This window comes from Budorcas taxicolor, chromosome 2, assembly GCF_023091745.1.
Source record: "Budorcas taxicolor isolate Tak-1 chromosome 2, Takin1.1, whole genome shotgun sequence".
Lineage (NCBI taxonomy): Eukaryota > Metazoa > Chordata > Mammalia > Artiodactyla > Bovidae > Budorcas > Budorcas taxicolor.
In genome coordinates, this window is record NC_068911.1 from 83,146,790 (window position 1) to 83,290,968 (window position 144,179).

General features: G+C 38.1%; 1 protein-coding gene across 1 annotated transcript; it reads left to right on the top strand.

Annotated features, from left to right (window-relative positions):
* The first annotated feature begins 21,947 nt into the window (after positions 1-21,947).
* ACVR1C (activin A receptor type 1C) lies at positions 21,948-84,894 on the top strand. Its single transcript, XM_052655012.1, has 8 exons — positions 21,948-22,176; positions 46,648-46,887; positions 54,062-54,292; positions 56,851-57,018; positions 58,301-58,457; positions 63,593-63,717; positions 65,782-65,912; positions 84,769-84,894. Exons 1-8 carry the CDS (start codon positions 22,023-22,025, stop codon positions 84,892-84,894), a joined length of 1,332 nt encoding a protein of 443 aa, XP_052510972.1. The 5' UTR covers positions 21,948-22,022.
* Positions 84,895-144,179: the final 59,285 nt, after the last annotated feature.

The following is a 144,179-nucleotide window of genomic DNA, read 5'->3' on the forward strand; positions in this document are numbered from 1 at the left end:
CTTCCCATGCTTGCTGTGAAAAGAAGTAGGAGACAGGGTTGTGACCAAGAGGTCTGTGCCTTTCATGTTCTTTGAAAACTGGATCCCTGAAGCATGTGGGCCTTTCAGTTCCCTGGAACCTGAACAATAACGATCACTCCTCCTTTGCATTTAGGGATCTAGCAAAGTGACACACAGAGAGAGGAGGTGAGTAGGAGTGTGAAAGAGATGAGGAAGACTTTTATTTCCATAGAAGCCAACCCTCCATTATTTTTCACTCTTTTGCCTTATCACGTGGCTTTTGAATTCACCTGCTCTGACTGACCAACAAAATTCCATTCTATCCTGATGCTTCCCTTTTTCTCCTCTAGAATAACTTCCCTCTTCCATTGTTTTCTTCTTATTTAGAGTAGGTATATGAAGATACTGTTTCTTTGGAATTGTTTTAAATTAATTCCCTCAATAATTCATGGGTGAATCATTCAGTATGACTCAAGAGCTTGGCTTATTATTTTTTTTAAAACAATTTAAATGTGTCAGTGACTTAAGCATCCCAAATTAGATCAATCTACTTTTTCATTAAACTTTTCACATTGAGAAAATGATTAGGTTGCTCTAATTTTGCAAGTAAAACACATATATTTTCTTCTAATTTGTCTTATCATTTTTGTCCCATGCTAAGGTAAATGACAGAGATAGATGCCACATCTCTGTATGTTGATTAGGCTCTCTGTAAATTTTTCATTCAATGCCATGATTGAATTAATACTCTGGTCAAAAACCAGATTAGAAAAAAAATCTAATCCATCAGGATCTGGACAATGATCATTTTAATGCAAAATGTCTAGTTTCATAAATGCATGCTTAGTTTAGAGATGTTAATTTAGAGGGTGGTAATTCTGAAGGAGATCAGCCCTGGGATTTCTTCGGAGGGAATGATGCTGAAGCTGAAACTCCAGTACTTTGGCCACCTCATGTGAAGAGCTGACTCACTGGAAAACACTTTGATGCTGGGAGGGATTGGGGGCAGGAGGAGAAGGGGACGACAGAGGATGAGATGGCTGGATGGCATCACTGACTCGATGGACGTGAATCTGAGTGAACTCCGGGAGTTGGTGATGGACAGGGAGGCCTGGCATGCTGCGATTCATGGGGTCGCAAAGAGTTGGACACGACTGAGCGACTGAACTGAATTGAATCCAGATTAACAGTTTTCAGGAACCAGATTGTTTTAAAACAGAGCCAAAATATATTAAAGAATATTAATTCATTACATATCATAGCTCCATCCCATGACATTTTCCTGGCCGGATCCTCTAGAAATGTGTCTTTTTTCTCTTCTATTTCCGTTATTGCTCTTCAAGGGTAAAGACCTGCCTTGTGAAGCCTTACCTCTCTAAAACCGTAGGGAGACTGCATGTGTGTTTAGTCACTCAGTCATGTCCAGCTCTGTGCGAACCCATGGACTGTAGTCCATCAGGCTCCTCTGTCCACGGGGTTTTCCAGGCAAAAATACTGGAGTGGGTTGCCATTCCTCTAGGAGATCTTCCTGACCCAGGGATCGAACCTATATCTCCTGCATCTCCTGCATTGGCACTCAAATTCCACTCAAATTCCAAATTCCTGGAAATATGTATTTCCAAGAAATAGCCCATACACTCTAAATTTGAAACACTGAATAAGGAATAATTATATGATTAGCAGAAAATTCCTTAAAGAATAACAAATGCATAGTTGAACGAACTTCTCTCCCTTTTAAAATCTTTCTCTCTTATAGCTGTTCTCTATAAATATTAGCTCTATTATATTAAACTCCAGTATTCTAGCCTAGAGAATCTTGTGCACAGAGGAGCCTGGTGGGCTGCTGTCGATAGGGTCACACAGAGTCAGACACGACTGAAGCAATTTAACATGCATGCATGCATTGGAGAAGGAAATGGCAACCCACTGCAGTGTTCTTGCCTGGAGAATCCCAGGGACAGAGGAGCCTGGTGGGTGGCCATCTATGGGGTCGCACAGAGTCGGACACAACTGAAGCGACTTAGCAGCAGCAGCAGCAGCAGCAGCAGGTATGTATGTGGGCTTTCCAGGTGGTGCTAGTGGTAAAGAACCCACCCACCAATGCAGGGTACCTAAGAGATGTGGGTTTGATCCCTGGGTCAGGAAGATCCCCTGTAGGAGGGCATGGCAACCCATTCCAGTATTCTTGCTTGCAGAATCCCATGGACAGAGGAGCCTGGCTGTTATCATAGGGTAACAAGGAGTTGGATATGACTGAAGTGACTTAGCACGCATGCATGTATGTTTGCAGTGCACATATGTACACATAAAGTTAAGGATATGATGACGGGAAGTCTATGATATGCAGACATTCAGCACCAAAAAGCTGGAGTAGCTATATTGATAGTAACAAAATGAAGAGAGATAAAAAATACAAATATTAAGCATAGTTGGGATATCTGTATTAATTTTGAGAGAATAGATTTTATAGCAAAGAATATCACCAGTGATAAAGAAAGACATGTCATAATAATAAATATTACCAGGGATAAAGCAAGAGATTTCCTAACAATAAATATACATCAAGAGGACATAATAATCTTAATGTGCATGTACCCATTAACAAACTTTTCAAATACGTGAAGCAAAAATTTCAAAAACTTAAAAGAAGAATAGCCAAATTCAAATAGAAGTTGAAAATATTAACAATCCTCTCTCAGTGGTTGATAAAACAAGAAGACAGAAAATCAATGAAGCTAAAGATGATTTGAATAACAACATTAAGCAACTTGACCTGAATAACATTTATAGAACATTCCACCTGACAATGGAATACATATTATTTTCAAGTGCACATGGTACATTCTCCAGGTCAGATGCATGTTAGACTCTGAAATAAATAAAAATGAAATTAAAAATAACTAAAATCATAGAGATGATGTCCTTTCATTCCCAATGGTTTAAATTAGAAGTCAATAACAAAACAATCTGGAAATTCCCAAAATATTTGGAATTTAATCAACACGTGTCTAAATAGTCCACAGATCCCAGAACATCACAAAATATGGAATATATTCTAAACTCAATGAAGACAAAAACAGTATAGCACAATTTATGGATGAGCTGAAGCAGTTGCTGGGAAGGAAGTTTAGAGCTTTAAATGCTTATAGAAGAAACAAAGAAAGGTCTTAAGTGATGACTTAAGAAAGGGTCAGCAGACTATGACCCATTGGCTGTCCAACTTATAAATAAAGTTTTATTGAAACACAGCAACACCTATTTATGTATCGTCTATGCTTGCTTTTATACTACAATGGCAGAATTAAGTAGCTGCAACAGAGACTGTAGGGCCCATGAGACTAAAATATGTATTATCTGACCTTTTAAGTGGAGAAGGAAATGGCAACCCACTCCAGTACTCTTGCCTAGAGAATCCCGTGGACAGGGGAGCCTGGTGGGCTGCTGTCCATAGGGTCACACAGATACAGACATGACTGAAGCAACTTAGCATGCATGCATGCATTGGAGAAGGAAATGGCAACTCACTGCAGTATTCTTGCCTGGAGAATCCCAGGGACAGAGGAGCCTGGTGGGCTGCTGTCTATTGGGTCGCACAGGGTTGCACACAACTGAAGTGACTTAGCAGCAGCAGCAGCAGCAGACCCTTTAAGAAAAAGTCTGTAAACTTTTGATCTAAGGTACACCAACTTAAGAAGATAGACTAAAAAGGAATAAATTAAGTTCAGAGTAGGTAGAGGAATGAAATAGTGATAAGAATAGAAAATGATTGAAGGAAAAAAAAAACAAGGAAAATCAATAAAACCAAATTGGTTTTCATCTGAAAAGCTTACAGACCAATATCTCTTATGCTGCTGCTGCTGCTGCTGCTGCTGCTAAGTCGCTTCAATCGTGTCCGACTCTCTGCGACCCCATAAACGGCAGCCCACCAGGCTCTGCCATCCCTGGGATTCTCCAGGCAAGAACACTAGAGTAGGTTGCCATTTCCTTCTCCAATGCATGAAGGTGAAAAGTGAGAGTGAAGTCGGTCAGTCGTGTCCGACTCTTCGCTACCCGGTGGACTGCAGCCTACCAGGCTCCTCTGTCCATGGGGTTTTCCAGGCAAGAGTACTGGAGTGGGGTGCCATTGCCTTCTCGAATATCTCTCGTAGAGACGCAAAAATCTTCAACAAAATATCAAGTTGAATTCAACAATATAATAACAAGGTAATACATCATGATCAAATAGGGTTTATCTTGGGTATGCAAGACTTTTCAATGTTAGGAAATCTAATATTACAATTCATCATTTCAGTAGAGTAAAGAAGAAAAAATATGGCAATATCAACAGATTCACAAAAACCAGATGACAATACTCAACATCTGTAATACAAACTCTCACCAAACTAAGAATGGAAGTGAACTTCTTAATATGAGAAAGAGCTTTTTCAGAAAACTTACAGCTAACATTGTACTTATCTGTGAAAGACTGGATGCTTCTCACTAAGAGTGAGGACAAGGCAAAGATGTCTGTTCTTACTACTTCTAATCAATACCAAATGGAAAGTCCTCGCCAATACATTAAGATAAGAAAAATGTATATGAGGCATATGGATACATAGGAATATGTGCAAATTTGTCTGTTCACAGATAATTTGATTTTATATATAGGAAATATTAAAGAATCTCCAAAAAAAGTTTTAGACCAATAAGTTCTTGTTGAAGTTCAAGGTTGCATGATACACAATATAAAAAAAAAATCAATTGTATTTTTATATAACAGTAATGGAAATTTAAAAATTGGAAAAAGGAACCATGTACAGTGGCATCAAAAATTCATATAATACTTAGGTGTCAATCTAACACAATATGTGGAAAATCTCTATTTTGGAAAATATGAAACACAGTTGAAAGAATTTAAAGACCTAAATAAATGGAATGCTATACTATATTCTCTGAACTGAAGTTTCAGTGTTGCTAATATGTAAGCCATTTTCAAATAGGTCTATACACTCAGTGTAATCACAATCAAAATCCCAGAAGGGATTTTTGCAGAATTCACCAAGCTTTAAAAAAATTATGTGCTAAGTCACTTCAGTCATGTCTGACTCTTGGTGATGCTATGGGCTGTAGTATGCCAGGCTCATCTGTGCATAGGGTTCTCTAGGCAAAAATACTGGTGTGGGTTGCCATGCCCTCTTTCAGGGGATCTTCTTGGCCCAGGGACTGAACCTGCATGTCTTATCTCTCTTGCATTGGCAGAAAGGAGTGACATGTAAAGGGAAATGAGAACCAAATCAATTTAGAAAAAGAAAAGTGAAATCTTCAGTGCCTGATCCAAGGCTTATAAATCTAGAGTAATTAAGATAGTGTGTTGTTGGCAAAAGAAGAGAGGAACATTGATTAATGGAATAGAATAGAGAAACCAGAAATAGGTCCACAGATTAATGATCAATTGATTTTTTACAAAGGTGTAAAGGCAATTCAATGGAGAAAGAACATTCTTTTCAACAAATGTTGCTGGAAAAATAGGCAAAAAAAAAAAAAAAAAAAAAAAGAGAGAGAGAGAGAGAGAGACTGAGAGAAAAGAACCTCAAAACATGCCTGGCATGGTTATAATTGTTAAGTCAGAATGGGTCATGAATGTAAAAATAAAATCTAAAACTATAAAAACTTAGAAGAAAAGCTTCTACTCTTGGGTTAGGCAACATTTCTTAGATACAAGCACCAAAAACATGATCCATAAAAGAAAATATTGATAAATAGGACTTTATCAAAATTTAAAACTTCTATTCCTTGAAAGGTGCTAGTAAGAGAATGAAAAAACAAGCTGAAAGCTGGGAGATAATAATTGCAAGACACATATTTTATAAAACACTTAATTCAGAATACATGAGGGATTCTCAGGACTCAATGACAAGGAAACAAAGAACCCAGTAAGAAGTGAGCAAAAGACCTGAACAGAAAGATACCTGAATAGAAATAAGCACACCAAAAATATGAGGAAATGCTTATTATAACCACAAGGACATGCCACCGCATACATGTTTCAATGGCTAAAAGACAAAACAACGAACAAACAAAAAGCAAGATGACAATACCAAGTGCTGGCAGGATTGCTAAATACCTGAAGCTCTTAAATATTACTGGTAGGAATATAAAATGCTACTTTGAAAAACACTGGTAACTTTCTATAAATTTAAAATACACTTTCTATAAGATGTGGTAATCTCACTCCTAGTTATTTAGAGAAGAGAAATGAAACTTATTTTATATAAAAATCTGTATATTAATATTTCTTACAGAGTTGTTCCTAATCAGCAAAAACTGGGGAAACATGTCCTTTAACTTGTGAATGAATCAACAAACTCTTGATCCTTCATTCAATGAACTTTCTTTAATTAAAAATTTAAAAAATTTTCTATTTCTGTTTTGTAAATAATTCATTTGTATCTTTTTTTTAGATTCCACTTACAAATGATATTATATGATATTTGTCTTTGTTTGACTTACTTCACTTAGTATTATAATCTCTAGGTTCATCCTCATTGAATGACTTGTATGCAACAACATGAATGAATCTCAGATGCCTTAAGTTGAATGGCAGAAGCCAGAATCAAAAGGCTACACATTTATTCAGCATTCTAGAGAAGGCAAATGTATAAGAACAGAAAACATCATTTGCCATGGGTTGGGTGGAGGGGGTAGTTTTCTAAAAGGTGTAAGAGGAAATTTTGGGGAGGCATGACTGAGCTGAAGTTGTCAAAACTGAAATCTGTATACTAAAAAGGAGCAATGTTACAGTATGTAAATCATATCTCAATAAACTTGACCTACTTCCCAAACTGGAGGGCATGTAACATCAGCAGACAGTTGTTCAAATTGGTTAATCAAGAACAGCACTGAATTTTTAGATTAATGCCCTAAAATAAGATAATACCCTAATACAAAAATAATTAAGAGTAGATGCCTCTGGAATGTGAGACTGGACAGATCCTTTTCATTTCAATTTTTCCTAACCTACTTAATTTTTTTTTTAAAGTTTAACCACTTGCATTTATAACAACAAAACAAATAATTGATTACAAATAATTGATTTACTTTTGTTAACTGCTGTTATATAAGTAAGGGGTTTCTGTACATATTAAAATGTTTTTGTGCGTCATCTTCAGTCTGTAAAATGGCATAGAGAGAAATGAAATAAAATTAGGATAAATAAGTCTATGTTTCATTCATTAGCATGGATTAGAGATTTTTTCTTTCTCTTAGGAAATTGCAACTGAGGGTCATTATCCATACACAGATAAAGTCCATTGTAAAAGTGGTATTGCTTACCTGCTTTTTTAGGTTAAAGTATTTGGTTCAACTTGAAAAGTCATTTATCACCTTCAGGAGAGCACTTAGGGGCTGCTTTGGCTCTTTTTGTTGGTTTACTATAACATTAAGCTTGCTTATGGAGAATTTTGCTTACAGCTGCAGTCTATACAAAGAGCCTTTAATGCATTAACAAACCTTATTTTGCTGAGTCAGGTTAGAGGTACCCCTTGCTTAATACAGTGTCATGCACCCAGTGGGCAGTCAGCATTTTCTTGATTGTCTTCCACACACTCAGGGAAAGTCACCATGCCAATTTTAACCCTCTTCTAAGACAAAAGATGAGAGGAAATGTTATAGAAAGATCATCAAGCTAGGCTAGTTTGTTGGTTTATGTCCTCGAGATCAGGTAAGCTTCCAGTGTAGAGCAGGGGTCATTATATTATATTCATGTATGTGAAATTTCAGGGATAGCCTTATTTTCAAATATACTAGCCTATTTTCAGAGCACAAATTTAAATTTTTGAACTTGGAAGTAGAGTTGCTATAAGCCATGGAGTAACACGGTAGTGCACACGTGGGTGAATACCAGACTCTACGATCAGTGTTTTTTTAAAGGCATATGCAGAAGAGTTGGCTGAAGATATCCCTATGATATCCTCAGTGACTATCGATGAACTAAGTACTTTAACAGAGTGTGAAGTGATGTTAAAATCTTGTTGTTTCTGACTGCAGGATTAATATGTGTTCATTATAGAAGATTAGGGAAAAGTGTTGAAAAATGTGAAAATCATCGTTTAGTTTGATACCTCAGAGATAATCACTATTAATGTTTTGATATATTTCTTCCTAACCCTTATTTCTATGCATATGTATGTAAATTAAGATCATATCCTATATGTTTTATGATTCTACTTTTCATTTGATTTTATGATTCTACTTTTCATTTGATAGAGTAGTGAGCTGCTGTAATTAAATGGGCTTCTGCTGTGGCTCAGTGGTCAAGAATCTGCCTGTAAAGCAGGAGCCGCAGGAAACCTGGGTTTGATCCCTGGGTCAGGAAGGTCCCCTGGAGGAGGGCATGGAGACCCGATCCTGTGTTCTTGCCTGAAAAATCCCACAGATAAAGGAGCCTGGTGGAATACAGTCTATGTGGTTGCAAAGAGTTGGAGATAACTGAAGTGACTGAGCATGGTGCTCTAGTTCAATATTATTAAATACAGAATATTATGCCATCATATGTATTACCAAAATTTATTTAAACATTTTGATTTAGAGATATGTAGGTTATTTCCATTTTTTACTTTTGTGAATAATAATTCTGTAGTAGAAATTTTAAATAAAATTTTGTTTTTCTGATTATTTCATATAGAGGAAGTGGGAATACAACTGCAAAGATGATAAACATTTTTAGGACTCTTGAGGCAAATATGTCAAATTGTACTCCCTAAAGTTTGTAAATGAAACTCCATCTGTGTATAAAGATGAAATTTAATTGATCCCTTCTTGTCATTTCTGGGTGTTATAACTTACAAAATAATATTAAATAAAAATTATATCTTTGTTGTATTAAGTTTCTGTTTTGATTATTAATGAGATCGAATCTTTCCATGTTTATGGACAGTTTTTCTTTCTCTGTTCATCTGCTTCATTCATTTCTCTACGACATACTTGTGTTTTTCAAATATATTTTGTCAAACTGAAGAAGTCATTGATTCTACTTTTTAGTAGAATCATTTTTGTGAAAAGTTTTAGTATAGTTAATTATAGTATTATAATTATAGTTTAGTATAATTTTATATAAAATTTGAGAAAAATTTTAGTATAGCAATCAGTATGGGAGTTAAGATTCTAGATCCTTCTACTCTTTGATCATGCTAAGATGCCAACATTTTTTGTTTTTGTTTTTAAGACAAAGAAAGTCTATTTGGAGTTGAAGCTGCTGATTTTATCACATTAGTGCTGCAGTTTCACTACCAAAGAAAACGTTAATCAAAGCCATAAAGAGTTAAATAGTCACAGTTATATTCGAGGAGTGTGGTTTGGGCTTTGAATGATGAGCTCTGAACAGCTAATAGTCAATAACTTATAATAGGAACTTAATTGTTAGGTTTTTAACATCTGTGTGTCACATGTCTTATATAAAATAGCTCTCTAACACCAAACCTTGTGAGATGAGAATTATTGTCCCTGCTTCCCCAGTGCATAGTCATGTTTAGAGAGGTGTAGAGACTTCCTAGGCTATGCAGCTGGTCAGGCGAGTGACTCAGGACTTCAGATACAGATGTGGAGTCTTCTGAGGCTGAGCATCCTCGCCCTACACCTTGCTGAATTCCCACAATGTTAAATGCAAATGAAGAGAGCTACAAAGATAAGGGTCGTTTTTTTATTATTTTGCTATAGTTTTTTGTTTTGTTTTTATACTGGCTTATCATGACAATAGCAGCAAAACTCAGGACAACCTGCCTTAGACTTTGTCTGTTTTTTGGCTTAATATGAGTTGAGCCTTCCAAGGTCCTCTAATTTCTTGTATTTCTTCATTTTTATGTCTTGAAATATATTTGCATAGCTGGAAAAAAGCAAGGAGTTATTTTGTTTAATAATACTTTGATAAACAAAAATGTTAGTTGCTCAGCCATGTCTGACTCTTTGTGACCCCATGAACTGTAGCCTGCCAGGCTCCTCTGTCCATGGAATTCTCCAGGCAAGAATACTAGAGTGGGTTGCCATTCCCTTCTCCAGGGAATCTTCCTGACCTAGGGATTAGCCCCCGGTCTCCTATATTGCAGGCAGATTCTTTACCCTCTGAGCCACTAGGAAAGCCCAGAAAGAAAACATAATTCCAGAGAAAGCCATGTAAGCCACCTTTCATAGCAGCTATGATAATCCCTCAAAGTCTGAGAATTACATATATTTTTTAAATTATGAATTTAAAAATTCCATCTCCCATTCATCAGCTTCCACTCCTACTCAACTTTTTTGAATAAAGGAGCAAATAATGCTGCCCCTTTTATGCTTGTACAGTGTAAGTTTTCTTCATAGTATCCAAGCTAAATAAACTTTTGTGTTTTAGGGTCAGTGTGGGAAAGTTGGGATCAGCCCTAGAGAAAACTTCCTTTTAAATCACTTGCCCTTCTCTTCCCCTTTCAACTCTTCACTTCTCACTCTATTTTTAGTTACAGCAGCTTCTTACTTTGTATAGTTTCCTTTTATTTCTAGATTGAGAATTATCTATTCTTTACCATATCTGATCATAGAAATGAAGAAATGTGGATTGTGATAAAAATTTCTGACAAGTGAGCCCTTGAGAACTCTGAAGACTAACTTCAATTTTATTTGCTACTTTCATTCCAAATGTGAGGCTGTCTTGTCTCTTTTTCTATCTGCCTATTCTTTTAGTCCTGTAGTTTGGTAATTATTAGTTACTCTTTTACTGATTGATTATTTTTAATTGCCTCTTTTAAATAAACCAGAGCTTCTTTAGCTTTTAAAACTTTATATTTGTGTCAACTTTCTGTGTTTTATTCCATTTTTCACAGATAGATGAAATATGTCTTCTGCTTTCCTTTCATCACCAAATTCTCTGTGGTCTTCTCCTACATGATTTATATCTTCTCAACTTCAGTGAGCTTGAAAACACAAAACTAGGCTTCTACGACTCAGTGGAATTCCAAAGTATAAACTGATTATACAATTCAGTCTTTATCAGAATAATGTAATATTCTTCTGAACAGGTTTCTTTGAGAACTAAGATTCTAATATAACTTTTTTGTTCTCTATATGCATTCATTCACATTGCTCTGTCTCATACGGCCTGGTGGCCATCAATGCATTCACCATAAAGTCATAGAACTTTAGAACTGGGAAGGACAGTGTGTGTATGTGTGTGTGTGTGTGTGTGTGTGTGTGTGTGTGTATTAGTTGCTTAGTCTTGTCTCACTCTTTGTGACTCTCATGAACTGGAGCCCACCAGGCTCCTCTGGCGATGAAATTCTCTAGGCAAGAGTACTGGAGTGGGTAGCCATTCTGTTCTCCAAGGGATCTTCCTGACCTAGGGATTGAACCCAATTCTCCTGCATTGCAGGCAGATTCTTTACCGCCTGAGCCACCACTCTTTCTTGGGTGGATCAGTTGAGGTCACAGAAGCCTCAAAGTTCATGTTACTAGAGCCAGGATTAACACCCCCATCTCCTAAATACACTGGGCTGAATCAGGACTCCTGGACTATTCTTTTCTTTACATAGGTTCATTTCTCCATGTAACAGAATAGCAATCTGTGCTTATCACTACAAGATGTTGCTGGAAATCATATCCTTCAGGAGTTGGTTATAATTGGTAATAATCTCATGGAAACAATATTAAAATTATGTGATGTGTTCTGATCAAGACTTCATCATAGATTTGAGAAGCAGTATATTGAACTCAGGTCTATAATAATTAAAAAAAACACCATTGTCCAATAAAATAGACTTAAAAGTGCAGACTGATCAAATACAGTATTAATATCGGTGTCCCTATAATGGTGGAAGCATTTAAACAATGAATCAATGGCAGGTGAGCATTTGCCTAGGGTGAGCTCATTGAGTTGAGCCCAGAAGGCCCAGCAATCTGTTTTCTGAGCAAAGAAAACAATCAAACACTGGTCTCCTACTATTAGCTTTCTTTGTAGCTTGGGATGCATGGCTTTTATTATTCAGCTTTATTCAGGTTTTTTTTTTTTTTTTTAACATTTCATATTGAACAGAAACAGCACTATGGATGTTTGCATCTTCCATTTAAGAGAAAATTCCTGTGTGGATTGTGGCCATTAATCATCAAGAAAACAGTTTAGAAACAGGTTGAACACTCTGAGTTCCACTTTTTGATGCACAGTCCACCCCCAGATTAACAGTTTGTATCAGAAAAAGACAAAGAAATGTAACGGGGTGCCATTGCCTTCTCCAAACATGATAATAGCAATTATTTTTCAACATTTGAAAAATTTAAAAGATATCCTTCATCTTTTAAGCCCTATCCTTAGATCTATGACTTATATCCTTACTTACTTGGCTGGTTTTATAATTCCCTTTCTTTTTGAAAATGATGGTAATAGAGATTGCTTTTTTTTTTGTTTTTTTCAGTGTTCTTCCTTGGGAAAGCAAAAATTTAGTTCAATCTTTGATTAAGTCCTAGAATTATTTTTGAGATTTTTACAGGTGGGCGATAGCCCCAAATCTAGTAATCAGTATTGTCAAGTATGATTTTATATGAACATCAACATAACTGCTCAGTGGGCAGTGGGATCTTACTGAATATGCCAATACGACTTACAGGCTTAATTATAAAATTTTCTTTTCTTACAATTTGGAAAAACTTTGCTAGCAGTATTTGGATAGCTGGGATCTTGTGGGGGCAAGCAAGAGATTTCTTTTAATAAATTCTCATCGAGCAAGCAGCAGCTTTCAAAGCCCTTCCCCTGGGCTGGGGGTGTGAGCAGTCAAGGGAATTGGAGAGCAGAAGCCCACTTTACCAATGGAGAAGCGCATTCAAGTCACCACTGCGTTGATTTGTTTCTAGACAAGTCGCGCCCCCTATGTGTATGTGTGTCCAGCCCCTCAGTCGTACTCCACTCTGCAACCCCTTGCACTGTAGCCCCCTGGGCTCCTCTGTCCATGGTCTTCTCCAGGCAAGAAGACTGGAATGGATTGCCACTTCCGTGTTCCTTACCACTTGTGGCTCAGCTGGTGAAGAAACCGCCTGCAATGCGGGAGACCTGGGTTCGATCCCCGGGTTGGGAAGATACTCTGGAGAAGGGAAAGGCTATCCACTCCAGTATCCTGGCCTAGAGAATTCCATGGACTAGTCCATGGGGTTGCAAAGAGTCGGACACGACTGAGCGACTTTCACTTTCCTTACCACTAGCGTCACCTGAGAAGCCCGTACTTTCTGTTTTAAATGTCAAATAACGGAAAACCAAGGGCGGCAGATTAAGGAGGCTTGAGAAACGCTCTTCGGGAATGGTTCCCGTAAAAAGTAGCCGGCATCTTCTCTCTGGTGCCGCTAGGTGGCACCCGGGATCCCCGGGAAGGCATCTCTGGACTGAGACTGGGCAGGCAGGGGAGAAGCCAGGCTGAGCAGACACGGTCCGGAATTCACTCACGCCAAGGCCCGGCTGACCACCCTTCGGGTCCCGGCGACCCCGGGGAGGACCTGCAAAGCCACCAGGCGAACAGGAGGTGGAAGTTCCCGGGCCCTGCGCTGGGGGAGGGCTCCGACGCCCAAACTGCAACTCTGGGGAAGGTGACCGAACCTTCCCAGATAGCAGCAGAGTCCAGAGGGGCCTTGGGAGGGTGGCGCTCCGGACGCCAACATGCTTGGACTGGGAATAGAGTTCCATCTGCGGAGTGGGTGTTACAGGAACATATTGGTAAAGCGGAGACAAGTTAGTGCCCATGTATTTCACTCCACAGGAGGAGCTATTTCCCCACTGTCCAGTGGGTGACGACTGCCCGTGGTTTCCCCAGGCTGGTGGGACTGACTGGAAGCTAATGTGAGGACTGCTGAGAGGGTGGGGTGGGACAGGTACTCTGAATGGCGGAGGTGGGGGTGTGTGGGGGGAATGGGGGTGGGCGATGGGGGTGGGGGTCGCGGGGAGACTGGAGATGGTGAAGAATAATTGTGTTCCTCAGGACTCACCTCAAAGAAGCCTCCCCTATCTATCCTGCCCCCTCCTCTGCTGAATTACGTAACATTCAGCCGCTGTGTCCTAATACACTGTATACCTCTGGCTCCGTTTAGCACACTGTAGTAATGTCCTTTCGGAGAAGGCAATGGCACCCCACTCCAGTACTCTTGCCTGGAAAACCCATGGGCGGAGGAGCCTGGTAGGCTGCAGTCCACCAGGTAGCGAAGAGTCGGACACTGCTGAGCGACTTCACTTTCACTTTTCACTTTCATGCATTGGAGAAGGAAATGGCAACCCACTCCAGTGTTCTTGCCTGGAGAATCCCAGGGACGAGGGAGCCTAGTGGGCTGCCATCTTTGGGGTCGCACAGAGTCGGACACGACTGAAGCGACTTAGCAGCAGCAGCAGTAATGTCCTTTAACACTGCCATTCATTTAGAGAATGATCTTTTTGCTCTTCTCCCTGCCTCCTTTTTTACCATGGTGTTTGATACATAGTAAATATTTGTGATGGTTAATTTTGCAAGTCAACTAGCCTAGACCATGGTACCCAGATTTTCGGTCAACCACCAGTCTGGATATTGCTGTGAAGTTATTTTTAAGATGAGATGAACATTTAAATCAATAGTCTCTAAGTAAAGCAGATTACTCTCCTTTACTGGGTGGGCCTCATCAAATCAGTTAAAGGCATTATGAGGAAAACAAACTGAGGTCTCCAGAAGAAAGAATTATGCCTTCAAACCATCTTCAGACTTGAGGTGCAACATCCACTCTTCCCTAGGTCTCCTTCCTGCTGGCCTAACCTGCAGATTTGGAATTGTCAGCCTCCACAATCTAGTGAGCCAGTTTCTCAAACTGAATCTCTCTGTTTGTAGATATAGACGTTTATAGATATATGTATACATGTGTGTGTAGGTATGTTCTACTGGTTCTGTATCTCTGGGAAACCCTAACTAATACAATATCCTTTTAAAAAAATCTAGTTTACATTTATCACCATATATTATAATAAGACTTTATTTTCAGATTCCACATATAGATGAAATCGTGCATTTGTCTTTCTCTGTCTGCCTTTTATCACTTAGTACAATGTTCAAGGTCCATGCTTGTCACAAATGGCAAGACTTCATTTCTTATTATGGCTGAATAATATTCCAGTGTATGTGAGAGTGTGTGTGTGTGTATACCATATTTTCTTTATCCATTCATCTGTTGATGGACACTTAGGTTCTTTCACTATCTTGGCAATTGTAAATAATATTGCAGTGAACATGGGTACCCATATCTTTTCATGTTTGTATGTTTGTTTTCTTTGGATAAATATGCAGAAGTGGAATTGCTTAACTGTATGATAGTTCTGGGCTTCCCAGGTGGCTCTAGGGGTAAAGAACCTGCCTGCCAATGCAGGAGACATAATGAGCCACAGGTTTTATCCCTAGATCAGGAAGACACCCTGGAGGAGGGCATGGCAATCCACTCCAGTATTCTTCTCTGGAGAATCCCATGGACAGAGGAGCCTGGCAGGCTACAGTCCATAGGGTTACAAAGAGTCAGACACAACTGAAGTGACTTAGCATAGAGCACACACGCATGATAGTTCTATTTTAAATTTTTTGGAGGAACTGTGACTCCATAGTGGCAAGGTCATGATGTGGGAAAGAAACTTTTTATTTAGAGCTATAAAATAGGGACAAGTGGGTCTAGGAGCCTTGGTTATAAGAAATGACGTTCAGGGATTTGGAAGAATCCAGACTTTCTAGCCTATTAGGTTATAGTAACAATTGTAGATTTTGTTTTATTCAATGTAATTGGATTGTAATTAGAATCCATTGAGAATTAGTCTTCCCCTAAGGAGACAGAACAGATCTCAGGACTTCAAATAAAAGTTTGATAAAGAGCCACTTAGGCTGCCAAAGTAAAAAAATAGCTTCTCAACTTAAGTCAGAATTATATGGGACGTTAGCAGAAGAAATGTGTCTTGTGATTAGGAACAACCTTTTCTTTGACATGCTTTGCTATAGGAGACTCCAAATAGAGACAGCCCTTTTCTTCACTACATGATTATAGTCAAAGTCTAAAGTTGTAATTGTTGTATATATTGTGATTTTAGGGAGTATTCGAATCTTGATGTCTACACCAATTCAGAGAGGCTTTGAAATTTCCTCTACTTCTCCCAAATATCATGTTGACATTGGAAAGAACAATGGATTCTCATATGATAAATATAGGGTAAGATAACCTTTAATATTGACTGGAGAAGTTTTGTTGGATTATAAATTGGTAGGATCAGCTCACCCACTGAAATATCAATGTGTGAATCTGGGAATGCAAACCTGTCCTTCACTGGGTGCTCATGTTTCTAACCCCAGCTTTCTGTCTGTCATAGATACGGTAACCCTAAAGTTACTTAAGTTGAGAATGAGCTCAGAGTAACAAAGGGCTGTAAAACTGGAGGGGTCTTTGTGTGTGGTAGTCGCTCAGTGGTGTCTGACTTTGCGACCCCATGGACTGTAGCCATCCAGGCTCCTCTGTCTATGGAATGCTCCAGGCAAGAATACTGGAGTGGGTTGCCATGCCCTCCTCCATGGGATCTTTCCGATCCAGGCATTGAACCCAGGATTTGGGTTGAGGATATTCTGAGCAGCAAGTACTCGAATTCAAGATGTGCTGGACTCTTCCTAAACTGAACCTTGCAGCTGGAGGTGAAAGCAGTTGTCCTGGGTAGAATCTCTCCTATTAGGGTAGTTCCATTCCTTCTCAGTTAGGAGAGTGAGACCTTCTTAAACAGGGAACATAATAGCCACTTGCACAAAGGAATAATTTTCCTTTGTGTTTGGTATACAATATTTTAGGAGTTCTGAATTTCTTTGGGTATATCTGGGCAAATGGAATTCTAGAAGTTGAATTTCGGCTGAAGGGTCATTTGGCCAAAAAGTTTGCATTTGGGACTTCTCATGTGGCACTAGTGGTAAAGAACCCGCCTGCCAAAGCAGTAGATGCAAGAGACGTGGGTTCGATCCCTGGGTTGGGAAGATCCCCGGAGAAGGACATGGCAACGCCACTCCAGTATTCTTGCCTGGAGAATTTCATGGACAGAGGAGCCTGGCGGGCTAATAGTCCATGGGGTTGCACATAATTGGACATGACTGAAATGACTTAGCACTAAACTAAACTAATATTTTATTAAAGCTACTTTCTTTCTCTATTCTTTCTTGCCATTAAGAAAGGCAAATACTTTGAAATGACTACATGACAAGAAAATAAAAATTTGAAAAGAAATAAAAAAGAAAGATCCCTGCCTGGTTGCCTTTGACCCTGTCTAGCTTTATTTTGCAGACAGTAATTCTGGGTGTCCTGGCTCCTTTCTTGTTGCTATACTTTTCATATTCAGCACACTGATGAGCTTGAATTATTCTTTTGTTAACTCAGAAGGCTGCAAATGATAAAAGGCAGCAGGTCAAACTTGAGACAGTTTTCTAAATGAAAAAAATATTTTGTTTAATATCCAACTCCCAAATTAGGGACATTGAATCAACTAATTTCTGGAAAAGAAGAAAGGGCATGTATCAGAAATTTAGGTAAGGCACTGGCCGATAGATGTGTTAGCATACAGCCCCCAAATGTAGGAAATCAGTTTATTGAAAAGAGTATCTAATTCAAAACAACTAATATTTCCCCACCGAATATTATGAGTAAGAATAGCACACAAACACAAGTGATACATTTGGTTCTTTTATGTAATCTGATGTTTTTTGCATTTCCAGACGCCAGGATATGCTTGCCCTCACGTGTAAATATGGATGAACATTTATTTTCTGGTTGATTAGGAATGTTCACATCCTTTGGTTTCATGTGGGTAACAGATGTCTTGTGGGTAACAGATGTCTTGGCTTTTATAGACTAATTGGCAAAAAGGGGGAAGAAGAGGATAATTAAAAGGGTGGGAGGAGACACAAGAAAAGTGCAATCTTCCTTGTGGGGAAAAGTCTAATAGGCCTCCTTATTACGGGTAATTACCTTCTTCTTCAACTTCATTTGCTATCCCTTTCTGTATGACTCAAGTACAGTATAATGAGAAAGTATAAAATAAGTAAATGTTAAGTCTGGCCTGTTGTCTGCTAACAGATTATCCTATCGTAGAATATTCTAGTGCAATTGACTCAATTAACGTCAGTTTTTTTAAAAAAACAAAATATGAACGTGTCTTGTCTCTAATGGCAACCTATGTTTTAACTGGTAACACTAGAATTCTATGTTGAGTCTTGCATTTTTTATTTCCCACCAATTCACTATGTGCAAGATTAACTGTGTTGTAGATTACGTGCTAGATACACATCTTAGGTTCTTTTTAGTTTGCTGTTTGTTCTCTGTCAGTGATATACAGTAGAGCTAATTGACTTGGAGTAAATGAGGACATTTAGCAATTGTTTGAAGCCATTATCATCAATAAATTCTCAATTTTGTCAGTGTTTTCCATTGTGCAGGATTTAAAGTAAACATGTCACTTGTCACTTACTATGACTTCACTGTATCACTTTGGTCTGTATTATTCTTCCGATTGGTACCTTTTACTTTAAACTGAGGGATATTTTTATAGCCTGTTAAACATTCAGTGAGTATCTACATTATTCCTTAATAAGAACTTTTATGTAATCATTTCTATACGGAGCTAGTAATGCTTCCAAGAGAAAGTATTGATTAGGTATACTTAGAAACTTACACTTAAAAAACACTTAAACCAACTGAAAGGTAAGGTTATTTATACTAGATGTAAGGCACAAGATATTTGACCACCGGTCTCTCAATCCCATGGACGGAAGAGCCTGGTAGGCCGTAGTCCATGGGGTCGCTAAGAGTCAGACACGACTGAACGACTTCACTTTCACTTTTTACTTTCATGCATTGGAGAAGGAAATGGCAACCTACTCCAGTGTTCTTGCCTGGAGAATCCCAGGGATGGGGGAACCTCATGGGCTGCCGTCTATGGGGTCTCACAGAGTCAGACACGACTGAAGCGACTTAGCAGCAGCAGCAGCAGCAGTTCTCAAAAAATAGGTAGAATTTGTTTAAAAAGATTATTTGAACAATAAAGATAAAAATCTCAATTGTCCATTGTTAAGTAATTTTAATTTGTTTTTGCTGTATGAGAATTATATGTTATTCTAAAAGTAAAATATTATTTTCTTATATATAAAATATAAATGTTATAATAAGTTATATTTCGTTTACCATTGCTAGAAACTGGTGAGGTGGGAAGGTGATTTTTGTACTCATCTTGTTTTTAAAATAATATCAGCTTTGGTAGGATAGAAACAACATTGTTTAGGTAGTCTAATGACTGACACATCAGTTCAGTCAGTTGATCTTTTTGAGCCTCATTTCATTGTCTGTGAAATGGAGAGAGTGACAGCTAACTCCTGTGGTTGCATTGGGAATTGTATGCAATGATAAGCACATATGAGACTAGCGTATGTTTAGCTGCTGAGGACCTTATGGTTGTCTTCACTCACTGGACCCATATCCCTAAGTTATGTGCCTTGATTTCCAGGTTACGCTTCTCCTGGAAATAAAACATTCAAGGAGACTCTGATGAGGAATGTAGTAACAAATGGTTCGAAACTATGTGTGGGGACATTTATTCTTCCCAACTTCAAATGCTTGAAGTATGAGGCTGAAGAATAACCACAGTAGGGTGGGTTTTTTTTTTTTTTTAACTTTAAAAGAGCTTTCCATACTTTGTGGTTGTAAATTTCCATAAGTTGTAATTTAATAGAATCGTAAAATAAATAATACTCAGTGAAACTTCAGGATTTCTGGACCTACTGCCCCTCCCCTGGTTCATTTCCCATTTTCAGAGGAAGGCATTGAAACCCTGTAAGGTTAAAGACCTTCTTCAAAGTCAATCAGCAAGGGAGCAATAGAGCTAGGACTTGAACCTTCATCTTCTCCTGAACTCTTTATCTGTACCATCACCAGATCATCCTGCTGTGTCATCATTTGGGATCTAGCCTGGGCCATTAAAAGAATGAGAACATTCAACTCACTCGGCAGTATGAAGGAGATGCATTTCTTTGTAATGTTTTTCCAATGGTCTGTGTACCTAGTTCTTTCAATCATTCCTATATGAATTACAAATGTATTTTGATTGTTTCAGAGAACAACTAGCTCTAACTCCTCCAGTAAAAGGAGACATAGTCACTAATCACATAGTAATTAGTAGTCACTAATTGACATAGTGCTCTCTAGGTATCAGGCATTATTCTAAGGGCTTCACATAGATTATTATTTTATTTTCCACAACAGCACTATGGGGAGGAATCCCTTGTCATTCATATAAGGAAATGGAGGCACAGAGGAGGCAAGCAGTAGCCAAATATGAAGGCCTCTGTCAAATTTGAATCAGAAGATGCTAGAGAGAGAGATTCTATTGTCAGAAGATACCTGGGTGGATGGATCTTTATTATATGAGCTCTGTTTTATGCAGAAAGAGTGCCTTAAAACCTTTCAAATCATCTACATTTTATATATCTAGTTCTATTGAATCCCAATCAGTCTACATTATAAGGTTCTACCACAGCACATAAATATCAACAAAAGATTATATTTATTTATATTGATAACCAGTGGTATAAATATAACCTGTTATGCTTGGTCCAGTGTTGATAATAAAATGGTGTTTTATTTCATGATTGTAAGTCCCTTAGTATGTAATAATAAAAATGATTATAGAGATAGTATTTTACTGGTCAAGAAAAATTATCAAAAGAAGAGAGAATTTCTATTAATGTGTGGTTTTTCTTTCTTACACATGCAATTATATAGAAATATTATCTGTATTGCTTACAATGATATTTGAATTTCAGTATAAAAATAGCCATTAATGTATCAAATATTTTACAGGTATAAAATCAGCTCCAATTTGAGTGATTAGCAATTTCAAGACTAATTTGAGTAAAAACGGTTGGATGGAAAAGCTTTGGACATTCAGATATTGCAGAGGGGTGTTGTGATTTAACAAAACCTTCATTAAGTAATGATACAAAAGGCTTATTCAGTACTGTTCTATTTAAAAGTAATTCAAATGTAATTTGAATAAGTTACTCACAACCACTGGATTGTTCATGATAGATATTTTACATCAGAACAGAAGTACTCTACTACTTTGATCATGTGAGTTAATGTGGGGTGTGTGTGTGTGTGTGTGTTTATTAAGTGGGGAATGTTGTGCAAACTTGCGAAGGGAACAGATTAACAAAGTCTAATTTTTGTTGATGTAGATTTATTGCATTCTACAATTGATGTGTTTTGCTCAATTGAATAGATGTGTTCATTAAAGAAACTTGCCTGGAGGTCATGGTCTGTATTCAAATGACTCTCATTCTAAGATGTATTCTTTAGTGAAAAAGGGGATATATAATGGCTCATCAGTGCCTTAAAGGTACTGTGACAATACAATACTGTTAAAATATCATAGAATATAAATGTAACGAGTCGCACAATTTTTTAAAGCTGTGACTATCTGCGGTTAGATTTGTGTTTTTAGCACGTTGACTTTAAAGTTTAAAGGAGAAATTGTAAATGAACAGAATACATTGGATTGTTTGGATAGTGAGCACCTTAAACAATGCTTAAATGCTCTACAAATGATGCTGGACTGCACTTTTAGGTTGCTGTGTTACTGTATCCTAGCGTTTCATAGGAACTATTGATTTAGGAATGAGCTGGTTGAGTTTGACAAGGAGGGATTTACACCAAAGGTGAGAAAATTCTTTAAAGATATAGTATCAACTGAAGAGATTGCTTATAAAAATATAAGCAATAGTAAGTGCTGATTGGACAATGCTTTTGATAAAGCGCATGGCCAAGAGAGTAACAGCTTTAGCATGTATGTTTTATCCAATGCTATTAAACTGCTTCTCAGTTTTCATGAAGATTGACTTTCTTTGCATGATAACTTTCGCATCTTAAAGCATTTTGCCTTATCTTTTCCAGGTTTGAAGTGTGTTTGTCTTTTGTGTGACTCTTCAAACTTTACCTGCCAAACAGAAGGAGCATGTTGGGCTTCTGTTATGTTAACCAATGGAAAGGAACAGGTGATCAAGTCCTGTGTCTCTCTCCCAGAATTAAATGCACAAGTCTTCTGTCATAGTTCCAACAATGTTACCAAAACGGAATGCTGCTTCACAGATTTTTGCAACAACATAACACTGCACCTTCCAACAGGTAAAGGGTTTATCTTTGTTCTTTCCAAATTTCATTTTACTCTTGGGAAATTATAAGCATGATAGAAATCAAACTGTCTTATGTTTCTTTAAATAACAAAATCTGTTTTACAGTTCTTTCTATTTTTTTGCTAAAATTCTCTAGAGCCTAGCTGAGGTTGATTTTTTAAAAATTGTACAAGACTGTTGAAACACTGACAACAGCATAACATTTTTGAAGAAATCTGTCCACATGAATTGTATTTTTTGAAGTGATTAATGAATCTAGAATAAAATATAAACTTTTATGTATCCTTTTAAAGGAAAGAAATTAAAATGTATATCAAGAAAAAAGAGAAAAAAGAGCAAAACTAAAAATAGTAGATTGCCAACTTTTATGGAAACAGAATCTTTTTTTCATGGGTTCCTTCTGCAAATCTTTGTCTGACCACACTCAAGTGAGAGCACTTGTTAGCAGAAAGACAGAGTAGAATTTGACCTTCTATTATTGTGTGAATATATTGCTGCCTTTCCCACAATTTCATGGAGTTTCATTCTAATTTATAAGATACAAAAATCTTAATCTGGCCTTTTATCTGGAATCTGAAATTTGAGGGACTATTAAAGAGGTAAGCAATTCAAATTAAAAACTAATTTATAACATGAAAATATCCTGATAGTAAGTTTTCTTTAATATGTTAGTATATATACAGAAATAGATATCCTTCTTCACAAATCAATGTTTGAAAGTACTGTTATCCAGTCTCAGATATTCATATATCACTATATTCTACTATAGTATTTTAACATATTATTATTATTATTAATAAATTAAGGGCTCCTTTTTTTTGCTGGAAAACATTTACTTTATGCAAAAAACAAGTTTACTTGGCATAAATAGAAGATAACTAAGTAAATAAACAAACAAATGTACTGACTGTATTTCTGGTAGCTATTTTACATTTTCTTTTTAAGAGAAGATAGTCATGTTAAAAACATACTGACATGAAATGAGACATTTTGATACATAATCAGAAAAACTAAGAGAACCAGAGAAGACAATCTGGTGTGATTTAATGTTATTTAGTATCATATTGGTTTACCACTTCAATAAAATCATTTCATATACCACCGTTGATACTTGTCACATTCTTTGGGAAACATTATTCTAAAGCATTATTTATTATTATGTGTTACAACTTCAGAGGAATATTTCATCCCTGAAAGCTACTAGGAGTCTTGGATTTTGCCCCGCAATTATTCTGTCTCAGATTCCATAGACTTCCTTGATTTGGTAGTCATTTGATACCTATTGTGATACAAGAATTTGTTTTTCATATGCTTTCTTCCCTGGTTTTGGTAGACTAGAGACATGAAGATCCCCTATATTTGATGATGTTCTTCCCATGACCAAGATCAAAAAGACTGAGGGGAAGGAAAGTTTCCATATTAGTCTGTGGCAATGACCTCTTTAATGTGTCTTCTCAATAAAGAATTATCCATAAGAACATGTTCTGCCAGTCAGTAGGGGTACAAGATAATACTGTACAACAAAATGTCTAGGAGGACAAAATGTTTCACATACAGCTGGGCAAATTAAAGGTACTGAGTGCAGTCAGGATGTGAATCCTTCCCAGTTCAGCTCTAAATTCTGCCTAACTACTGAGATGCCTGTATTCTTCCTTCAAGTCCAGTTGGGAACCAGCCTTTCTTAAGAAAAAAAAAAAAACAATTTTATTGAGGTATAATTTAGATATAATGAAATGCGCACATCTTAAGTGTATGGTTCGATGTGTTTTGACACATACATTTATGTAACTGCCACATTTCTATTACTTCAAAATGTTCTCAGTCAGTCTCCACTTTCACCAAAGCCAGGAGACTGATTTTCTAATCCTTGTAGATTAGATTTATTTTTCCTGGAGTTTCACATCAGAGGAGTCCTATGGAGATTATTTTGCAGTTGGCTTCTTTCATTCATCCTGTTTTTGAGATTTATTCAAGAAGCTTGTTACTTTTTAACTGCTGGGTAATATGCCTTTGTCTGTTTTGCTTTGTTCTTTTTACACACCCATCCACAATGGGGATTCAGGTTGTTTCCATTTGTGGACTGTTGTTAACAAAGCTGCTGTGAACAACTGATTATTAGTCTTTGGATATATGTCATCTTCTCTTGAGAAAGTATCTAAGAGTAGAATTGAAGGGTCGTATGCCAAAGCCTTTGACTGTGTGGATCACAATAAACTGTGGAAAATTCTGAAAGAGATGGGAATACCAGACCACCTGACCTGCCTCTTGAGAAATCTGTATGCGGGTCAGGAAGCAACAGTTAGAACTGGATATGAAACAACAGACTGGCTCCAAATAGGAAAAGGAGTACGTCAAGGCTGTATATTGTCACCCTGCTTATTTAACTTATATGCAGAGTACATAATGAGAAACGCTGGACTGGAAGAAGCAAAAGCTGGAATCAAGATTGCCGGGAGAAATATCAATAACCTCAGATATGCAGATGACACCATCCTTATGGCAGAAAATGAAGAGGAACTAAAAAGCCTCTTGATGAAAGTGAAAGTGGAGAGTGAAAAAGTTGGCTTAACGCTGAACATTCAGAAAATGAAGATCATGGCATCTGGTCCCATCACTTCATGGGAAATAGATGGAGAAACAGTGGAAACAGTGTCAGACTTTATTTTTTTGGGCTCCAAAATCACTGCAGATGTTGACTACAGCCATGAAATTAAAAGACGCTTACTCCTTGGAAGAAAAGTTATGACCAACCTAGATAGCATATTGAAAAGCAGAGACATTACTTTGCTGACTAAGGTCCGTCTAGTCAAGACTATGGTTTTTCCTGTGGTCATGTATGGATGTGAGAGTTGGACTGTGAAGAAGGCAGAGTGCCGAAGAATTGATGCGTTTGAACTGTGGTGTTGGAGAAGACTCTTGAGAGTCCCTTGGACTGCAAGGAGATCCAACCAGACCATTCTGAAGGAGATCAACCCTGGGATTTCTTTGGAAGGAATGATGCTAAAGCTGAAACTCCAGTACTCTGGCCACCTGATGCGAAGAGTTGACTCATTGGAAAAGACTCTGATGCTGGGAGGGATTGGGGGCAGGAGGAGAAGGAGACGACAGAGGATGAGATGGCTGGATGGCATCACGGACTCGATGGACATGAGTCTGAGTGAACTCCGGGAGTTGGTGATGGACAGGGAGGCCTGGCATGCTGCGATTCATGGAGTTGCCAAGAGTCGGACACGACTGAGCAACTGAACTGAACTGATGATAACTATACGTTTAATTTTTAAATCTAATCTCCCAAATAGTTTTCAAATTGCTTGTACCATTTTGTATCCCCAATAGAAATGTCTGATAGTTCCAGTTGGTCCATATTTTTTTAGCACTTAGTATAATCAGTCTTTTAAATTGTGGACATTCAAGTAATTGTGTAGTGGTATTTCACTGTGGTTTTCATTTGCATTGCCTTAATGATTCAGTCAGTCAGTTCAGTTCAGTCGCTCAGTCGTGTCTGACTCTTTGTGACCGCACAAATTGCAGCACCCAGGCCTCCCTGTCCATCACCAACTCCCAGAGTTCACTCAAACTCATGACCATCGAGTAGGTGATGCCATCCAGCCATCTCATCCTCTGTCGTCCCCTTCTCCTCCTGCCCCTAATCCCTCCCAACATCAGAGTCCTTTCCAATGAGCCAACTCTTCGCATCAGGTGGCCAAAGCACTGGAGTTTCAGCTTCAGCATCATTCCTTCCAAAGAAATCCCAGGACCGATCTTCTTTAGAATGGTCTGGTTGGATCTCCTTGCAGTCCAAGAGACTCTCAAGAGTCTTCTCCAACACCACAGTTCAAAAGCATCAATTCTTTGGCACTCAGCTTTCTTCACAGTCCAACTCTCACATCCATACATGACCACAGGAAAAACCATAGCCTTGACTAGATGAATCTTTGTTGGCAATGTCTCTGCCTTTGAATGTGCTATCTAGTTTGGTCATAACTTTCCTTCCAAGGAGAAAGCGTGGATTTCTTGGCTGCAATCACCATCTGCAGTGATTTTGGAGCCCCCCCAAAATAAAGTCTGACACTGTTTCCATCGTTTCCCCATCTATTACACATGAAGTGATGGGACCAGATGCCATGATCTTCGTTTTCTGAATGTTGAGCTTTAAACCAACTTTTTCACTCTCCTCTTTCACTTTCATCAAGAGGCTTTTTAGTTCCTCTTCACTTTCTGCCATAAGGATGGTGTCATCTGCATATCTGAGGTTATTGATATTTCTCCAGGCAATCTTGATTCCAGCTTGTGCTTCTTCCAGCCCAGCGTTTCTCATGATGTACTCTGCATATAAGTTAAATAAGCAGGGTGACAATATCCAGCTTTGACGTACTCCTTCTCCTATTTGGAACCAGTCTTTTGTTCCATATCCAGTTCTAACTGTTGCTTCCTGACCTGCATATAGGTTTCTCAAGAGGCAGGTCAGGTGGTCTGGTATTCCCATCTCTTTCAGGATTTTCCACAGTTTATTGTGATTCACACAATCAAAGGCTTTGGTGTAGTTAATAAAACAGATGTTTTTCTGGAACTCTCTTGCCTTTTCGATGATCCAGCGGATATTGGCAATTTGATCGCTGGTTCCTCTGCCTTTTCTAAAGCCAGCTTGAACATCTGGAAGTTCACGGTTCACGTACTGCTAAAGTCTGGCTTGGAGAATTTTGAGCATTACTTTACTAGTGTGTGAGATGAGTGCAATTGTGCAGTAGTTTGAGCATTCTTTGGCATTGCCTTTCTTTGGGATTGGAATGAAAACTGACCTTTTCCAGTCCTGTGGCCACTGCTGAATTTTCCAAATTTGCTGACATATTGAGTGCAGCACTTCATGTTAAATTATTTTTTCTTGTGCATATTAGACATTTATATTTCCTTATAAACTGTCAAATCTTTTGCATATTAAATTCATTTTTCTTGTTATGGATGACTTTAAGATTCTTTATATGTTCTGAATACAAGTCCTTTATCTGATAGGTTTGTTATGAGGATTTTCTCACATTCTATGGATTTTGACATTTTGTTTCCTTGAAGATGTCTTTTGGAGAGTAGAAGATCAAAATTTGAAGTGCACTTTATTTTAAAAAAAATTATTAATGGTTCATATATTTCATGTCCTAAGAAATCTTTATCTATCCAAAGGTCATAAATATTTTCTTTTATGGCTTCTTCTAGGAATTGTAACATTTCAGCTTTTACATTTAAGCCCATGTTTAGTTTAAATTTAATTTTTGTTATTTTGTGAAGTTAAGTGGAATATTTATTGTTTCCATGTGTATTTGAAGTTGTTCCCAGCATCATTTATTGCAAAATCCATCCTTTCAATTTCTTTGACCTTTTGATTGAAAATAAAGTGACCATATGTATATGGGTATATTTCTGGCCTCCAAATGTCTATACTTATGTCACTATGAAACTTATGTCACTCTTGATTATTATAGCTTTAAAGTAAGTATTAAAATCAGATAATATGACCCTTCCAACTTCGTTCATTTTCAAGTTGATTTGCTATCCTTAGTTATTTGCATTTCCATTTTAGAATTGGTACTTCCCTGGAAGTCCAGTGGTCAAGACTACAGTCCCACTGCAGAGTGCAGAGGTTTGATCCCTGGTCAGGGAACTCCGGGATACCGCTGCACAGCCAAAAAAAGAAAAAGTGGAAAAAATAAATTTTCGAATCATTTTGAGAACTTTCATAAAAATAACAATGCTGAATTTTTTATTAGATTGAGTTGAGTATGGATTAGTTGGAGAAAATAGTCTTGTAACAATGTTAACTTTTTTGATCCTTAAACATAGTATATTTTTCCATTTATTTAGTTTTACTTCAGTTACTCTTAGTACATCTTATACATATTTTGCTTGGATTTTTCTCTAAATATTGCATGTTTTAGATGCTATCATAAATGGTATTTTTGACATCTCCATTTCTAAATGTTAACTGCCAGTATATGAAAATAAAATTAATGTTATATATTGACCTTATATCCTATAACCTTATGAGAATAACATATTTAGTAGCTTTTAAAAAAATTCTCTGACATTTTCTACATACAGAATAATTTTGTCTGTGAGTACAGTCAAAATTACATTTTCCTTTCTGGTCTCTATGCATTTTATTTTATTTTTTTCTTGCTTTTTTTGCACTGGCTAGGATCACCAATATGATGATGAGTAGGAGTGGTTAAAGTAAATATCCTTGTCTTTTTCCTGGTTCTAGGAGGAATGCCCTCACTCTTTTACCATCAAGTGTGAAGGTTTTTTTGGTTTATTTGTGTTTTGGTAGACCATTGTTATCAACTGAGGAAATTTGCTTTTATTCCTAGTTTGGGGAAAGTCTTTTAAAAAATCATGAATGAACATTAATATTTTCAAGTATTTTCATGGATTTATAGAGATTATAACATGATTCTTTACTGATATGATGGATTGCCTTGATTAATTTTCAAAGATTACTTATAACTGGGAAGGTATGTATGCTAGTAATTAATTTGTCTACAAAGAAATGCTTTGTGACCTTTAATGATATCAAATTTCTTTAATAAACTAAGAATTTGTTTCCTTTAGTGATGTGGTATGGTAAATTGACATTCAGTTGAGTAGGATTGCATGTGCAGTCATCTTGTATTGGATGTTCTCTCTGTGAGGTAGTGCTGAATGGTTATTAGCTGTGTTTGGAACAGCAGCTGTTGGAGAGGAGTTGGAGTTGGGGACCCTCAGACTGAGCAGTGACACAGCCAGTGCCAGTAACTTTGCTATTTTTGTGTCATCAGTAAGTGTGGTTGATATCCCCTGCTTTGCCTAAAGAGAATGTATCCATTTCAAATGTGATCACGTATATATGAAATATATAAACGTGCTCTGAAAAGCAGACAGTGTGACATTTCTACAGTACTTAATACGCTGCGTCACACTCATGAGTAAACTGGTAGAAGAAAAGGTCGAGAGGTGACCAGAACAGGGTGAAGAAAATCTGGGATTTCTCTTTTCAGTTGCAGCTGAAAGCCAAGTGGGTGCTTGCCTCTTGGCTCTGTCAGCCATCACCTCAGACTACGGGGTCGCTTCTGGATAGCTGACTTGGGGTAGATATAGTGACTACTCTTGTCATGTTTCAGCCGTCTCTTTTCTGTCCTTGAGTCCTGCTTATAATGAGTGAGCTCTGGCTATATTTCTTTGTGACAAAATTCCTACCCTCAATACATCTTGTGACTGTTTTCTCCTCAATTCCTCTTCCTGATGGTGTCCTTATAACTTAGCACCTGGAAATCTGTAGTCACAAACTCTTGCCCTCCTAAAATCCTTCTGTGTTTGATTCTAATTCTTCTTAGACTAGGAGCTTTCGTACAGGTTTCCACCATGACACACAGAAACACATTTTGTATAATTTCCCCCATATGCACATATATCTGAAATAGAATTTTACAAAATATTCTTACTTATAAAATGTGTAAGATACTCCATGCTTTCATTAAGTAACCAAGATTTGATTTAGATCACATAAAATTCAATCACTTGCCCTTAAAAAAGTACTTCTTTGTTTGACATTGCATGCAGGTTTAATCCTTAGGAGTTAATTTTTTTGATAGAACTAATTTTATAGTTTGGTAGACATATAACATTAGAAAAAATTGCTTGTTTCCCTGGAGCTTGTTCTGTTAGTATATTTGATGTCACTGGAGTGACCTTCAAGTTCAACTATTATCACAAATATTTAGAGGGTTTTTTCTTATGTAAACTTGAAAGCCAACTATCATTTCCAAAAACAGTTGTGTTTTGACTAGTGCTTGGAGTTCATGTCTCTGCTAATAGCAAATATGTTATTATTTTCATTAGGCAGCATACCAAATATATTTAAAAATTACAATTAAATACAGGCAATGCAAATCAATTAAGCAAGAGAAACATATTTTATGTAGTGTAACCTAACTTCTTATTACCATTTATTTTTAGACCAGATAAAAACAACTCTTTTAAACTCCAAAAATATCCACCCACCTTTCCAGATGCTGCTTGTCTTGCCCTGACTCCAGTGACTTTAGATTTAGTACTTCTCAGGCTTTATTAAATTTCTTTCACAGTAACTCATGCAGATTGTCCATTCACAACTCCCTCTGAAATTAAGAGAGAATCTACTTTGGTAGGAAAAATTCAGCTTCAAAAGTAAATGATGTATTATTAACTCTTAAAGAATATTTCCATTTCAATAAAAAAAAAAAAAAGGACTTATTTACCCAAATGTGTACTTTTTGGGTGGAGGATGGGGGAGGGAGGTTGTTTGTAGGGTAAAAAAACAAATAATAAATGAAAGAGTTACATTTTTTGGAAAAAGTTCCAAGAGATATTTTGGGTGTGTGTCCCTGTAATGGGTTCTGTCTGTGAGCCCTCTAATAAATTTCACAGTTTTTTCACTGATTTAGTTTAAGTTGGACCTTTTGTATCTATTCTTCAAGCTTCTTAAATTCTTTTCCCTATATTTTCTAATATTTGAGTCTCTGATCATTTTAATATCTACAGCTTCTATGAATTTGAATCTGCTGATTTCTATTCTTGGTTGGCCACTTTCCTTGTGTGTTTTGTAATTTTTTGATTATGAGCTCATGTTTTGAGAATCATATCTGGAGGAAACTTTTTTTTAAATATAAATTTATTTATTTTAATTGGAAGTTAATTACTTTACAATATTGTATTGATTTTGCCATACAAATATCATATATAGAGGATATAATATAATACAATATAATATAATATATATATCATATCATATCATATATAGAGGAAACTTTTGAGGCCTATTTTAAAATATATTCCTCCAGAGGAGATTTATATTAGCTTCTGCCAGGTATCTGGAGGTGCTACCAACTGAAATCTATTCAGTGTTTTGATTAGGTTTTTTTTTGCCAACATATTGCATGAATTCTAGCTCTAAGTATGCCTATACAGATGCACACTTATGGTGAGAATCTCTTTAAGAGATTTTTTTTTTTTCCTGTTCAACTGAAAGTGAAGATTGAGACAAACAAATAGATGAATATAGACCCAGTGTCTCTCTGCAGAACATTTCCTATTTAGTTTCATTTTCAGTGTAATACCATTCATTTAACTGATTTATACTAGGATCTCTGACCTGACCTTTTGTGATTTTAAGAACCATGTTTTATCTCCTGATAAACTAAGCACTTAACTACCAAGGACTGGGAGATGCCTCCAGGGTAAATGGACTTCCTAGTGCTCAGATATCTCTTTGGATCTGAATTTTATTTTTGGTTGCTGAGTAATTCATTTATTTCCCTACCAGGTTAATCATATAATAGAAAAAATTTTTCATTTGTATTTTATTCAGCATTTTTCGTGTATGCTGTACTAAGAAGGGCTTCTGTGGACATCTAAAGTGTAACTTGGCAGAAGTGGAAATTCCATGATGGTTTATTTTTGAAATGATGCTGGCGTAATTATCTATCCATCTGGAAGACGACAGGGCTGTACCACAGTGTCATACCATATACAAAAATAAATTACAGCTTGATTAAATATCTAATTGTGAAACATAAAACAATTTAAATGTCAGAGGAAAATTTAGGGAGAAAAAAGATTTTTATGACTTTACAGTATGGAAGCTGTTTTAGATAAGACAGGAAATCCAACTGTTATAAAAGGAAAAGACATAATTGACTACATGGAAACTAAAATAAAAATGAATAATAAAAGAAAACATAAGTGAAACCAAAGATAAATGAAATATGGTATAGAAATATTTGTATTATATATGACTAGAAAAAAAGGTAACTATTTAAAAAATAATGAGCCTCTGTGTGTGTGTGTGTGTGTGTATCCATGTACATGGCAAGAGAAGGAGTGACAAGAGGGAGGAAAGAGTGTTAAATGAAAAAAATGGGCAAAAAACACATTTTACAGAAATTTTATAGAAGAAAATATTCAAAGTGGTCAAGTATTAAAAAGATGATCAAATACTGAAAAAATAAATGTTGGGGAGAGGCAAACTGTAGTAACATACCATTTTTTTCCATCCATTGGATTGGTAAAAGTTAAAGGAGGATGTTTTCAACTAAAAGTGTCAGACACTTAGATAATATCTTAACCAATGAGGGAGTTCACAGCCTCAACATGATAAGAAATCTGAAATAGGTTCTTTCTTTGATTTGTTAACATACAGACTCAACAATGTCAACAGCCTACTTTCAGTTTTCTTTTCCTGAGAGTCAGTGAACATCATCGTTGTTTACAGTATTATTGTCTAACTTTCTGATACTCTTATTTGGAAAGTTTTTTCCTCCTGCATATCTGCTTTTTCTAGCAAGGGAAATGTGGGGTTTTGCTACTAGCAATCTCAAGATTCAGAGAAAAGTGAAAAAACATGAGTGGCTCAATTTGAGTCATCTAATAGAAACTGCCATGTTTAGCAGAAATATCAAAGGTCTCTTTCCTTACGACCAGTTTAAAATGGATGTAAATTCATCTCCTTCTAACCCCAGGGAGGAGGCTTGGATTTATTACTAAGCAGAACGGGGGAAAAAAACAAAGATAAAACAACTTTAAAACAAACCCAAAACCTTATTTTTGGAAAGGTGCAGACATAGCCTAGCCATCACAGAGATTTTACACCTGAGTTTCCATTGCCCGAGTGGTACTCTCCAGAAGAAAAGCTTTAAAAAAAAAAAAAAAAAAAATTTCACCCAGATTAACAGTGTCCCCAGTGGCCTGCCAGAAGAAAGTTCAGACTCTCTGGAGAGAGGTAATTTAATATTAGGTCTCAGAGTGACACACACAAACACTTTTGCAAGGACATGAGAAGTACATAGTGAAGAGCAAGCACTCCAAGTTCACAGGGTTTCAAAATGACATGAGCATGAGCCAGCGGAAGAGGGCACAAGGTTTCATATGTTGGAGTTATCAGACAATAATCATAGAGCACCCATTCTTCTAAGTTTAAAGAAGCAAAAGGAACATTTAAAACATTTCTTAGAGAATAGGAAATTGTAAAAATATAATGGACTAGTAGATTTGAACAATAAAAGAAGAAAACTTTTTAATATTAAAAATACAGTAACAAAAATTAGAAACTTAATGTATAGGTTTAACAACAATTGGTACAACAGCAACTGAAGAGAGAATTAGGGATCTGAAATACAGGTCAAAAGAAACTATTTTGTATGCAGTAATATAGAGAATACAAAATAGAAAATATGGAAGAGAGGATGATAATTAGAGGAAAGTATGAGAAGGTTTGATATGTGCTTTGATATACATATATGTGATATATGTGAATTAATATACAATGCATATATTAAATAAAAATATTGACATTTCTATTAGTAGCAGGTAAAATTATATTACTAGAGTTAAAAAAGATCCCTTTTTAATGACTAAAGTTTCAATTTATGAGAGATTCTTAATAAATTAAAATTTCTGTGTGCTTAAGAATATGGTCTCAGAAATAGAGAAAATATTTATAGATATATAAGGAAAAATAGAGAAGTCCATGATCTCAGAAGGGGATTTTAATATACCATTGTCTTGGTAATAGAATAAATAGATCTAAAAAAAACAGTGAGACTACATGAGGCTGAAAACAACATGATTTATGAACAACCTAACTTTTAGAAAATTATAACATAAATTATAATAGTCTTATGACATATCTGTAAGGAACATTTCAAAGCCCAAGAGGTTCTACCACAAAATTCCACTAAATTTCCAGGAATAGATAATTGTGTAATTATTACACAAACTCCTCCAAACCGTGCACAAAGAGGAAACACTCCTTAACCCATTCTGTGCATAACTTTGATATCAAAACCCTACAAAGACAGTATGAAAAAAGAAACAGCAAGTCATTCTCATCCATGAACATTATATGCAAATACCCCAGGCTTCCCTGGTGTCTCAGACAGTAAAGAATCCACCTGCAATGTGGGAGACCTGGGTTCGATCCTTGGGTTGGGAAGATTCCCTGGAGAATGGCATGGCAACCCACACCAGTATTCTTGCTGGAGAATCCCCATGGACAGAGGAGGCTGGCAGGCTATAGTCCACGGGGTCTCACAGAGTCGGACAGGACTGAGTGACTAACAGCACAACACATGCAAATATCCCGACTTTAACCTGTAACAATACCGGAAAAGGGATTCTGGGAAAAACAATACAAGGACAGAGAAGTGATTATTCCCCAAATCAGGATAATGATACCCTGGGGGATGGGAAAGGATCTGATCATGTGAGTTATCTCTTGAGTGGGGAACAGGGAAGGGATAATGGGGCCAGAGATGTATGGGGATTTATAATTCTATGTTGTATGTATATATTATATGCACTTTTCTGTGTATTTGTTATATTTCACAACAAAAGAGCAAAACATCAAGTTTCAAAGTAACTTTGAATTTACAAAACTTACGCATTTTCTTAACATATGGAGTTGATATTGGAGAACTAGCAGGTTAAGGACATTATTCAGTTCTTTCCTTATAAATTTTTATGCTGTCTGTTTTGCTGCACATGTGTTCTTTTTCTAATGGAAAAACATCTAATGGCTCAAAGTTTATGAAGGCTATTAAGTATTTCAAAGACATCTAGTTTCCTCTGATACCCATTTAGTAGCAGAACCTAGACTTAGATGGGTGTGCGGCTGTCTACCTAACTGACAGTATTTTGAGCTACTCTTAATGGCAAGTGTGGCCATATGACTAAGTTCTGGCTAAGTTATGGCAGCGTTTTGGAGAACTTCTGAAAAGACTCATTTATAATACAACTGACACCTTATTATGCCATCTTCCATCATGCTGCCTGGAGGTAAACAGTAAAATATAGGAGCTTGCTTGTACCATGAGGATAATGACTACACCACAGGAATGGAAGTGGGAGATAATAGGAGCCTGACCAAAAACTTCATGGAGCCAACCTGCTAGCATTGGACTCTTGTTATTTAGTCTCTAAGTCATGTCTGATCCTTTTGTGACCCCAAGAACTGTAGCCCGCTATGCTCCCCAGTCCATGGCATTCTCCAGGCAAGAATACTGGAGTGGGCAGCCATTCCCTTCTCCAGGGGATCTTCCCACCCAGGAATTGAACCTGTGTCTCCTGCCTTGCAGGTGGGTTTGCTTACTGATGAGCCACCAGGAAGGCCCAAACATTGAACTACCCATCTTCAAATTTCTTTTACGTGAAAGAGAAAGGGAAACTTCTGTATAGTTTCCTCTGTCATTACTAGCTAAACCCAGTTTTAATGAATATAGAAACAGCAAAACAAGTCATCCAGAGTTCTACCTACTTATGGGTTGTATTTGACCTACAGACAACTTTCATTTGATGTATATAGTTTCTGGGGGAAAAGTGAATTTCTTTATAATGTTAAACATTGAGTCATAATATAAAAATATAGATACCTGGCTTATCTTGGGGCTTCCCTGATAGCTCAGTTGGTAAAGAATCCACCTGCAATGCAAGAGACTCTGGTTCAATTCCTGGTTTGGGAAGATCCGCTGGAGAAAGGATAGGCTACCCACTCCAGTATTCTTGGGCTTTCCTTGTGGCTCAGCTGGTAAAGAATCTGCCTGCAATGCATGAGACCTGGGTACGATCCCTGGGTTGGGAAGATCCTTTGGAGAAAGGAAAGGTTACCCACTCCAGTATTCTGGCCTAGAGAATTCCGTGGACTAAAAATCAGAAGATTTGGCATCCTTGAAGTCTCCCTCTTGGTATCAGATGGCTGAAGCAGAAGTGACTGACTTCCTTATTGGGCATGAGATTTCCTTGTTCATTCATTCACTTATTCAGTCCTTATTGAGCTTATATCCTGGTAACCTTGGGCTTCCCTGGTGGCTCAGATGGTAAAGGATCTGCCGTCAATGAGAGAGACATTGGTTCGATCCCAGGGTTGGGAAGATTCCCTGGAAGAGAGCATGGCAACCCACTCCAGTATTCTTGCCTGGAGAATCCCCATGGACAGAGGAGCCTGGAGGGCTACAGTCCATGGGGCTGCAAAGAGTTGGATGAGACTGAGCAACTTTCACTTTCAGAGTTCCTACTTTCAGTAGTTTAGTATATTTTCTATTTTAATATAGTTGAGTTATTCTATTTAATACAATTTTATGTCTGGCTTTCTTTTCTTGTTATTAAAACATGTCTTTTCCTATGTGAAGGAGTCATATTTTGTTGCTTGTTTCTTTTATAGCTGTGTTACATTGTAATTTGTAGCAGAAATGATTTTTGGTGACTGTAGGTGACATCAGAAAGATGCTCAGAGAAATAGTGGTGATGTCAAATAGTATCAAGAGCACACTAAAACTGTCATGAAAATTCATCCAGGATAATGTCAGGAAACCTAGGCGAGAGAAACCTGTTATTTATACCGTTAATTTTTATAAGACTTGCTATTTAGTTTATGCTTGCACTAATTACCAACCTTCATATGGAAATAGACTATTCAGCAAAGCGTTCCAGTTCTGAGTGTCTTTGTTCCTATTTTGCTACCAAAACATACAGTGCTTTAAAGGGCAAGTGTAATAAGAATTTCTGATTTTTCCTTTTGGAGTTCATTACACTATTTTAATACTACTGTATTTTTGACTAATTTAAATAATTAGTTTCAATACAGAAAATATGTGCACAACTTTAAAATGTGAGTACTTTCTTAACCTCAGTACAATTTTCACCTTCCTGTTCTCAGTTGTGTAAAGAAAAAAAGAATAATTTGTTATTTATATAACCTAGGGTGGATGGACAATGCATATTGATTAGGTGCATGTCTAAATTAGACTTATTGAAACCAAACTGAAGGATTACATTTAAAGGAAGATAAGGGGCCAAAACATTAGAATTGAATTGATCAAAAATCAATAAGTTTAAAGCATGTTATAATTATAAAATTTTGCGGACTCAGATACCAAGTATTATTCTTTGGGGAGTTGAAAAGTCTCCTTATTTTAATTCCTTTAAAGAAACCCATTGATGTCTCTTTTATAATTTTCTATTTTAAACGTAAATTCATAGCTCTAGGCAGTGTAAGGTGGCAGGACATGCTGAGAAATACTCATGGGACCCCTTGTGGAATTGTTCTGCCATCACATCAACAAATCCATTTGTAGCTCATTCTCTGAGGACTCACCCACACCTGACAGGTGTGCCAGACAGGCATATTTTTTTCCCCATAAACTGAAAGATGCTATAATTTTTGCATTTTGGAAAGCATCTGAAATGTAAGCATACAAAAAGTCAAACTTGTGCTCTAAGAGATTAATATAGGAAGCATTTCTTGTCTCAAGGAACAAGTACACTGATTTTAATCATGAAATTTTGTTCATAGGGATATAATAGGAAATTGAAAGTGAAATTTATAAGCAATCCTAAATTGAGGATTTTACACTATATAAGCCATACTCTTCTCAATTATGTAAATACTATTACCTGTTTATTTAAATAATTTTGGGGGTCATTATAATATACAGATATTGTACTGATTGAAAATATCATTATCTCATTGTCATTCCTTTCAAGTGAACAAGCTGCTCCATGTGAATGTGTTATGTGTTCAGTTCAGTCGACAGTCGTATCCGACTTGGCGACCCCACGAACCACAGCACACCAGGCTTCCCTGTCCATCATCAACTCCCGGAGTTTACCCAAACTCATGTTCATTGAGTCGGTGATGCCATCTAACCGTCTCATCCTCTGTCGTCCCTTTCCCCTCCTGCCTTTGTGTTATCTGTAGGAGTAATTATATTAGCTGGAACTTTAAGGCAGAGAAGTGTAACTTTTCCTTCACCATCAATATTTTAACTGCTTTCTCTGAACAATGCTCTTAGCTATGAGATTGGGTGCTGTTTCCAAGGAACTTTCATTTTTTCTTATGGAAAAGATTGACTAATTAAAAAAACCTAACATATTCCTTGAGTAATTCCTATCTAATTTCTTTATAGAAATGTATCATTGAAGAATAAAGTGAAAGTAAAAGTGAAGTGTTAGTTGCTCAGTTGTGTCTGACATTTTGTGACCCCATGGACTGTAGCCTGCCAGGTTCCTCTGTCCAAGGAATTCTCCAGGCAAGAACACTGGAGTGGGTCGCCATTTCCTTTTCCAGGGGATCTTCCTGACCCAGGGATCAAACTCAGTCTCAATCATTGCAGACAGGTTCTTTACTGCCTGAGCCACCAGGGAAGCCTCATTTAAGAGTACTCAGTTCAGTTCAGTTCAGTTCAGTCACTCAGTTGTGTCTGACTCTTTGTGACCCCATGGACTGCAGAACGCCAGGCTTTCCTGTCCATAACCAACTCCCAGAGCTTTCCCAAACTCATGTCCATCGAGTTGGTGATGCCATCCAACCGTCTTATCCTCTGTCATCCCATCTCCTCCTGCCTTCAATCTTTCCCAGCATCAGAGTCTTTTTCAGTGAGTCAGTTCTTTGCATCAGGTGGCCAAAGCACTGGAATTTCAGCTTCAGCATCAGTCCTTCCAATGAATATTCAGGACTGATTTCCTTTAGGGTTGACTGGTTTGATCTTCTTGCAGTCCAAAGGATTCTCAAGAGTCTTCTCCAACACCACAGTTCAAAAGCATCAATTCTTCAACACTCAGCATTCTTTATAATCCAACTCTCACATCCATACGTGACTACTGGAAAAACCATAGCTTTGACTAGAATAGAATAGACTAGAATAGTAGTATAATACATACTACTATATATAAAATAGATAATCAATAAGGATCTACTATATTAACACAGGGAACTCTACTCAATACTCTGTAATAACCTATAGTGGAAAAAGAATATGAAAAAAAGATGGATATATGAATATATAACTAAATCACTTTTCTCTACACCTGAAACTAACTTTGTAAATGAAACTTTGTAACAAAACTTTGTAAATCAAATACATTCTAATATAAAATGAATAAATAAAAGAATATGTGTTTTGATGACAGATTAATAAACTAACCCTGGTACATGCCCTGAAATGAAGAAAAACTGTGAAACCAATTTTAATTTTTCTACATTGTATTAGTCTCACCTCTGCTTGAGTCAAAGGTCTTCCTACCCCTGATGCCAAAGATTATATTCTTCATTCTTCAATCTAATATTCCTATTTCCTTAAAATATAAAGTAATTATTATTCTTAAATTCAGGTGCTGGTGGACAAAAGAAGATTTGAAGCTTCTCAGTGTTCCTCCCAGAAACCAGGAGGACAAGGAGAACTAGCCAGGAAATATTTTAATGTGTGGAGCTCCCTGTCTGTTCCACACTCATGAAATCAGGCCACATATGTAGAACGTGTATGCAGATAGCCATTTACAGATTGAGCACCGAATGATGGAATGGCCCCGTCAATATCTCCTCTGATTTGGTCAAAAGGCAGAAATAATTCTTATTTCTGTCACTGTCAGGGTTCAGTTGAATGTCTAGAGCAGAAAATATTCTGCCACTGTTCACCTACTTGAGGTTCACATTTATCAGAAGCAACCTGTTTGACATGACTATTCTCTCTGTGAAGAAGGGGGACCATATAATGCCCCCTCTAGTGGAGCATATTGGAAGGATCTAACCAAATTAACTTCTAATTGGACTTTTCCTGATAACATTTATAAGGGTCACTGTGAAGGTGATGGTGGTGGTGGAGGGACCCTGTAATCGGGAGTAAAAAAATTACATTGACGTGTCAGACAAAACTAGCGTTTGCGATATAATTCCTTCGACCCATTCTACTTCCCATGTGTGTACTTCACACATATAAGTTTAGTTACATATTCTTTATATTAGACGGATTCATCATGAATGGAACTCTTCATTATGATCTTTTTATCTCCTGTATCCCTTGCTCCTATAAAGTTTTCTCCATTGTTTTGCCTGCAGACCTGGCCTACCCTGCGGCAGTCCATAGGGTCACGAAGAGTCGGACATGACTTGGTGACTGAATAACAACAAAGTTGTTTTGGAATTGCACCCTAGATGGGTCATGTATCCTTAGTAGATTTTAAACTACACAAAGATGTGGAGTCTGCCCAACTTCCTGCCTCCAACCCCAGAGTTGTTCTCAGAAGAATATTATACAATACACACCAATCCTTTTGGTTCCAGGTTTTGAACCAATGTAGTAAAGCAACAAGAAATAAATTAGACATGTACTTTCATTACAATCAAGGAAATGTTTGAAATAATGCTACCCATATTTAAAGGAGCTTTGAAATGGCAGGTAAAGTAGGTTAATCATGAAGATTTGAGAAATTTCTCATTTCTTAACATGTCATTCTGTTTTTGACAAAAGAAATGATTCCTGTTGAGCTAATTAACAAGGTAGCTTTGAATATCTTTAATGTATTTCTTTTTTCTGTTTCAGTTGCAATTATTTCTATAGTTTCCCCCCAGAAATGTGTGAACTAAACAAAAAGCTCTTTAATTGAATTCAAAGGTCAAAGAAGTTTATAGGGTAGATAGACGGACAGTACATCACCATGTCATTTATATGTTCCTGGTGGCATTTCTTCTGGTGCCAGGATAGAAACAGACCCATCAGGAGGCATCCCAGCAACACTGTCTTTTTGGTTATTTATTCTGAGAACATTTCAAAGCCACAAGCTTGGAGAAAGAAATGCTTCTCTTTTGTGGGGGAGTTGGTGGTAGTTGGGAGGCAGTCGAAGGTTTGATATTTATATTAATACATTCATGGATTCAACCTGGCAATAATAGCATCTTTTCACTTGAGGAAAAATTTAATGAAAGGAAGAGGAGCAGTTTTAATGATAAATTACTCTCTGGTTTCTTTAGGGATGTTTTGGACCCTTTTAAATTGATGTAGCTGCTTGCTATAGCAACTTTCGGGAAGGGAGCACTAACCTTGAAATGGTTCATAAAAATTCACATTGTCTGGATGAAGGCCTCTGTTTTCTTTGCGCGAATATGTTTTTAAACAGCTGTCCAGTCCGTGCATATCTTTTCAGTCTCTATATCTTCATTTTCTATACATCTCTCCATTGTAATATCTTAGTTTCTATTCAGTTGAATGTCATTCACATACAGTTAAGAAATATACCTTTAAGTTGAACATAAATATAATACAGACTTTTGTGCCATGGTCAATACGAGTTATTTGAAGCAATTGATCAAGTCCACATCTCTGCCTAGTTCTAAGGCATCTCCTCCTCATAGCATGTACTAAGGAAATGCAAATTAACTGATGTGAAGGTCACATAAATCTCATACACATTGATGATTTTTCATACTTTTCATAAACAGAAAAGGTCAGCAGGGGAGGAAACACGGAGCCCATCCTCACGTTTTGTCATCTTTTTCTTTTAATCTTGAGGAGTTTGTTTCCCTAAAGCCAGAAATAGGAGATGGCGAGGAGGTCATGAAAGCTGTCCTGGGAGAAGCTGAGATGTCTAAACTGGCTCTGAACTTCATCTGAGCATTGGTGACCACCACTGCTTTCACCATCACCAGTCTCACTCTTTTTTTTTCTCTAGGGAATTTGTAAATTCACAAAGATTAAAAAATGTCTCCTTTCTTTCCTTTTTCCTTCCTCCCTTCCTCCTTCCTTCCTTTCTTCTTTTTTTCCTCTTCTTTGTTTTTTTCTTTTTCCCTTTGGTCTTTGTTCTTTAGTTGCTAAATCGTGTTCAACTCCTTGCGACCCCATGGACTGCAGCCTGCCAGGCTCCTCTGTCCATGGAATTTTCCAGATGAGAATAGCGGAGTCGGTTATCATTTCCTTCTCCGTTTTTGGTGTTATTGAGCTTCTTACAGGGGCTTCCTAGGTGGCTCAGTGGGCAAAGAATCTGCCTGGAATGCAGGAGACATCAGAGACACCAGCTTGATTCCTGGTGTCCAGAAAAATCTCTTGAAGGAGGGCATGGCATGGAGTAGGTACTCCAGTATTCTTACCTGGAGAATCCCATGGACAGAGGGTCCTGGAGGGCTACAGTCCACGGGGTTACAAAGAGTGGGACACGACTGAATCGACTGAGCACGCCCAAACACACCTTCTTACAATCTTTTGACTTCTGCATGATTCCCTCTAGCTGTGCAGAATCTCCCACCTCATGCATGCCCTTTTTCCTGCCCTATCTGTACTTCCTTCCCCTTCTCTGTCTTGGTTTAATGTATTGCAGAACTTATATAGCAGAGACTTTTGTAAGCTAAGCACTCCTCCATCTGAGCTAGTACCTGTCTCTATCTTCCCATCTTCTTCTATTTAATTTACTAGAGAGTGAAATAACTAGAACTAGCAATGCAGCACTCCCAGAACTCACTTTTGGTATTAATATATACCCCACCATGGAGCTATTATTCCGTGGAGAAATCATCTCAGTTGACATGGTCTGAGAAATTAGAAATTGTCATCAAATAGGAGTTCTCCTATGATCAAGACTGTAAAACCTGCTAGAAAAATTAATAGGCTCATCCAAGATAACTTACCAAAATGTATTCTTACCATGACTTTTTCTACCATGACTCATTGGGTATAGACTACAGTTTTCTTCATTTGTCCCTTGTAGCGATTACAATCAGCATTTGGTTTAGAAGATAGTTTTACAGATGTTTGCCTTAAAAATTGCTCAGTGCTTAGGGAGCTTTCTGGATGGTGTTGCTAGCCTTTTTCTAGCCAAGTCATCTTTTTTTCTTACTAACTCATATCAGTAAATTTGTTCACAAAAGTAGAAACATTGCCCATCTGTAATAAACATCCCTGAGTGCAGTACCCATCACCAGAGAAGAGCACTTTTATAGATATTGTGCTATTTTCAGGCTTGCTGACCTTTTGCCTCTTTATTGGTTGCTATAGTGATGATCTGAGCTCTGCTTAATAGAGCTTTACTAAAATGAAAGCAATCAATAAGCTTTTTAACTATAATGTTTATATTGATAGTTCCTAGTAACATGTATCAAAATAAAATTTATCCATATAAATGTATCCAATAGTGGAATTTTATTTTTTAAAATCATGTGTCAGTACATGTTTATGTAAATTGCAAATTATTAAGTGCATTCTGTGGCTTTCTTAGAATTCTTGAAATACTTCTGTGAGGACATAAAAATATGGATGCAACTTGAAATGTAGATTTGAAAGACTATTTTGAAGTGGACAATAAAACTTTTTCATAACAGCAAATTTTGAAGTTTCAGCTTCCATGGTTGATGGTTTCTTAATCAAAGTCAAGTCTGAGAACTCTTTTAGCACCTTGTCCTAAGAACATTCAAGGCCAAGCTGTCCTTCTATGCACCTGTACAACTTCTAATGATTTCAGAGGAACCCTGTGACACTCAGAACAGTTTGATCTGCCAAAATCCACCTGGCAAAGTAAATAGAAGAGCATGAAATATGTTTCCAAAGCTCACTTAACAGTTTAAAATCTTTTATTCATTAGTAGTAGATAGACTACTATTTTTAGGATTATAGTGAAACTTTCATGAACACATTTTTGAGGATTTTGATTGTTTTTCCTTTAGAATTAAATAATATTTACTTTTGATTTATGTTCTCATATTCTGATTAACATGCTGTAAGTGAAATTCAAGTACATTTAATATAATAAGCTCTCTTGGATTGTCATTGCAAAGAAGAAAGTCTGAGAAATGACTTAGTTCTTCTCATGAAGAACTAGCATATGTGCTTTGCAAGGAATTGGATAATAAGTAAATGAATATATGATGTTCCAGATAGTGATAAGATTCAGGAAGTTAAATAAAACAGGAGAAAGTTATAGAGAATAGACAAGCAATAAGAAGGAGATACTATTTTAGAGTTGTCAGCCAAAACCATCATCTTCTGCCTCAGTTATTGCATCAGGTTTCTAATTGGGCTGTAGGTATTCTCCAGGTAAGCATCTTTACAGCAAACATTTTTGCAGCAAACAGTTTTTGTCATATAACTAATTGGCCTCAAGGTAATTTTGCTGTAGAAGATGAAATAACTGGTTGACACTTCGGTGTGATAGTTTGGTTTCATTTCTCCATTGATGGAGGGCCCCCATTTTTATATTTGATGAATGTTAGCTGTCATACTGGTCTATAGAGAGATAAGTAGATGGTGATCTTAAAACATTGGATGACAATTATTGAAATGTGAAATAAGAGACGGTAAAGCCAAATTGTGTACAATACTAGAAAATGATAACGTTGGTTTTCAAATCCTTCAGTGACTTGAAGGTGCAGAGTTGAACCTACATTTTCCACGCAACTTTGGGATGTCTGTCAGTGGACATGGACTATCAACATGTGACTTATCTATCAACATGTGACTTATCTATCAACATGGGACAGTTTGCCAAGAACAAACAACAGCATAGAGGCTTTCACAAAGCAATACAAAACTCAGTTACAAATATACACCCTAGTATTTGGAGACTGATACCTCTCTTTCTCTTCTTTTTTAAATTTCTTACTGTTTTTTGGCTGTGGTGGGTCTTTGTTGCTGCATGTGGGCTTTCTCTTAGTCGCCGCGAGCAGGGGCTATTCTCCAGTTGCGGTGCATGGCCTTCTCATTGTGGTTTCTGTTGTTGCAGAGCACAGGCTCTAGGGTGCGCAGGCTTCAGTACTGCAGCACATGGGATCAGTAGTTGTGGTTTCCTGGCTCTAGAGGGCTGGCTCAGTAGTTGTCGCACAGGGGCTTAGTTGCTCCACGGAACCTGGGATCTTCCTGGATCAGGGATTGAACTGGTGTCCCTTGCATTGCAAGGCAGACTCTTAACCATTGGACTATCAGGGAAGCCCTGGTACCTCTCTTAAGGAAGGAATACATTTTAGCGAAAAAGTGTTACACTAAAGGAGGAGATGAATCGACAAGCCTATATATATATATATGTAAAATACTATGAACAAAAGACTTGGAAGACAAGTTCTTAGGTACAACTCACTAAAGAAAATTATTTATGCAGTACACCATGAACCTTTGCACATTTTAAATATATTCAAATATTTTATATTTAACTATAAAATATTTAAAACTGTATTATTCATTTTCACATTTCATTGTTGTTTTTTTTTTAATGTTTATTTATTTATTTTTTGGCCACGCCAAACAGAATATGGGATCTTAGTTCTCCAGCCAGGGATTAAACCCATTAAACACTGGAAGCACGGAGTCTTAACCACTGGATGGCCAGGGAAGTCCCTCATTGTTTCCTTTTTAATGTCACCCTTTTATTTTTTGTTATTTTATCTTTTACAGCCAAACTGCCTTGTGGCCAACTGGTTATTCAGCAAAAATATTTATGGCAAAAATGCTTACACTGAAAATACCAGACACGTTGTAACTGGTTTCTTAGCTTTTACTTTCATGCCCCTAGCGTCTGTTCATACAGCAGCCACTCAGAATATATTAGATACTATCTTTTGTCTGTTCAAAAGTCTGCGACAGCTTCTACTTGAAATAAAATTCAGAGTCCTTTCAGCTTGCAAGAGCCCATGTGGTCCTTCTCTCTTTGACCTCACTGACCCCATATCCTTTCACCTTTCTCCTTGTTTACTGTGCTCCAGGCAAAGATTATTCCTGAACTGTGCCCAGTAGGTCTCTGCCTCAGGGCCCCTTGTTACACTTGATTTCCTTCTGCTGAGAATAGGCTTCCTGGAGCGACTTCCCTTAATTGCTCCCTGATACCTCGCCGGAGTGGCCTTATGTGACCATCTGTCTACAAGGGGCATCCCACCATCAGTCTGTCTCTTTGCTCGACTTTATTTTATTCGACTTATGATCTCTTGCTTTTGTATCACATTTCCGTCCGTGGGTGAAGTGAAGTCGCTCAGTCATATCCGACTCTTTGCGACCCCATGGACTGTAGCCTATCAGGCTCCTCCGTCCATGGGATTTTCCAGGCAAGAGTGCTGGAGTGGATTACCATTATCTTCTCTAGGGGATCTTCCCGAGCCAGGAATCGAACCCGGGTCTCCCGCATTGCAGGCAGACCCTTTACCATCTGAGCCACCAGGGAAGCCCTTGCTTTTGTATCACATTTCCGTCCGTGGGTATGTGAGAGCATAAAGCACCACAGAGCAAGCATTTGGGCGCTCTCACTCACTGCCCTATCCCCGGCACCTGGAATAGTGGCAACGTGTTGTAAGAGCTCAGCGATCATTTGTGGCAAAAAGGAACGAACATGCCTGAAGGATGGATGACTGAAACATGGGGAGAAAATAGTCACGAAATGTTAAATGGTTTGGAGGCCTTAAAAAGGACCCCAGGTGCCAGTGCTTCCCACGACCCTGGTACCGTCTCCCACTGTCGCCTGACAGAACCTAACCGCAGTTGCATCCTAACCTCAACTCTCTTCCCCCACCTTCGCTTTTTACCACAGAAATTCCTTACCAGCTAGCACGAGTGAATATTGTGTAGCTGCACACTATAGATGTGAATATTTGGTGACTGTATTTCCAGTTATAAAATACTTAACATGGATTCACTTATGGTCATGTTCTTTCTTTTCTTAATTAAAGCATCACCAAATGCCCCAAAGCTTGGACCCATGGAGCTGACCATTGTTATTACTGTGCCAGTTTTCCTCCTGTCCGTAGCTTCAGTGCTGACGGTATGGGCATGCCAAGCTCGACAGTGCACCTACAGGAAGAAAAAGAGATCGAATGTGGAGGAGCCCCTCTCTGAATGCAATCTGGTGAATGCTGGGAAAACTCTAAAAGATCTGATTTACGATGTGACTGCCTCTGGATCTGGCTCTGGTATGTGCCTGTTGTTCATTTTTTCAGTAAGAAAAACTGTTATTTAAAAATAAATCCCTTTTTTTTTCTTAATTTTTATTGTGGTAAAAGTCACATAATATACAGCACGCTGTTTTAACTATATTTAAGTGTAGAGTTCAGTGGCGCTAAAGACATTCACATTGTTGTACAACTCTCGCCATCTTCCCATCTTCTGAAATGTTCACCTTCCTGAGCTGAAGCTATGTCCCCATTAAACACTAACTCTCCATCCCCTCCCCCATCTCTCCCCCCATCCCCCATCCCCTGGCATCTGCCTATGTACTTTCTGGCTCTATGACTTTGAGTCTTCTAGGTACCTCACTTTTTAACAAAAAAGGGGCCCAAATATTATTAATTCCATTGTTTAAAATACTTGAAATGGTACATGGTAAATTCTGGCATAGAAACTTCTTTCAGGATTTGATGAAGAGTAAAAACTGTCCTGGCCTAAAGAATTAAATCTTCTCAGTTGCTTTTTGTGCCTTTAGGTATTCAGATTCTCATTTTCACATGCTTTCAGAATTTATTTCTGAAGACAGCAGTTTCTTTTCTCAGCCCTCTGCCACTTTCTGGTTAGCAATAATAGTTGTTGCTGTCTTGGTCGTGTTTCGGGGGCACAGAAGTGTTATAGGGCTTAAGCACTGAATTCTGGGGAAAAGATATTAGTTATGCAAAGTAGTGTTCTTTGCTTGTGATTATGAAAGTCTTTGGAATCTGTAATCAACCCCTGGGATGTGTGTGTGTGTGTGTGTGTGTGTGTGTGAAGTTAATAGGGAGCTGACCTGAAATTCAAATCAAGAATATGTTCTTAAAGCTTAGAAACAGAAGACAAAAGGGAAGAGTACAGCCTTCCTGTGTTGGCTGCTGCTGCTGCTAAGGTTATATGATAACTCTTTCCATCTTTAATGGAACTTCAGAACCCCTGATGCAGCTGTTCAAAATACCAGGCTGTGTTTTGGCTTAAATGAGCCTTTCTCATAGCACAAAGCATCCAAGGGCTTTTTGGGTTTCGGGTAACAGAGCAGCTTCTCCCCAGTAATCACAAACTCCCTAAGATGGCAGAGGACTCCCAGCTATCATGTGTTATGCCCACAGTCCGAGTCCCCAAAACTGAGAGAATAAGACGTCCACAGCAATGCAAAAGCATGATGCGATTTTATTTCTAGCTCAAGCTAGGGCTCCCACCACATCCAACGCAGTGGAGTGGAGCAAGGAGCCCCGAGCCCAGATTTACAGCAGTATTTATAGGTTTTAGAACAGAGAGTTGGCAAGGGCTGATTGGCTGCAGGAGTTTCCTAGTATTTACTAACTGGCTAATCTTTGTTGGCTGCAGGGGTTTCCTGGTATTTACTAATTGGCTATTGGCTGCAGGGGGATGTCTTTTACGTCCTGATAAACTCAAACCAGGTTACGGGGAGTATGCTCATTAGACAAGTCCTGGCATCCGCGGGGATGACCTCACTGGGCAATGACTCAGCCTTTCCCGTGAGTCCTACCTTAGTCCCTGAAGCCTATCATGGCGTTTGTTAGGTCCCAACACATGTATATTTCAGCACATGGTGCTGCAGAAACATGAACTAGGGTGAGCCTCAGTGACCCATTTCAGTCATTCCTGCTTTGGAAAGATCATTAAGGATGATTACCCCAAACAAATTTTGAAAACCTCCCTTGCCCATGGCCTTTAGGAGCATCCAGGCAGGCACAATTAACAAGGGCAGATGACAGAGGAGTGGGTAGCTTCTGTATGGGCATCCATATTTAACACAAAGCAGCTTTGGACTCAGAAGTGTTTATCAGAAGAGAGACCTAATTACACCATCCAGAAAGCCCAAGTAGTTTCCTGGCTCTGGGGGCATGATCGCTTGCTGACTGACCAAAGCCTCAGTGTTTACACCACCACACAAATCAGGAGACATGTTTTCAAAGGAGGAATATTGAAAAGAATATCGCCAAACTGTGAAGCTTGTGAAAGAAATCCAAATTATGTTGCTGTATAGAAAGATGGCACTTTTTCTTTTCTTTCTTTCTTTCTTTATTTTAACCATTTATTGTTTATTTATTATTATTTTACTTTACAATATTGTATTGGTTTTGCCATACATCAATATGAATCCACCACGGGTGTACATGTATTCCCCATCCTGACCCCCGCTCCCACCTTCCCTCCCTGTACTATCCCTCTGGGTCATCCCAGTGCACCAGCCCCAAGCATCCTGTATCTTGCATCGAACCTGGACTGGCGATTCATTTCTTATATGATATTATACATGTTTCAATGCCATTTTCCAAAATCATCCCACCCTCTCCCTCTCCCACAGAGTCCAAAAGACTGTTCTATACACCTGTGTCTCTTTTGCTCTCTTGCATACAAGGTTATCGTTACCATCTTTCTAAATTCCATATATATGTGTTAGTATACTGTACTGGTGTTTTTGTTTCTGGCTTGCTTCATTCTGTATAATAGGCTCCAGTTTCATCCACCTCATTAGAACTGATTCAAATGTATTCTTTTCAATGGCTGAGTAATACTCCATTGTGTATATGTACCACAGCTTTCTTATCCATTCATCTGCTGATGAGCATCTAGGTTGCTTCCATGTCCTGGCTATTATAAAGAGTGCTATGATGAACATTACCCTCAATGGTGAAAAACTGAAAGCATTTCCCCTAAAGTCACCTTTTCTTTAAAAGTAAAACCTGTTAGGATTTAATACTCTTTCTTCCTTGAGTGTTACATTCTGGGGGTCACTGGACCTTAATTTCTTGAGCCCTGGAGATGTTCTAGGTTCAGAATATCGGCCCAGAAAGCTCTGATTTGTGCCAACTTCCTTGAAATCTTGTATAATTTCTGAAATGTTTAAGTGATTAAATAGCCATCTATTTCATCCCCACCAAAACATTTCAGTTCATATGAAGATGTAAAGCAGAAATATATGTTTTGGAGTTACTCCCATTTTTAAAATAATTTGTTTATTTTCCTACATATGGTTGTAGTGGGTTTTTGTTTCTGTGAGGGCTTTTCTTAGCTGTGGTGTGGGCTTCTCATTGCTGTAGCTTCTCTTCTGGCGGAGCGCAGTCTCTAGGGTGCACATGTACTTGCAGCATGTAGGTTCTGTAGTTGCAGGTTCTGGGCTCTAGAGCATAGGCTCAATAGATGTGGCTCATATACTTAGTTTCTCTTTGGCAAGTAGCATCTTCCTGGACTAGGGATTGAACCTGTGTCTCCTGCATTGGCAGGCAGATCCTTTGCCACTGAACCAACAGGGAAGCCCTGGAACTACTTCTTGAATATGTTTAAGATGATCAAGGATTTCCCTTTCTAATAAAAATAATGGAGATTTTATAACTGGAAGCTTAGTATCTAGTTTAAGAAAGTATTCATGAGCCAGGGCATAAAATCAGAAATTAAGTTTTTTTTGGTATTTTTGTTCATCTGGAAACCTAAATCTAGACTTAACTAATTGCTGGACCCTCTCTTTAGATTATTCTAAGTTCTTTCTTAAAAGAAAGCTGTAAATGTACCCAGACATGGATGATTTTTCAAATGATCAACTTAAAAGCGTTCTAGAGATTTTTCTCCAAAGCCAGTGGCATATGTTTGGCAGTAACCAGTGGATAACAGGAATGGATGGCTATGTTGCCTTGGATCACCAGGGAGAATATATCCATGTGTAGCAAGGCTTCTGTCACAAAAGCTCACCGATCAGAAGGAAATCAGGCATTTTCCTTTCCTTCTGCTTCTCTTCCCTGGCCAGTGACTTTAAACAAGAAGCAACTTTGTCAGGTATTGAGAGATAAAAATTGTGAAGCATATCCCAACCTGGTCAGGGACAAATTTCAAAGCAATACAATGCCTGCAAGAGAGGAGAACTGACTGAGGTTTGACTGCATTGTCTTTGAGAGATGATGGTGTCTCAGGTGGTTTCAAAGAGGCTTGGGTAGGTTGCTGGTTTCTGTTGTGATATTACACTCCTGATAAATGATGATGTTTCTATCAGACAGGCCTCAGTTTCTACGTGCTGCATGCTAAGTCGCTTCGGTTATGTCCGACTCTTTGGACCCCATGGACTGTAGCCCATTAAGCTCCTCTGTCCATAGGGTTCTCTAGGTGCAATACTGGAGTGGATTGCCATGCCCTCCTCCAGGGGATCTTCGATTTGCAGGGAAAACCAAAGTCCCTGTGTCTGCAAAGGAAATCTCTAAGAGTGTAACACTTACTCAGATTATTTTCAGTGGTTGCTTTCAAAGATCCTGGAGCAACTTTCATTGAATTTTACTCTCTCAACTTAATTGCTGTGCTGATTACCTTAGATGATATCCTACTTTGTTCCTGGTCTGGAGTATTGATCATGTGCCTAATAAGTTTGCAATTTGAAAATATTGACTTATGTAGTTTTCTAGCCAGTTGTCATTGTTGTGTTTTCATAGGTAGTGATTGGTCATGGTTATGCTTTTTTGAATTTGTGCATGCAAAATAAGGGGAGGGAGGAGAGATATCGAAATTGTAATTTGGGTTAATAATTGTTCATACAACTTTCGTTATGTGTCAGGTGGTAAAACTGACGATAGCTTACAAAAATAGCCTGGAAAGTTTGCTGCTAGAAATGTTTCCAGTAGGCAAGGATTGTAGTCATATCCATTGAAATGGTGAGAGAGCAAGAATTTGGATTGAAAGCCAGTGTTTTAGTTGTGTGTCTGCCTTCCAGTTATTCCTGGGCAAGTTTTTGATTACCCTGCAGGCCCAATTTTCTCATCTGTAAAATGATAACATTGAACCAGGTGATGGCAGAAGAAGCTTCTGGCTGTGGGGCTCTGTGGCTAATTGTTGAGACGTATAATAGCAGACTTATAGTCTGTGCTTATTTAGTCATAGTGGGTGGTTCTCACGAAGAAAAGAACATTTGAACAAATTGTGGCTCATTTCAGGAGTGGAGGTAAAGCCTACAGGAGCTTACAGGATTGATGCTATCAGGGTTTCCCAGCCACCAGAGTACAATGATCATTAAACATCACTCTTCTGAATAAATTATACTGTGACCTCTTCAGTTATTTTCTAATTATAAAAGTAATAAACATTTGGGGAAATCAAGAAAATGTACAGCATTAGAAAGAAGAATCTCACAATTTACTTCACCCAATTCCCACTAAATAGAAATACCCATCATAAATCTAGCATATATTCTTTTTAGTCTTTTTCCTAGACGTATTTTGAATAGCTAGATACACTTATTTAGATGGATAGAATTTGCTGCTTTTCGTTAGCAAAAGTATTTTTTCATTTAACAAAGTGTTGTTTTTATTATAGCAAAAGTATTTTCCTATGTCATTAAGAAATATCTCTATAAACAACATCGTTATTTTTGACTCTAAGTAATCCTTCCTTGGACTTCACTGGTAGCTCAGTGGTAAAGAATCTGCCTGCTAATGCGGGAGATGCAGGTTTAATCCCTGAGTCAGGAAGATCCCCTAGAAGGAAACAGCAACCCACTCCAGTGTTCTTGCCTGAGAAATCCCATGGACAGAGAAGCCTGGTGAGCTATAATCCATGGGGTCACAAAAGAATTGAGAGTGACTTGGTGACTAAACAACAACAACCTCTCCTTAGACTTAATGTTAAGGGCAAACCATTATGGAGCATGTAATATGCCAGGTACCATGCTGGGTGCTCGATATGCTGATGAATTCTCACAGTGTTCCTTTGAGAGAGGTAATATTATTGCAGTTTAGCAGGTAAGGAAGCTGAAGCTTCAGTTCAGTTCAGTTGCTCAGTCGTGTCCGACTCTTTGCAACCCCATGAATCACAGCACGCCAGGCCTCCCTGTCCATCACCATCTCCCGGAGTTCACTCAAACTCACGTCCATCGAGTCGGTGATGCCACCCAGCCATCTCATCCTCTGTCGTCCCCTTCTCCTCCTGCCCCCGATCCCTCCCAGCATCAGAGTCTTTTCCAATGAGTCGACTCTTCACATGAGGTGGCCAAAGTATTGGAGTTTCAGCTTCAGCATCAATCCTTCCAATGAATACCCAGGGCTGATCTCCTTTAGGATGGACTGGTTAGATCTCCTTGCAGTCCAAGGGACTCTTAAGAGTCTTCTCCAATACCACAGTTCAAAGCTTAGAGAAGTTCAATAACTTGTTCATAATTACCATTGGTTCAGCTAAAATTGGAATCCATCTTTCTTATCTGTGGCCTTAATCTCTGTACTGTATTTAAAATTTTTTCTATTATCAGACATTTTCTCTTTCTTTTTCTCTAAGTAATAATATATTAAATATTTTTACAAATTCTTCTGCATTTTATGTTACATCTTTAGAATTCTAGAGGTATAAAGCTATTGGTTCAAAAGAATCTAAACATTTTAATACACTCAGAATATATTTTCTTTGACTTTCTTTTATTCCACAGAAAATATCCATTTGATACTTGCCATGACTGTACCTTGCTTTCAATGTAACATAATTGCTTCACTTCATTATTGAATCTGATTCATTTTCTAATTTTAATTTGTTTTTAAAAAATAATTTATAAAGAATTCTTCTGCATTCTCAGTTGTACTGAAGTGAAGTGAAGTTGCTCAGTCATGTCCAACTCTTTGCGACCCCATGGACTATAGCCTACCAGGCTCCTCCATCCATGGGATATTCCAGGCAAGAGTACTGGAGTGGGTTGCCATTTCCTTCTCCAGGAGATCTTCCCAACCCAGGGATCGAACCCGAGTCTCCCACATTGCGGGCAGATGCTTTACCATCTTGAACCACCAGGGAAGACTCAAGGAACCATATATTTTATTTAAGAGGATAACAGCATATAGTTCTTAATCTTTATATATTTAGTAAACTGACTGATTTTAATGTGCAAATCAAAGAAATTTCCGACAGTTTTGGAAAGTTACATATCTGCCATGGCAGGCTATGTTCAGGAAATTTTTATTTGTGAATATGAATAGGGAAATTCATAGTAAGAACCTATAGTGTTTTTTGAGCATGATTTGACATTTAAGTTTGGTATAATGGTGCTTATTTCTTCAAAATCAATAAAATTATTAAAGCGCTTAAATGTTTGCCTTTTATGTAAAAATAATGGTCATCATGACCATTATTTTCTGTCAATTACTTGTTTTTAATAATCAATTTCATGCTTTCTTTGGTTAGGTCTGCCTCTGTTGGTTCAAAGAACAATTGCAAGGACGATTGTACTTCAGGAAATAGTAGGAAAAGGTAGATTTGGTGAGGTCTGGCATGGAAGATGGTGTGGGGAAGATGTGGCTGTGAAAATATTCTCCTCCAGAGATGAAAGATCATGGTTTCGAGAGGCAGAAATTTATCAGACGGTTATGCTGAGACATGAAAACATCCTTGGTTTCATTGCTGCTGACAACAAAGGTATTTTCAACCTAATTGAGTTCAGCAAATAAAATCTTATGTTTATTATCAGAGGAGAATAAATAATCTCTTTGTTTTAGTAAAATCTCCATGAAAGTCTGATTTCATTTTCGAAAAAAGAAGATGCTTTCCTCTTCTCTGCAGGTAAATGTGCAATAAATATACAAGGAAGCAGGGCAGATGAGTGATATATAGCCATGATGACACTATAGCCAGTTTCATATTTAAAACATTTCATGACTGGTATGGCACAGGAACTAACCAATCAGAACAGAAACTTCAACTGTAACAGGGTTCTGGGAGAACCCTGCCATGCTAGGTTTTATCCCTTTAGTTGCTGAGTCATAAAAAGATGGAGGCATCTTGAGGCTTCCAGAGTTGCTTTGGGTGTCTAGGGCAAAGGAATACCATTGGAGGTTTTGAATAGCAGCTGTTAATTAAACAGGACAGAAATATTTCAATATTTTGGTAATTGATACAAAAATACCAATGAACGATGGGTGAATATTCATCTTTGTTAGGACTATACTTTCCTCTGTACATCACAATTCAACTCCAGGACTCAAGTTTTCTATGAACTTTATTAGAATGGTAGCAAGCAAGGTAATTTTAGTGAAATTAATGTACTTTAGGTATGGTTTATATCTTGAGGTTTAACATTAACAACCCCAAATAATAAAACTTTCTGAGATTTGTGGAACAAGACAGATCATCACTTTTTTGGTGTATAATTCAGTAGTCACATGCCCAGTAATCAGGGACTGACTATAAAGCCTGTGTATTACCTATGCTGTCTTTCTTCTTTTTGCATAGCTTTTACTCATTCGGCTATGAAATAGTTCCCTTAAAGACAAACAGAGAACAAAAGTGAGCAAAACTTGATCCAGTCAATTATTTTATTATTTAAATCAGTAATACTCATTAAGAACCTTGGAAAGGTATTGATTGTAACCTCTGTCTAAAAAACCAAGTTATCTGTGGCTATTAGAAACCTACCATTACCTATGAAATTTAAAATCTATGGTTACTTCTATTTAATATAAGCTTGATCATGAAAGTATTTATGATTAATTAGATAGTCAAAGAGAAGCTTATTGTTATACATTTTGCCCATAGTTACATTTGTTGATGCCTTGTCCTTTCTGATTTGCCAGAGAGAAGGTGAGTAAAACCAAGTAAAGCCAGGGAGAATCTTAAAAAAAAGATTCTTTCCAAATTCTTAACTATACTATTGAAAATGAAACATTTCTGATTAAGTTGTTAAGAACTTATACTTTTTCTGTGTAACATTTAGCTAAACTATCTACTAATTAGCCTAATTTGCAATGTTATGAAAGTAGTAATGACTGTAGTTATATTGTTTATTCTGATGGACCTAATTTAATCATTACATTTATTGGATTATAAAATAATGTGCACAAGAAAGATAACCCTTGATTGTTTCTTATTCAGTTTAACTGGTTTACCTTTGTTGATGGCCTCCTTGGCTGTGGCTTTGATTCCAAACTGTCTCTAACATCACTTTCATCTTCATGCATTTCTGTGTCTTTTGCAATATTTACAGTTTCACTTTTTAGTCAACTGTCTGACAAAGACATTGATAGGAGAGGACAAAGATAACCACTGGTGTTAAGCAGGGAGAGAGTTGTGAGTAAGGATTAGTTTTATTAATATATGTAGTCTTTTTTTTAATAGTAAAATTTATCATGTTATGTTGATCTTTGAATTCCTCAGAAATTTTATCACTACTTGGATTTGGAAACTAAACATTTGGATAACCAGGAGCTCTTGTATGTAAAGCACTAGGTGGAAAAACTCTTTACCAAATGTTCATTAAATATCATTTCCTTTCACTGAGTATAAAAACTGGTCAGGATTTCCCAGGGCTATTGTAGGCATTTTATTCTGAAAGCTAAAAGGAAGTCTTAACACCTAGATAATTTTTTAGGCTAATTTGTGTTCTGGTGAAAATCTTTTATAAACTGGATTAGCTTTTGGTTAAATAAGGTAACTTATTTGAAAAGGCCTAGTAATTGTGATTGGTACTTAATATAAGCTTTGAAGGAAATTGTAAACTTCGTATTTTAAAGGTGAATAAGATGAACATGCTTGGAATAGTAGAGCTTTTATGATAGTAATAATACTTTGTGTAAATTTGCTATATTTCTGTTTCCTATTGGTACAATCTTTCTTAAAAGCTCAAGAATCATTTATAACACAATGCTGAGCCTAAATGCATCTCTCAGTAGTTTCTCCTATAATGTGGTTGCTATTACCAGCAGGTATTGATATAGAGGGAATAAGAAAGGATTGTTCAGTTGTTGGAATCAGTGCCTCACAAAGTCCTATGGTGATGGTGGGTACATGTAACGTGTTCTACTCTATCAATAGGAATTCATTGAAAATTGTCATTCTACTAACTCAGACTGTATTATCCTTGAAGTAATTAACTTTGCTTTGTTAACAATACAGATGTACTTTAAATGCTGACATTGGTTAAAAGCTTTTGGCTTCTTTCTTAACATAAACTTACAGCAACAAAATAATTTTTCTGTTAGATAATGGAACTTGGACTCAGCTTTGGCTTGTCTCTGAATATCATGAACAGGGTTCCTTATATGACTATTTGAATAGAAACGTAGTGACAGTGGCTGGAATGATCAAGCTGGCACTATCAATAGCTAGTGGTCTGGCCCACCTTCACATGGAGATTGTTGGTACACAAGGTACGTAGTTTCTATTTTTTTTTCTCCTTGAATAAGAGGATAGAAGCACTAAGTTGTATTTTAGTGTTCAGCTGGGTTTTAGTTTATTACAAAAAGTTATCAAATGTAAAGAAACACTAAAAGTACTTTATAAAGCTGAAGGTTTTGGTATGATATAGCCAACTCTTGCCTACATACTCACCATTTTGTATACTAGCCATAATAATATTTTTATTCCTAGTGGCTCTATTGTCACCATTTAGCATATGTATCTGAGAGATCTTGCTTTGGTAGCAAATGCTCCATTCTCAGAGGTTACAAATAATTGAACTGTTTTTAAAAAATTGGGAAGGGTAAGGTGATCTTAAAAATACTTCTATATCTTGTATTTGAAAGCCAAATAATATACACTGTCTCATCTATTTATTGAGTTAATAGACAGTTGGCTCTAGAAAGTTGTTCTTGTCACTGTAGTGCTTCCCAGATTTGGATTCTTGATCCCTTTAAATGCTTAAAAATTACTGAGGACCCAAAAGTTTGTGGATGTTGGTTATATCTGTTAATATTTACTATATTAGAAACTAAAATTGAGAGATTTAAAAATATTTATTAATTTACTTAAAGTACAATAATTAATAATTAATATTAAAACAACAGTTTTAAAACATAATTTTATAATATAAAACCCAATCTAGCTAAAATAATGGTTTTGTTTTACACATTTGCAAATCTCCTTAATATCTGGATTTTCGTACCTGTTCTTCATTTAGTCTGCCCCAGTATGTTGTTATTGGTTAAAGTGTATAAAGAAAAGGTGACATCACACAGATATGTCATTGGAAAAGAGCTTCAAGGACCCCAGGGATCTTTGGGCCAAATTTGAGGGCTTTTGGTCTAGGATAATAAAAGTTTGAAACTTGTTTTTTAGGAGAATATTTGCTATGTTCTTATGTGGATGTAACAATGCTAATACTTTCCCTTAGTGGTTACTAAATGTCACCTAGTATCCTAAGCAAGGAGGAATGGTGATGAGTAAGACATAACCACTGTCTTATGTAGCCTACAGTCTACTTGGGAATGACAAATAATGTCTATATATAAATAAGATAACTCAGTGATAAAAGCTATGAAGAAGGCAAAACGAGGGTAGTCTGATAAGGGTGAATTGGGGTGTTGATTAGGGGTCAGGGAAGACCTTTCTTAGAAGGTAACATCTGAGCCAAGTCTTTCAAAATGAATCCATTTGGAGAGATTCAGTCTTCAGTAATGGAAAAAGTGACTATATCTATCTTATGCTTCACAGGTAAACCTGCTATCGCTCATCGAGATATAAAATCAAAGAATATCTTAGTGAAAAAATGTGAAACTTGTGCCATAGCAGACTTAGGGTTGGCTGTGAAGCATGATTCAATACTGAACACTATTGACATACCTCAGAACCCTAAAGTAGGAACCAAAAGGTAAGACAACATGCTTTGGAAGCATATGTTGTTGTTTAGTTGCTAAGTTGTGTTCGATTCTATGCTACATCATGCACTGTAGCCCACCAGGCTCCTTTGTCCATGGCATTTCCCAGGCAAGAATACTGGAATAGGTTGCCATTTCCTACTCCAAGACTTATGACTGTCCCATAAACATGAATGCCTGGGATATGTGTTTAGAGAGGAGGGCAGCATATACAACATCATTAGGCCTAAGAAAGCAAGAATTCTTCTCTGGTTCACTGAGAAATCAGTGGCACAATGGCTATAAAGCAAGGAGAGTTGGCATTTAACCATACAGAAAGTAGCTATTTGGGTGGGGAATCAGTATAGAGGAATGATGGAATTGATGGTGATATATTACTTTTAGTGTGCCACATCTGAGAATATATTTTCTTACAGACAGGAGGGAAAAAAAACCACATCAGCAAGGTATAGCTCCTCCAAAGTCTCCATATTTCATAAATGATCTGAAATTCAAGGCTAGTTGTATATATTCAGACTCTAAACAATAGATATAGAATCAATATACAGATAAGTAAGGGACTCTTACAATGAATATATATATGTGCTATTATATAGCAAACACCCTCTTCCAACAACACAAGAGAAGACTCTACACATGGACATCACCAGATGGTCAACACCGAAATCAGATTGACTATATTCTTTGCAGCCAAAGATGGAGAAGCTCTATACAGTCAGCAAAAACAAGACCAGGAGCTGACTGTGGCTCAGATTATGAACTCCTTATTGCCAAATTCAGGCTTAAATTGAAGAACGTAGGGAAAACCACTGGACCATTCAGGTATGACCTAAATCAAATCCCTTATGATTATACAGTGGAAGTGAGAAATAGATTTAAGGGACTAGATCAGATAGATAGAGTGCCTGATGAATTATGGACTGAGGTACATGACATGTACAGGAGACAGGGATCAAGACCATCCCCATGGAAAAGAAATGCAAAAAAGCAAAATGCCTGTCTGGGGAGGCCTTACAAATAGTTGTGACAAGAAGAGAAGTGAAAAGCAAAGGAGAAAAGGAAAGATACAAGCATCTGAATGCAGAGTTCCAAAGAATAGCAAGAAGAGATAAGAAAGCCTTCTTCAGCAATCAATGCAAAGAAATAGAGGAAAACAACAGAATGGGAAAGACTAGAGATCTCTTCAAGAAAATTAGAGATACCAAGGGAACATTTCATGCTAAGATGGTCTCAATAAAGGACAGAAATGGTATGGACCTAACAGAAAGAGCAGATATTAAGAAGAGGTGGCAAGAATACAAAGAAGAACTGTACAAAAAAGATCTTCATGACCCAGATAATCACGATGGTGTGATCACTCACCTAGAGCCAGACATCCTGGAATGTGAAGTCAAGTGGGCCTTAGAAAGCATCACTATGAACAAAGCTAATCGGAGAAGGCAATGGCACCCCACTCCAGTACTCTTGCCTGGAAAATCCCATGGACCAAGGAGCCTAGTGGGTTGCCATCTATGGGATCGCACAGAGTCGGACACGACTGAAGCAACTTAGCAGCAGTAGCAGCAGCAGCAGTGGAGGTGATGGAATTCCAGTGGAGCTATTTCAAATCCTGAAAGATGATGCTGTGAAAGTGCTGCACTCAATATGCCAGCAAATTTGGAAAACTCAGCAGTGGCCACAGGACTAGAAAAGGTCAGTTTTCATTCCAATCCTGAAGAAAGGCAATGACAAAGAAAAGAATGCTCAAACTACCGCACAGTTGCACTCATCTCACACGCTAGTAAAGTAATGCTCAAAATTCTCCAAGCCAGGCTTCAGCAATACATGAACCATGAACTTCCAGATGTTCAGGATGGGTTTAGAAAAGGCAGAGGAACCAGCGATCTAATTGCCAACAGAAAAAGCAAGAGAGTTCCAGAAAAACATCTATTTCTATTTTATTGACTATGCCAAAGCCTTTGACTGTGTGGATCATAATACACTGTGGAAAATTCTGAAAGAGATGGGAATACCAGACCACTTGACCTGCCTCTTGAGAAACCTGTATGCAGGTCAGGAAGCAACAATTAGAACTGGACGTGAAACAACAGACTGGTTCCAAATAGGAAAAGGAGTACATCAAGGCTGTATATTGTCACTCTGCTTATTTAACTTATATGCAGAATACATCATGAGAAACGTTGGGCTGGAAGAAGCACCAGCTGGAATCAAGATTGCTGGGAGAAATATCAATAACCTCAGGTATGCAGATGACACCACCCTTATGGCAGAAAGTGAAAAGGAACTAAAAAGCCTCTTGATGAAAGTGAAAGAGGAGAGTGAGAAAGTTGGCTTAAAGCTCAACATTCAGAAAATGAAGATCATGGCATCTGGTCCCATCACTTAATGGGAAATAGATGGGGAAACGGTAGAAACAGTGTCAGACTTTATTTTGGGGGGCTCCAAAATCACTGTATATGGTGATTGCAGCCATGAAATTAAAAGACGCTTACTCCTTGGAAGAAAAGTTATGACCAAGCTAGATAGTATATTCAAAAGCAGAGATATGACTTTGCCAACAAAGGTCCGTCTAGTCAAGGCTATGGTTTTTCCAGTAGTCATGTATGGATGTGAGAGTTGGACTGTGAAGAAAGCTGAGTGCCGAAGAATTGATGCTTTTGAACTGTGGTGTTGCAGAAGACTCTTGAGAGTCCCTTGGACTGCAAGGAGATCCAACCAGTCCATTCTGAAGGAGATCAGCCCTGGGATTTCTTTGGAAGGAATGATGCTGAAGCTGAAGCTCCAGTACTCTGGCCACCTCATGCGAAGAGTTGACTCATTGGAAAAGACTGTGATGCTGGGAGGAATTGGGGGCAGGAGGAGAAGGGGACGACAGAGGATGAGATGGCTGGATGGCATCACTGACTCGATGGACGGGAGTCTGAGTGAACTCCGGGAGTTGGTGATGGACAGGGAGGCCTGGCATGCTGCGATTCATGGGGTCTCAAAGAGTGGGACACAACTGAGCGACTGAACTGAACTGAACTGATTATATCCTCTCAATACTTAAAAATATTATATAATATATATGCAGAGTACATCATGAGAAACGCTGGACTGGAAGAAACACAACCTGGAGTCAAGATTGCGGGGAGAAATATCAATAAACTCAGATATGCAGATGACACCACCCTTATGGCAGAAAGTGAAGAGGAGCTAATAAGCCTCTTGATGAAAATGAAAGAGGAGAGCGAAAAAGTTGGCTTAAAGCTTAACATTCAGAAAACGAAGATCATGGCATCCGGTCCCATCACTTCATGGGAAATAGATGGGGAAACAGTAAAAACAGTGTCAGACTTTATTTTGGGGGGCTCCAAAATCACTGCAGATGGTGACTGCAGCCATGAAATTAAAAGATGCTTACTCCTTGGAAGAAAAGTTATGACCAACCTAGATAGCATATTCAAAAGCAGAGACATTACTTTGCCAACAAAGGTCCGTCTAGTCAAGGCTATGGTTTTTCCAGTGGTCATGTATGGATGTGAGAGTTGGACTGTGAAGAAGGCTGAGCACCGAAGAATTGATGCTTTTGAAATGTGATGTTGGAGAAGACTCTTGAGAGTCCCTTGAACTGCAAGAAAATCCAACCAGTCCATTCTGAAGATCAGCCCTGGGATTTCTTTGGAAGGAATGATGCTGAAGCTGAAGCTCCAGTACTTTGGCCACCTCATGTGAAGAGTTGACTCATTGGAAAAGACTCTGATGCTGGGAGGGATTGGGGGCAGGAGGAGAAGGAGACGACAGAGGATGAGATGGCTGGATGGCATCACGGACTCGATGGACATGAATCTGAGTGAACTCCGGGAGCTGATGATGGACAGGGAGGCCTGGCGTGCTGCGTTCATGGGGTTGCAAAGAGTCGGACACGACTGAGCGACTGAACTGAACTGATACTTATCTTGTGGTTGTACTTATCCTCAAGTCTCCCAAGTTGATTTGTATTAAGATACTATGAGTTTGGACACAGGTCCCACTTCCAAGGAACGGAATCTCTGAAAGTTACGAACAAACAGGATATAAACAGAGCATACCACACATATGTCAGGACAGACCCATTAGTAATGGAATTTATGGTGTTTTCCTCTTATAGCCAGACTGTAGCCATATGGCCAGCATACTTCCATTTCCTTTCATTTGAATTTCAGGATCTGTGCTATGTAGTAGAATTCCAGGTTTATTGACCTTGAAATCAGAAACAACCAAAACACTTTCCTGGAGTTAAAAGCCCTTGAGAGTAGAGAATTTCTAAGCTGGTATAGTTAGTGTCCAAGCCATATTTGAGATTCCAGGCTGAGTCCTTCACTTGGTTTCCTGGGAGACTTTAATGGTCCCCAGAAACACTTCAGGATGGTTTATTCAGACTGGGCAAACCCTAAGAGATCTCTCCTCTTTTCCCTTTAAAAAGCAAGCTTTAACCTGTACTTCAGGGGAGCCTTGGATACTGATTCCTTCAGAGAATTGAAAACTTAAGATTGGGACGAGTGTTGCATCCTCACATCACTATTCTGAGAAATCCTCAAAACCTCCCTAGGACAGCTTGGCTCAGCCAGGTCCCATGGATTGTAGAATTCGATATAATTCTATTTAAACATCCTGAATTATCTTGGTGCCAATATGTAATATGAATATATGTTTCGAAGCCAGTGTACTCAGTTGGCCAAAAAGTTCATTGGCCAAGCCAATATAATAAAATTGTTTATTCAGAGCAGGTATTTGTGGAATAATTCTGAGCACTGTGTACCAGGCCCAGCATGATGAATAAAATATACTCCTTGACCTCAAAGAGCTTTCTTGGCTATAAACTGCTGGTGGAACTTGAGTCCCATCTTTTCTGTTAGGTGCTTTCCAAGTATTTGGCTCCTGACCCACATGTTTTAACGCTAGGATGACCTCTAGTTCTATTTTTAAAGTTTTTAAAATTATCTTTTGATAACAGTATTATTTAATTTTATTCTCTTATAGTGGCTCAGATCAACCTGTAAATTTGATGTAAACTGCCTTAACTTATATATCAGGATTAATTAAGATTGTGCTTTACCAGACTGCTATAAAATCATAGATGGAATCTGAAATATGCATGTTTTTGAAGGTATATGGCCCCTGAAATGCTTGATGATACAATAAATGTGAATATCTTTGAGTCCTTCAAACGAGCTGACATCTATTCTGTTGGTCTGGTTTACTGGGAAATAGCCCGGAGGTGCTCAGTTGGAGGTAAGATTTTGGAAATACTCTTTGTGTCTGCCTTTCCTTGGTGCTTGAATTCAATGCACTATATCAAATTATTTCTAAATATTTAAAAGATTATCTTTTGGTGATATCTTTCCAACGGTAAAAATGGAGTATCTTGAACAGAATGGAGATTTTAAGTTGTAATTACTGCTTAGTTCTAATAATTCTGGTTTCCATAATAATATTTTGCAAAGCCCTTGAAATTTTTTCTGTTCAAGGTGTTTTCCTATTTTATGTCAGAAATGAAACCCAAAGAAGCTAAATGCCTTGCCAGGGCTACAGGATTTAAATTGAAGTGTTCTGGTTCTCAGGCTTTTCTTGTTCTTTTCTTTCCGGTGAGGATGAATATGTGAGAGTTAAAGTGGAGGGCAGAGGTGAGCAAAAGCTAACTTCCTGATTCTGCTCCCAGCAGTTTCGAGATTAACGAGAGGAAGAATTTGGGAGGATGAAACCCTGTAAACACAGGCTGATGAAATTGTTGCATCAGTGGAGAAAAGTAAAATCCTGGTAGAAAATGATTTAGAGTTTTCAGTTTCAAGTGAGACAGAGTTAGGCCTAAAGCCTTGGTTTAGCAACTTCCTGAATATCCGACTATAGGTGAGGTCTGTGGGCTCACTTTCCTTGTCTGTAGAATGAAGGTAATAAAACTGACCTCTTGGGCTTTAAGGATTTAATGGACTAATTCAATTAACTCACGTAAAGCTTTTAGTACAGAGCCTACTCTGTAAACAGTAACTGTCAAGATTAAACCACTGTCAGTTATTGCATTTTGTATTGATGTCATTTTGCCTTACTTCAATCTTATTTTTTTAAAAAATGAAAACCTTACAAGGTTAAAATTATATTTGAATGAGGAAACATGCTTTTCCCCTTTTATTCCTAGGTTAGATAGTGAAATATTCAGGAAGATGAAACTGTTTATAGAAGCAATAGAGTGGTGCAGAAGCAAAACATGGACACTGGAATCCCCAAACTTGGGACTGAGTTCCAGATCTGCCACTCGGTAGTGACGTAACCTCGAGCAAATTCACCACACTTTGTGCCTCAGTTTACTGATTCTGTAAACATGGGATAATCTGGTATTTTCTTTAGTCACTGGTTTTGAGGAATAATTAGTTAAAACATGTAAAGGGCTTAGATAGATACTCAGTAGATTGCAAGATTCAAAAATATTTGTTATTATTTTTTCAAATTTCATACCGATATTTGCCTAGATTTGCTTTTAGATTTTTATCTTTAAATTTTCTTCCATAGTTGAAATACTAATTTAGTAATATGATTTGAATTTCACTTTCTACTTATGGCACATTTTATATACTTAAATTAGAAAAAACTTACAGTTAATTAGACTGATTCTGTAAGAAAATTCTTAAATTCAAGTATCATTTTGATAATTAAGATCATCTTCAAATACTTTTGGCCATTTCTCCGGAACATTCTCCGATGTAGTACTTCTAAAACCCAAAAGTTAAAAAACTCAGCTTTTGAAAGGTTACCTAATAATTTTCAAAAAGAAGAAAGCCATTTTGTTTTGAAAAGGATAAACATACTTTATTCATGGAGAAATATACATCATTCACAGATCAATGAGGCTCTGCTATAAATTTTGCAATTAGGTATTACTTTTGAATTGCATGATGGCATTTTATGGAAATCCAAACATATGTAATTTTATAATATAAAATTATATTTTATAGTTATTAAAAGTTCTAGAAATGTAATAATGTTTTTATATAAAATTAAGTATAATATATAATGTAAAACAGTATATTTTATATAATAATTATATATATTTTGTTTTATGTCATATAAATAATTATCAAAATTATATAAATTTTCATAATAAAAATTTTATAAACATATAACTACTCAACTGAGAGCTTTCCTCTTGTAGGTCTGATTATTACAGTGATACATAATTTGAATAAACCTGATTTTCCAGTTTTCCAGCATGCTCCTTGTTCCTAGAAAACTTAATTGGTATTATTTTCAAATAGACATCTTTATTATTCACACCAGGAAATTTATTACGTAAATTTTTTATAGGAATTGTTGAGGAGTACCAGTTGCCTTATTATGACATGGTGCCCTCAGATCCCTCGGTAGAAGAAATGAGGAAGGTTGTTTGTGACCAGAAGTTCCGACCAAGTATTCCAAACCAGTGGCAAAGCTGTGAAGTAAGGCTATGTTCTTATATATATTTTTCCCATTATAATTTTGAGGCAAGTATCAGAAGATTTTCAGACACCATGTAGTTCCTTTCTTTTAATCTAGGCCTCCAATTCATTTCAGGTATGTGGGTATATGTCTTTGTATAAGCTTCAGAAGGATTTTATTCCCATTAGCTGCTGGTATCATAATGCTAAATTATGTGACAGGGACTACCTTGACATCCCAGTGACTTTACATAAGACTTTATTTCCTGCTATGCCAGGTCCCTTACAGGTTAGGCAACTTCCATCAGCATCTGTGCTATATTTGGTGACTCAGTAATCCAGGTGACTGTGACTTGAGATGCTGCTATTTCATCCCATAGTTCCAGAGGTATAGGTCAGGGGAAGGGAGAAGCCAGAAAGTCAGACACCAGCTCTCTAATGCTTTGCCTCAAGTGACACACCGGAGAAGGCAATGGCACCCCACTCCAGTACTCTTGCCTGGAAAATCCCATGGATGGAGGAGCCTGGTGGGCTGCAGTCCATGGGGTCGCTAAGATCGGGCACAACTGAGCGACTTCACTTTCACTTTTCACTTTCATGCATTGGAGAAGGAAATGGCAACCCACTCCAGTATTCTTGCCTGGAGAATCCCAGGGATGGGGGAGCCTGGCGGGCTGCCGTATATGGGGTCACACAGAGTCAGACACGACTGAAGCGACTTAGCAGCAGCAGCAGCAAGTGACACACAGCACTTCCACTCATGGTTCATAGACCAGAACCAATTACACAGTCTCATCTAACTGAAGGGGGCTGGGGATGTCAGAAACACAGGCATATTCAGAGGGTAGTCAATGTTTGTGCTACACGATTATTACAGTTTTAGTCATCCTTATATTCAACAAATTATTCTTAATCCCTAACTTACGGTTTTCTTTCATCAGAAAACTTCCCCGTGACAGGGATCATTGTTGTTTATCTCCTTATCCTGAACCACACATGTAGTAACCATCATAGAGCAGATATATTGCAATGCTTGTTTTGCCTATGTGAAGAGAAAGACTTTTCTAACTCCCACAGGAAGTAGAAGGGAAGGCAGGGGAAAGACTCTAAATCATCTAACAAATTCCAAAACTATTTTAATGCTTTAATCTCCCTATCCCAATTACAACTGTTTATCTTCGATCATGTTTATGTGTAATGCTTGAGGTCTTTTTTTAGGTGACATCTTTTAGTTTTGGCTTTGTCATATGTCATGTCTTCAACAGTTAATTTTCCCCTCATTTTTCCTTTCCTTCATGTTTCACTCAACTCATTTTCTATTTATGGCAAGATTTATGTCCTGAGATTTCTATTTTGTTTAGAATACAGGTAAAGTATTCTATGTAGGTAAAATATACTTATTTTAGAAGCAGAATTTGAGGCATTTATAACAAAAAATTGAAATTAAATTAAAACTTTTTCTAACATTAACCATTTCATGCATAAATGAAAGAATATTAACATATATATAAATTTAAAAGATAATATTAGAATTTCACATTAAAAAAATAGAACACTACTAATACCTTTGAACATTCTTCACCCCTCTGAGAGGCTACTATTGTAACTAATCATTTTATTATTACTTTTCTTTTCTTTAGAATTTAGCTATATATTTATGGCTAACTTTTGTTTATTTATGAAATATATTATTGATACTATGGATATCCTTCTTATGGTTTTATTTTCATATCTGTATAGTATTCTATTGTATGGATATAGCACAATTTCTTTTTTTCATTCTGCTATTGATTGTCATATGTGTGATTTTTAGCTTCTTTTAGAATAACACTGCTCTGGATGTATATGTCTGTACAAATTATTTCTTTAGGGTATACAACTGTAGATTCTTTTAGAGTGTCCACATAGATGATCATTACCTCCAAATAATGAGAGTTCTAGAACTAATCCTCATAGCTTTGTTATTGCAATTTCTAGGACTTCCAGTATAATGCTGCCTGGAAGGGACGATAGTTTTGCTCCTATATGTCTCACCTTTGAATGTCATTTTTGCTTTGGGTTTTGCTCATGAAACCTGACTTTGGTTTGATAAAACTTTCTTCCTATCTCTGAGGTGATATGTCATTTCTGCTTTAGTGTCTTATTGTGATAGATTGCATTTATGGATTTTCCACTATTAAACCAATCATGCATTCCTAGAATAAGCCTAACAATTTCATTTTTATACAATGAATTTTCTGTATTTTATGCAATGAATTTGTTCATTTTTGCCCAATATTTTAGTTCTCTTTTGTTTTGTATTAATCCCACATATTAGATATTCATGAGATTTTTACTCCATCATCGTTTTTTTCTGAAATTGTGAACATGTTTATCATTTTCTTGTTCAACATTCCTTCTTGGCTCTCAGAGCTTCATTTTAAGGTAATTTTCTGATTTCTTCATGTGCATCTTTTAAATGTATTTTATTTGAACTGCTTTTTAGTGAGGATCTAGAAGTTTTAAGTTCTTTCAGTGTTTGGGTGTCTGAAAACATCTTTATTTTGTCCTCAATTCTGAGCAAATAGTTTATCTGGGCATTAGAATTTAGGTTTGCAGTTATTTTCTCTAAGTACTTTAAAGATGTTATTCCACAGGCTTCTGACTTCCAGCTAATTTTAGATTATTTTTAGTTAATTTATCTTTTCTTCCAGACCTCTTTAAGAACTTCTTTATGTCTTTTGCATTCTGAGTTTCTCTATGATGTATTTGGTATGGATATCTCTTGATTAATTTTGCCTGGATGTTTTGGACTTCCTCATTCTTAAGATTTGTGACTGTCCTCTGTTGTGGAAAATTCTGAGCCATTATCTCTTCAAATAGTTCATCTTTTCATGTTTTTATTGCCCATTTTTAGAGAACTCATTGTATGCATGTTAGACCTTTCATTTTACTTTGCTTGTCTCTTATTCTTTCCTATTATTCAATATCCCTGCATTCATGAATAATCTCTCATATTTATCTTCCAGTTCACCAATTCTGTATTTACATGTGTCTAATCTGCCATTTGGGCTTCCCAGGTGGCACTAGTAGTGAAGAACCCACCTGCCAAAGATGGAGCTGCAAGAGATGCGAATTCTACCATCCCTGGGTTGGGAAGGTCCCCTGGAGGAAGGCATGGCAACCCACTCCAATAGTCTTACCTGGAGAATCCCATGGATAGAGGAGCCTGGTGGGCTATAGTCCATACAGTCACGAAGAGTCAGATACAAATGAAGCGACTTAGCACAGCACAGCACTATCTGTCATTTAACTCATCCATTTAGGTTTTTATTATAATGGTTATATTTTTCATGTCAAGTTTTACTGACATGAAAGGTACTTTTTCTTTTATAAATATACTTCTTTTATATTAATGTTTAGACTTTTCTCTTTGCTTTTTACTTATTTTATTTTTCGTATCATTTAACTCTAACATCTAGTGTTTTGATAGGTTTGATTTTCCTATTTTTTGTTTTAACTGCCTCTTGTTAAACATGGTTTGTTTCCTCATCTGCTTGTGAATTTTCATTATGAACTCAGGTTTACTGCAACATCATAAGGCTAAGGTTTGATTTTTCTTCTTTACCAAGTGTCAAGATTTAGACAATTTTCTTTACAAAGTTCCTTCTATGACCAATTCATCCTTACAGTCTAGACTTTGTAAACACCTTCATCTGACACTTTTTGTGTGCTTCGGACTATGTTTCCTGTCTTTCACATGTAGTCCATCAATTTTGAAATTCTAGACTGTAAGATCCAAAGAAGCCCCCAGAGCAGCTCCTTGCTACAGTGATTTCTTTTATCACTCTGGATTCATGCCTTCTCATTGTTTTCCCCTCTGAATATTTATCTTATTTATTTACCAGTTCACTTCTACTGATTTTTATCATTATTTTATTGTGGTATAATTTACATATAATAAAATGCATAAATTTTAGTGTCCAGCTTGATGACTTAAAAAAGAAAATATACGTGTATACAAACTATCCAGATCAACACAGGGAATTTCCAGCCCATCCCATATCCATTTTTGTCTTTCATGTCCTTTCTTAGAATATTTTGTAGAATAGTCATTCTGTCATATTCCCATAATTAAATTAATTTAATGAAATTTTAAATTTCAATTAAAGGGAAATGTATACCCTGTATAGTGTTAATATCTGTGTTTTTATAGAATTTTTTAAAATATCTTAATTTCACTGTTCAGTTCAGTCGCTCAGTCTGTCCAAGTCTAGGTGACCCCGTGGACTGCAGCAGGTCAGGCCTCCCTGTCCATCACCAACTCTCGGAGTTTACTCAGACTCATGTCCATTGAGTCGGTGATGCCTTCCAACCATCTCATCCTCTGTTGTTCCCTTCTCTTCCCACTTTCAATCTTTCCCAGCATCAGGGTCTTTTCCAATGAGTCGGTTCTTCACATCAGATGGCCAAAGTAATGGAGTTTCAGCTTCAACATCAGTCTTTCCAATGAATATTCATGACTGATTTCCCTTAGGATGGACTGGTTGGATCTACTTGCAGTCAAAGGACTTTCAAAAGTCTTCTCCAACACCACAGTTCAAAAGCATCAGTTCTTTAGGACTCAGCTTTCTTTATAGTCCAACTGTCACATCCATACATGACTACTGGAAAAGCCATAGATTTGACTAGACGGATCTTTGTTGGAAAACTAATGTCTCTGCTTTTTCATATGTTGTCTAAGTTGGTCATAACTTTTCTTCCAAAGAGCAATTGTCTTTTAATTTCATGGCTGCAGTCACCATCTGCAGTGATTTTGGATCCCCCTCAAAATAAAGTCTGTCACTGTTTCCTTTGTTTCCCTATCTATTTGCCATGAAGTGATGGGACTGAATGCCATGATCTTAGCTTTCTGAATTTTGAGGGTTTTTAAAATTTATGTACTTATTTATTTTTTAATTTACAATACTGTATTGGTTTTGCCATACATCAACATGAATCTACCACGGGTGTACATAAGTTCCCACTCCTGAACCCCCCTCCCACCTCCCTCCCCATACCATCTTTCTGGGTTATCCCAGTGCACCAGCCCCAAGCATCCTGTATCCTGCATTGACCTAGACTGCCGATTCGTTTCTTCTATGATATTATACATGTTTCAATGCCATTCTCCCAAATCATCCCGCCCTCTCCCTCTCCCACAGAGTCAAAGAGTCTGTTCTGTACATCTGTGTCTCTTTTGCTGTCTCGCATACAAGGTTATCATTACCATCTTTCTACATTCCATATATATGTGTTAGTATACTGTATTGGTGTTTTTCTTTCTGGCTTACTTCACTCTGTATAATCGGCTCCGGTTTCATCCACCTCATTAGAACTGATTCAAATGTATTCTTTTTGATGGCTGAGTAATACTCCATTGTGTATATGTACCACAGCTTTCTTTTTCACTCTCTTCTTTCATTTTCATCAAGAGACTCTTTAGTTCTTCTTCACTTTCTGCCATAAGGGTGGTGTCATCTGCATATCCAAGGTTGTTGATATTTCTCTCAGCAATCTTGATTCCAGCTTGTGCTTCATCCAGCCCAGCGTTTCTCATGATGTACTGTGCATATAAGTTAAATAAGCAAGGTGATAATATATAGCCTTGACATACTCCTTTTCCTATTGGAACCAGTCTGTTGTTCCATGTCCAGTTCTAAGTGTTGCATAAAGATTTCTGCACAGATTCTGAATACCAGACCCCCTGACCTTCATACAGTTTTCTCAGGAGGCAGGTCAGGTGGTCTGTATTCCCATCTCTTGAAGAATTTTCCACAGTTTATTGTGATCCACATAGTCAAAGGCTTTAGCATAGTTAAGCAGAAGTAGATGATTTCTGCAACTGTCTTGCTTTTTCGATGATCCAACGGATGTTGGCAATTTGACCTCTGGTTCCTCTGCCTTTTCTAAATCCAGCTTGAACATCTGAAAGTTCATGGCTAACATACTGTTGAAGCCTGGCTTGGAGTATTTTGAGCATTACTTTGCTAGCATGTGAGATGAGTACAATTGTGCAGTTGTTTGAGCATTCTTTGGCATTGCCTTTCTTCGGGATTGGAATGAAAACTGACATTTTCCAGTCCTGTGGCCACTGCTGAGTTTTCCAAATTTGCTGGCATATTTTGTGCAGTACTTTCACAGCATCATCTTTTAGGATTTGAAATAGTTCAACTGGAATTCCATCACTTCCCCTAGCTTTGTTTCTAGTGATGCTTCCTAAAGCCCACTTGACTTCGCATTCCAGGATATCTGGCTCTAGGTGAGTGATCTTACCATTGTTATCTGGGTTGTGAAGATCTTTTTTGTATAGTTCTTCTGTAATAGTGCTTCTTAATGTCTTCTGCTTCTGTTCAGTCAGTTCAGTCGCTCAGTCGTGTCCAACTCTTTGCAACCCCATGAATCGCAGCACGCCAGGCCTCCCTGTCCATCACCAACTCCTGGAGTTCACTCACTCGTGCCCATCGAGTCAGTGATGCCATCCAGCCATCTCATCCTCTGTCGTCCCCTTCTCCTCCTGCCTCCAATCCACCCCCAGCATCAGTCTTTTCCAATGAGTCAACTCTTCGCATGAGGTGGCCAGAGTACTGGAGCTTCAGCTTCAGCATCATTCCTTCCAAAGAAATCCCAGGGCTGATCTCCTTCAGAATGGACTGGTTGGATCTCCTTGCAGTCCAAGGGACTCTCAAGAGTCTTCTGCAACACCACAGTTCAAAAGCATCAATTCTTCGGCGCTCAGCCTTCTTCACAGTCCAACTCACATCCATACATGACCACAGGAAATACCATAGCCTTGACTAGACGTACCTTTGTTGGCAAAGTAATGTCTCTGCTTTTGAATATACTATCTAGGCTGGTCATAACTTTTCTTCCAAGGAGTAAGCGTCTTTTAATTTCATGGCTGCAATCACCATCTGCAGTGATTTTGGAGCCCCCCAAAATAAAGTCTGACACTGTTTCTACTGTTTCCCCATCTATTTCCCATGAAGTGATGGGACCAGATGCCATGATCTTCATTTTCTGAATGTTGAGCTTTAGGCCAACTTTTTCACTCTCTACTTTCACTTTCATCAAGAGGCTTTTGAGTTCCTCTTCACTTTCTGCCATAAGGGTGGTGTCATCTGCATATCTGAGGTTATTGGTATTTCTCCCAGCTATCTTGATTCCAGCTTGTGTTTCTTCCAGTCCAACGTTTCTCATGATGTACTCTGCATATAAGTTAAATAATTTTTGTCCTTTATTGTACCCACCTTTGCATGAAATGTTCCCTTGGTATCTCTAATTTACTTGAAGAGATCTCTAGTCTTTCCCATTCTATATTTTTCTTCTATTTCTTTGCATTGATCACTGAATAAAGCTTTCTTTTCTCTCCTTGCTATTCTTTGGAACTCTGCATTCAAATGTGTGTATATTCCCTTTTATCCTTTGCTTTTTACTTCTGTTCCTTTCATAGCTATTTGTAAGGCCTCTTCAGACAACCATTTTGCCTTTTTGCATTTCTTTTTCTTGGGGATAGGTCTTGATCCTGCCTCCTGTACAATGTCACCAACCTCCATCCATAGTTCTTTGGGCACTCTATCAGATCTAATCCCTTGAATCTCTTTGTCACTTCCACTGTATAATCAATCATAAGATATTAGATTTAGGTCAGGGAGAAGGCAATGGCAACCCACTACAGTACTCTTGCCTGGGAAATCCCATAGACAGAGGAGGCTGGTAGGCCACAGTCCATGGGTTTGCGAAGAGTTGGCCACGACTGAGCGACTTCACTTTCACTTTTCACTTTCATGCACTGGGGAAGGAAATGGCAACCCACTCCAGTATTCTTGCCTGGAGAATCCCAGGGATGGGGGAGCCTGGCGGGCTGCCGTATATGGGGTCACACAGAGTCAGACACGACTGAAGCGACTTAGCAGCAGCAGCAGCAAGTGACACACAGCACTTCCACTCATGGTTCATAGACCAGAACCAATTACACAGTCTCATCTAACTGAAGGGGGCTGGGGATGTCAGAAACACAGGCATATTCAGAGGGTAGTCAATGTTTGTGCTACACGATTATTACAGTTTTAGTCATCCTTATATTCAACAAATTATTCTTAATCCCTAACTTACGGTTTTCTTTCATCAGAAAACTTCCCCGTGACAGGGATCATTGTTGTTTATCTCCTTATCCTGAACCACACATGTAGTAACCATCATAGAGCAGATATATTGCAATGCTTGTTTTGCCTATGTGAAGAGAAAGACTTTTCTAACTCCCACAGGAAGTAGAAGGGAAGGCAGGGGAAAGACTCTAAATCATCTAACAAATTCCAAAACTATTTTAATGCTTTAATCTCCCTATCCCAATTACAACTGTTTATCTTCGATCATGTTTATGTGTAATGCTTGAGGTCTTTTTTTAGGTGACATCTTTTAGTTTTGGCTTTGTCATATGTCATGTCTTCAACAGTTAATTTTCCCCTCATTTTTCCTTTCCTTCATGTTTCACTCAACTCATTTTCTATTTATGGCAAGATTTATGTCCTGAGATTTCTATTTTGTTTAGAATACAGGTAAAGTATTCTATGTAGGTAAAATATACTTATTTTAGAAGCAGAATTTGAGGCATTTATAACAAAAAATTGAAATTAAATTAAAACTTTTTCTAACATTAACCATTTCATGCATAAATGAAAGAATATTAACATATATATAAATTTAAAAGATAATATTAGAATTTCACATTAAAAAAATAGAACACTACTAATACCTTTGAACATTCTTCACCCCTCTGAGAGGCTACTATTGTAACTAATCATTTTATTATTACTTTTCTTTTCTTTAGAATTTAGCTATATATTTATGGCTAACTTTTGTTTATTTATGAAATATATTATTGATACTATGGATATCCTTCTTATGGTTTTATTTTCATATCTGTATAGTATTCTATTGTATGGATATAGCACAATTTCTTTTTTTCATTCTGCTATTGATTGTCATATGTGTGATTTTTAGCTTCTTTTAGAATAACACTGCTCTGGATGTATATGTCTGTACAAATTATTTCTTTAGGGTATACAACTGTAGATTCTTTTAGAGTGTCCACATAGATGATCATTACCTCCAAATAATGAGAGTTCTAGAACTAATCCTCATAGCTTTGTTATTGCAATTTCTAGGACTTCCAGTATAATGCTGCCTGGAAGGGACGATAGTTTTGCTCCTATATGTCTCACCTTTGAATGTCATTTTTGCTTTGGGTTTTGCTCATGAAACCTGACTTTGGTTTGATAAAACTTTCTTCCTATCTCTGAGGTGATATGTCATTTCTGCTTTAGTGTCTTATTGTGATAGATTGCATTTATGGATTTTCCACTATTAAACCAATCATGCATTCCTAGAATAAGCCTAACAATTTCATTTTTATACAATGAATTTTCTGTATTTTATGCAATGAATTTGTTCATTTTTGCCCAATATTTTAGTTCTCTTTTGTTTTGTATTAATCCCACATATTAGATATTCATGAGATTTTTACTCCATCATCGTTTTTTTCTGAAATTGTGAACATGTTTATCATTTTCTTGTTCAACATTCCTTCTTGGCTCTCAGAGCTTCATTTTAAGGTAATTTTCTGATTTCTTCATGTGCATCTTTTAAATGTATTTTATTTGAACTGCTTTTTAGTGAGGATCTAGAAGTTTTAAGTTCTTTCAGTGTTTGGGTGTCTGAAAACATCTTTATTTTGTCCTCAATTCTGAGCAAATAGTTTATCTGGGCATTAGAATTTAGGTTTGCAGTTATTTTCTCTAAGTACTTTAAAGATGTTATTCCACAGGCTTCTGACTTCCAGCTAATTTTAGATTATTTTTAGTTAATTTATCTTTTCTTCCAGACCTCTTTAAGAACTTCTTTATGTCTTTTGCATTCTGAGTTTCTCTATGATGTATTTGGTATGGATATCTCTTGATTAATTTTGCCTGGATGTTTTGGACTTCCTCATTCTTAAGATTTGTGACTGTCCTCTGTTGTGGAAAATTCTGAGCCATTATCTCTTCAAATAGTTCATCTTTTCATGTTTTTATTGCCCATTTTTAGAGAACTCATTGTATGCATGTTAGACCTTTCATTTTACTTTGCTTGTCTCTTATTCTTTCCTATTATTCAATATCCCTGCATTCATGAATAATCTCTCATATTTATCTTCCAGTTCACCAATTCTGTATTTACATGTGTCTAATCTGCCATTTGGGCTTCCCAGGTGGCACTAGTAGTGAAGAACCCACCTGCCAAAGATGGAGCTGCAAGAGATGCGAATTCTACCATCCCTGGGTTGGGAAGGTCCCCTGGAGGAAGGCATGGCAACCCACTCCAATAGTCTTACCTGGAGAATCCCATGGATAGAGGAGCCTGGTGGGCTATAGTCCATACAGTCACGAAGAGTCAGATACAAATGAAGCGACTTAGCACAGCACAGCACTATCTGTCATTTAACTCATCCATTTAGGTTTTTATTATAATGGTTATATTTTTCATGTCAAGTTTTACTGACATGAAAGGTACTTTTTCTTTTATAAATATACTTCTTTTATATTAATGTTTAGACTTTTCTCTTTGCTTTTTACTTATTTTATTTTTCGTATCATTTAACTCTAACATCTAGTGTTTTGATAGGTTTGATTTTCCTATTTTTTGTTTTAACTGCCTCTTGTTAAACATGGTTTGTTTCCTCATCTGCTTGTGAATTTTCATTATGAACTCAGGTTTACTGCAACATCATAAGGCTAAGGTTTGATTTTTCTTCTTTACCAAGTGTCAAGATTTAGACAATTTTCTTTACAAAGTTCCTTCTATGACCAATTCATCCTTACAGTCTAGACTTTGTAAACACCTTCATCTGACACTTTTTGTGTGCTTCGGACTATGTTTCCTGTCTTTCACATGTAGTCCATCAATTTTGAAATTCTAGACTGTAAGATCCAAAGAAGCCCCCAGAGCAGCTCCTTGCTACAGTGATTTCTTTTATCACTCTGGATTCATGCCTTCTCATTGTTTTCCCCTCTGAATATTTATCTTATTTATTTACCAGTTCACTTCTACTGATTTTTATCATTATTTTATTGTGGTATAATTTACATATAATAAAATGCATAAATTTTAGTGTCCAGCTTGATGACTTAAAAAAGAAAATATACGTGTATACAAACTATCCAGATCAACACAGGGAATTTCCAGCCCATCCCATATCCATTTTTGTCTTTCATGTCCTTTCTTAGAATATTTTGTAGAATAGTCATTCTGTCATATTCCCATAATTAAATTAATTTAATGAAATTTTAAATTTCAATTAAAGGGAAATGTATACCCTGTATAGTGTTAATATCTGTGTTTTTATAGAATTTTTTAAAATATCTTAATTTCACTGTTCAGTTCAGTCGCTCAGTCTGTCCAAGTCTAGGTGACCCCGTGGACTGCAGCAGGTCAGGCCTCCCTGTCCATCACCAACTCTCGGAGTTTACTCAGACTCATGTCCATTGAGTCGGTGATGCCTTCCAACCATCTCATCCTCTGTTGTTCCCTTCTCTTCCCACTTTCAATCTTTCCCAGCATCAGGGTCTTTTCCAATGAGTCGGTTCTTCACATCAGATGGCCAAAGTAATGGAGTTTCAGCTTCAACATCAGTCTTTCCAATGAATATTCATGACTGATTTCCCTTAGGATGGACTGGTTGGATCTACTTGCAGTCAAAGGACTTTCAAAAGTCTTCTCCAACACCACAGTTCAAAAGCATCAGTTCTTTAGGACTCAGCTTTCTTTATAGTCCAACTGTCACATCCATACATGACTACTGGAAAAGCCATAGATTTGACTAGACGGATCTTTGTTGGAAAACTAATGTCTCTGCTTTTTCATATGTTGTCTAAGTTGGTCATAACTTTTCTTCCAAAGAGCAATTGTCTTTTAATTTCATGGCTGCAGTCACCATCTGCAGTGATTTTGGATCCCCCTCAAAATAAAGTCTGTCACTGTTTCCTTTGTTTCCCTATCTATTTGCCATGAAGTGATGGGACTGAATGCCATGATCTTAGCTTTCTGAATTTTGAGGGTTTTTAAAATTTATGTACTTATTTATTTTTTAATTTACAATACTGTATTGGTTTTGCCATACATCAACATGAATCTACCACGGGTGTACATAAGTTCCCACTCCTGAACCCCCCTCCCACCTCCCTCCCCATACCATCTTTCTGGGTTATCCCAGTGCACCAGCCCCAAGCATCCTGTATCCTGCATTGACCTAGACTGCCGATTCGTTTCTTCTATGATATTATACATGTTTCAATGCCATTCTCCCAAATCATCCCGCCCTCTCCCTCTCCCACAGAGTCAAAGAGTCTGTTCTGTACATCTGTGTCTCTTTTGCTGTCTCGCATACAAGGTTATCATTACCATCTTTCTACATTCCATATATATGTGTTAGTATACTGTATTGGTGTTTTTCTTTCTGGCTTACTTCACTCTGTATAATCGGCTCCGGTTTCATCCACCTCATTAGAACTGATTCAAATGTATTCTTTTTGATGGCTGAGTAATACTCCATTGTGTATATGTACCACAGCTTTCTTTTTCACTCTCTTCTTTCATTTTCATCAAGAGACTCTTTAGTTCTTCTTCACTTTCTGCCATAAGGGTGGTGTCATCTGCATATCCAAGGTTGTTGATATTTCTCTCAGCAATCTTGATTCCAGCTTGTGCTTCATCCAGCCCAGCGTTTCTCATGATGTACTGTGCATATAAGTTAAATAAGCAAGGTGATAATATATAGCCTTGACATACTCCTTTTCCTATTGGAACCAGTCTGTTGTTCCATGTCCAGTTCTAAGTGTTGCATAAAGATTTCTGCACAGATTCTGAATACCAGACCCCCTGACCTTCATACAGTTTTCTCAGGAGGCAGGTCAGGTGGTCTGTATTCCCATCTCTTGAAGAATTTTCCACAGTTTATTGTGATCCACATAGTCAAAGGCTTTAGCATAGTTAAGCAGAAGTAGATGATTTCTGCAACTGTCTTGCTTTTTCGATGATCCAACGGATGTTGGCAATTTGACCTCTGGTTCCTCTGCCTTTTCTAAATCCAGCTTGAACATCTGAAAGTTCATGGCTAACATACTGTTGAAGCCTGGCTTGGAGTATTTTGAGCATTACTTTGCTAGCATGTGAGATGAGTACAATTGTGCAGTTGTTTGAGCATTCTTTGGCATTGCCTTTCTTCGGGATTGGAATGAAAACTGACATTTTCCAGTCCTGTGGCCACTGCTGAGTTTTCCAAATTTGCTGGCATATTTTGTGCAGTACTTTCACAGCATCATCTTTTAGGATTTGAAATAGTTCAACTGGAATTCCATCACTTCCCCTAGCTTTGTTTCTAGTGATGCTTCCTAAAGCCCACTTGACTTCGCATTCCAGGATATCTGGCTCTAGGTGAGTGATCTTACCATTGTTATCTGGGTTGTGAAGATCTTTTTTGTATAGTTCTTCTGTAATAGTGCTTCTTAATGTCTTCTGCTTCTGTTCAGTCAGTTCAGTCGCTCAGTCGTGTCCAACTCTTTGCAACCCCATGAATCGCAGCACGCCAGGCCTCCCTGTCCATCACCAACTCCTGGAGTTCACTCACTCGTGCCCATCGAGTCAGTGATGCCATCCAGCCATCTCATCCTCTGTCGTCCCCTTCTCCTCCTGCCTCCAATCCACCCCCAGCATCAGTCTTTTCCAATGAGTCAACTCTTCGCATGAGGTGGCCAGAGTACTGGAGCTTCAGCTTCAGCATCATTCCTTCCAAAGAAATCCCAGGGCTGATCTCCTTCAGAATGGACTGGTTGGATCTCCTTGCAGTCCAAGGGACTCTCAAGAGTCTTCTGCAACACCACAGTTCAAAAGCATCAATTCTTCGGCGCTCAGCCTTCTTCACAGTCCAACTCACATCCATACATGACCACAGGAAATACCATAGCCTTGACTAGACGTACCTTTGTTGGCAAAGTAATGTCTCTGCTTTTGAATATACTATCTAGGCTGGTCATAACTTTTCTTCCAAGGAGTAAGCGTCTTTTAATTTCATGGCTGCAATCACCATCTGCAGTGATTTTGGAGCCCCCCAAAATAAAGTCTGACACTGTTTCTACTGTTTCCCCATCTATTTCCCATGAAGTGATGGGACCAGATGCCATGATCTTCATTTTCTGAATGTTGAGCTTTAGGCCAACTTTTTCACTCTCTACTTTCACTTTCATCAAGAGGCTTTTGAGTTCCTCTTCACTTTCTGCCATAAGGGTGGTGTCATCTGCATATCTGAGGTTATTGGTATTTCTCCCAGCTATCTTGATTCCAGCTTGTGTTTCTTCCAGTCCAACGTTTCTCATGATGTACTCTGCATATAAGTTAAATAATTTTTGTCCTTTATTGTACCCACCTTTGCATGAAATGTTCCCTTGGTATCTCTAATTTACTTGAAGAGATCTCTAGTCTTTCCCATTCTATATTTTTCTTCTATTTCTTTGCATTGATCACTGAATAAAGCTTTCTTTTCTCTCCTTGCTATTCTTTGGAACTCTGCATTCAAATGTGTGTATATTCCCTTTTATCCTTTGCTTTTTACTTCTGTTCCTTTCATAGCTATTTGTAAGGCCTCTTCAGACAACCATTTTGCCTTTTTGCATTTCTTTTTCTTGGGGATAGGTCTTGATCCTGCCTCCTGTACAATGTCACCAACCTCCATCCATAGTTCTTTGGGCACTCTATCAGATCTAATCCCTTGAATCTCTTTGTCACTTCCACTGTATAATCAATCATAAGATATTAGATTTAGGTCAGGGAGAAGGCAATGGCAACCCACTACAGTACTCTTGCCTGGGAAATCCCATAGACAGAGGAGGCTGGTAGGCCACAGTCCATGGGTTTGCGAAGAGTTGGCCACGACTGAGCGACTTCACTTTCACTTTTCACTTTCATGCACTGGGGAAGGAAATGGCAACCCACTCCAGTATTCTTGCTTGGAGAATCCCAAGGACAGGAACCTGACGGGCTGCACACTATGAGGTTGCAGAGAGTCGGACATGACTGACATGACTTAGCAGCAGCAGCAGATTTAGGTCATACCTGAATGTTCTAGTAGTTTTTCCTACTTTCTTCAATATAAGTCTGAATTTTGCCATAAGGGGTTAATGATCTAAGCCACAGTCATCTCCTCGTCTTGCTTTTGCTGATTGTATAGAGCTTCTCCACCTTCGACTGCAAAGAATATCATCACTCTGATTTTGGTATTAACCATCTGGTGATGTCCATGTGTAGAATCATCTCTTGTGTTGCTGAAAGAGGGTGTTTGCTATGACCAGTGCATTCTCTTGGCAAAACTCTGTTAGTCTTTGCCCTGCTTCATTCTGTACTACCAAGCCAAATTTGACTGTTACTCCAGTTATCTCTTGACTTCCTACTTTTACATTCCAGTCCTCTATAATGAAAAGGACATCCTTTTTGAGTGTTAGTTCTAGAAGGTCTTGTGGTCTTCATAGAACCATTCAACTTCAGCTTCTTCAGCATTACTGGTCAGGGCATAGACTTGGATTACTGTGATGTGGAATGGTTCGCCTTGGAAACAAACAGAGATCATTCTGTCATTTTTGAGATTGCATCCAGGTACTGCCTTTTGGACTCTTTTGTTGACTGTGATGGCTACTTTATTTTTCCTAAGGGATTCCTGCCCACAGTGGTAGATATAATGGTCAACTGAGTTAAATTCACCCATTCCAGTCCATTTTAGTTAGATGATTCCTAGAATGTTCATGTTTACTCTTGCCATCTCCTGTTTGACCCCTTCTAATTTGCCTTGATTCATGGACCTAACATTCCAGGTTCCTACACAGTATTGCTCTTTACAGCACTGGATTTTACTTCCATCACCAGTCACATCCACAAATGGGTGTTATTTTTGCTTTGCTCCTTCTCTTCATTCTTTCTGGAGTTATTTTTCTACTGATTTCCAGTAGCATTTTGGGCACCTATTGACTTGGGGAGTTCATCTTTCAGTGTCCTATCTTTTTGCCTTTTCATACTGTTCGTGGGGTTCTCAAGGCAAGAGTACTGAAGTGGTTTGCCATTCCTCTCTCCAGTGGACCATGTTTTGTCAGAAGTCTCCACCATGACCCGTCCGTCTTGGGTGGCCCTACAGGGCATGGCTCATAGTTTCACTGAGTTAGACAGGGCTGTGGTCCATGTGATCAGATTGGTTAGTTTTCTGTGATTGTGGTTTTCAGTCTGTCTTCCCTCTGATGGAGAAGGATGAGAGGCTTATGGAAGCTTCCTGATGACAGAGACTGACTGAGGGGGAAACTGGGTCTTGTTCTGATGGGCGGGGCCATGCTCAGTAAATCTTTAATCCAATTTTCTGCCGATGGGTGGGGCTGTCAGGTCATGGTGTTAATTTCACTATAAAGGTTTTAAAGAAAGCTTATATGCTCTGAAAGCCCAAGGGTAGAAATTGTTAGCTATTTTATGTATAACATATATAATTTCTTAATTGAAAGCATATTATTTTTTATGCAGCTTGAAGGAAGAGGAAAATTTTCATAAAATGCATACATAAAATGCATGAAAATATTAACTAATTGCATTTAAATGATTATTGATATTCTCAAGAAGATAAAGCTATTCAATTGATTTTACTTACTCTAAAAGGATGTAGTATAAGGTGACCACATTCTCTTTCCTAAAATTATGTTTAACGTAGTAGGTGGAAGCCAAATAAATAACTAATCTCTATAGAAAAGATTAAATGAAACTGATCTTCATTTCACCTTATGCTAATCAAACATGCCCTTAAATATAATAGTATAATTCCATAAACCAAAATGCCATTGAGCAAAGCTCCCTATCATCTCCTATAGCTACCTTCAAGGTCCACAAATGATAGCTGCAAACCATCTAGCAAGCAATGGGCCATGCACTCTGCCTGAGTGCAGAGCAGACCTCCTGGCTCCTTTATGAGAGGAGATATCCTGGTCTTTTTCTGAGAGAAGTCACATGGTTCATGTCACAGGGGAGAATCTGTGGACACTGTCTGAGGGGAGATGACAGTTCTCTGTCATAGGGGAGACCCCCAGGTCTCTGTCTGAAAAGAGGCCCTCCCACTGTCTAGGGGAGAGCCCCGGTATTTATGTGATAGAAGTCTCCGTGGTGTCTGTCTGAGGGGAGACACTCTAGTCTCTTTCTGAGAGGAGACACCCTGGTCCCTTTCTGAGAAGAGACACCCTGATCTCTGTCACAGAGGAGACACCCTGAACACTAGCTGAAGGGGGCACTCAGGTATGGCTGAAGGGAAGCATCGTGAACTTTTTCTGAAAGAAGTTGTCCTGGTCACTCTCTGTCTGGGATGCCATGGTCCTTATCTAGGGGGAGATGCTTTGGTCTCTGTCTGAAGGGAAAGCCCTTGTCTGTGAGAGAAGTTGCTGGGGCCCCTTTCTGAGGGGAGATGCCCTGGTCCTTGTCTGAGGGGAGACACTCTGGTTCCTTTCTGAGAGGGGACACACAAGTTGTCTGAGGGGCAAAACCTTTTTCTTGGAGGGGAAATGCCCTGGTCTTTTTGTGAGTTACCTTGATCTCTTTCGGTGAGGAGACGCTCTGGTTCCTCTGAGAGGAGATGCCTATCTATGTTCAAGGTCAGATGCCCTGGTTCCTTTCAGAAGGGGACGTCCTGCTCTCTGTTTGAGGAGAGCTGCGTTTGTCCTTCTCTGAGAGGAGACTCACTGGTCCCTGAGAATGGACACCTTGCTGTGTGTATGGGAAAATGCTCTGGTGTCTTTCTGAGGAGAGACACCCTAGTCTTTTTCTGAGAAAAGTTGTCCTGGTCTCTGCCTGAGAGGAGAAGCCATGGTCCTTGTCTGAGGTGAGACACTTTGGTCTCTGTCTGAAGGTAGAGCTCTGTTTTTTTTCTAAGGGAAATCCCTCTGGTCTCTGTCAAGAGGAGACACTCTGATCTTTTTATGAGAGGAGGACCCTGGTCTCCGTCTCTGGGGAAATGCTCTAGTTTCTGTTTTGTTTTGTTTTTTTTTTTTTTTTTTTTTTTTCCCACAGATTTGTTTATTTATCATTTTCAGCACTGGGTCTTCATTGCTGAGCTTTGGCTTTCTCTAGTTGCCCTGAGCAGGGGCTACTCTTGGTTGCAGTACATGGGCTTCTCACTGACGTCTTCTCTTGTTCCAGAGCACCAGCTCTAGGTGCGCAGGCTTCAGTAGTTGCAGCTTGAGGGCTCTAGGGTGCAGGCTCAGTAGTTGTGGTGCACAGGCTTAGTTCCTCCAGCATCTGGGATCTTCCCGGACCAGAGATCGAACCCATGTCCCCTGCATTAGCAGGCAGATTCTTAACCACTAGACCAGCAGGGAAGCCCTGGTTCTTTTCTGAGGGGAGACACTCTGATGCCTTTCTGAAGGGAGTTTCCCTGGTCTTTTTGCAAAAAGAAATCACCCTGGTTCTGTCTGAGAGGAGGTGCTCTAGTATTTTTCTAAGCAGAGGTGCCTTGACCCTTGTTTGAGAGGAGACTGGTCCTCTCTTCTTGTTACCACGTGATCCTTGTCTCAGAGGAGACTCTAATCTCTGCCTGAGTGAAGATGACCCAGTCTGTGTTTGAAGGGAGACACCCTGGTGTCTGTCTGAGGGGAGACACCCTGGACAGGATTTTTGAGGTGATTTGACCCTGATCTCCTTCTCCTATTAATTTACTATTTCTATATCAGAGCTTAGCATCAATTTCTGTGTTTGTGATTTTTCTTCTCTTGTATTGCGTTTTGTGCTGAAGATTTTGATATTTTTTTCTCTTAAGGCACTCCGAGTCATGGGGAGAATCATGCGCGAGTGTTGGTATGCCAATGGGGCAGCACGACTAACTGCTCTTCGGATTAAGAAGACTATATCTCAACTTTGTGTCAAAGACGACTGCAAAGCCTGATGATGAAAATCATGTTAAAAAGAAATAATCTCACAGCTTTCTTTCTCATTTTCCCTTTTTATGTGAATTTTTTGCCTTTGTTTTGTCCTTGTTTTTGTTCTACCTCAAAGATAATATAGTGCAGTATTTAAGTGCCCAAAGGCACCATGAAAAAATAACTAAAGTCAAGTGTGGGCTGGAGTTGATGTCATCTACTCCCCATGTTGTCTTTAATTTTATTTTGAAAAGCAGCACATCAACTCATCTTTTTATTTAAGGAACATATTACAAAAGCATAAAATAAGCTATATAAAGTAATAAAGGTTATTACGGTTTTATTTTACTTGAATCAGGAGCACATGAATGAATAGAAAAAAATATAAAAGCCCATTTTTTTTCCCCCAAGATGAAAACTTTTCATTAAAAATGTGAACTGGAACATATTATATCTAAACAAAATTTTTAGATTATATAATCTATGTTTTCCTCTATTTAAAAAAAATGAATAGGACCTTTAAAAAATTAAACAGTGCTCTGAAGTTTAGGATACAAAATACGTAAAAGTAGAACTGCTTGATTGGAAGATGGAAGTGAGATCAGATCACTTACTTGGTTTCTCCTTGCCTGTCCTCCTCCTCTTCATAATGCACAACCATAGCAGCTCCTGAGACAAACAGTTTGAAAGTCACTGAGATTGTTACTTTCTCTTATTTTCACATGAGATACCTAACGTTTTGAATCATTGAGAAATGTCCCAAAGTGACACAGCTAGTGATAGAGCCAGCGTTAGGTCCAAATCTTGTGATAATCCACATGGTAGGTTCGGCTAGCTTCCTACTTTCCCTTTAATTCCTACAGTATTTCTTCCTGTGGAGAAACAACATCTTTCATGGTGATATTTGTGGTTTAGTCAAACAGAAGGCAAATTATTTTGCAGAATCCTAATGGACCTGGATGAACTCTCAGGACAATGTCCACTGACATTTTCCTCATGGAAATTCCATAGTCAACCTATTTGTTAAATAGTTTTAATGTTTTCTGAATACTTCCAGAGATTAATCAGTCATAAAAATCCATTGTCAGAGATGTTTTTAAGGCATTTCAGAGGTCCCTACTACCTTTGTACATATACATTTAGAAAGAGGACAGGAGAAGAAGAGATTACTAGGAGATATTTTGAGGAAAAATTAAGAAAACTCTTAAATGAAGTGTAATAACCAAACCCAACTAAGGATTATCAGTAATTGTAAAGGATATTCTCTTGTCCTTTCAAAATGAGCAATGAGTATGGAAGAATGCTCATGATAATTTTGCTTCTACTTCCTGTCGATACAGAAGTGAAACATTCTGAATAATACATGGAACATTAAATATCTTTTCAAATCTATAATTCTGCTTTGGCAAAGGAAGATTTAACATGGTGCAATGTTAAATCTTCTAAAACATTGTTCAGGATGTTTTTGTTCTTCTAAAACATTGTTTCCTAAACTCTGTTCCTTATAATGCTCTTCTGAGATGATCAAAGACCTAAAGTATTCTTTGATAGATCTTAGAAAATGATACTGCATATTAGCATATTATGTGCTTTGTGGAGTCTAGCAATAAAAATATTACTTGAATTTCTTTAAACTGGACTTCCCAAATTATTTGACCAATGGAACTCTTTTTATAAAAAACAGGGGAAGCTTTTTATTAGCCTACATTTTAGTTTCTACAAAGCATGGCTTGGGTAACAGTTTTCTAAAGGATGTGCTCTATATAGAGCACAATCTAGTGATTAAATTTCATTCCACTATGAAAATATGTTACTGAACCCATCTTCATTTGACTAGGATGAGCTATCAAAGGCAAGAATTGGACAGCTCTGGTCTGCATATTCTTTCACTCTCATTCATGCAGTTATCCATTCATTAAAGACTATCTTCCTTGCCACAACTTTGGGTCCAATAAGGAAATTAAAAGATGGGTAGGTTCTGTTCTCAGGGATTTTGAAGTCTAATTTGGGAATGGGAACAGGGGTGTGGGTGTTTGGGGGAAGTAAATTGGCAAATAAATATGATACAAATTAGGTGTCTCAAATTCTGTGTGACGGTGGTTTTCAAAAACAAATCCCAATTTGCAGCGCATTTAGAAAGTATCTTTAGTTATTCCAGACAATCTAAATTATGTAATCAATTTTAAAAAGTACATATGGAAAGAGATTCTAAAAAAAGCTTATGTGAAGGGGTAATCTTGCTTGTGCTTGTTACTTTAATTTCTCATAGATTGTTTCTGCGTATATGAGAATGAAATTATTTATGTACTATGATTGTATTACTTTCAAACAAGAATAATATTTTCTCTTTTATTCATGTATGTTGGGTGAATATACTTACTTAATTTTAAGAGATGATTTAAAATCTCCATTTTCTTTGACATTATGTTTTATAATCTATTTGAAAGTGTCCATAATTTCATAATTTTATTAACTCAACTTTCACTCTAGAGAAATCTGTACATTTTGAGATGTTTTCCTTGTTTTTGTGTTGGTTAACTGTACCTCCTAACTGAATAGTCTTATATTCCAATTTCCAAAATATATTTTTAAAGAAAAGGGGTAGGTTAACAAAAATGATAAGGACCTTAACTCTCAGAATAATTATAAATAGAAAATGCCTACAAAATAGGATATAGCTTAGAGCATTAGACAACTTTATTGTATATAATCTATGATGTTAAACTTTATATTGTTTCTTTTTGATAGAGTCTTACTGTGTAATATTTATTTCTTTTGAATTTTGTTATAAGCAAAAAATTATTCTTCTTAGACTCAGAGTGTCAGTGTTCTTTTCTCCTTTCAAATATTTTGGCTTTGGGTATAATGTGAAGCTTGGGAAAATTCTATTTATGAAATTTCAGTACTGTATAAAGTGGTGATGGAATTTATATGCAGCATCACTTCCTTAAACTAAGGGAAACATCATTTGTTGTCAATATTTCAGCATGAACTTGTTGCCTTATAAGCTAAGCATTTAAGGATGTAATTGGTACAGATTCTGTTGTGTGCTTTATTCTGTCTAAAATATTTGGCATGTCACATCTAGAATTCTTAATTCATATTCTGACTTGAAAGTTAAGTGAAACATGACTGTGTCGTGCACTATTTTAGGTATAGCACTTGCTTCTCATCTTTATACTTTCAATTAACTTTGCATTTTAAACTTCCATGATTATATGAAAATAGCAACCTGATTCTAGTGTCTGAAGACTTCAAAATCAGCTTTTATTTTAAAATGAAAATCTACAGTAGATTCACTAGGTTAGATGTTCTATAAACATTTATTGTTTGTAATACTTCTACCTTAGTAGAATTATTAAATAAAACAAAACTACTTCTACTATCCTGGAATTTTGCCACCATTTGACTTACTGGGGCAGAGAAAACTCAGGGCTATCTTAGAATTTATGCAAAAGTACTGGAGAATTCCATGGACAGAGGAGCCTGGTAGGCTACAGGCCATGGGGTCGCAGAGTAGGACACGACTGAGCAGCTAATGCTAGCACTGGCACTAGAGCTCCAGGGAAACTACTATCAAATCATCTGAAGGCAGGAAACCCATGTTTGCCATTGTACAAAGTTCAGCTTAAAAATACTTAGCAGGGAATAGCTTCTGGTTAATTATTTAAAATAGTTTCTGGTTAATTTTTAAAAAATTACTTAAAACTAATATAAAATAGTTTCTGGTTAATTATTAAAGTAAATATGGAAATGTAATTCATTTAAGTAAATTTAAAGTATGGATATTTCATTTCCCATAAGGAAATCAAGAACATAATAATAGCAAATGAGTGAAGTTAATGTCAGTTGATGTTTTCAATAATTGTTCTTTTAGATGAATTTACAACTACAGTATTTTAAGTTATTTGGAAATGTATAAGAATTAGTATCTTAAGATGGTGTCATTGTGGTTGTCAAAGAATTTATAAATAGTTTTTCTTTTGTGAAACATACTACTTCTATATTTGATAATATTTTGTGTTAACTCCCTCCACAAGCTACTACATGGACTTGATGTGTTATTTAGTAAAGACAATAATCCCTTTGTTCCTGAGAGTTTCTTCTAGACAGAAAAAAATGTCAGTTGGAATACAAAAATTTCATTGCAATGTTAAATAGAATTTCTGTAGTATAGAAAATTTTCAAAGCATTTTAATGCAGATTTTTAGTTATTTGACTTTTTTTTCTCCCTCTAGCTTTTCTTTTATATTTCATTATTTTTTACCTCCTTTAAAAATATTCTCCCTCACTGTCTCCCCAAATTATTTTTACTCTCTAATTAAAAAAAAGACTAGTTACTATGTAACTTAATCATGCTACTATTTAGCCTTCTAATGAAGGGAGAATCCCTTGGTGGTCTAAATTATTGTAGAGGTATCAGACAAAATTGAAACCCAGTATTTGGGAATTTCAAAGGATATAAGAGATTTTATAATTCAATTCCCATGTTTTGTAGATGAAGAAAACAAAGATTAGAGATTAAACAACTGCTAGTTATTAGCAGAACTAATATGAGAACCCAGTGGTGATACCTACCACAGTGCCCTGCCATATCCAACATTTACTAATTAAAAAATAATTAGCATCCATCTGCACTTACCTTAAAGGTAAACTAATGAATGTGGCAATGATCAAATCTTACTTCTCTTGATTTCTGCTAAAACAATTTGCTCACTTATGATGAGATTAGTGAGGAAAACCAAAGTAGGCTAAGGAAGAATTGTAAAATAGTTGTCAATCTAGGAAGGCAGCCATTGGCGTGCTGAGTAAAATTTAGGACTTGTGAGAATATAGAATTTCTTCATGCAAGTAGTGATAGGAGAGGCTTCATGGCTCTTCTTGTCTCCTTTCTATAGAGATTGATTTTTCTCTGTATACATTGGAGCAGGAGTAAAAAATGATTTGATAGTTAAATGTGGGACCATGTCTAGTAGCACATTGTCTTACTTCTTTCTTGCCTTAGTTTCTCATTAGCTCATCCTCATTCTTTCAGTGCATTAAAAATATCTTTGCTGGATTTCATCAATTCCAATCACTGTTCATTTAGTATTCTAGCTCCCGTCCAGATCGCTACACACTAAATCTCCTAACAAGACTTTAATTTCCCATATCCACATATGAGAACTTTCATCTCATGCCTTCTCTGGCAGTTTTTCATTTGGCATTGTGAAGAATGTATTTGTTAATGGAAGAGAAGACTTTCTTTTAAATTTTAAAAAGACTGCTGCTGCTGCTAAGTCGCGTCAGTCGTGTCCGACTCTGTGCGACCCCATGGACTGTAGCCCACCAGGTTCCTCCATCCATGGGAGTTTCCAGGCAAGAATACTAGCAGTAGTTAAATTTTAGCCTTTAGTTAACATACAAGGGATGTCTACTTTTGCCTTAATGATAAATTCCACTTAAGAGATAGTGGTGTGAACAGAGAATGAGAAATATATGTCCTATATGTGATTGCTAAATTTCTTTCTGCTATACTTCATACTATTGCTTGGTTTTGTTTTGACCATCTTTTAAAATTAAGCCATTATGCCATATGGTTTGGAATATAATATTATTTTGAAATTAGTTAGCAATCCCCATTGAAAAATCTATTAATATAACTTCCAAGATACTTTTTAATTCAGTCATAGATTAATACAATAGTTGGGAGAGTAGAGCTCTATCTCATCCTAGATTTTAACATTTTCAAATATGATTATATTTTCTTATCATTGGTTAATGTTATTTTACAAGAAGTTTTTCTCTCCATATCTAACTGTTTTAACTGATAGATTTTTACCCGGGAGTAGAGGAACCTGAGTATTAGCATAGCCATTAAGAATCTGACTGCATTAAGGAAATTAGCCCCACCTGAGTGTCTGCAGAATCCAGCTGGGCATATACTTTGCATGAATCCTCTTATTTGAGGGGTAGGTAGGGGTTGAACTCCAACCTGCAATTGGCTCTTCAACTCAGATATATTTTTATATTTTGCAGAAATGTACCGTTATTAGCTTATATATCTCCAGAAATGGGCCTGCTTATACATCTTCAGAAAATGAGACCTAAATTTCAAAATGATTTCTGACATCTGCAAATTGAACAGAGAACTTGGGAAAAATAATACGTTAAATTATCATGCTACATTCCCAAGAGGGCGAAAGAGATTGCATGTTTATCCTTTTGACTTTTTCAACCCAGAAAATAGGCAGCAAGACACAGGGACCCTAATTTTTATATCTCCACTGAGTTTTTATACCACGCCCAAACCTATTCACTCATTTTGCCTTTAAAAAGGCTATTACTTGCCTAAATTCTAAGTAGTGCAGAATTAGAGTGTGACTTACCTATATCTCCATTTCTTCCAGTAGGCTAAATATAAGTAGCTAAATATTTTTTAAAATCCAATATTTTTTCTCTTTATATAAAATAAGATTATTTTAGACAAAATATTAAACTCTAGTTCATTTCCACAGTGATTAGTGTTAAGTTCTTATACTCTTCTGATCCTATACTAGAGAAAATTATTCAAACTTAATCTGTGTTTCAGGTTTTAAGATGTCCTAAAAACAGAAAATTAGATTCACATCTCAAAAAAAAAGGAATTTTGGATTGACTTTCAAAGTACTAATACTAATTATACTTTTCTTTTGGTAGTGTGACTTCTCTTATACCTAAGAACATATTACAAATGTCAAAACCATTGCATTTTGACATTGCAAAACATGCCTTGAACTCTTGAACTACTGTGAAAAGAATCACTGTTGTAAAGACTTATTATAAACTAGCTGAAATTCTTAAGAATGTAAAAAGATATTACTTTTCAACAGACAGGCACAAATGAATGTATATATGAAATATGAAGAAATAAAATAGGTTTTAAAATGAGAATTAGATAATAAATTACATGAAAAATATGCAGATGGAGATTTTAGTAGTTGCAATTGAATCATTTAAGCTGAAGAGAATTCCAAATTCCAAAGTAAATGAATGATATTCAAAAGTTTCATTAAATTCTAGTCTGTGGAAATATGCATTTTACAGTAATACATGTATACTTGTTTTGTTTAAAAATAAACGTATTTTAGTGTTTAGTAAGAATTCAGTGATAGCCTTCATGCCAAAATGTTTAACTTAACCAACAGCAAGTCATCAAAGTATTTATTTTAAAGCTTTTAAAGATATTATTGCATAACAATAATTTATGCAATTATTAGCTTTTAGCTGTCTCCAGATGTAAATAGGTATTTACCTAAATGTTATATTTTTATGTATCCATTTTCCAAAAATGTATTGTTTTGTAACTGGCAAAGACAATAACTTAAGCACTCCTTGCACTTGTTTCTGTGAAGCATATAGAGCTCTATTTTAAATAAAATGTGTCATATTCCAGTTTCTGTACAATTATTCTATTATTTTAAAATTGTATTTGTATTTGCATGTAGTTTGTGAAGGGGGCTTTGGAAATTTAATGCTGGCTCCATGGGCACTGGAATTTTTCTTCCTTCCTTCCTGGAAGAATCATTTGCTTTTTTAACAGCTATTTTGGATGGCATCACTGACTCAATGGACATGGGTTTGGGTGGACTCCGGGAGTTGGTAATGGACAGGGAGGCCTGGTGTGCTGCGGTTCATGGGGTCGCAAAGAGTCGGACACAACTGAGCGACTGAACTGAGCTGAACTGAACTTTCTACATGAGACTTAGGACTATAGTCTTTGTTTTATTTTTCCTGTTGAGTAACAGGAAAAATATTTGAGTGTTTGTTGAAAGACTGCTGGCCTGCTCTCAAGCCTAAAATAGCTTCCTTCACACTTAAAAGCCTAAAATACTCAAGAGGTCTACAAATGCCTTAGGGACACAAACCCTGAAAACTTCTCTGCCTTTATTTCCCATATCCTATTACCTCCAGCCCCAGTTGTTCTCCAGCTTGCTGCTCCTTGAACCTGCCCTGCACATACCTGTCCAAGGGATTTGCTTTGTTTCCTCTGTCTGTAATGTTCCCCCTCTAGATATTTGTATGGCTTAAGTTTCTGTTTGAAAACTGTCACACCAAACAGGCCTTTTTTTTTCTTTGCCACCTTTTCTAGAGCAGCACCGTTTATCATTCACTATCTAGTCAGTCTGTTTTATTTTCTTTATGGCATTGTGTATTAACCAACATTATATTATACCATGTATCCTGTAGTATATAGAATCCTGATGACTAGGTACTTGAGCACTAGAATTAAGGATAATTTCAGTCAAATTTGAAGATGTAATTTTAAATCATTAAGACTAACATATTATTTTGCACAGTCAGAAATATTGTATGGAATACATTAACACCCCCTCCCTACTCCCCAACAAATGTCTGTTATAAAACCCAACCAAGAATAGTTTAGCCAAATTCATAGTGGCTATTCCAGACTGACATTAGGAGAAAATTAGGTTGGTTTATAGTTTTAACCCTACAAAGATTTTTCTAGGACTTTGCATAGAGAAACAGAACTCTGCATTGGTTTTGTTTTTGGTGTAGGTTCTGAATTTCTTTTGCATCTCATTTTTTTTCCATTTGAGGGGCCATTTTGTTGTGTCCTCATTATCTTGCATTGAGTACTAACCAGATTCACAAGCCAAATACTCTTGTTCAATAATCATTAAATCGAGCTTCATCATTAACTTTTTAAATTTGAGGAGAAAGATAAAATATTTTACATCAATCTATGTAAAATCTATGCAATAAATAAAACGAGTGGTTTAGTTTCAGTAGCACGAGTGGTTGTGTTTTATCTTCAGTTCTAATTTTGTAATAACTTTTAACTTGATTTTTCTTTATTTTTCATTGGAATGTAATTGCTTTACAATGTGGTGGTTTTTGCTGTACAGTAACATGAATCAGCTGTGTGTGTACATATACTCTTTCCTTTTGAGCCTCTGTTCACCCTCCCGTCCTGCCCTTATGGGTCATCACAGAACATCGGGCTGAGCTCCTGTGCTGCAGAGCAGCTTCCCCTAGTTACCTCGTGTGTCAATGCTATCCTCTCAATTTTTCCTACCCACTTCTTCCCCCCAGCATTTGATTGTTTGTACACTAATGTGTTTAAAAGTTGAACAAGCTGATGAAATAATTTACCTAATGGGTGAACTTAAAATTGAAGAGTTACCTTTTTTCCCTTTAGGATGGATTCCTGAATGTCAGAGAATTATTAAATTCAGGCTGTTTTATGGGTTGTTTTAGAAGTGAGATTTTAAAGAGATGCCTTATGACTTTTAGAGGAAATTTGTGTACATTCATTCATTAACAAGGAGCATTGTTAAAACTTTTATTTGAATAGTTTCTTTAAAATTATTTGATGAGAAGCATTTTTCTATAGTTTTTGCTAACGCTATATCTAACAAAGTTGTAATTACAATCACTTCTAAAATAAGTTAAATTATTTTCCTCTCATATATTAGTAAACAAATATTTGTCAAATATTGTTGTTAAATGCATAGTATCGTATCAGTCACTGTAGGTGGTGCTAAGGAAACAGTAAGCTCCTGTACTCAAGAAGATAATCTATTTAGGAGGAAAAAGCATGCACATGAATTGCTATCCAACCCTAAAAGTTAGTAATACAGAAATGTCATAAGGAAGAAAATTATTAAGGTTGAATATGGGTACAGATGTTAAATGATAACAAAGATATGGAAATGAAGTATGAGTTAAGTTGAAAGCGTCACAAAAATTAATCAGTTGGTGTTGTAGAATAGGAAAGATTTGTACAACAGACAGAGAAGTCCTTGGTAGGTGGTGAATAACTATAGAATTAGAATGGAAGGTCTGATGGGGTTCAGATTATACCATTTAAACTTGGTTCTGTCTTTGAGGGAGGCTGAAGGTTTTACTAGATGGTGAAACAGTGGAAACAGTGTCAGTGATTTTTGGGCTCCAAAATCACTGCAGATGGTGATTGCAGCCATGAAATTAAAAGACGCTTACTCCTTGGAAGGAAAGTTATGACCAACCTAGACAGCATATTAAAAAGCAGAGATATTACTTTGCCAACAATTGTACGTCTAGTCAAGGCTATGGTTTTTCCAGTGGTCATGTATGGATGTGAGAATTGGACTATAAAGAAAGCTGAGAGCTGAAGAACTGATGCTTTTGAACTGTGGTGTTGGAAAAGACTCTTAAGAGTCCCTTGGACTGCAAGGAGGTCCAACCATTCCATCCTAAAGGAGATCAGTTCTGGGTGTTGATTGGAAGGACTGATGCTAAAGCTGAAACTCCAATCCTTTGGCTACCTCATGCGAAGAGTTGACTCATTGGAAAAGACCCTGATGCTGGGAGGGATTGGGGGCAGGAGTAGAAGGGGACGACAGAGGATGAGAGGGCTGGATGGCATCACCGACTCGATGGACATGAATTTGAATGAACTCCGGGAGCTGGTGATGGACAGGGAGGCCTGGCGTGCTGCGATTCGTGGGGTCGCAAAGAGTCAGACACGACTGAGTGACTGAACTGAACAGAACTGAACTGAAGGTTTTAAAGCAGCAATGATAATGTGAAGTTGGTATTTAATAAAGGTAGTAAAAGAGCTATCTAAGGAGACTTATCAAAGAAACCCAAAAATTCTACTGTTAGCTTCCCCCCCGCCGCCCCCCCCAGGTCAAGAATTTCAAGACAAGCTGTATGGTTGGTGTCATGTAGGTGTCTTCATATGGTACTTTCCCCCCTACTTTTTAATATGTCTTAAAAACATTTTTTTTTTACAAGAAAGAGAAAAATTAAAAGATTTCATCTTTTTTTTTTTAATGGTCTTTTTTTTTTTTTTTTTAAATATTTCTTCCTCTGATTGGCTTTACTGTTTGGGGATTTGGAAAAAACCATTTGGAAGATGGAACTTCCTTGCAGATTCTCTTTAGATCACAGGGTCAGTGGAGCCCCTCTACTAACAAGGGAAGGAAAGGCACTTACATGGCTTCTTTGATTATAGAGTTTAAATGGTTCTTATTTTTATATTTACTGAACCTCCCCAAACCAGGTCCTCCTTATTACAAGAGTTCTTGGTAGTTTTCTCTCTGGATCTGTCCCTGATTTACCGTTGGAGCAAAGATGTGTTGAGGTGGTCCGGCATATGGAAGGGAGAAGAGGGGAAACAGCCAGGAATGACTCCAACTGCCATCCCATCTCATGTAATCCTGGAAACTTCCCATATCCACTCAGGGAGAGAGGAAGGAAGAAGGGTTTTTCTTTATTCCTTATAATCTTTCTCCCAGCCAAACATATCAAGGCATAAAGCCTAACTGTTCAGTTATCTTTAGGGAACATGGCAAAGGCCCTTTCCTTTTTCTCAAAAAGGGCTACAGACCCCAAGTTTTCCCTAAGGGGAAGAAAAAGCTTAGGGAGAGCAGACAGCAGGAAAGATGTCAGAAGGATCCAGAGTCTTATAGAAAGGCACTGGGGTTGGCTCGAGGATCCTTCTGATTCCGAAATCTCATCGCTAGCCAAACACCAAGGATCTCTGTGAAGCTAAAGAAGAGTCCAACACCCCCCAGGATTTTCAGGGCTTCATCTGTATGCTTAAGGAACTTTTCTCCACACATCTGACATGTGGGGCTCCGGCTCTTGCAGACTGCAGTGCAGAAAGCATAATCTTGTTGATCCAAGGTTGTAAGGTTGAACAAGCCACAGCAATCAATTCGTCTTTAATAATTTGGTTTTATCTTAAATATGATCCAAGATATTTTAAAACACATACACAGAGAAATGATCATTTTTAAATTTCTTTCTTATAATTTTATCTCTGCATGAAGAAGTTTCCAGTGCCACTGAACTGTGTGTAGTAAATTTCAAATATTATCAAATTCAGTTTAGAAATACTAATGGTGATTTCATAGAAGAACCCTTGCTTCAGCAACTTGGGAAATTACACTTGATTTTCTTTTGAGTGTTACTCAGTTGTGCTTGAAATTGTTCATTTGAACCCTCCCAAGAAGCAGGTGGTTAAATGTGGGTTCTGTTTAACATTTACAAAAAACATTCCAAACACAATGCACTTTTGCCATTTAAATGTCTACCAGCTCTGTCTTCTCTCTCATAGCCTGTCTTTCCTAGGCCATTTGATTTAATTTCATTACATCCATGAAAGGAGAATTGGTTCACAGGTAGTTACCTGCTAGGAAGCATTAGACTATTTTTATAATCTTCCAGCTAAAGCTTTTAATGTGGCAACGGCTGGTTACTGAAGTAGTTTAGGAAAAAAGAACTGCTGAGTTTGCCTTTTATTTTCAAAAGGAGAAATACAAGGTGACACAGTTGCATGAGATACAAGTGAACCAGAACAAGGAAGTACAGCCTAGTTTTCTGCACAGAACAAAAACAAGACTTTCATTTCAATTCTATACCACAATCTGGATCTTTGCTTTTATATAATATGTGAACTCTGGTTCATAAAATGTGATTTTCTATATGTGAAGTATAGTTCATAAGATGTGCTTTTCTCTAAGTCTGTTTTCCTTTGTCAGATATACATGGGTGATATCCTGAACCTCTTACTGAGCATCCATTTGCAGAAAAGTACTGATTAAATAGCCTCAATTTACAATCAGGTAGGAAGATTACATTCATAGAAATATTCATAGAGATACATAGACTTGGCTATTTCTTTTTTTCTTCTTTACTTTCTGAAACAAACTTTTATAGAAGTGGGATATATTCTCTGTCTCCATTTCCCCCTCTCATCCACTCCTCAATCCACTGTAATAGACCTTCTGTTCTCATCACTCCTCTAAAATTACCTTTTCTATGCTCAGGAATGACTGTCCATAGCCTACTGCAAGAAACACATCACCCTTCTCTTTCTTAGTCCTTCTTGGATCTTTGACACAGAATGTCCTCTCCCAGAATTATTTTTCCTTATTTTCTGAAATATCTCTGTCTCCTGGTTCTTCTTTTCCTACCTTTTTCTCTTTCTCAGCGTTCTTCACATAGTTTCCTTTCCCTGTGTATTCCTTAAATGCTAATATCCTGGCTTTGGCTCTTTGCAACCTAAAAATTCTCTTTTCGTGATCTCATCTGCTCTTTTATCAAACCTACACGCTTATAGTCTAAACTTATAAGATGCAGTCCTAATTTTTAGTTGCTTCCTGATGTATCCACTCTGATGTGCTACATTTACTAAAGACTCAAATGTTAAAATGTCCTCTTTTTTTTGTATTTGATTTCATTTGCTTAGCATAATATATTTGAGAATCATTCATGTTGTTAGATGGCAGAGAACCAATTACTGCACCAGATAGTTTGTCATGGATGAAAGCAGACGTATCTGTTTTTACTTTTAAGTTTTTAATGTATTATATGTATTTTCTTAATTATTTATCAATAAGCTTGTCTATTCAATGGACTAGGTCTTTTGAGACGGAATCAAGTAGAGTAACTACAACAAAATTTTGGGCAGGTCCAACTCATTAAAGGGGGTAGGAACAGGCAATAAGAGAGAGAAAGATGACAATCATCTGTTCATATTGAGGAGTTAGTATGGACAGATGGTGGGAGGTGGTGAATATTAACTTCTGAGGTACAGACTACTTGTAAGCATTTTCAAAATTGTCTCTGCAGTGTTCAATGTCAGTGCAGTAGCTTGAAAATAATATTTTCTAGCATGATTATGTCATATCCCTGTCAATTTGCAGTTTTTATAGAACACTAGCAACAAAACCATTAATATTAATAAACCATTGAACATAAGTAATAATATATGCTTTTGACAGTTCTAGTTGCTGATGAAAGCAAGGTTTCTTGTCTGGACTGGAGGTTAGAGTGGCAAGTGCCTGACACGCCTCCTAACGGGATACTTACATTCCTCACTCTTACCACCACTTTTGCTTCTTTTCCTTTCTGATTATGCGTGTTCTTCCATTTTTCACTCTAGTAACTCAAGAAGCAGTAGATGATGGGAATTATAGTGGTGAGGACTGGTTTAGAAGGGGAAAGAATTTTGCTTTATTACTTACTTCTTCACATGGCTTGGTCACTTTTGAGTCGCAACCCACATGAATCTAACTTTACATCTTTTGAGGCTAGATTTATGAAACTAGAGCTTGTTACTGAAGTTTGAGAACAACTCTAGGGGCAGGTTGACACAGTCCCCAGTGGCTTTCAGTACTATCATAATGTACCCCTTTTGAGGCCCACTCTAAAGAAACAGGAATGCTGAATTACTGCAAATTGATTCTGCTTTCAGTTGAGAGAGTTTATTTAAAGGCAGAATGGAGCAAAGAGACAATATGTGTTTGCTTAAGACTGTCTAATACATACCAATCAGATTATAAAAGTGATAGGAAATATAACTTTTTATGATGATGCTCCTTTTTCCTTCTGTTAATTTTTCTGAAGGAAACATCTGTAAAACTGACCTTCTGCGTTACTGGAAATAGGTCCTATTACTGGAATAGAAAATACAGGTTTAAAACATTGTACTCTGTAATATGTGGTGGTTAGTCGTCTCAGCCTTGTCTGACTCTTTGCAACCCCAAGCACTATAGCCCACCAGGCTCCTCTGCCCATGGAATTCTCCCAAGAATACTTAAGTGGGTTGCCATTCCCTTCTCCAGGGGATCTTTCCAACTCAGGGGTCGAATGCAGCTCGCCTGCACTGCAGGCAGATTCTTTACCATCTAAGCTACCAGGGAAGCCCACTCTATAATATAGATCGTAGCAACAGTTCTTAGTCAATAGATTCTGGTCAATGATATTTTAACAATGTGATGTGGTCTTCCCACATAAAAACTGTACACATATATATACTCATAAGATTGTACCTTCAATCCAAGGTGTCTTTAAAGACCATGAATATGCCCCATGTTATTTTGGTTGTATTTTGGGTGAAGATAGAAGGGAAACTTGTTTTACTTGAGACAGTGAACTGACGTATGTTTTAAAATGTAAATTATATTTTCCCTTCTGAGGCAGAGCATATTTTCCAAAAATGACAATAATATATTTTGGTTTCACATACTGTTCCAGAACTTTGCCACCGTCCTTTCTGGGGAAACCACTTTGCTTCCACTTGAACTTTCAGGCCTGTGTGACTATTTCAGTGAAAAGAACACAGCCCAGGTGACATCCATGACTTCTAAGGGTAAATCATAGAAGGTAATGCAACTTCTCTTGGCTCACTATTTCTCTCAAAATGTTGACTCTTGCAATCCAGCCACCATGTTGTAGGGAAGCTTAGGACACATGGAAAGATTATGTGTAGTTGTTTTGTCCAACAGTCCCAAAAGCCAACACCCAATATCAATCTTGAGTTAACAAGTCTTCAGGTCCAGTCCCCAGCCTACAAATCATTCACCTGCTGGTATCCCAAACATCATGGAGCAGAGACAAAATATGAATTCAGTCATCAGCCTTTAAGCTGCCCCTGCTAAGGCTGAGTTGAACAGAGTTTTTCTCTAATTGCAGATTTCTGAGCAAAATAAATGTCCTTCTTTTAGGTCATTGAGTTTTAGGGTGGTTTTATAGGCAGGAGTAAACAGCTGGAATACATTTTGGTTTCAGGAAGCAACGTTCAGCCAAAACTAAACCAAATATATATGGAAGTAGCTCTAGGATTTGGAAGGAGGCAGAAATGGGAAGCATCTTTAGGATAGTGTTAGATCTGAAAGGGGTAGAGGAAATGAGAAAGTTTTATGGACCTTAAAAAGACTTTTGGTGAAAATTTAAAGGAAAGAGGAAAATGTTGGAAGCTGGAGGAAAATGTACTCTTGTTACATAGTAAAAGAAAGTTTAGCAACAATGTCTCCTGTAATAAGGTAGAAAATAAGAAATACACCTATTTTCTAGCTAAGAAGAATTGCTGAAAGAGGGTTGAATGTGATTTGCCTCTTGTCCGCTTTTAGCTTCCTGTAGTAAAATGCAAGGAAGAAAGATGAGCTAAAGAAAGAACTGTTATATATAAAGTCTCTAGGACTTGCTGGGTTGGAAAAGAAAACTGTTTCTCATTCCCAGCCTCTCCAGATGGCAAACGATTCTAAATTAAGATGTGGCTTCTGAGCAGAGATCAAATCCAGGGGGCTGTCAGGAAAATGTGGTCTAAATATAAAATCTTTTGTTAAAGCCTCATGAAGTTTGTAGATAGTACCTTATAGACCATTTCAAACAGATGAAGGCCCTCTACGGATCTCGCTAGGTGCCTCACAGATTCATTCTATAAAAATAATAAGCTTTCTAAGAATCTTAAAGGAAATGGCCTTAAGGAGGCCTCAAGTCAGAAAAAGTTTATCTCAGTGAGATCTGGACATATTTCTATTGTCTAATGGGGTGAATTGTAAATTGATTCATAAGAAACCCACAAAGTGTTTAAAGGAATTTTATCTCCTTCTACTGAAAAAGATAGAGATAGTATAACTTTGAAAGATATGTTAAGATAATAAAGAATCTGCCTGCAATGTGGGAGATTCATGTTCCATCCCTGGGTCAGGAAGATCCCCTGGAGAAGGGAATGGATACTCACTCCAATATTCTTGCCTGGAAAACCCCATGGGCAGAGAATCCTAGAGGGCTAGAACCCATGGGGTTGCAAAGAGTTCGACATGACTGAGCGACTAGCCCTTTTGCACTTTGGACCCCTCAGAATCTGTGGACAGAAAACAGATTAAAAACCCACTAAACTGCAAAGGTAACCTACATTTTATGGAATAGAAAAGATATGTTAGTGGTTGGAAAGAGCCCGAAAAGCAAAGACTCATGGAGAATTTCTGGTAGTAGAACTGAGCACTAATCAGGGAACTGGTAATAACATGTATCTGGCTGTATTTAAGAACTGTTATGAACCAGGGACTGCTGTGTTTTTATCTTTTTTGAATATGAATACATTTAATGGTTTTTTTTCCATCTAATACATTATTGTATCTCAGGTGTATGTGGAATAGATGAAATCATTTCTACAGTTCACAGATCTGCAGATCAAGAGAAATGGTACTCGAGGTGCTTACCCAAGGAATTATACCCAAAGAACTTGATCAGATTTAGATGACAGGATCCCAAACCTCAAGTCTAAGCCTGATGAGCTTGGGAGAGAGGTCTTGGGGAAGAGTGGGTTCATTCTGCTTGTGGAAGAGAAATGAATTGCTATGACCGAAAGTTAATCCTGGCAGATTTTAGTTTCCAAGAGCAGCCTCTACACTACTTTTGGTTCCCAGTGATCTTCCAGAACATCGTCACTCCCCCCATTAATGGAATATATGTCCCATTCCCTAAAACCTGTCAAACCTTAGTGGCTACCTCAAAGAATAGCATGCTATAGAAAGTGGTGTTATGTGGCTTCTGAGGCTAGAACATAAAAAGAAATAGAACTTCCACCTAACAGCTCTTTCTCTTGGATTGTGTAATTCTGGAACCCCATTCTTCAAGGAAGCCCAAGCTACAGGGAGATGTTCTGTTTGATGTAGATGTTCTGATTAACAGCACAACGAAGGGATCAGACTACAGCCAGAATCAGTAGCCAGATTTGTGAGTAACTAAGCATTTACACCAGCAGTCCCCAAATTTTTTGGCACTAGGAACTAGTATCATCTAAGACAGTCTTTATACGGACTGGGAAGGAAAGTTTTGTAATTCAGTTGAATTGTTAATGTAATTCAAGCACATTACATTTATTTTGCACTCTATTTCTACTATTATGCTCCAACTCAGATCATCATTAGATCCTGAAGGTTGGAGATCCCTGCTTTACATGACGTTTGCCCTAGGCTTCAAGTTGCCCCTGCTGATACTAAGTGGAGCAGATATGACCTGTTCCTTCCAGACTTTCATCAGATCGCAGAATTATTAGCACAATGTGTGTGCTCAGTCACTTCTGACTCTTTGCAACCCCATGGACTGTAGTCTGCCAGGTTCCTCTGTCCATGGGATTTTTCAGGCAAGAATACTAGAGTGGGTTGTCATTTCCTCCAGGCAATCTTCTTGACCTAGGGATTGAACCCTCATATTCTGCATTTCAGGCAGATTCTTTACCACTGAGCCACATGGGAAGCCCCAATAAATATCCATTTTGTAAGCCACTAAATTGTGATGTAGTTTGTTATGCAGCAGCAGATAACTCAAATAACCACCAAGAATACTCTAAGAGCAACAATCATTGATTTTACAGACAAAGAACTATGCTGACAGCACGTAGCACATAAATGGCAGAGCTGAGATGGAGTCCCAGAGTTAATCCACAGTTTGAACTCTGTCCACTCTTTGACACCCTTCTTTCAAAGGGCATAGGTTGACCAGATAGACATTGAGTTGAACTAGACAAGTCTGCTAAGCTCTAGACTGAGAAGATTGAGGCCAGCAGAAGGAAGATGAGATTTATAGTTTGCCAAATACAGAGGCCTTCCCTGAAGGCAAGGTACATTTTGTAGTAAAAAAATAAACATGTATAGTCAAATTCTGTCCTTACATTAATGAGTTTTAGTGTAAAAGTTGAGCACGCTATATAATGTCTGTGTGCAGGTGTCCTCAATCAGGAAATGATATAATACCTGTCATAAAATTGTTGTTAAAATTATAATTTTTTGTATAAAAATTAGAGAAACTATTATTATCAGTCTTTATTACTGTAGTCATCAGAAAGTCCTGCTGGAAGATCAGTGGCACACATCCATTGCTTTTTGACCTTTGATTGAAATGTCAACACTGAACTTCCCCATTGCCTCTTTCACTTTAGAGATCTTGCCATTTCTTCCCTTTGTTTCAGATACTCATTTCACTTTGAGTCTCTAGCTATCAGAAATCTGCCGCTACCTCTAATCCTCAGAAAGTTTCATGTCTCCTTCCCCTACCACAAGTTTTTCTGCCTTGAATTTTAGCTAAAATAGAATATTTGTTTGCTGACATTTAGATGCAAGTGAGACTTAACCATATAAGACCTTTGCACTTTAAAAGAACAGCTCATTAACTACTCAGTTCAGTTCAGTCGCTCAGTCGTGTCCGACTCTTTGTGACCCCATGAATTGCAGCACGCCAGGCCTCCCTGTCCATCACCATCTCCTGGAGTTCACTCAGACTCACGTCCATCGAGTCCGTGATGCCATGCAGCCATCTTATCCTGGGTCGTCCCCTTCTCCTCCTGCCCCCAATCCCTCCCAGCATCAGAGTCTTTTCCAATGAGTCAACTCTTCGCATGAGGTGGCCAGAGTACTGGAGCTTCAGCTTTAGCATCATTCCTTCCAAAGAAATCCCAGGATTGATCTCCTTTAGAATGGACTGGTTGGATCTCCTTTCAGTCCAAGGGACTCTCAAGAGTCTTCTCCAACACCACAGTTCAAAAGCATCAATTCTTTGGCACTCAGCCTTCTTCACAGTCCAACTCTCACATCCATACATGACCACAGGAAAAATCATAGCCTTGACTAGATGGACCTTAGTTGGCAAAGTAATGTCTCTGCTTTTGAATATGCTATCTAGGTTGGTCATAACTTTTCTTCCAAGGAGTAAGTGTCTTTTAATTTCATGGCTGCAGTCACCATCTGCAGTGATTTTGGAGCCCCAAAAGATAAAGTCTGACACTGTTTCCACTGTTTCCCCATCTATTTCCCATGAAGTGATGGGACCAGATGCCATGATCTTCGTTTTCTGAATGTTGAGCTTTAAGCCAACTTTTTCAGTCTCCTCTTTTACTTTCATCAAAAGGCTTTTTAGCTCCTCTTCACTTTCTGCCATAAGGGTGGTGACTATGAATCTCTAATTGGTAGAATTAGTGGGGGAGATAAGATTGTTCCCAGAGGTCTTTGCCTACTCACTCTTCCTCCCACAGTAAGCAGAAAATACTCCTGAATGTTACTTTATAATCTCTCTGCACTCCTTTGGTAAAACACTCTGTATCCCAACAGGGTCCAGTAGAAATGAATTTGTTGCCTGAGGAGAGAACTGAGGTTGCCAGCAAGAACACGAATGAACTTTATGGCATTCTATCATGTATACTATCATGTAAGAATTGAATCGCCAGTCTATGTCTGACTCAGGATACAGCATGCTTGGGGCTGGTGCATGGGGATGACCCACAGAGATGTTATGGGGAGGGAGGTGGGAGGGGGGTTCATGTTTGGGAACACATGTAAGAATTAAAGATTTTAAAATTAAAAAAAAATAAAATGACAGCAGTTTCTCTTCTACCTCTTACTCTCCTCTCGTAGTGCGTGGAGTTGGTTGCGGGAGGAAGATATCATTTATCAACCACCTTGAAGTGCGTGATGTAGCTCTCATTTATTCCCCTGTTTGCTTGTGTCTTTACTGTCTGGATCAGCCAAACTTTGTTTTCTTACAAAATATTCAAATATTCAATTATCTGAATCCTATTGGTGGTGGGGGAGGGGCGGGAGAAAGGGATTTTTTTGTTGTTCTTCTGACTGGAAGGGTGACTTCACTCCATTTTGTTTGACACTGAGCATAAAGCACTAACTATTCTGTGCTCTGCTGTCCTGTGGAGGCTCATGAGGTAGGAATCACAGAGAATTACGGGCATAACTAGAAGGATTTAGGAGTAGGCATTTGGTTCATTCTTTAGGAAACAGGCAAGAGAGACTTTTACAGCTCAGGCCAATGAAGCAGATGAAGAAAATGAGTAAGAGTAGACGTAGCTTGTATTGCATCATATGTGTTTTTATTAATTCATACTCCCCCAAATACATAAAATAAAACTTAAAATTCATTATAATTTAATAAAGACATAAAAAATGTTGTCCTACCAGTGCTGATCAGCCTTCATCTAAATTTCTGGTTTCATTTCTAGTCAATATAAAGTCTTCCATTTTGTTACATTCCTTTTCCATTTTGTTACATTCCTTTTGGGTTTGCTACTTTGAGTTTTCCTTTTGTTCAAGTGCTCTGTCTGATGATAATTAAACTCACAATTTTATTTTGGTAACCCTCACTTTCTTTAGCATCAGTCTTGTTCTCTTTGATCACAAATTCCTCCGTCCAGTGGTCTTGCTTCATTTATGTCACTATATGGTGCTATTACCTCTTCTAGTCTCAAAGGCTGGCTGGGTATGGGAATTTCCTGAGGAGCTTTTGAAAGGTTATGGATTTCTAAGACCCATCCAGAGGTACTGCATCATAGTGCTTTTCATATCTATTCTTTCCTTTTCATTCTCATTACCACCCAAGTTCAAACCTTCTTTTGCTGGGATATTGCAATTATCTATTAATTGGTTCCTCCAACTAGTCTCTTGTCTCCCCAAGAATGCCTTTGCCATATTAATTTTCCTAAAATAGTGCATCACACATATTGTCCCAATAGTCAATAACTGCTAACATATTGTTAATAACTATTAATGTATTATAATTTTATTGTTATTGTTAATAATTGTTGCTCTATTGTTAGTTATATAATCAATTATCTTTAGTGTGACATTTAAATTTTCTACAATTTAGTTTCTACATAACATTTTCAGCATACTTCCATCCTCATCTGACTTGTCATCCCACTAGTATATAAGTCTGAGGAATCTTTCCATCTTAGTTTAGGCTTCTATAACAAAATACCAGGGGGTGAATAGCTTAAGAAACAAATAAGTATTTTTCACAGTTTTGGATGCTGGAGAGTCTAATATTAAGGTGCTGGCAGATTTAGTGCCTGATGAGATCCCTCTTCCTGGTTTGTAGATGGCTGACCTCTCATTGTATCCTCACATAGCAGAGAAGGGAACTCTGGCTTCCCTTTCACTTCTTAAAATGGCACTAATCCTATCACTGGGGTGGCACTATCATGATCTTGTTTAGACCTAATTACTTTCCAAAGGCCCCACCTCCTAATATATCACATTGGAGTAAAGGCTTCAACACATGAATCTGGGACATAAGAAGATTCAGTCCAGGAGTTCCTTGGTGGTCCAGTGTTTAGGACCAGTGCTCTTACTGCCATGGCCCAGATTTGATCCCTGGCTGGGGAACTAAGATCCTGTAAGCTGCGTGGCACAGCCAAACAAAGATTCAGTCTCTAACACCTTCCTTCTCACTAAAAGACTTTCTTGTTATGATTTCTTTCATATTGTAAATTATTTTTTAAAATTTTATGTTGAAATAATTTGAGACTTTCAGAAAAGTTGCTAGTGTAAAGACTTCTTTATTACTCTTCACTCAGATTCTCCATGTTAACATTTTATCATATTTGCTATAGCATTTTATCTCTCTCTAATATATTAGAGAAAGACAGAGAGAGATCGCTACCTATATCAGACATGATGCTTCTTAACTTCTGCCTTCTTCAGTGTGTATCTTCTAAAACAAGGACATTCTCTAGATAACCACAGTAATATAATGATCGAAACAGGAAATTAACATTGATATAATAGTGTCTTATCTACAGAAAATGTGGATTAAGCAAGGCCCTAAATGAAAGAAAATACTGTCAAAATATATGTATATGAAAAAGCCTTACATTGAGAATATAAAAAGAACTATGTATAATTTGCTCATAAAAAGATAAATGCTCACTTACCCACTGGGCCAAAGACTGGGACACCTCCCAAAAGAAGGCTGACAAATGATCAAAAAGCACAGGAGCAGGTGCTCAGTATTAGAAATGCAGGTTAAAACCACAATGAGATACTACCACGCATTCAGTAAAATGCCTAAAATTATAAAGAAAACCCCAAACATTGTGAAAACATGGAGCAACGGGAGCCCTCGTGCCTTACTTATGGAATATAAAATCATTTGATCACTTTGAAAAACTAGAGATTTCTTACAAAAGTGAACATGGATTTCCCTTATGACTTAGCATTTCCACTCCTCTTTAATTATCTAAGAAAAATGAAAACATATGCCCACAAAAAGACTCTAGAAGAATACTCATAATATCTTTATGTATAAAAAACAATAGCTAGGAAGTACTCTAAAGTATATAGTATATCCATACACTGGGAAAACATTATACACCACAGATACAACTATATTATGAATCTAATGGACATAATGTTGATAGCAAAAAGCAAGACATAGAAGAATAAAAACTATGTAATTTAATTTATAAAAGTTTAAAGTAGATAAATATAATTTATGGTGATCAGAAATCAGAATAGCGCTTGCTGTGGCAGAATAGCATTTTACTGACTGGAAAGGGTCATGAGAAAATGTTCAGATGTGATGGAAATTTTTTATATTTTAATTCGAATGTGGGATTTTTAGGTGTACACATTTGTCAAAAGAGAGAGGCTCGTGTGCATTACACTGTGTCGCTTATACTTTGATAATAAATATAAAACAAAAGTTGTGAGTGGAGTGCAGTTGAACTCTAGGTATGTGCAGGAATCCAGGTGACTAGCAATAGAGCTACTATCATCTCTAGATGGAAGGCCTGGGTGAAAGCAGAGATTTCCACAATCCAGAAGGAGAATGAGTTCCCCTACAATGGGCCAGTGAACTGACTTCATTTAGGGATGTGGCCAGCCTTGGGTGAACTTGCAGGGACAAAACCAATAGAAAAAATAACTGAAACTCTATTATCCTCTACCCTTTCTATATCCTGCTAGGACTTTCCACTGTTTGCACATTTGAAAGCAGAGGGCATGAGAACACTATAGAAATAATACTTACAGATCAGCTTCTCAGGGCATCGAGTGGGAAGGAAGAGGAAAGAGATTAGATCTTAAGAGGGAAACATAAGATATCGGGCATATGCCTTATTTTTACACAACCTCAAAGGGTATCGCTTAATGATCATAATGGTGCGTTGGCTATGAGTGTCTACAGACTGCAAGGGATCTAAGTGAGTTGAAGGTGTATGAAAGAGGGTGATCAGGATAATTCTGGAGTTTTAGTTGCTTAGTAATGAAAGTAAGCATACGATGGGATGATGGACAGTGCAGTTGTGGAAGAATCAATGGATACAGGGCCAAGTAGAGTCAAAAAGTTATTGCAGGGCTAGGAGGGGTTTTTGCAAATGAGACTATGGAGGGATTTCAGTTAACAAGAGTGGAAGGTCAGATATGTGTCCACGGGAATCTGTTACTAAGGTGACAGAGAATACAAAATGATTGAAGGAGAGGAAATCAAAGAACTAAAGCAACCAGGATAATGGAAGGATTCCTGCAGATATATTGAAATAATCAAGAATTATCACAATTCAAGATTATTGTTGCTTTCTCCAAGCAACAATAATCAAGAATTGTCGCTTGGAGAAAGCGACAGAGAGTTATGAGCTTAAAGTTTAACATGAATGATGAAGAGGGCTGAAGATGACTGCAGTGGGGAGGGGAAGTGGGTGGTCTAGTGTGTTAGCTTGAGGCCTCCTTGATACCTCTCTCCCAGCCTCCAGAGTCAGCCAGTCATCAAGTCCTGCCAGGATACTGCATTTCTCAGTATTAGGACCACTTCAGTCACCCACTGGGTTTTTTAAAAAATCATTTCTCCCTGTTTCAAAGCATTAGTTTTCTAATTGGGTTTCCACTAGCTACTTTTGCCAGTATGTTTTCTTTGCTGCAGTCAGTGAACTTTTCTTAGTAAATGTTGTCAAATCATGCAATCCCCCTATCTTTCCCTAATACAGAACTTAAATTTTTTCTCAGTGGGACTGCTTTTAAGATTAGGAGCAAAATCCTTCAGCTTCTATAGAATCTTATCTAGCAGCATATTCCCCCATCATCTCTCTTTGCACCAGTCAAAGCCTTACTTTTCTATCCTCCTGCAAGCTCTTTGCGTATGCATGTCTCTTGCTTTGGCTGGGATGTGTCCTCTTTATCTACCTGTTTCACAAGGTTAATTAGTAGTCTTCAATTAAAGCTTTGTTCAAATATTTCCTACTAAGGCAATGCTTTCAACATCTCCCAGACTGAGTCTGGCCTAGTTACACCCTTTCTATAAGGAACAGTATGAGCGGTTTTTCAGGGAGACATTCAAAGGAGGATCTCATATTGGAGATATTTAAAATTCATGTTGGGTTTTCCATTCTTAGGGTTATCCTCAGATTGTTGCTGAGATAGAAGGAACCAAATGACATGTAAAAGAGATTATCCTTAAAGAAGTCACAAATGAAGTCTGGCTTAATGACAAGGTTTTAGCACACTAGTTTAGTGGAGAACTGATTTGGACAAGGGTGTAACTTTTGCTGGAAGCGCCTTCAAATGCAGCCTCTGTAGCTTAAGGGTTTTGATTTCACTCTGAAGAATGAGAACTGATTTTGCGGGGTAGTTTGTTCCCCGTGAAACAGGTTCCACTGAATCTAAACCAGCAGGGGCGCTGCAGTGCAGGAAAAGCCTTCTGCCTCCAAGTAGCAGATGGGCCTTTAGTAGCGACACCATATGGTAGCAAAAAGCACCAACAGTAGTGGGCCTTAAACGTTTCATTGTCGTTAGAATGATTAGGAAGCTGAAAAGATACCAATCGTGGTGATATTTGAACAAATCTACCTATTTATTTTAAATATCATTTAATTGTACACTTAGAGTATATGGGTTTATGGGGCAAATTATACCTCTGAAGTGATAGAAAGTATAAAAACGTGATACTAATATAATGCTTGGCCATATTCTTCAGTCAATTAAACAAGAACCTTTGGGAGTAGGGCTTGGGCATTAACAGATATTAAAAGCTTTCCAGGAAAATTTAGCAATATTTAACAAAGGCACACATGCGTTTACTTTTTGACTCAATCCTATTTCAAGACAGTTATTTTGAAGAACTGTCTCTAGTAATACAATGCACAATATTATTCATTAGAACATTGTTTGTAAAGCCTAAATTTGGAAAACCACCCAAATGCTCATTTGTGGGAGAGCTGTTGAACAAACTATGATACATCCTCTCCCTAGAGTATTACGCAGCTATAAAAAGGAATGAGGATGGCCATTTTGAACCAACATATAGTGATATCCAGAATATGCTTTCATATAAAAAAGCAAAGTGTCAAAATATATCTAAAGTGTGGTACCCTTCAAGTAAAAATGAAGTAGCTAGAAGAAATTAAACACAGATCTGCTCATCTGGGCAAAAAGGAATGTGGCAAGAATAAATTAAAACCTTAATGTTATTAAAATTAAAACCTTAATTTATCTGTAGAGATGTTTGGGAATGGGTAGAAGGGATGAATGGGACACTTCTGTAAACACATCTTGTATTGTTCTGACTTTGAGGACCAAGTAGTGGTTCACATATGAAAAATGTGAGTGCTAAATAAGACGTGTGGGAATCCAAACAATATAAAAGATTCCTAATAAGCTGGTAAAGAATCCCCCTGCAATGTGAGAGACCTGAGTTCAGTCCCTGGGTTGGGAAGATCCCTTGGAGAAGGGAAAGGCTACCAACCCCAGTATTCTGGCCTGGAGAATTCCATGGACTGTATCCATGGGGTTGCAAAGAGTCAGACATGACTAAGCGACTTTCACTTTCAATAAGTGTACTAGAAATGAATACCACAACCATAAGAAATGGGATAAAAAATAATAAACTGATAAAAAATAATAAACCTAAGTAATATTACAGTGATTTGAATATATTCTACAAGGTCAAAGACAAAAGCACCTGTGAGTGCTCAGTTGCTCAATCTTATCTGACTCTTTGCGACCCCATGGACTGTAGCCTGTCAGACTCCTCTACCCATGGAATTCGCCAGGCAAGAATACTGGAGTGGATTCCCATATCCTTCTCCAGGGGATCCTCCTGACCCAGGGGTCAAACCTGCATCTGCTGCGTTGGCAGGAGGATTCTTTACCATTGAGCAATCAAGGAAACCCAAAGATAAAAGAGCTGCATGTAAATATTACATTCATTTTAGTAAATTTGTTTTTCACAGAAGTTATGTATATTAGTAATTCTGAAACTGTGTATATTCTGAAATTGAGAAAATAAGTAAATAAATTTTGTAGAATGAGAGCTGAATTATCACTGTCACAAAAAGGAGTTACAAATGGCAAAGGGAGAAGCCTAGAGGGGACTTTATGTATTAGAATTATAGGTATCAATTTCACTACTAGTTTTATATACACATAAAAACATAACATTAGCTTCCCTGATGGCTCAGATGGTAAAGAGTCTGCCTGCAATATGGGAGACCCAGGTTCGATCCCTGGGTTGGGAAGATCTCCTGGAGAAGGAAATCGCAATCCACTCCAGTATTCTGGCCTAGAAAATCCTATGAATGAAAGAGCGTGGAAGGTTACAGTCCATGGGGCCGCAAAGAGTCGGACATCACTGAGTGACTAACACACACAAAAGCATAAATATATTTATTTATAATAATTGCCTATTAATTATTATGTATATACATGCAGGAAGAGAGAGAGGGAGAACAAAAAAGGGAGATGTAAATGATACCCATGATAAACTTCTAGTCCATAGTTTGGAAACACTCGCAGATTGTTACAGTTTTTCTGCCACCTTCAGAAGCCCTGGTTTCTCTCTCCTGGGAACTGTGGTGTTTATCCTTGCTGCCTTTCATTTTGCATTGACCATGCTAATCCTGGACTAGGGGAATGGGCAATGCTTTTTATGACCTAAGCCCTGGTACAAAGCCTTCACCTGGTAGTTCACTTGATGAAAGTTTCTCAGTCATGATCACTGGGGCTGGGATCTCCAGAAACTTCCTAGAGGTAGTGGGCCCCTGAGTTGGGCTTGGAGAAAGAGAGGATTTGAATTAGTGAGCAGGAGGTCATTAGCCCTTATCATTGGGGACTGTGCAGTGAAGACAAGCAGAGGAGGGCAAACAGTGGGAAGCCATGAGAAGTTCTGAAGAACAGAGAGAGGTGGTAAGTGCAGGATAGGCTGAGATGGCAACCTGAGACGGCATGTGAGTATAATGGCCCACCTGTAACCTCAGACAGCCTAACACCAGAATCAGAAATTATCATGCCACATTTTAAATTAATTCTCTCATGTAGCCTACTTCAGCAAGATATTTCAGGAAGATAATTGGAATTGGCTGGTTTCCAGGTATCTTAAAGATCAAATTCCAAACAAAATGTGGGCAAACTTCAAAGTAATACTTTTTCTGACATTTCTCAGACCATGTACTGCAGCCACTATTCTCAGCTCAAGCCCACACCCGTTCTCAGATTCAGGTGAGAAAATGATGATTGCTCTAACATCACAACACTCTCTATCAAGTAGTTACCCTGGTTTGGCTGGTGGCACCAGCTAGCTGGCTGTTGGTGGGAGCATCCTGCCCTCTGCTGGATTTGGCAGGAAAAATGAATTTGCATTGCCTGTTAGAGAATTAATGAAGGTTGAGAGTTCAGAGTTTTATCTGAAAATAAATATTTGCTGGCGTGTTGATGAGGACTAATTAATCAAGGAATGCATCCCCTGAATGACATGTGGCTTCTTAGAGGACTTCCAATCATCAGGGAAAAAAAAAAAACAAAAACCTTTATGCATACTTCTTGCTCAGTAAACAGGGGTACAATATTAGCATTTTTAGAGAAATGTAAAGAATCAAAGCTGCATCTCTAATAATTTTTGAAGTATTCACATGATTTATGATGGAAGAACCTTGGGAGTACTGTCAGACTGCCTGGGTTTACGTATAAATTCTGCAAGTTACTCAATCTATCTGAGATGAAGTCTCTTCATCTGTAAGGTACATACCCAACTAAAACTGTTGCTGTGAGGATCAGATGAACTAATAAGGAATGAGAAAGCGCTTCACTGTGTCCACTGAAAGTGTGACATCTTAAATATATATGCTATTCACAGATTCACACCAGAATGTGCACACACAAAATATACACACGCACACACAAAGTGATGTGGAGGAGGCCGACCTCAGTGATATTGTAGGTTCGGATACAAATCACTGCAGTAATGCAAGTATCACAATAAGCTGAGTCACATAAACTTTTTGGTTTTCCAGTGCATGTAAAAATTATGCTCATACTATACAGTAGTATATTAAGTGTGCAATAGCATTATGTCTTAAAAAAACAATGTATATTCCTAAATTATGCTGCTGCTAAGTCACTGCAGTCATGTCCGACTCTGTGCCACCCCATAGACAGCAGCCCACTAGGCTCCCCCGTCCCTGGGATTCTCCAGGCAAGAACACTGGAGTGGGTTGCCATTTCCTTCTCCAATGCATGAAACAGAAAAGTGAAAGTGAAGTCGCTCAGTCGTGTCTGACTCTTAGCGACCCCATGGACTGCAGCCTACCAGGCTCCTCTGCCCATGGGATTTTCCAGGCAAGAGTACTGGAGTGGAGTGCCATTGCCTTCTCCTACCTAAATTATAAATTATGCTAAAAAACTGCTAACCATGTCTCAGCCTTCAGCAAGCCTGGTGGAGGGTCTTGCCTTGAGGATGATGGCTGTTGACTGATCAGGGTGGTGGTTGCTGAAGCTTGGATGGCTGTGGCAATTTCTTAAAATAGGATAGCAGTTAGCTTGCTTCCTCGGTTGAGTCTTCCTTTTATGAATGATTTCTCTGCAGTCTGCAATGCTGTTTAATAATATTTTATCCAAAGTAGAACTTATTTCAAAATTAGAATCAATCCTCTCAAACCTTGTCGCTGCTTTATCAACTAACTTTACATAAGACAGACCATACAAGAGTTCACACTAATGTACAAATCAACATTGTTCAGTTATCGAATTCCTGAAATTTATTTGTGCAAAACTAGAAAACAGATCATCAATATTTCAAATCCAGAGAATGAAGAGAAAGGATATCCTGTAAATAATTTTTATAACAACCCCTAGAGACAAAACAGCTTGTTTCCTAAGCAGTATTTATCTTCAACTGACTGTCAATATGTTCTTTCTATACAACCTATAAGAACATCTATTTTTCTCACTTTAATAAAGAGAAAAATGGCAAAAGTGAATCTGAAGGATAATTTTTGACAGCAATATATCCTCCCTTTTCTTCTTTCCTCTTTTTTTCTGGGTCCTTCCTATCCCTCGCTTCTCTTCTCCAGTTTCATTTGAAACCAGAAATAAACAGCTTCAGCTGGTATTGTCACTGCTTCAATGGTTAGCTTTCTCGTCCTCTGTAGCAAGTCCATGAGCATACCATTTTCTCTTCAGTGTAATTATTATAATTGGAATAGAATATGGTCTTGGCTCATTTAAAGGGTAAAAAGCTGAATGGCAATGATGTTGATATTATTGTAGTAGCTTTTCAATAAAAATAGTATATTTTTTAACATAATAATTTATTTAACTTATATTATTCTCTTTATTAGCAGCTCTGCATAATAAAGGATTTTTAGACATCCCATTTGTGCTTTCACCTGCAGAGTAAACCCATGTTTAATTCATCACCTTGCCAGCTTCAGGAAGTGTTGTATTGATGTTTTGTAGGAAATTCAGCTTCAACAAAGTTGTAGTACTGGTTATTGAGCATACAAAGGACTCTCTCTCTATAGGAAGTTTGCAAGCTCTAGTTACATACTTATATAAATAGATACATAACAAGCTAATGGTGTGAAAATTGGGGAAGAAGTAACTAGAAGTATCTGATCTTAAAAAATGAACAATTTTCCAGGTGGGCAGAGTTCGTTATGCATGTACTGGAAGGAGTGGGGAGCAGTCTCCAAGGCAGTGATTAAGTATGATATAGTGAAAATTATGAAGTCTATGCTGCAGTGAGAATAATAGGGAGATGAGCCTGAGGCTGGACTGGTAGTTTGGGGCCCAGTGTAGGGGCTACTGAGTTAATAAGATAAAGAGTTTGAATTTCATGGGATGTGTGTATTAAATAATACACTTGGTAACAGATCAATATTATTCCCCTGTTACATTCTTTTTAAAAATATTTGTTTATCTGTTTGGCTGTGCTGGGTGTTAGCTGTGGCTTGTGGACTCAGTTGCAGCAAGTAAACTCTTACTTGTGGCACGTGGGATCTAGTTCCCCAACCAGAGATTGAACCCAGGCCCTCTGCACTGGCACTGTAGAGTCTTAGCTACTGAACCACCAGGGAAGTCCATCCTGTCTTGTATTCTGTTTCGTCAGAGAAGTGTTTATGAGGGAGGGAAGTTGAGTTTTAAGTGGTATTATAATTCCCTCTGACTTTCAACATATGTGTAAGTTGCTGAATAAGGACTGCAAAGGTCTCTAAGTTCCATCCAAACTGGGTTAGAGACTTCCAGAACAGACTAGAATTCTTATCTTGCATTTAAAAAACACAACAGCTTAAATCCCTTTTGATTCATCAGAAAGTCACACATTTTTAGAAAACAGCCTCTTTGGTCCAGTTAGTCATAGATAACCATATAACTTAAAATATTGAGTCTGCTGTCTAAGAAGAAATACTTAGAAATGGCATAAGTCACTTTCTATATCTGACCTGCTGTTTTGTCACATAAAACAAAAAAGAGGTCAGAAAAAGACCCATGGATAAAGCCTCTCCACTTCACCAAATAGGCTTGCTCATCTGATTAATCTTTTTTAAAGTCAAATTACTTATATAAACTGCTTGGAATAATATTACTGATCTTAACTCTTTTTGTCTGCCGATAGTAATTCCATAAACATTGCAAGAGCTAGGACTACTCACAATAAAGCTTTGTTTATGGCTTCTTAAAATAAAGTACTTTGAATTGGTACTCCCCAACTCTGATCATCGTAATGAGATTTACAGGTAATCTTTTGTGTGTTTCCTCAGCACTTAGCACATTATAGGCATTCTGAAGGATGAAGCACATCCCATTAAACAATTTGGGCAAAAATAAAGTGTAAATAAGTGTAATAAGAAGTGTAGCCAGGTGCTTTGTACTCTGACTGGGCAAACAAAGGCCGGGGACTAGCATAAGAGCCTGGTGGGGCACAGATCTTGGCCGTCTTGCTTGTTTCTGTGCCTTCGGTGCCTCACACATAGTAGGTATTCAATAAATATCTGAGGTCTAGTGAAACAGTGAATAGACTCCCTTTCCTCATGGCTTTGCTTGCGGTGATTACTTTAAAGGCGTAATAGATTAATAATTTCTGCATGACTACTTGGGCTCCTGAGTTAATGTTTGCAAAGCTCTTTGAACTTCTTGGGAAAAAGAATGGTGTTTTTTCTGGCACCCTTTCACATTTGCGGTGGCATACAAATTCCTCCTCTTCTTCCTTTGGCTTTGCCTTCCTCCAGCTCTGTGCCGGGCCAGGATCTCCCAGAAGGCAGCCACACTGTTCCCACTGCCTTTTTCTTGCCACTTCCAGCCCTGCAGTACAGGTAGGGGCAGAGCAGATGCCAGAAAGATTTAAGACTTTGCAAGAGACTCTGGTAAAATGGAATTTGGGTTGATCCTAATAACACTTAGAGCAACTGGTGTGTAGAAGGATGCAGATTCTTTGTCAGCCATGCAAGAAACTATTGGGACAGGCAGGTGGATCTGTGAGGATACATCGATTTAGATCCTGAAGGGAGATGAAGGGTGTCATGGGGCAATTGGGAGCACACGCCGAAGCAGCTGGATTCTAGAGTGTGTATGATTTTAGACACACAATACAAAACCTTGATAGTAACTCATAGAAAATACTGTAGTTTTATAAGAAGGAACTCAGACAAGATGTGTTTCTTTTACATGAGTAGAAATTTCAGCTTTTATGATTACTTTCCCTACAAATTTTTTAAATATTTGATGATGAAAAAGAGAGATTCTATCTCACAATAGGTAATCATAGGCTGCAATGTTTTCCAAGGTGTTTATTGCTATAAAAATTGTCTTGATATTTGGAAACTCAATAATTAAACAGTTCAAATGGGATTTGGGAAACAAAACTGTTTGCTATTAAGAATAGCTGTCCTTTATGAACAAATTTAAGAAAAAGAGTTTTTTTCTTTTTGAGGTTACAATATATGAACTTGCAATTGATCACACCCCATGAATATCTCAAGGTAATTCAGGGAAAGCTGGTTACAGGCACAGAATAACTAAAATGTCTATCAGCGGCAGATCTTGCCTTAAAGACAAGAACAGATCCTATTTTCCACAACTTATAAAATGACTTGTTTTCCAAACCAAATCATGATGTTTTCTCTGTGTGTGGAAAAATTTTCATGATGCATATTTATATGCTACTTGCTGTATGTGTGGCAAATTTGCTCTCTCTAGAAATTGCTTCTAGGGACTGGAAATGAATATTATGTGGATAAAAAACTAACATGGTTTTCTGTTGAAAGGACAGACCACATGAATGGTGGCTGCTTTGCTTTAAAGGGAAAACTCAGGTAAGTCTGACTTTAGTTGAACAGCATGAAGTAAACAAAAGGTCTTAAATTCTGTTTAGAACAAATTATGGAAGTTTCTTCCAATTAAACTGAACTCATTAATCTGAAAACAAAAGCAAGGGGAATAAAATTTGAAGTTAGTTTATAGTGAGTAGCATTTGAAACTGTGAAAACTTAGTGTCCCCATAAAATCCACATGTGAAACATTTAGATGGGAGTGACTTCAGATAAGAAATGGTTTTTTTTTCTCCACTTAATTCAGTACAGAATGAAGAACCTTGATTTTCCATTGGTACAGGGCTCAAGGATCAACAGGCATTACTGAATTTTTGTTGTTTCTTTTTATGAGGTATTTTATACTAAACAGTTTGCCCATGTCCCGAAATAAATAGATGGGAACCCCCTTCAGGAAGAAGGAGAAGGGCAGCATGAATTAGGGTGAGATTGAATTTCCTTTTCGGAATGTCAGTGTCTTATTGCATTGCAGGGGGCTGTAAATTCATTTGGAGCAGACCAGATTATACCTTATAGCTCTGGTGTGGCAACAAGGAGGGATCTCTGGCTGAGATTTACCAGCTAAACTTCTATGGTAAGTTCAACTTTGAAATCTGTGCTTGATTCTCATTATGTTCTTGTCTTTGATGTGGGGGAGGGGAGGAAATGAATAAATTCTAATGAAATGTTTTATAATAAGATAAATAAAATATGGACAGAATTATTGTTGGGAATTCTTTATTGAAAGTGTTTAATGTGCTGCTTGGTTCTTTCTGGTTTAGTTCCTAAATATTTTCAGCTTCTACTTGTTTACTAGGTCTCTTTGGTTGATATTCTTGTTACTACATCTCTTCTGCTTTCTCTGATAGCATATGGTCAGTAGATTTGATCACAGGGATGTCTTCTTTCAGGCAAATGTTGAATTTGTGACATCCAGACAATTCTGAGCAACAGTTAGAAAGGTCCAGTAAAAACAGGAGTGTGACGTTACTGCAAGAAAGGAAAAATACCAATAAAATAGGCTGATTTTAGAAAGTTGAAGGTTCTTGTTAAGAGAAAAGGGAAGAGGAAATTGGTGAGAAGCCAAATTTAAATAGACTGAGCACTAGAGTTCAAATATGATATTCTAATGATGAAGACAGGATAAGGCAGCTAATGGAAATTTACTGTGTGTGTGTGTGTGTGTGTGTAAGAAAAAAGGTAGAGAAGACTTGTTATTTTCTTATCTATATCCACATTAGCCTTTCTGAGGACAGGCACTCTGTTCTTAGCTCTGTACAATTTGCAAAGAATAGACAATCAAAAAAACTTACTGATCAAAAAAGGTATTTCTTTTTGTAGCTGCTACAAAAAAAGATCATCAAACTAGGTGCTTTATGTACTTTCTGTGAGACAGGTCTGAATAAGGTAATCAGAGCTCAGGCAGAGGCAGCTGGAACTTACTCAAAAAGTTGCAGCCAGAAGGTGAGCTGTGAGCAGATCATAGTGTTCCCTCAAATGCTCATCAAGGCGATCACACTTTTGGTTCAACCACCAGGGGTCAGGACATTGTCTCCAAGAAAACTTTATTAAAGGACAGTTTTGGTGTCAAAGAAGAAAGAGCAGTGGATCTCAGACTTTTAGGATGAGAAGTGTTCTAGGACTAGTTCTGGAACTTCTAGTGATTGTCCTTGTTACTTCTAGTGATTCTGATTCAGGAAGTCAGCAGGGGTTGGGAATATGTATCCCTGGGAATCTTTACTTTGTAAAAAGGTAGGTGTTGGAGGACATCACTCTTGAGAAAGAATGTATAGCATTTCTCTAGCTTGTTGATCTCATCAGAGGACTGTTGGTTCAGAAGCCACCAGCCACCTGGTGCTGAGAGGGATAAGCAGCCCGGATAAAGAAGCAGTGCCTGTGGCGCCCAGACCTGGGTTCAAATACCCTTGTGGCTTTTTCGCAAAATGCTTTTCTTTCTGAAATTATATTCTTCCCTTTTGAAAGAGACAACCTTGTTGTCTACCTCATGGATTTAAAGAAACAATACAAAGTGCCTAGCAGAGTGACTGACATATAATAAAGCAATTAGTAAACATTTCCTCTTGTGGTGGGGAGAGAAAGCAATGTCAATGATGATTCCTCTGGAGCCAGGAAAATAGTTTGCAGCAGATATAAGGCAGGATCAACCAGGAGGCTAGTTCCTGGATCCTGGGGGTCCAGGGACAGCGTCTGAAGATAGATTCTAAACCAGAAGATGAATAAACACGAGCTTGGGAGACACAATTTCTCACCATTGTGAATGTTTCCCAAAAATAGTAATGAACAACACAGATGGCACAGTTAATTGGAATTATAATTGATCCCCAAATAGTATTTAAATCAATAGTTGAATGGATTTTCCTTGGGAAAATCATTATAAAAACGTCTAAAATGGAACAAAGTGAAATGTATCAAATTCAGTTATTTGTTCTTCTTTGCCACCCACCCTACATCAAAGGAATAATGAATGAAGAGAGAAACAGTCAATGGGAGGAAGGAAACAGGAACCACAAATCAAATAGACTGTCATTAAATGAAATCGTTTTCTGGTAATTCATTGTGATGTCAGGTTGTACTGAACTGGCTGGCTGGCTTGCAGATGGCTGCTGCCGGTTTCTCTCCCAAGATGACACTTGAAGAGAAGAGGAAATGGGACTGATTCCTTAGTTAGGTGCCCTTTAAAAAAAATGCTTATTTATTTGGCTATACCAGGTCTTAGTTGCAGTACGAGAACTCTTAGTTGCAGCATGTGGGATCCAGTTCCCTGACCAGGGATCAAACCCCAGCCCCCTGAATTAGGAGCATGGACTCTCAGCCACTGGACCACCAGGGAAGTCCCAGTTAGGTGCCTTTATTAAAAGACAAAGATGACGTTTATCAGCACTTGAATGTAAGGTATGGCTGGACCAGCAAACAAGTTAATAGATGAGGGATGTGAACAGGAAAGGGTTAGGTAGGCTCAAAGTATCTGCAGGAAAGTCATTTAGCTTCTTTGGGCCTTACTCTCCTCTCTAAACTTCCCTGGTGGCTCAGACAGTAAAGCGTCTGCCCGCAATGCGGGAGACCTGGGTTCGATCCCTGGGTTGGGAAGATCCCCTGGAGAAAGAAATGGCAACCCACTCCAGTACTCTTGCCTGGAAAATTCCATGGACGGAGGAGCCTGGTAGGCTACAGTCCATGGGGTCGCAAAGAATCAGACACGATGGAGCGACTTCACTTTCACTTTCTCCTCTCTAAATGTCCTTCTAGGCCTGATACATGATGATAAGGTGTAGATGGTGGGCCAAATCCCAACACTTTAAACATTTCATTTTATATTTCTCTCAACTGGAAAGTAGTCCCTGACTATAGTACCTGAGTTGTCACCAGATGAGAGCTATTTTTAGGAATTTTGTTTACCCTGAAGTATGAAGTTTTTTGGCAACCCACTCCAGTATTCTTGCCTAGTGAACCCTGTGGACGGAGGAGCCTGGTGGACTGCTGTCCATAGGATTGTGCAGAGTCAGACACGACTGCAGCGACTTAGCAGGCATGCATGCATGCATTGGAGAAGGAAATGGCAACTCACTCCAGTATTCTTGCCTGGAGAATCCCAGGGACAGAGGAGCCTGGTGGGCTGCCATCTATGGGGTAGCACAGAGTTGGACATGACTGAAGCGACTTAGCAGCAGCAGCAGCAGCATGAAATTTTTAGTGTTTTCTCCACACAAATTCAAATTTCAACTTAAATATGTTTTTAACTAATGCTGTTAGTTCTCTGGATAAACAACTGTGAAATTGACAGTCATGATAAATAGTGAAGGAAATAGTGATAACAGAAGCCATTATTTTTTTGAATACCTATCAGCTGACAGGTATTATGGGCTTCCTTTGTGGCTTAGCTTGTAAAGAATCCACCTGCAATGTGAGAGACCCGGACTTCATCCCTGGGTTAGGAAGATCCCCTGGAGAAGGGAAAGGCTACCCACTCCAGTCATCACATTTCATCTTTCATCCTTATACTAACCTTGTTAATTAAGGTTAACGAGGTTAACCTTGTGACCATTTCCCTGGAGGATTATGAGAGGTCACAGAGACAGCAAACAGCACAGTTAGGATTTGAACCTAGGTCTTCCTAATTCCAAAACCCATGTTTCTACTCCTTTTGTGCCATTATGCCAAGCCCCTTCAGCTGTGTCCAACTCTTTTGCGATCTTATGGACTGTAGCCCACCAGGCTCCTCTGTCCATGGGATTCTCCAGGCAAGAAAACTGAAGTGGATTGCTTTGCCTTTCTCCAGGGGATCTTCCCAACCTAGGGACTGAACCCGAATTTCTTAAACCTTCTGCATTGGCAGGCAGGTTCTTTACCACTAGCACCACCTGGGAAGCCCTTCTACTCCTTTAATATACCTTACATCTGCTGTACAAATGCATTCATAATAATCCTGTATAGTTTCTCTTTAATTGTTTCCTAATTTTTATTCATAAATATAATGCAAAGTATATTAGTGTCCTATTCGTTCACTTTCCACTTATGATCATTTTAATGGAGCACTTCTGTTCTTGATGGTAATATTATATTATTTTGTTTACTTTGAGTAATGAGTTTACTGAGAAGTCTGAACTGGCCTAGGGCATTTGCATGAAAGTAACAGTTTTTTTTCTTCTCTAATTACTTAAGCTTTGTCAAATCTCCCTTTTCTTTGAGCAGATACCATGATGGCTTGGTCAGTTTTCTTTTTCTGTAAAACAAAAACAAAACTGATTCTGTGCTGTAAAAACTCAATCTCATCCAATTGAAAATGGTACCCTCCACCAGTATCACAGGACAGAAGTAAGGTTTGGAGATCAGAAGGACAGGGCTGTGTTATGTCTCTGGGATACTATACCCTCTCCCATTTCTAGGCTACTACAGTTTCATATTTGGGGCAGGGAGGAAGGAGAAGAAAAGAGGACAAGTCTTTCACATTTAATAGTGTATCTGTAGTTCTTCTGTGTAAGTTTTTGGCTCTTTTCCTGGTTAATGTGAACTGGCCAGCTCTCTGGGTGGTAGGCATCCATAGGAGGGTTTTCAGTGGACAGTCAGTGATACAGGAAATCCTGCCACAGGAAGGCCTGCGAGCCACTCAGCCTCCTGATGCTGAGGTCTGCTCCTTCAGCAGCCAGCCCTCACGCATGGAACGTGGTAAGAGAGCACAAACCTGGCTACTTCCCCTGAGTTCACTTGGCGCATGGAAACATGCTCCAGGACTGTGCCTTCTCTCTTCTCTACATCTCGATTTTTCCTTCTGTTCAAATAGGTATGGGGTGGGGGTGGGGTGGATTAGCAAGGCCACCACCTATTACAGATGTCAAATCTAGACATGAAATGGCAGCATTCCCTTACGGTAGGCACTCTTCTCTGGTTTTAAGAATGGTTCTCTTGGCAGCTGCTGCACTTGTTCAGTAGCAAGAGGAGTAGACAAAAAACTTCAATCATCACTCCCTTCCCACCCTTACCAAGGCTACCTCACAGCTTTGACGATTTTCTGCTTCTCTTTTCCATTTCAGTCTTCCTTTTAGACTCAACCGGGGAAGGAGAGGGCACAGTGTGAATGACAGTGGAGAGCATCAGAGTGTTTCACCTGTGCCTTAGTGCAGGAGAAACCAGTTTGATTCCTGGGATGGGAAGATCCGTTGGAGAAGGGATAGGCTACCCACTCCAGTATTCTTGGGCTTCCCTGGTGGCTCAGCTGGTAAAGAATCCACCTGCAATGCGGGGGACCTGGGTTTGATCCCTGGGTTGGGAAGATCCCCTGGAGAAGGGAATGGCTGCCCACTCCAGTTTTCTAGCCTGGAGAATTCCATGGACTGTATAGTCCATGGGGTCAGAAAGAGTTGGACATGACTAAGTGACTTTCACTTCCACTTTAGTGAGCCTTGGAGAAGATGGTGGCTTCAGTTGTTAGTTATCCGTCTTCTTTATCTCACTGTTGGGACTCTACAGGTCACATCTGGGGTAGGAGGAAAACTTGCCCTCCATAGCCTGTTACATTGTGTACTCTTGGGGGGCAAAAATTAATTGATATAAATTATATAACTTACCTGTGAAAGATATTGTCAAGAAAATGAAATGGCCAGACATATTGGGAAAAGATACTTCTAAAAGACATATCTGATAAAAGGCAGCTATCCACAATACACAAAGAAACTTGAATGTCTACCAAATGATAAAAAAACCAAGCTGATTAATAAATTACAAAAGATCCAAAATGGACACTTCTTCAAAGAAGATATACAGATAGCAGATAAGCATTTATAAAGATGCCCAGCATCATCTCATTACAGAATTGCAAACTGAAATGACAGTAAGATACCAGTACACACCTATTTGAATGGTGAAAAGATAAAACACTGACAACACTAAACGCTAGTCAAGATGGGGGGCAACAGAAACTCTTATTAATTGCTAGTGGGAATTAGAAATGATACAGTCACTCTGGAAGACAGTTTGATAGTTTCTTATAAAACTGAACATATACTTACCATAGAATCAAGCAACTGCAATCCTTAGTATTTACCCAAATGAGCTGAAAAATTACATCCACATTATTATCTGCACATGAATGTTTAAGCAGTTTTATTCATAACTGCTCAAACTAGAAAGCAACCAAAATGTTCTTTAGTAGGCAAATAAACTGTGTATGCCCAGACCATGGAATATTATTCAGTACTAAAAAATGAGCTAGCTATCAAGCCATGAAAGAACATGGAAGAATCTTAAATATATAGTACTAAGTAAAAGAAAGCTACCTGAAAAGGCTACAAAATGTTTGATTCCAGATTTCAGCTATCTGATATCCAGGAAAAAGCAAAACTTGGAGACAGTGAAAAGACCACTGATTGCTAGGGAGTGGGGATACAGATAGATGAGCCAGTGGAGACCAAAGGATTTTAGAGCAGTGAGATTTGTCTGTATGATACTACAACAGTGGATACATGTCATTAGGTACTTACCCAAACCCACAGAATGTACACACACAAAGTGAGCCCTAATATGAACTCTGGACTTTGGGTGATAATAATACATTCGTGTAGGTTCATTAGTGGCAACAAATCCCCTGGGGTGGAATGTTGATGGTGGGGGTGGCTGTGTGTGTATGAGGACAAGGGGGCATATGCGAACTCTGTACTTCCTGTTCCATTTTGCTGTGATCCTAAAACTACTCTAAAAGATAGTCTACTTAGAGTTAATTTATATTGAAATATTATTATATTATTATAAACAGTCAAAATAGAGAAATCTGGTTTCTAAATAGATAACAGATTTTCCACTTTTGTACGGGACAGAATGGTGTTTTATGACTCCCCTTTGACAGTGAATGTCTACCAAAGGATAGTCGCACTGTCTTCTGCATCCTCCGTGTTTTATAATCGCTGATACTGATCCTGAGATGACTAGGCAGCAGCACAGGTGGGTAAGTAGAGACACCTCTTCCTGGAAGCCTTCTCTTTGATAGTACAGTCAGCTCAAGGCCACAGAAAACTCTGCACCACAGTTACTGTTCTGAATGATGTAAGTCTACTGTGACTCATTATTACCTGAAAAACCAAGCACTCCCCAAAAGCTGGGATCTGTTTTCCTAGAACATTCTTTTGTGTTCACAATTTTTGTTGGTCTTTAAACCAGGTTAAAAGAAGCAGAGAAAGATAAAATTGAAGCTGGTAAATTCAATGTAGGATGGTTCTGCGAAATGTAGCCCCTTGGGCAAAGCTTGCATTTGCTTATTATGTTAACTCTTTCACATTTAGCTGTAGATGCCCATTCTTTGTGTGTCTTGGTCTCTCAAACAACCTTCTGTCAAAATAAGAGGTTGTACCCAACTAATAAAGAGTCAATATTTGAAAAATTCCTAGCTAAGTATTAACAACATGTATTTTGAGTGGTGGGTGTTAAGTGATTTAAAATTATATTTATGCATTTTCTGAAAAATGTTCTTATAATGGACATACATTTTTTATTATCAGAAATTTCTTTTATTAAAAGAAATCTATTTTCATTTGAAAATAAAGGTTATTTAAAAAAACCAATAAAGGAGGTATGAAAATTTTGAAAGATCAGGATTGCAAAAAAGATTTGCCTTGCTAACACAGAATGACAACAGTAATAGCCAACACTCAATGGTGTTTTCTATGTGCCAAACATTGTTCTAAGTTCTTTATTAATCAACGTTCTCTTCATGACAGTGTCATGATGGGAGTAATACTGATATGCCTATTTTACAGGTAAGGAAACTGAGTCATAGAGGCCATAACTAGTCTACTGCTAGATAACTAGTAAGGGGTAGAGTTGAAACCTGAGAACAAGAACCAGTACTAGCTAAAGATCAGAACTATTAATTTAATAAAAATAAATAGGATAGAATAACAGAAAAGCTTAATAGGATAAATTAAGTACCGTAAATCAGTGAGACAGGGGATGGGTAATTTAAAATGCTATTTTGGGGAAATAGAGTATTTAGATTAAAAAAATTCAGTTTAGCGAATACCCATAAAAATAACCATTTTATTCCAAATAGATTAAAAAGCTAAGTGTAAATAGTTAAGCCAAAATAATTTGGAAGAAATATATTTGAATATTTATCTGATCATTAGATAGAAAAACATTTTCTAAACTTAAAAGCAATTAAGGAAATGACAGAGGAAATGATTGCTGAATAAAAAATTGAAAGAATTTTCTGTATGTTATAAGCCAAATGAAAAGACAAACAGCTATTAACACATTACAGAAATTGTGATTTTTCATATATATCTATAGGCAAATCACAAAAGAGGAAACAGAATGATTAATAAAATATGAAATATCCTAACCTTCTCTTGTATTAAAAGAAGGACAAATTTTCAAAAATTCAAATTAAAACAAAAATTTGGTAGCAGTTTTCACAGAGCACCTTTTAGCAAAGATTTTTAACTGATAATAATCAAGTTTGTCAGGAATTCTGCAGGAGGGATGAACGATTTAATGTGCAAGTTTTCTGCCATTAATTTAGCAATATCCATCAAGAGCCTGGGCTTCCCTCATAGCTCAGTTGGTAAAGAATCTTCCTGCAATACCAGAGACCTGGGTTCGATTCCTGGGTCGGGAAGATCCCCTGGAGAAGGAAATGGCAATTTACTCCAGTATTCTTGCCTGGAGAATCCCATGGACAGAGGAACCTGGTGGGCTACAGTCCATGGGGTCGCAAGAGTCGGACACGACTTAGCGAGTAAACCACCATCATCAAGAGCCTTAAAACCAGCCATATTTTTCAAACCAATATTTTCTCATATAAGGGTTTTGTTCTACAAAAATGACTGTGTGGACAAAGATTTATGTTCACATTTTATAGCAATCATTTCTAATAGTGAATTATTAGAAATAATGTTTAATAAAATTGAATTAATTAGTAATAAGTAAAAACTGTATTATGCCTGGAGAAGGAAATGGCGACCCACTCCAGTATTCTTGCCTGGAAAATCCCAGGGACAGAGGAGCCTGGTGGGCTGCCATCTGAGGGGTCGCACAGAGTCAGACACGAGTTAGCAGCAGCAGCAGTGGTATAGCTATAGGATGAACCATCACACTAAATTAAGATCATGTTGTGAGTAGTTATTAGTGAGGAAAGAAAACAGTTATTAGATAGTGCTCTAAGTGTAATAAAAGTGGATATATATATATAAAATTATGCATAACTGTTTAATCTAGTTAAAATTAATAACAATAAAAAGAACTAGAAAAGTCATGACAAATGTTCACAGTGATAATTGGTTGTGGAATGGATTTTTATATTTTACAAACTGCCTAAAACAGACATAATAATGGGAAAATTATTTTAAATAAGAAAAAAGAAAGAAATACGGGGTGCAACAAAGAGACAAAGAAAAAAGGTAGATCGTTGAAAATGGTGAAAGGCGCATAAATGTGATCTCAAATCTGAGGCTGTGGCAGAGCTGGAATGGAGTGTAGTGCAAATAAAGACACTGGAACAATGAACACTTTTGGCTAACACTTTCAGAGCATTGGAGTTGATAGAGCAACTGCAAGGACTGACCTGGGCTTCTCACTCAGCCATTGGGAAGCCAACCTATCCCTTGGGATATGTTGATGAAAGTGTTTTCCTAAAACAAGCCAGTTTTCTGCCCAAACTCATGTTTTTACAGATGCCACATAGATTTTCAGTTACCTTTAAAATGTCTATTTAAGGCGTTTTCAAAGAAATGAATGTTGGAATTCAGTCTCTAGCATTTTCTCTATATTTTGTTTAAGTCCACGAACATGCTTTCCAATTCGTTGCTATATTATAAATTTTGAGAGTTTAGGAAGCAGCAGTAAATGTAGACATAATTTGTCTATTAACTGCTGCTTTAACTTCTCTATAATTTAAAAACACAGAAGTTTCCAGTTTTTCCTACCTTCATTTCAATTGGCCTTGTCTGTCTTAGAGGTGTATGAAGGCCTATTTTATTCAAACGCTTTTCTCCCCTGAAGTTGGATGTGCTAATCTCCTGGCTGTAGGCTCAGTTCCATAGCCAGTAGAATTTATTTCCCTGATTTTTCAGTTCTCAACTGACCCTCTTAGCTATAATCAAACCCTTCCAGAGACAGGCCCTTACGTGCTTGCTCTCAGCATACTGGATCCCTGATCCACACACTCAAGTCTATAGGTTCAGCTTCTGTCTCAGATTATTCTGGGAGTCTCATTCCCGTCTTCTCTTGCACTAGCCTGTCCACCACCACCTAATCCCATATCCCAACAGTGAGTGACCACTAGGTAGGCATGACAGAAAAGAATGCTATTTTTCTTAATTCCTTTTCAGATGATATCAGTGGTTTTTAAGTTAAAATATGAACATAATTATTCATGTCTGAAGATCTTAAATAAAGTGTACTTAAAGCTGTATTTTTCCATTGAGTCATCGCTGAACTCTGTTATGTAGAGAGGAGCATTTTCCTGATCCTCAGACTCAGTAAGATTCCACAGGGTTCTCCATCAGCCCAGGATGTGACATTCTGGTTGTTGAATCTCTGAAGAGTGATGTCACCGAGTCGCTTGGCAATAGTCATTGCAGCATATGCGTTGTTTTGATGCTTTGCTCTGCTGAGCCAAGGCAATGCCTGTGAATTCATACTCCTCAGCGCTCACTTTCTTTCATTTCCCATCTCCACTTTCTCTCTGAAGGCAGTTTTGCCTGTCACCAAATACTGTACCCCAAATGCCAATGTTTTAAATGCAAGTGGTGTTGTGCCTATTTACAGGAACATTTCATCACTTGAGCCAGCTCACCTTTCAGTGGGTACGCACTTACTGGTAGGATAGCTATTGATTTTGGCTGCTGCTTTGTAAATATAAAAATCACAACCAGAAATGTAAATTTTAACTTGGAACATCTATGCTGCTGCTGCTAAGTCACTTCAGTCATGTCCGACTCTGAGTGACCCCATAGACGGCAGCCCACCAGCCTCCCCGTCCCTGGGATTCTCCAGGCAAGAACACTGGAGTGGGTTGCCATTTCCTTCTCCAATGCATGAAACAGAAAAGTGAAAGTGAAGTTGCTCAGTCGTGTCCGACTCTTAGCAACCCCATGGACTGCAGCCCACCAGGCTCCTCCGTCCATGGGATTTTCCAGACAAGAGTGCTGGAGTGGGGTGCCATTGCCTTCTATCAGTTCAGTTCAATCGCTCAGTCGTGTCTGACTCTTTGCGACCCCATGAATCGCAGCACGCCAGGCCTCCCTGTTCATCACCATCTCCCGGAGTTCACTCAGACTCACGTCCATCGAGTCCTTGATGCCATCCAGCCATCTCATCCTCTGTCGTCCCCTTCTCCTCCGGCCCCCAATCCCTCCCAGCATCAGAGTCTTTTCCAATGAGTCAACACTTTGCATGAGGTGGCCAAAGTACTGGAGCTTCAGCTTTAGCATCATTCCTTCCAAAGAAATCCCAGGGTTGATCTCCTTTAGAATGGACTGGTTGGATCTCCTTGCAGTCCAAGGGACTCTCAAGAGCCTTCTCCAACACCACAGTTCAAAAGCATCAATTCTTCAATGCTCAGCTTTCTTCACAGTCCAACTCTCACATCCATACATCACCACTGGAAAAACCATAGCCTTGACTAGACGAACCTTAGTCGGTAGAGTAATGTCTCTGCTTTTGAATATACTATCTAGGTTGGTCATAACTTTTCTTCCAAGGAGTAAGCGTCTTTTAATTTCATGGCTGCAGTCACCATCTGCAGTGATTTTGGAGCCCAAAAAGATAAAGTCTGACACTGTTTCTACTGTTTCCCATCTATTTCCCATGGAGTGATGGGACCAGATGCCATGATCTTCGTTTTCTGAATGTTGAGCTTTAAGCCAACTTTTTCACTCTCCTCTTTCACTTTCATCAAGAGGCTTTTTAGTTCCTCTTCACTTGCTGCCATAAGGGTGGTGTCATCTGCATATCTGAGGTTATTGATATTTCTCCTGGCAATCTTGATTCCAGCTTGTGTTTCTTCCAGTCCAGCATTTCTCGTGATGTACTCTGCATATAAGTTCAATAAGCAGGGTGACAATATACAGCCTTGACGTACTCCTTTTCCCATTTGGAACCAGTCTGTTGTTCCATGTCCAGTTCTAACTGTTGCTTCCTGACCTGCATACAGATTTCTCAAGAGGCAGGTCAGGTGGTCTGGTATTCCCATCTCTCTCAGAATTTTCCACAGTTTGTTGTGATCCACACACTCAAAGGCTTTGGCATAGTCAATAAAGCAGAAATAGATGTTTTTCTGGAACTCTCTTGCTTTTTCCATGATCCAGTGGATGTTGGCAATTTGATCTCTGGTTCCTCTGCCTTTTCTAAAACCAGCTTGAACCAGAGTTCACGGTTCACGTATTGCTGAAGACTGGCTTAGAGAATTTTGAACATTACTTTACTAGCGTGTGAGATGAGTGCAATTGTGCGGTACTTTGAGCATTCTTTGGCATTGCCTTTCTTTGGGATTGGAATGAAAACTGACATTTTCCAGTCCTGTGGCCACCGCTGAGTTTTCTAAATTTGCTGGCATATTGAGTGCAGCACTTTCACAGCATCATCTTTCACGATTTGAAATAGCTCAACTGGAATTCCATCACCTCCACTAGCTTTGTTCATAGTGATGCTTTCTAAGGCCCACTTGACCTCACATTCCAAGATGTCTGGCTCTAGATTAGTGATCACATCATCATGATTATCTGGGTCATGAAAATCTTTTTTGTACAGTTCTTCCGTGTATTCTTGCCACCTCTTCTCAATATCTTCTGCTTCTGTTAGGTCCATACCATTTCTGTCCTTTATAGAGCCCGTCTTTGCATGAAATGTTCCCTTGGTATCTCTAATTTTCTTGAAGAGATCTCTAGTCTTTCCCATTCTGTTGTTTTCCTCTGTTTCTTTGCATTGATCGCTGAAGAAGGCTTTCTTATCTCTTCTTGCTATTCTTTGGAACTCTGTATTCAGATGCTTACATCTTTCCTTTTCTCCTTTGCTTTTCACTTCTCTTCTTGTCACAACTATTTGTAAGGCCTCCCCAGACAGACATTTTGCTTTTTTGCATTTCTTTTCCATGGGGATGTTCTTGATCCCTGTTTCCTGTACAATGTCATGAACCTCATTCCATAGTTCATCAGGCACTCTATCTATCAGATCTGGACCCTTAAATCTATTTCTCACTTCCACTGAATAATCATAAGGGATTTGATTTAGGTCATACCTGAATGGTCTAGCAGTTTTCCCTACTGTCTTCAATTTAAGTCTGAATTTGGTAATAAGGAGTTCATGATCTGAGCCACATTCAGCTCCTGGTCTTGTTTTTGTTGACTGTATAGAGCTTCTCCATCTTTGGTTGCAAAGAATATAATCAATCTGATTTTGGTGTTGACCATCTGGTGATGTCCATGTGTAGAGTCTTCTCCTGTGTTGTTGGAAGAGGGTGTTTGCTATGGCCAGTGCAGTTTCTTGGCAAAACTCTATTAGCCTTTGCCCTGCTTCATTCCGCATTTCAAGGCCAAATTTGCCTGTTACTCCAGGTGTTTCTTGACTTCCTACTTTTGCATTTCAGTCCCCTATAATGAAAAGGACATCTTTTTTGGACATCAAGGACATCAAGTTCTAAAAGGTCTTGTAGGTCTTCATAAAACCGTTCAACTTCAGTTTCTTCAGTGTCACTGGTTGGGGCATAGACTTGGATAACTGTGATATTGAATGGTTTGCCTTGGAGATGAACAGAGATCATTCTGTTGTTTTTGAGATTGCATCCAGGTACTGCATTTTGGACTCTTTTCTTGACCACGATGGCTACTCCATTTCTTCGGAGGGATTCCTGCCCACAGTACTAGATATAATGGTCGTCTGAGTTAAATTCACCCATCCCAGTCCATTTTAGTTAGCTGATTCCTAGAATGTCGATGTTCACCCTTGCCATCTCTTGTTTGACCACTTCCAATTTGCCTTGATTCATGGACCTGACATTACAGGTTCCTATGCAATATTGCTCTTTACAGCATCGGATCTTGCTTCTATCACCAGTCACATCCACAACTGGGTATTGTTTTTGCTTTGGCTCCATCCCTTCATTCTTTCTGGAGTTATTTCTCCACTGATCTCCAGTAGCATATTGGGCACCTAATGATCTGGGGAGTTCCTCTTTAGGTATCCTATCATTTTGCCTGTTCATACTGTTCATGGGGTTCATACTATTCATGGGGTTCTCAAGGCAAGAATACTGACGTGGTTTGCCATTCCCTTCTCCAGTGGACCACATTCTGTCAGACCTCTCCACCATGATCCGCCTGTCTTGGGTTGCCCCGCAGGCATGGCTTGGTTTCATTTAGTTAGACAATGCTGTCGTCCTAGTGTGATTAGATTGACTAGTTTTCTGTGAGTATGGTTTCAGTGCATCTGCCCTCTGATGCCCTCTCACAACACCTACCATCTTACTTGGGTTTCTCTTACCTTTCTCTTGCCATCTATAGGTAGGCTCAAATGCATCTGGAGTCACCAAGTTTCTTTAGAAGTTTGCAGCTGTATCAGCCTGCAGTTCTACTTCATGTCACCTAAGTCCCTCTGTTCCTTCTTGGAATTCTTGTTGCTCTTAATCTCTGATGTAAACCCTTCCACCGTTGCGTCACAGTTAATCATTCTTTTAGCAGATATAGAGAGAGCACCAACCATTGCCAGGCACTTAGCTATGTGACAGAGATACAAGTGAAGAAAAGGAAAGTGACCTTGCCTCGAGAGAGCTTAAATCTTTCCGAAATTCTATAAAAGAGAGAGCTGGTTACAGGACGTTGTGTTAAGAAAAATCCCACGTACTACGGCAGAACACAGTGCATAAGACAGACACTCAGATGGGTCCTTGGAGAGGGTGATCGTGGCAAGTGTCCTGGAGGAGCAAGCTAAAACCTGAAGGAGTGAGGCTGTGTGGGTCTGATGCTTCCCAGTCCCTCCTCACGGGAGACACACGTGTGTGAAGCGTGTGATGCAAGCACACCCCGGGACTCCAGAAGCACCAGCATGACAGAGTAGTCAGTCCTCCAAGCCAAGCCTGGCCAGACTCGGACAAGAGACAGGGAAGTAGATATCATTTGTTTCTCATGGTGCTATGGTTTGTTAAAACTTTGGGGTGCTTTCTCAGTACTACTTAATACATGTCACAAAGAAATTACACAAGCAGTGATATTGTGAACAGAAATCCTGAATGTGCCTTTCTGGATTGAAGGGTTCCTCTGGTGTCTGACTGCAGATCAACTTGCCTGGAGGTTTGTTCAAATCTCATCAGTGACCTCCTAGAATGGACCCTTCTTGTGAACAGCCTCATTAGAGAAGATCTATATAGCCGAAGTTGAAGTGATGCAGTCATTTTCCCAGGATGCTTTCTGTAGATTCTTCCTTGTTCTGCTTAGAAGCAGACTCCACTGACTCAAATTTCTTATCCCTGGCATGATGGCTCTTGAACATGCTGGGCCTACAATGTCCTCGGTCTTAATTTCTCCCTTCTCATCATTCTTTCAGTAGTGTTCCAGTGTCTTGACTAATGTTATTACTACTACTTTATGACTACGACTACCTTATGACTATTGCAACAACTACTATGACCGTTTCTACTACCACCATCTTTCCTTCTCCTCTTATCACTACTACTAAGACTTTTTGAAATTTTCATTTTATATTGGAGTATGATTGATTCACAATGTTGTGTTAGTTTTATCTGTACAGTAAAGTGATTTAGTTATACATACTCATGTATCTAATCTTCAGATTTTTTTCCCATTATAGGTCATTACGGAGTATTGAGTAGAGTTCCCTGTGCTATCCAATAGGTCTTTGTTGATCATCTGTTTACATATTCAGCTCAGTTCAGTTCAGTTCAGTTCAGTCACTCAGTCCTGTCTGACTCTTTGCGACCCCATGAATCACAGCACACCAGGCCTCCCTGTCCGTCACCAACTCCCAGAGTTCACTCAGACTCACGTCTATCGAGTCAGTGATGCCATCCAGCCATCTCATCCTCAGTCGTCCCCTTCTCCTGCCCCCAATCCCTCCCAGCATCAAAGTCTTTTCCAATGAATCAACCCTTCGCATGAGGTGGCTGAAGAGTTGCATCTAATCCTGATGCAGAGTTCAGCTTCTGCATCATTCCTTCCAAAGAAATCCCAGGGCTGATCTCCTTCAGAATGGACTGGTTGGGTCTCCTTGCAGTCCATGGGACTCTCAAGAGTCTTCTCCAACACCACAGTTCAAAAGCATCAATTCTTCGGCGCTCAGCCTTCTTCACAGTCCAACTCTCACATCCATACATGACCACAGGAAAAACCATAGCCTTGACTAGACGGACCTTTGTTGGTAAAGTAATGTCTCTGCTTTTCAATATGCCTTCTAGGTTGGTCATAACTTTCCTTCCAAGGAGTAAGTGTCTTTTAATTTCATGTTTACATATAGTAGTGTGCATATGCCAATCCCAACCTCCCAATTCATCCCTTTCCTCACCTTTCCCCTTTGGCAACCACAAACCTGTGTCCTCTGTCTGTGAGTCTGCTTCTATTTTGTAAACTAAAAACCTGTTTCATTATTTTAGATTCCACTTCTGAGTGGTATTATATGACACTTGTCTTTCTCTGTGTGACTTACTTCACTTAGTATGATAATCTCTAGGTTCATGTTGCTGCAAATGGCATTATTTCATTCTTTTTTATGGCTGAGGAATATTCTATTGTGTTATATATACCACATCTTCTTTATCCATTTCTCTGTTGATGGACATTTATGTTGCTTCCATGTCTTACCTGTCATAAATAGTGCTGCAATGAACATTAAAGTGTATATATCTTTTTGAATTACTATCTTCTCCTGAATATGCCCAGTAGGTAGATTGCTGGATTAAATGGTAGCTCTGTTTTTGGGTTATTTTTTTTTTTAAAGAATCTCAATACTGTTCTCTATAGTATTAAGCCATTTTAAATTTTGAGTTACTATATTCCAAACTCTGCCCTAGGCATTTTTTTCATCTCTCAGTATAACCCTGCAAAAACAAATATAGTCTTCATTTTGCAGGTGAGGTTACTGAGGTTCAGAGAATTTAAGAAACTTTGGTTTACTGAACATTATCCTCAGCTTATGGAACAACATTAAAATAATATATGATATTTAATAGTAAATGGTGCTCCATTCACAATTTACTTGATCCTGAAAGCTTGTGCTTCCCAGCAGTGCTTCCTGCTATGGGACACTCTGGCAGCAACACGACCAAATAGCCTGGTAGACTTTGTGAACTGTACGTTTATCACAGGTTTCAATGTGTGTTAATCTCAGGCTGTTATAAAAACACCATTGACTGGATGATTTAAACAACAAATCTTTATTCCTCACACTTCTGGAGTCTGGGAAGTCTAAGATCACAGGGCTAGCATGGTCAGATTCTGCCAGGAGTCAGCTTCCTTTTTGTTGTGTCCTCATGTGGTGGAGAGAGCACAGAGAGAGGAAAGCTCTCTTTTCTTTTTCTTATAAGGGCACTAATCCTGTCATTAGAGCTCCACTCCTAAGACCTAATAACCTTCTGAAGGCCTCATCTCCAAATATCATCACATTGGGCATTAGGGTTTCAGTATATGAATTTGGGGCATGCATGTGTATGCTAAGTTGCTTCAGTTGTGTCTGACTTTTTGTGACTCTGGACTGTAGCCCACCAGGCTCCTCTGTCCATGAGATTCTCCAGGAAAGAACACTGGAGTTGGTTGCCATGCCTTCCTTCAGGAGATCTTCCTGACCCAGCAGTAGAACCTGCATTGGCAGGTGAGTTCTTTACCGCTACCACCGCCTGGGAAGCCCATGAATTTGGTGGGGGAGGGGTGGTGGTGGACATAAACATGCAGTGCAAAACACAAGACAAACAAAGGGTCTTCTTGAGGGCAGGCGGGCCCCAGTGATGGAGAAACACTGTCAGACTCAGAGTCAGCAATCAGTGGGGAGGCCTGAATACTCCATCCTTAGGCACCAACTTTCTGTTTTGTTTTTTGTTTTTGTTCATACTATCTGCTTAGTGTTGGTTGTTATGGGCTTGGCCCTGTTAATTCTTCATCATAAAAAATGATCTGAAGTATTTTAGTTGAAACCACTCCACATGGGGACAGGAAGACAACAGGTGCTTGGATTATCAGATTAAAACTATTTATATCAGCACTTGTTATGTAATGTGAAAAAATATTGATGCCTTGGCATGCTATAAAAACTTTTTCAGTAAAATCATTATTTATAAGAATATTTTTTACATATTGTAAGAATACATAAAATAAGGGAGAATACAAAAACAAATTTAACTTTTTACTCTCTGTTCTAGATAAGGGGCTTATGAGCATGTATGCCCTTTAGCTTTGGATGTATTTTTAAAAAGTATAGAAATACCTTATTTTGAAGGGATGAAGTTAGAGCAGGTGTCAAATTGATTCTAATCAGATCATTGAAGAGGTACTTCTAGTGATTGAGTAAGAGGTACGACCTGGAAGGCTAAGAATAGAAGGTGTATTTAGCTGTAGGTCATGGGTTAGTGGGGCTCTATTTCTTGTTTGGAAGTACTGTCTACCTCAATAGACTTCTTTTTTTTTTTTACCTCCAGCTTCGCTGAGGTAAAGTTGACAAAACTGTAAGATATTTAAAGTGTACAGTATGATTATTTAATGTATGTATACATCATGAAAGGATCACCCACATTGAGTTAGTTAACCTATCCATCATATCACAAGTTTACTGTTTTTTTTTTTTTTTGGTGAGAACATTTAAATTCTATAATTGTACAAATTTCAATTATACAATACAGTGTTATCAACTATCATATCATGTTACACATTAGATTCTCAAACCTTGTTTGTCTTATAATGAGTAGCCTTCCTATTGAAGCAACACGAGTGCTAAAGGCTTGCGATAGAAGAACACTTAGAAGGGAATCAATGCCCATTGTTATTTTAACAAGACTTTCCACTTTTTCAGAATATTGCCGTAGGCAGAGAAATGAAATGGAGGGGAAAATGGCCTGGAAAAGGGCTGACTGTTTTATCACATAAATCCTTTATATATTTTTTTTTTTTTGCTGGTTGCTAGGACCAACTTCCAGAAGTCCCAGGTAAGTGTTGTCACAATCTTTGTATGTACATTTTTCCCTTTAAAAAAACTTCACACAGAGCTAATTAGGGATACTTCATACCCATATTCCATTCCACCCGATGTATCAACAAGAGTTTGGAATATGCAGTTTGTCTGGTCTATTCTCCATGTTCATTACAATTCACATACATACATTTGTCCTTATTCACTGCACAGTGGTGAAATCAGCCAAATTTTGTTAGTCAATCTCTTGGCTTATTTGATCTCATCCTTGTTAATACTAAAAGGGATTTAAAGTGGCTAAATTTTATTAAAATGCAATCAGTTGGCTCTTGACAACCTTTAGCATCATTTCTCTTTTCTTTGGAAAGTTTTTACTCTTCTTTTTTTGGTTTAATTCATTGTGAGTATAGAGAGTTTTCTTACAATTGAGAAGTTAGAATCATCTCTACGTTAAAGAAACAAAAATGGAGATAAAAAATTTTCCTGAAATGCCAGAAATTTGCAAGAGGTGAAACACCTAGTTCTTAAAAAAAAAAAATGAAGTCCAGCCATCTTTAAGGAGCTGAAATAATATTTTATCTGTTTCTAAGGTACTTGGGTAAGTTAAACCAAACAGGAAGAAACAGAGGTTCTCGAGTCAGAGAGGAACTGCTTATTACTCATTTGACTTAGCAAGCAGAGTGATGATGCCATTACCCTGAAATCTACAAGACTTTAGACCACTCATTGTCAATTATGAAATACGATGGTTGTGCTCTCACACCATGTAATCTCATGGACAACTTCATCTTCTTCATTTCCTTTAGATAACTCCAGCCCTTCAGAGCTAGGTTATATTTTCATAAACTTTTTAGAATATGGTATGTATTGGGGAAGAAGAAGATAACTTACAACACTCCATCTTTTGGGTGACCTACTCCATCCTATATAATTTGAATGGGAAAATTATATATGAGAACAAATGGAAGGATTGGTGTTGCTTTGACACAGCTGAGATAATACTAGGAGCTCCAAACACAAGGAGAAGCTAAACATCAGATGCAAAATTATCGTAAACCACCCAATCTCCTTGATCTCCTACGGCCGGCAGTCATCTGTAACATGCAGACAACTCATCATCCCCAGTGAAAACTCTGAAGGGGAAGCAGAATGGGGAAGTGGGTGGAAAAATTTTAATTTAGTGGTCTTTTAACATTTTGGAAAATGTAAGTCAATGTGGCGTTTGCAGAAGTTCTCAAATTGTTATCAAAGCCATCATATATTCTATCTTGCAATTACACCTAAAACTGCTGGTTCCTTTATATCCTTTAAGGAAGAAAGAGCTTGTCTTTCCTCCTAAAGCAACTGTCTGATTCTCTGTCTACATGCTGTGCCAGTTCCCAGCCACTCAGGATAGCTTAGATATTTGTTTTATTTTTCAATTGGAAGATAATTGCTTTACAATGTTGTGTTGGTTTTTGCTGTACAGAAATGTGGATCAGTCATAACTATATATATATCCTCTCCTTGAGTCTTCCTTCCTCCTCCCATTTCATTACTCCAGGTCATCACAAAAGGCCCTAGGTTATATAGAAGCTTCCCACTAGCTATCTATTTTAAACATGCATAGTGTATATGTGTAAATGCTACTTTCTCAATTCGTTCTACCATCTCCTTCCCTGCTGTATTAATAAGTCCATTCTCTATGTCTGTGAATCCATTCCTTCCCTGCAGATAGGTTCATCAGTACTATTTTTCTAGATTCCATATATAAGTGTTAATATTTGAGAATATCTTCGGTTCAGTTCAATCGCTCAGTCATGTTCGACTCTTTGAGACCCCATGGACTGCAGCACTTCAGGCTTACCTGTCCTTCACCAACCCCCAGAGATTGCTCAGACTCATGTCCATCGAGTCGGTGATGCCATACAACTGTCTCATCCTGTGTCGTCCCCTTCTCCTCCAGCCTTCGATCTTTTCCAGTCTTTTCTGAGTCAGTTCTTCACACCAGCTGGCCAAAGTATTGGAGTTTCAGCTTCTGTATCTGTCCTTCCAGTGAATATTCAGGACTGATTTCCTTTAGGACTGACAGGTTTGAACTCCTTGCAGTCCAAGAGACTCTCAAGAGTCTTTCCAATACCACAGTTCAAAAACATCAGTTCTTCGGGGCTCAGCTTTCTTAATAGTCCAACTCACATCCATACATGACTACTGGAAAAACCATAGCTTTGACTATATAGATCTTTGTCAGTAAAGTAATGTCTCTACTTTTTAATACACTTTCTACGTTTGTCATAGCTTTTCTTCCAAGGAGAAAGTGTCTTTTAGTTTCGGGCTGCAGTCACCATCTGCAGTGATTTTGGAGCCCAAGAAAATAAAGTCTCTCACTGTTTCCATTGTTTCCCCATTTTTTTGCCATGAAATGATGGGACCAGATACCATGATCTTCGTTTTTTGAATATTGAGTTTTAAGCCGCCTTTTTTACTCTCCTCTTTCTCTTTCATCAAGAGACTCTTTAGTTCCTCTTTGTTTTCTGCCATAAGGGTGGTGTCATCTGTGTATCTGAGGTTATTGATGTTTCTCCTGGCAATCTTGATTCCAGGTTGTGCTTCAGCCAGCCTGGCTTTTCGCATGATGCACTCTGCATTTAAATTAATTAAGCAGGGTGACAATATACAGCCTTGATGTACTCCTTTCACAACTTGGAACCATTCCACTGTTCCATGTCCGGTTCTAACTGTTGCTTCCTGACCTGCATACAGGTTTCTCAAGAGGCAGGTCAGGTGGTCTGGTATTCCCATCTTTTGAAAAATTTTCCACTTTTTGTTGTGAGCCACACAGTCAAAAGCTTTAGTGTAGTCAGTGAAGCAGAAGTAGATGTTTTTCTGGAACTCTTGATTTTCAATGATCCAACAGATGTTGGCAATTTGATCTCTGGTTCCTCTGCCTTTGCTAAATCCAGCTTGAATATCTGGAAGTTATTGGTTCACGTATTGTTGAAGCCTGGCTTGGAGAATTTTGAGCATTACTAGCATGTGAGATGAATGCAATTGTGTGGCAGTTTGAGCATCATTTGGCATTGCCTTTCTTTGGGATTGGAAGGAAAACTGACCTTTTCCAGACCTGTGGCCACTGCTGAGATTTCCAAATTTGCTGGCATATTGAGTACAGCACTTTCACAGCATCATCTTTTAGGATTTGAAATGACTCAACTGGAATTGTGTCTCCACTAGCTTTGTTTATAGACATGCTTCCTAATGCCCACTTGACTTTGCAGTCCAGGATGTCTGGCTCTAGGTGAATGATGACATCATCGTGGTTATCTGGGTCATTAAGATTTTTTTGTATAGTTCTGTGTATTCTTGCCAGCTCTTTTAAATATCTTCCGTTAGGTCCATACCGTTTCTGTCCTTATTGTACCCATCTTTGCATGAAATGTTCCCTTGGTATCTCTAATTTTCTTGAAGAGATCTCTAGTCTTTCCCATTCTTTTGTTTTCTTCTATTTCTTTGTATTGATCACTTAGGAAGGCTTACTTATCTCTCCTTCCTATTCTTTGAAACTCTGTGTTCAAATGGGTATATCTTTCCTATTCTTCTTTGCTTTTCAGTCAGTTCAGTTCAGTCGCTCAGTCGTGTCCGACTCTTTGCGACCCCGTGAATTGCAGCACGCCAGGCCTCCCTGTCCATCACCATCTCCCTGAGTTCACTCAAACTCACATCCATCGAGTTGGTGATGCCATCCAGCCATCTCATTCTCTGTTGTCCCCTTCTCCTGCCCACAATCCTTCCCAGCATCAGTGTCTTTTCCAATGAGTCAACTCTTCACATGAGGTGGCCAAAGTACTGGAGTTTCAGCTTTAGCATCATTCCTTCCAAAGAACACCCAGGACTGATGTCCTTTAGAATGGACTGGTTGAATCTCCTTGCAGTCCAAGGGACTCTCAAGAGTCTTCTCCAACACCACAGTTCAAAGGCATCAATTCTTCGGTGCTCAGCTTTCTTCACAGTCCAACTCTCACATCCATACATGACCACGGGAAAAACCATAGCCTTGGCTAGACGGACCTTTGTTGGTAAAGTAATGTCTCTGCTTTTCAATATGCTATCTAGGTTGGTCATAACTTTTCTTCCAAGGAGTAAGTGTCTTTTAATTTCATGGCTGCACTCACCATCTGCAGTGATTTTGGAGCCCCCGAAAAATAAAGTCTGCCACTGTGTCCACTGTTTCCCCATCTATTTCCCATGAAGTGATGGGACCAGATGCCAGGATCTTCGCTTTCTGAATGTTGAGCTTTAAGCCAACTTTTTCACTCTCCACTTTCACTTTCATCAACAGGCTCTTTAGTTCTTTTTCACTTTCTGCCATAAGGGTGGTGTCATCTGCATATCTGAGGTTATTGATATTTCTCCCGGCAATCTTGATTCTAGCTTGTGCTTCCTCCAGCCCAGCATTTCTCATGATGTACTCTGCATATAAGTTAAATAAGCAGGGTGACAATATACAGCTTTGACGTACTCCTTTTCCTATTTGAAACAAGTCTGTTGTTCCATGTCCAGCTTTTAGCTTCTCTTATTTTCTCAGCTATTTGTAAGGTCTCCTCATACAACCGTTTTGCCTCTTTTTGCATTTTTTCTTCTTGGGGATGATTTTGAGCACCACCTCCTATACAATGTTACAAACCTCTGTCCATAGTTCTTCAGGCACTCTGTCTATCAGATCTAGTCCCTTGAATCTATTTCTCACTTCCCCTGTATAATCGTAAGGGATTTGTTTTAGGTCATAGCTGAATGGTCTAGTGGTTTTCCCTACTTTCTTCATTTAAGTCTGAATTTGACAATAAGGAGTTTACGATCTGAGCCACAGTCAGCTCCTAGTCTTGTTTTTGCTGATTGTGCAGAGCTTCTATATAGATATTTTTATTATGCTTATTGATTGCTTGGTATTGTGTCAGGAACTTGTACAGCACTTCAGTTCTCACAAATAGTGTGTGAGGTTGCTACTCTATTTGTATATATGTCAAAACTGAGGCACACACACAGAGAAAATTCAGTGATTCCCAGCTGCTTGGTTGCAACCTGTCCTCATGGGGTCCATAGTACAGTTCTCATGGGGTACTCAGCATCACTTGTTTAGCTCTTTCCCACTTTATTTTGTTTGTATTTTAGGAATTAAACTATTTTTGAAGCTACAGAAGTAACTGCATGTATAATGTAAGGACTAAAACACACAAAGAGGTGGGCAAACACAAAGACTTCCATTCCTCACCCCTAAGCAGTACTTTAAGTGGTAACTAATATGAATTTTTTTATGTATTTCAGAATTGCCTATGCATAAATCAGGATATACACACATGTATGAATATTCCTTTTAGTTTATGGATCTTTTAAGATACTTGTGTCATAAATGGATGTCTTATAGGTATTTGTGAACATGCTTCCCCACTGGCTCAGCAGGTAAAGAATGCACCTGCAGTGCAGGAGACACAGGTGATGGAGGTTCAATCCCTGGGTCGGGAAGATCCCTGGAGGAGGATATGGCAGCCTGCACCAGTATGCTTGCCTGGAGAATCCCATGGACAGAGGAGACTGGCGGGCTACAGTCCATGGGGTCACAAAGAGTCAGACGTGCTGAGAGACTGAGCACACCACCTGCTCTGAGGCTGAACAGAGACCCTGCAGCAGGGTGGCCACTGCTTAGTGAGCGTGTTCATTTCCCTGAATTGACTATAATGTCTGTGAGATTATGCCATATGCGCTGTCCTGGTTATCTACTGTTAAGTAACAAATAATCCCAAGATTTAGTGGCTTAAATCAGGACAACATTTATTTTGCTCATAGAGCTTCCTTTTAGGCAGAGCTCAGTGGGAAGATCTCATCTTTGCTGTAAGATCAGCTGGGGCGGCTCAGAGCCTGGGGACTAGAATTACCTGGAGTTCCAGTTGTTCGCAGGTGCCGTGTTTGGTGCTGGCTCTCTATGGGACTTTGGATGAAATGGTGGCTGGGTCTCCTGTACATTTTCCTGTAGCCACTTGGCTTCCTCAGATTGTGGTGGCTGGGTTTTAAGCCTACTTAGAGGACCATGCAGAAGCTGTATCTTCTTTTACAACTTACTCTTGGGTCACAAAACATCAGTTCTGCAGTAGCAATAGACTTACCCAGACTCAAGGGGGAAAAATATTTATCTTGAGTAGTATTCCATTATATATATGTACCATGTCTTCTTAATGCATTCATATGTCTTTGGGCATTTATTACTCAGCCATAAAAATGAATGATATTGGTTCCTTTGTAGAGATATGGATGGACTTAAGTCTGTCATACAGAGCGAAGTCAGAAAGAGAAAAACATATATTGTATATTAACACATACGTGTGGAATCTAGAAAAATGGTGCCGATGCATCGATTTTCAGGGCAGGAACACAGATGCAGATGGAGAGAATGGACACGTGGATCCAGGACCTGGGGGAAGGGGTAAGATGAGTTGGGAGACTGGGACTAATGTTTGTGCACTGCTGAGTGTAAAACAGATAGCTGATGGGAACCTGCTGTATAGCTCAGGGAGCTCAGTTCACTGCTTTGTGGTG

Bases quoted from the DNA above. Each gene is read 5' to 3' on its own strand.
- ACVR1C (XM_052655012.1), top strand. From the start codon at position 22,023: ATGTTAACCAATGGAAAGGAACAGGTGATCAAGTCCTGTGTCTCTCTC. The intron at 46,888-54,061 runs GTATGTGCCTGT...TTCTTTGGTTAG, and splicing joins TGCCTCTGGATCTGGCTCTG to GTCTGCCTCTGTTGGTTCAA. The intron at 58,458-63,592 runs GTAAGACAACAT...ATGTTTTTGAAG, and splicing joins CCTAAAGTAGGAACCAAAAG to GTATATGGCCCCTGAAATGC.